Source organism: Antechinus flavipes, chromosome 2 (genome assembly GCF_016432865.1).
Source record: "Antechinus flavipes isolate AdamAnt ecotype Samford, QLD, Australia chromosome 2, AdamAnt_v2, whole genome shotgun sequence".
NCBI classification, from domain to species: Eukaryota; Metazoa; Chordata; class Mammalia; order Dasyuromorphia; family Dasyuridae; genus Antechinus; species Antechinus flavipes.
The window spans coordinates 654,616,138-654,731,833 of NC_067399.1; the positions used below are offsets into that span (position 1 = coordinate 654,616,138).

Consider the following 115,696-nt stretch of genomic DNA (forward strand, 5'->3'; position numbering starts at 1 on the left):
ATGATTTATCCAAGATCACCTAAAATGGAGCTGGAACAGAATCCTGGTCCTGAACTTTCATCACGGTTAACTGTCGTTCATCATCGTCCAGAACTTAGAGGCACAGAATACAGAACTAGAGGGAACCTTAGAATATAGAATATGACAGCTGGAGGGAACCTTAGAACATAGAATGTCAGAGCTAGAGAACACCTTAGACATAGAATGACAAAACTAGATGGAACATAGACATAGGACATAGAATGTTATAGTTAGAGGGAACCTTAGAACATTGAATGTCAGAACATGGAATGTTCCCTAAGAAATCTTAGAATATACATAGAATGTCAGAGCTAGGGAGAACCTTAGGACATAGTATGTTAGAACTAGAAAAAGCCTTAAATATATGTAGACTGTCAGAGCTAAAGGGAACCTTAGAATATAGAATGTCAAGTTTGGAGAATATTTTAGAATATAAGATGTCAGAGATAGAAAGAACTCTAGAACACAGAATGTCAGATCTAAAGAGAATCTTAGAACATTGAATGTCAGAGCTGGAGGATACTTTAGAACATACATAGAATGTTTAGAGCTGAATGGAACCTTAGAACGCAAAATATTTGAGCTAGAAGGAACCTTAGAATGTCAAGTCTGGAGAATATTTTAGAATATAAGATGTCAAAGTTAGAAAGAACCTTAGAATCTAGAATATCAGAGCTGGAGGAAACCTTAGAACATAGGATGTCTGTACTAGAAGGAATTGCTATATAAATATCTAAATAAATATCAGAGCTAGAAGGTCAGAACTGGAAAGAGCCTTTGCATACAGAATGTTATATATTGCTAGAGTGAACCTTAGAACATAGACTATTACAGCTTAGAATATAAAGCTTATATTATTAGAATTATATTAGAATATAAAGCTTAGAATATTTATAATGTCAGAGCTGGAGGGAACCCTTAGACATAAATTTCAATGCTAGGATGGGCCCTAGAATATGGAATACAGAATGCTAAAGCTGAAATAGAGAAAATTAATGCCTACCGGGAGCCTAAAGACCCTGAAAGAACACAGAATATTAGTAAAGAGAAAAAGAACCTTGGAGATGATCTGGCTTCTGTGGATCGACTTCCAGGAGCTTGCATGTATTGGAAACGTAGTTTGATAACTGTTGCTCGATTCAATTGACTTCCCTTGTGGTCTCAAGTGTTTTAAGTTTATTTAAAATGCATTTATTTAAAAATGTGATTCTGAAAAGGGTCCATCAGCTTCAGCAGGCGGCCAGAGGGGTCCAGGACACACAAGAGACAGTCAGTCACAGGTCCCTGGTCTGATCCAATCTCTTCATTGTTGTTCGTTCTTTGTTGTTGCTGTTGAACAAGCATTTCTCTCCCTTCCCCATCCCAAAAAGAAAAGAAAAAAGAGACCATAGAGCCAAGCAATGAAATCCCCACATTTTCCGTGTCCAGACATGCACGCCTCCCGCATCTTGAATCCATCGCGTCTCTCTCATCAGGTGGGGAGATGCTCCATCGCCGATCTGCTGAGAGGGTGCCAGGCCCTTCCTTTTATAGCCAAGGAAGCAGAAGCAGCCAAGTGAAGTGCCTGCCCACGGCAGCTAGCGAGAAGTGGGGCCGACGGTTAACCAGGCCCCTGATTGAAAATCCATGTTCTTTCCACTCTAAAGCACGCGCCTCTAACCCCCAATAGGAAGGGTGGTGAAAAACACCTTTCCAGATTGTTCAGAGGTCCCAGTCTTTCCCTAAGTGCCCTCCAAGTTCTCCGCACTGACTTTCATGGAACCTCTCCTCCCCTGCCAGGGGGCCGGGGGTAAAGGCAGGGATGGTCCGGGATGGGTCCTCCCGGACCCCCAGACCCCCAGCCCATTTCCAGAGAGCTCATCAAAGGCCAGACCCTCCCGCAGGGCCCAGAGGAAATTGTGGGAGGCTAGTCTTTAATTATACCCACTCTCCCTGCAGGCCAATCCTGTCTCCCTATTGTGCAAAAGACACACACACACATACACATACACACACACACACACACACACACACACACACACACACATACACACACACACACACACACCACACACACACACACACACACCACACACACACACACACACACCACACACACACACATACACACACACACACACACACACACACACACACGCTCAGCCAGTCCCAGGAGAACAGTGGGGGCCAGAACCTCCTGCTGGTGGGAGGAGGAGAGATCCAAGATGGGACCAACAGGGCTGGGCTGAGGGAGCTGGAGATTTTTTGGTTTGGTTTAATCATTTCTGTCATAGCTCATTCCAAGTTTTCTTGGCAGAGACACTTTGCCATTTCTTTCTCCAGCTCATTTTACAGTCGAGGAAACTGAGGCAAATATAGTTAAAGGGTTTATGTGACTTGACCAGGGGCACCCAGCTAGTAAATATTTATGGCCAAATTTGAACTCAGGTCTTCCTGACTCCGGGTCCAGCGCCATATAGCTGCTCCAGCACATAAAATAGACTTTCAACATAGAGAGTGTATAACAATGGAAAAAACGCCAGATTTGGAGTAAGAGGGTTTGGGTTCAAATCTTAGCCTTGCTGCCTGTTAGCTGTGTGACATCGCATAAGTCTTTCTAGTCTTAATTTCCTTATCTGTAAAATTAGGACATTGGAGAGGGTGCTAACAACCTGCGAGGCTTCTTGGGATACCAACAGCCTGTGAGGTTTCTTGGGGAGCTAATAGCTTATGAGACTTCTTGGAGCACCGATAACCCAGGAGGCTGCTCGAGGCAGCAACAGCCCGGGAGGTTCTTGGGGAGCTAATGGTTTGAGAGGCTTTTGGGGTGCCCACAGCCCGTGAGGTTTCTTGGGGCACTTATAGTTTGCAAGGCCTCTTGGGGCACTGATAGCCTGGGAGGGAGCTTGGGGAGCCAACAGCCCGGAAGGTTCTTGGGGAGCTAATGGTTTGAGAAGCTTCTTGGGGCACTGATAGCTTGCAAGGCCTCTTGGGACCCTGATAGCCCTGGAGGGAGTTTGGAGCACCTGCAGCCCACCAGTTTTCTTCCTCTGGATCTATGAGCACAGGACCGGGCTGACTCCCTTTGAGGCGCCCCGGCTTCCCCACTCCTTCTGCCTTCCTCCTCCCCAAACCGTCCCTGAGATGATGGGGATCGGGGCAGGGCCACCCATTCGCTCTCTGCCCAGAAAGCTGCCAGCCTCACCGGAGAAAGCTCAGCCAGGTCAGGCCGGGCTCAGGCGCACCGGGGACAGCAAAGAAGGGAGCCAAGAATCAGGAAACAAGGAGCTGGCCGGGGGACAGCCCCAGCGCCTCGGCCCAGTGAGGACGCCAAGCCTTCCCTGCCCCTCCCGGCCCAGCGCTCTGCCTGGGGCTCTGGGGGCTTTGTCCTCTCCAAGGCCCCGTGCGGGGAGGGCAGGGCCAGACCCCGGGCCCGGATCCCGGATCTGGAGCTTTGTCTTGGCACAGGGGAGGCCCGGGAGCCCAGGTCAGGGGGAGGCCCCTGAGCAGGGAGTAGGTGGGTCAGCAGCTGTTCGGGGATTCTGGGCCATCCTCCCCGCTCCTGGGCCACATGCAGCTTTCCACATCTGGCCGCTTGATTCCACCAGGGACTCGGCCAAACAAGCGAGCTAGACCAGCCTCCTCCTGATGCCTTTTCCAGGTCTCCCCAGGTCCCCGGGTCCCCAGGACCATGCAGGGCTCTAAATAATCCCTCACCCGGATTTTGCAAAGTGCTTCCCTCAAACCACCCTGTGAGTCTAACAACTGTGAGCAGGACAACTTTTGGAAAGGAGTTGGGGGGGAAGGGGGAAGAACTAAGTCATTTCACTGGTGTGATGCCTTTGGAAGGAGAAAGCCTCCTCTGCCAACACAGACTGGCATCTGCTCCTCAATTTACAACCTCTTCCCTCCCTGTCTGAGCGCTGAGAAGTTAGGTGATTTGCTTGTTTGTTCCATCAATTAGTGTCAGAGGCAGGACTTGAATCCAGCTCCTCCCAGCTCCTTTTCCACCACACCCAGCTGCCTCTCAAATCTAGCATGGTTAGCTGTAATTGACCTTCAGGTCACACAGGTAGAAATCACAGCACAGAATTTGAACCCAGGGCTCATGACTGCCAATCCATCAGCGGTTCCCCCTTTTGTTGTACCCCCAGTGGCTTACAAAATACGCTGCATACAGAAAGTGTCTAAGCAATGCATCTTAGATTGGAGATATTAGGATACAGTAGAAAAAGAGGGAAAGGATAGCTCTGGAGCCAGATGATCCTAATCTTACAGTAATACTTACACCAATACGAGCTTTGGCTCTGCTTAAGTTTTCCTTGTATATCGGGATAATGGTATTATTGCAATCCCTCCCGAACAGGAAACAGCTGCCAAATATAGAGAAGTTACTTAGAAAACCCTAAGGCACTAGCACACCAGCAGGTGGCTAATAAAGGGTCGTTCAATGATTATGGAAATATAAAGCTTTTTTTTTATTATTATACCATAACAAACGATTGCTTTTCACCTTTCCCTTCCACATGGTTGGGGGCAGGGTGCTCAGAGAAGGGGGAAGAGGTGACCCCGTGATCGGGAAAATCTACATAAAATTTTTCAACCCTCCTTTCATACCAGAGAAGAAATCGTGTACATTTATGATGTTCGAAGATAAAAATATGTTGATATTATATAATATTATATATATATGAGTTTCTAAATGTTTTCTATGCCATCTGTGAGCTTCAAGGGTCAAGAAGCTTCTGCAAAATTGCCCCAAAATTCACATTTAATTTCTTATTAATTTCCAGATTGGGAAAGTCAAGATGTGTGAGGGATAACTGTATTGTCTTCCCGTTAGAATATAAGCTCTTTGAGGGCAGGCCCTGTCTCTCTTGATTGGTAAAGAAATATAGATTACATCTCCTTCAATGCATAAAGCTTAGAGAATGGCTGGGGGAGGGGGAGCAATTTGGTTGAGTGACTTGCCCAGGGTCACACAACCAGGTTCCCCCCAAGCCAACAATAAAGCCGAGGTGCTGGGGCTCCTCCCACCCCCACACAACCAGCTCACTCACAATTAGGAAGGGAACAAAAGGAGGAAGATGGTAAAAAAGAAACTGAAGGAGGATGTTTAACTGAGAGGAGGACGTGGCAAAATGAAACTGAATGGGTCAAGCCAAGAGATAATCTTCTCTGCTGACTCACAGGAAACTCGTGTTTCTTGTGGGTTTGGGGGTGTGCCTTAAAAGAGACGGGGCTGAATGCAAAGGCAGAAAACTCCAGCCTTTAAGAGTTTCAACAAAGTTTCCCCTGTTGCCTCATGGCCCTTCTTTCTCATCAGGGGCTCCCCCGTTTGGTTTGGGGCGGCCTTCCCTCCTCAGGCTGGGGGAGCACGAAGAACCAGCTAAAGAGAGAACTTTTAGATTAGCTGAGGTCCATCCCCCAGTGAGAACGCAGAACGTCAGATCTGGGAGAGATCTTAAAACCTAGAACCTAGGAGAACCTCCAAGAAAAAACATCAGATCTGGAGAGATCTTAACACGTAGGACCCATGAGGAGCCTTTGGAAAAACAAGCCCACCGATGCTCATGATGGAATTGATCCAGCCAATCTGAGAAGCAGTTTGGAAGCAGCCCCAAAAATCTCTGACTCAATAATACCAATGCTAGACCTATATCCCAAAGGGATCAAAAGGAGAATAAAATGACTGCTAACTAGCGGCTCTTCTTATAATAGGAAAAAACGTGGAAACTAAGATGGTGCCCATCGATTGGGGAAGCACTAAGCAAGTTATGGAATATGAGTGTTGTGCCGTAAGAACTGACAAAATGCCCCATTTCAGAGAAAACTAGGGAGCTCTCTGTGAACAGAGACAGGACAACAATTGATACAATATGTATCTAGGATATACCACAACATGTTTAACATATATAGGACTGCTTGCCATCTAGGGGAGGGGGTGGAGGGAGAGAGGGGAAAAATCGGAACAGAAGCGAGTGCAAGGGATAATGTTGTAAAAAAATTACCCTGGCATGGATTCTGTCAATACAAAGTTATTATTAAATTAAAAAAAGAATCAAAAAAATTGATGCAATATTATAAAGGAAAAAAACCCTTTAGAACTCTGGTCAGTCCCATGACAGACCATGCTTCCAAAGGACCAGAGATATGAGTGCATAAAAAGCAGAATGAGAAATCGATTTGGGGGATGTGATCGATGAGGGAGTTTGCTTCCCTTAAGCAGGATTATTGGTTAGAATTCTTTTTTTTTTTTTAATTCAGTGAAGAGTCGGGGGGAAGGGAGAAAATAGCTGATTTTAATTTTTTAAAGCATCCAGTTGAAAATTTTAATTAACAAAACAATAGAGCTGGTGTTAGAACATAAAACATAAGATAATGCGACAGCCTTAAGAACATGGATTAGAAGATTTTGGAACTGGGAGGAAGCAGAACATAGGACTGAGAATGCCAGCCCAACCCCTTTAGTTATATAAAATGGAGGCAGTCGAAAGAGGTTCTAGCCCCAAAAGTTATTGCAGCCCAATGGGGGATGGAGATGAATTGTAATCATCGGAGCCAGTTATCCGAGGAGGGCGGAATTCCCAAATACTAGGGAAGAGGAAGAGGAAGTACACAGGATTATGGGTTTGATTGCATCCCTCAAACCAAATCAAACCGTTTCATTGATGGTAATTATGCATGCGCTGTCTTCCTTTTGCTCACCTACCATCCTTTCTCACCATCACATATTTGCTCCACCTGGAACACCTTCCATCTCCAGATCATCATCCATGATCCAGATGAGATCATCTAGTTGATATTCTAACAATCGGCTTATAGGGATGAGCCTAGCGATTGTAGATTGTAGAGATGATCAAGTCCTCAGCTCCCTTTTATGTAGAAGAAAGGAAATAATGTACCCAAAGTCATGGGGATAGTCAATGGCAAAGTCATAATTAGAATCCAGGTCTTCTGCCTCCAAATCTAATGGTTTTTTCCATTTACACTACAATGTGCTGCCTTCTTCAGGGCTAAGCTAAGGATGTCTTCTCAGGTATTCCTGCCACAAGCACCTCTCTTTCTCATGTGATCTCATAGCACTTAGCAGTCCTCCAATTTGCTCTAAAGAAATGAATTCTTAAGGGGAAGCCCTGAAGTCAGGAGGACCTGAGTTCAAATCTGGTCTCAGACACTTAACATGTCTTGGCTATGTGGCCCTGGGCAAATCACTTAGTCCCAATTGCTTCAGAAAAAAAAGAAAAAGAAAAGAAATGAATTCTTTTGTGCCTGCCCTGGTGCTGGGTTCTGACTCTCATTCACCTTTATGCTGGAATTATGTTTCTGTCAAGTCTTCCTCATGGTCCAGTATACAGTGATGCTTAATAATTACTTAGAAGGTCCTACATCTAAATGGCACAGTGGTTGGAGCTCTGGGCCTGGAGTCAGGAGAACCTCATTTCAAACCCAACCTCAGATACTAGCCGTGTGACCCTGGGCAAGTCACTTCACCTTGTCTGCCTCAGTTTCCTCATCTGTAAAATGAGCTGGAGAAGGAAATGGCCGACCACTCCAGTCTTTTTGCCAAAAAAACAACAAATGGGATCACAAGTGTTGGGCTGAACAAGAGCCAGTAAAGGTGCCCCTTACCACTGGCCGGGAATATGGCATTTATTGGAACCTGCTTGGTTCCGGACTTCAGCAAGAAATAAAAGAAGAAAGGTCTTGCAGTTGAATTCTAAGCCTTCAGTCCCCTTCATCTGTCAAAGGACCAGTGATGAACGTGGGGAGCTCCCAGTTCTAAACCCTAGGACCTTCTGAGGAAGATTGGGAAGGAAAGGGAAGAGCCCAGGGAAAGAAAGTCCCAGGGAGCATTTCTGCAGTGACCGGCGGCCACCGAGAGGTCAGGGGGCTTGCCCGGATGGCCCAGGGCCGCCAGCTGTGCTAGAAGCGGGCCTGAGCACGCTGACTCACCCGTTCCTGAGCAAATGAAAAGCAGAGCGGCTGGGGAGGGCGTGTGGCGAGGTCCAAGCGCCCCGGCAGCGGGGCAGCCGCCTTTGGAAAAAGCTGGGCTCTCCTCTACAGGTGAAGGTCTGGGGGGGAGGAAAGTGGTTCCAAGCACAGCAGATGCCGGTTTCCTTGGAAAAAAGAAGGCAGGTCACCAAACCCTCCGCCTGCAGCCAGGGGCGGAAAAGTACACCAGCTGTTTGGCAAGTGGCAAGTGACTGAATCACTCACATGTTGCTCCTGCGCTCAGAACACTCCGCTTGGTTCAGAGAATTGCTGGACTCAGACAGAATGATGTCAGAGGCCATCGGGCCGGGCTGCGGGAATCCCTGGTGCGAGGGAACCCAGAGGCGTCCAGGACCCCAGAGGCGACCGGCCCCCCGGTCACTGCCTAAAGATCCTGCTCAGTGGCCGCCTCCCGGGGGATGTTCTATTGGGAGACTCCCCTACATCAGGCCGAATCTGCCTCCATCTTTGTCCTCTGGGGACCAGAACCACAAAGCTAGGATGACCCGTAGGACCCCCCCGAGGCCCCATCCTACCCCACTTTTCCTTCTCGCCCAGTTCTTGGCCTGAGCCTCCACCGCACCCTGGTTGCCCTTCTCCAGACTCTCCCCATTCCGGCCATCCTCCAGGTAATAACTGGACGCTTTGGTCCAGACAGAGCAAACAGCAAGGCTCTCACCTCCCCCTGGGCCGTGTCTCGGGAGCTCTCTGAGCTAGACCCTTCAATCCCATCCCTCCCTGCTTCCACCAAGTGGTCCCTCAGCCTCTCAGGGAGAGACCCCCCTGCCTCCCGAAGCAGTCTCTTCCTCTTAGAAACAACTGGAGAGCTGAAGAAATGTCTCCCCACGTCAAGCCTCAGTTTACCCCTTTCGCTAATTGGAGCCAAACAAAACGAGCTCCATTTTTCTTCTCCATGACTTCCTTCAGAAACTTGAAGACCATCATCTAAACAAAGCATCATGAAATGCTACACTTGTTACTGGGAAGGCTGATCCTCATTTGACAGCCAAGGAAACCGAGGCCCACTGGACGCCACATCGGCAGCAAGCATCAGAGGCAGCTTGGAACCAGGTCCCCTAATCCCACCGTCCTTCCCTTTTAGCACCTTTAACTGACCCTCCTCCCCCACTCACCCTGCTGCTTGCCCCTTCTCTGGATGGGCCCAGGTTGGAGATGTCCTTCATAAAAAGGGGCCCCAAAATGGTTGGGACCCCGGCGTGTAGCCTGAGAAGGACAAGGGAACGTTGACGCCCCGGCGGGGGATGGTGACAGGCCCCTCTCCCAAGACTATCCACACCAGGGTCAGTCACCCCACGTGGTCAGCTCCCCCCGGGACATCTTCTCTGAGTCTAAATCCCCTCTTCTGTAGGGAAGAAAAAAGATACGGGGACAATGCTCGGCCACGGAGTTAGGAAAAACTGAGTCCAGATCCTGTCTATACTTGGGTAATTTTGTGATCCTGAGCAAGTCACTTAATTAACCACTTATGTCCCTGGACAACTCCAAGATTATGCATTCTCACCAATTCAGAAGGAGTTTTCTTCTAATATAGTAAATCCCTGTAGATGTAACCCCCGGAAACAAAAGCTCTTGGACCGATCCTCAGTCATTTGTAAGAATGGAAAGACACCGAGAATAAAAGTTTGAGACGCACCGTTCTAAACAAATGATTGCGTCGGTGTGGAGTCTGGTGTCCTATTGGGAATCCTTCATACGGATGAAATCCCAGATCTTGCTTTAAAATTCGAGGGTTAAGTTGCCGTTTTGTCCCCCCAACACCGCAGAACAGCCGCTCCCTCGCGAAATTTGCATTTGTTTTTATATTTTTAACTCTAGACAGGGTGGCCACGTTGTCCTGCCAGACTGTAACTTTTGTCTAGTTCAGCATATAGTAGGGGCTTAATAGATGCTTGCCGGTGGGCTGGTTGACTCCATAACTCCAGAACTGGTGGCTTCCTGGGCCATTCCTCCCCCCATTGTTATCCCGGCCCTTCCACACCCTTGTAAGATGTTTCCTGAGCCACTTGGGTTCAAATAATCCCTCCAGAGCCCCCTCAGATAACAGGCTGGGCTTGCAGGTCGCATCGGCCTGGATCACTTTGATCCCCCGTAAAAGGGAAGGATGACAGGACTTAATTCAAAGTCTGGGAAGGGGCAGACGTGGCCGGTTGGGTCGGGGGCAGCAGAGGCCTTTGTTGGGGTCCGGAATGGGGGACAACCATTTCCTCCAATGCAGCATTTATTTAGCACCTACTACATGCCAGACATAGTACTAAACACTTTACAAATATTATTATCTTATTTGACCCTCACAGCCACCCTGGCAGGTCGAATTTTGCAACTGAGGAAACTGAGGCAATTAGAGTGACTTGGCCAGGGTCACACAGAGGGCTAAGTGTCTGAGGCCAGTTTTGAATCAGATCTTCCTGACTCTAGGCCCAACATTTTGTCCACTGCATTCTCCCTTGAGTGGTTTACCATTTCTTCCTCTGGCCCATTTAACAGATGAGGAAATTGAGGCAAAGGGGGTTAAATGATTTGCTTAGGGTCACATAGCTAACAAATGTCTGAGCCTGGATTTGGACTCAGGACTTCCTGACTCTAGACCTAGTACTCTAACCACTGAGCAACCCAGATGCCCTCCATTGTGTGATATATTTGTGCATGTATATGTCTGATCATGGGAGAAAGAGGATGGAAGTTGGATTTAATAACCAGAGGGAACTCAGAGGATGAAAACTTCCTTCACCAATAAAGATCAATAACTGGCCTTTAATTTAAGAGTTTCTGAGCAGTTTGAAGATAACTGTCCTGGCCCAGGATCACACACCTTTGTGAATCGGGGCTGGATTTGAACTCTGGCCTTCCTGGTGTAAGGCCGGTCCTCATAGAAAGAAATGGGCCCACCGGCTCTCAGTCCTGTCGTCTCCCTCCCTCCCTCGCTTCGGAGGGGGAACCACTTTTGGGGCTACATGTGGTCCAGCCCACAAGTCAACCTCGGATCTCTTCTCAGGTTCTGAGGAAGAAGCATTTAGGGCCAGGCCTGGGACAATGACGGCTCATTCGGTCATCTTCAGAAAGACCAGGGTGAGAGTTCCTGGCTGTGTGTGATGTCTCTGAGACTCAGTTTCCTTAGCTGTAAAATGGGGATACTGGCGAAGGCTGGAGAAACAAGCTGCTTATACCAGCCCTGTGTTCCAAGGGGTTCCAGCCTCCTCCTCCCCCGCACTCTGGCATTCTAAGCCATATTATCCGGCTTTTAAGGTAGGGTTTACTTAGGCTCTCATCTCCTCGCGTGGACCTTTTACTCTGTAGGTGCTAAATAAATGCGCGCTGGACTGAAAACCGAGACTCTGCGTTTGACCCATTTTCAGCTTTCTGCCACTCGGCCCATGGTCGGACGCGTACTTGGTTTGCAAGCCCAGAATGTTTACACTCCACGGGCCCGGCCCTGCTGGGAGCTGAATTGCCGCTGACGGATGAAAGCTGCCCTCCCGAGGGCCGAGGCTCTGGCGCCTGCCCTCCCGTGGGCCCCTGGGATCTGAGCCCACCCTTTGGTGCTGGAGCCCGCGCCTGGAGAGGGACGAAGTGGCTGCAGACAGCGTGGAGCTGGGGGGGTTGGGGGGAAGCCCACCCCTCCCACTTCAAGAAGCATTTCCTCACGCCAAGCGGCCGCTCTCAACCAGGGGGCGTTGGAGCCTTTAGTTTTACAAGTTACCGAAGACCCCAAAGAGCGTCAGTGGATGTGGGTCCCCTCCATTGATATTTGTTCTGTTAGAAATGAAAGCACCTTAATATCACTCCGAAGACGATCTTGACCCCTAGAACCCCGTGAAAGAGTCCCAGCCCCAGCCTCAGGTCCCCCCTTTTAGAATCCCCGGCCTAAACTTAGCAAGAGGAAGTTTGGGATCCAACCCCACCTGACTCTAAGTGTGCACCACAGCCCTAGGCAAGTCCCTTCATTTTGTCCGTTTTCCTCATGGCAAACCCAGGATAACGGTCCCCAGCTCCCCGAGGGGACCGAGATGCTGCTGCCTCCCGGTAAATCCTTCAGGAATATGGAAGATGGAACAACAGCTGTTATTATTGCCGTCCCCCAGGAGAAAAGCAGGATTTCCTCTTGTCCAAGTTCTTACTTAGAGCCGGTCCTAGAATGGGATCTCCAGGAAGCCCCCGCCCCCTGCCCCCAAGGGCCTGCGTGAAACTCACGCCACCAATGGGGCTCCCCACCCCGGTCTGGGGCCTTCCTCTCCTACAAGCCAACACTCGGAGCCTTTATTAACCTGGAGTAAATGGGTCTATTCATGCAGTGATGGAGTGGCCAAAGAAGGGAGAGGAAAAGAGAGGGAGGGGAAAAGGGGGGGAGGTCTCTGGCTTTTCGTCCTGGGAGGGTCCCCACAAGTCAGACGGGGTCCAACCTTTTCTTTACAGCTGAGAAGGGGTGAGAGTCAGCGAGGGCTCTGGGACAGGCCGAGCCTCAGATGGGAGTCCGAGGAGAAAGGACTAGGAGGAACAATTGGGGGGATGGACCCGGGGGCAACGAGGAGGCTCATGGATGTGGAGGACAACAAAGGGGAGACTGGTGAGGGGAGGAGGAAGAGTGTGCAGTAAGAAGGGGAGCACAGGGAAGGGCAAAGCTCGACACTGAACTTCCCGGGGAGCATCAGAATGGGTCAATGCGACAGCAGACAGAAGGACGGAGGCCTGAGCAGGCTAAACGGAGAGAAAGGAGGCTTCCAGTAGGAGCACAGCCCTAGAATTAGGAGCTGATTTTACTGACGGGGAGGGGATCTCTCCAAGATCACAAGGTCCTCTGGTTGCAGACACCTGGACGGGTTCCATATTCAAAAGTGCAGCTCAGAAGTCCAAACCTAAACCCAAGTGAACAAATCTGCCCGTGACGGGGCACGTATTGTTTTGTAGATGGGGAAACCGAGGCAACGGGTGAAGTGGGTGCTCCCGCACAGCTGCTGAGCCGGGTCGGCCGAGAGAAGCCCTGATCTCTGACCCTTCGTTCAAACTTTGTCTCAACAGATAAAAAGACAATGAAGAGCTGCTCCTTAGATCCTTGTTAGACCAGGTCCTAGCAGATAATTAATTCCCTATGCCCTCCCTGGCAATATTCCCCAAAGGCACATCCGTTTCTTTGTGCCACTTGGGGGGCAGCCCCCCTCCAGATGGTGGTTGCCTCATTGGTCTCCAACTCCTCCTTCCCAGCCTCCTCCGGAGGAAGCCCCTTCCTCAGCCCCCGGGACTGCTTCTTCTCCCCCACGCTGACCTTCCAGGCCTGGCTCACCCATCTCCTCCAGGCTGTCGGTCCCTCTTCTGAGCCCCTGCCCCCTCTCTCAGCCCATCAGCTGCCACTGTGCCCACGGGGCACCCGGCCAAGAGGCGGGCAGCCCTTGCCACCTGCGTGAGTCCTCCCCACCACCGGGCGCAGCTTTGGGGCACAGAAGCTCCGGGGAACCAGCGGTCTCACACCTCAGCACCCACAGGAGGCTGGGCCTGCCTGCCCGGGGCGGGACTCCAAGGCTCAAAGGCTCTGGGCCAGCCCGCCAGTTCCGGCGGTCACGTCAGGGTCTGATCCTCAAACACTGCACAAAGCTCACGCTTCCCTCTGAGCCCCCTCCCGCTTATTACAGATTGTGCTGCTATAATTGTGTGCTGTCTCCCCCCACTAAACTGTAAGCTGTTGGGGGCCCATCTGTATCCCCCGGGGTTAGCCCGGGGCCTGGCACATTTCTGGTTCGCCTGGTTCTGAGCCCTCTCCACTAGGCTGCCCCTTTTCAATGGGAGATACAATCTGCTATAGCTCACAGGTACCCAGCACTTTAAAGTCTGTGCAGTAGACAGTATTTCACATGAATCTTTGTGAACAAAGCTTTAAATGCGTAAAATAAAATATAATTCCCAAACGATTTCTGAATAAAACGGCTCCTGGACTGCAGGTTAAACCTTGCTGCCCCTACAAGAGTATTGCTCTCCCCATCCCATCCAGGGACCTCCTTCTCTGGCAGCTGCATTTGGGGCATTTCCTCCTCCTTCTCCGGGTTTTTGGAGGTGTTTCCTGGCATCTGGGCCCAGTATCCTAGATCAGAGGGGTAAGTCAGAGGTTCTGAGTTCATATCCTGCCTACTATGTGTGTGACCACTTCTCTGGGACTCAGTTTCCTCATCTGTAAAATGGACCGGTGGACTAGAGGCCCTGGCTGCGTGACTCCCGCACGGCCCACAGCCCTGCACATCTGCACACAGTAGGTCTGCGCAGTGTTTGCAGCCCCGAGTCCAGCGAAGGCTGGGGGGGAGGGGGGAAAGAGAGGGAAAGGGGGAGAAGCCTTCCCGGAGCACTGCACGTGGGAGCGGGGAGGGCCAGCGAACATCAAAGGCCGGGGACTAGCCACACCCCGGAGCCGGAGCCGGAGCTGGAGCCCGTCCGCGGGGTCCTCCTCTAGCGGCCGCTGACAGACAGACGGCCTGCCGCGGGGCGGGGGCAGCAGGGAGAGCTCCGCCGAGGCCCCGCCCCCTCCCCGCCGGCGCACCGCGCGAGCCGCCGCACAGGCGCCCAGCCAGCCGCACGCCTTCCTTTACAATGCGGTTTATTGTGTGGAGAAAGGTCCCTCTCAAAGCTCCCTTTATAAGTAAGGCAGGTTCCCCAGCCCATCCCCCACCCGGCTCTCGGGGAAAGGAGAAGCCTTTTCCTTCAGGCCGCGGCCCGGCCCCTTCCTTCTCCCGGCAAAAGGGGGAGGAGCCACCAGCAGGGGGAGGCGTCCCGGGAGGCCGACGGCGCAGTGGGCGGGACGCTCTGCTCCTCCTCCTACAGGAAGTCCCCCAGGAAGGGCCCGGGGCTGAGGGTCCGCTCCTGCCATCGGTAGCGCAGCCTGGACAGGGATCTGTCTTCGATGGCCTCGAACTCCGTGAAGCCCAAGTGGTTGAGGATCTCGTAGACTCCGGCCTTGGCGGCCACCTGGGAAGAAAGGAGAGGGACCGGGAAGAAGATGGGGGGAGGGGAGGAATGAGGAGGGGGGGAGTCGGGGCCCGCGCTCGCACGGCCTTTCTCCTCCCACACCGTCTGTCTCCCTCCCGTCCTCGCCCACCCCCCCTTCCCAGTCGGTTCATCCTGCAATGGACAGATGGCTCAGGGCGAACAGGAAGGAGGCAGGAAGAAGGGGCCAACGGCAGAACTGGACAGGCCGAAACCCGGAGGGGGGGGGGGAGAGATAAAGGGGGTCTGCAGCCTAGACCCCATCCACCGGCATCTCCATCCGAAGGGGCAATATCTGTAAAGCACTTAGCCCGGTGCCGGCATGCAGTAAGTGGCTAATAAATGCTCCTCCCTTCCCTTCTTTTGCAGTCATAGAATTCTAGACAGAAAGGACGGGAGACCACACATGGCTGAGGAGTCAGTTGCACTTATCAAATTCCCTTTCTCCACCTGGAGAAACCGAGGCACAGGCCTAGGGGAGCCTCCCAGGAATGGCATCTCGGTCCCCTGGAAAATGTAATGGGGGCAAGGAGAAAGCAGGGGAGACTGGACCCTGGGCTCCAGCCCAGGCCCCAGAGGAAGGTCCATCTGAAGCTGGCCTTCCCGTGGAGGAAAGGGCCTCTAGAAGCACAAAGATTCGGGTTCAAGTTCTGGCTCCACCATTTCTGTGCTGATGATGCTGTGGCCGGGACAGGGGAAGCGTTTGGGCTGGAGGGCCCTGGAGCAGAACCAGGGCCGTCCACTGCCATCCCATTTCCACTACAGGATAGAAACATGGCGGCCACTTCTATACACTACAGAGCGCTTTCCCCACAGCAGCTCTGGGGAGGGGACACTAAAAGCCCCTCGTTTTACGGACAGGAGGTTTAGGACGGGGACAGAGCAGCAGAGGCGGTGGGCGAGTCCGCGGCAACACCGCCAGCCAGAGCTGCACGTCCTCGGCCACACACCCCGGCGCTGGGCTGTTCTTCGAAAAAGTCTCCTAGACGCCTTTTGTTTACAAGGTTGATAAAGATGGTTTTATAAGGTCTATATGGACCTTATTCATCTAAACACCCTTTTACAAGAGAGACAGAAACAGAGACGGAGAGAAAGAGAGAAGACAGAAACAGACAGAGATGAAATAAGACAGACACAGAGACAGAGACAGAAACAGAGAGAGAGAGACAGACAGTGACTCTGGATATTCCCCCTTATGGAGCATTTCCTTTCCGACAAGAGGAAAAACACTGGATCGGGCAATGTACGCACCGCTCCTCATCCACAGGCCTCCACCTTGCCAATTATACCATTCAGTAATTAGCCCACACTCTCTGACTCAGTTTCCTCTCTTCCAACATGCAGATTCTATCTCCTCCCTAGTCTAGTTTCCGGGGGAATCTTGAGGAACAGGACTTTAGGAAATAGATCATCCGCAGAAGTAAGCTGAGCACTGAATGGTGCATTTTGGACTCACCCAAAGAATTATTATTTGCGATGTACTTAGACGGAAGTTATGGCTAATAATAATAAAGCCGGCTTTTATACTGTTTGTTTTGTGAACATGCTCTCACTTGATCCTCACAAGAGCCCCAGGAGGCGGGAGCTGCTGTTATCTCCACTTCAGACAGGTTAAGTGAGGGAGGGGCTCAGGTCACACAGGTGGCGAGTCTCCGGCTGCATTTGAACTCGGCTCTTCCCGAGCCCAGCAGCAGAGTTCTGCGCTGCGGCGCCACCTGGCCGTCCTGAGGTGACACAGTGTCCCGAAAGACCCAGGGATTTAGTGCCGTCTCGCTGCCGTGGATCAGTTTTCTCCTCTAGGAAACAGCTGTTCTGGGCGAGGACCCCTGACAGCCTGGCAAGTGGCGGGCTCCTCCTCAGACGCTACACAATCTCCAGGGGAGCCAGTTCTAGTCATTGTTCTGATATTATCAGAAGCCTTTGTCTTCCAGGTTGGAACCCCAGTTGGGGTCTCTAAGGTCCCTCCCCCCCCCAAACCCCCGATTCCATGTGTTTTAAGCCCCACCCCTGCCCTTCCTCCATCCTCCCCCCTTCCTCTTCCTCTGCTCTCCCCTCCTTCCCCAGCCCACCCAAAGGCCCGATGCCCCTTCAGAACTCCAGAAGGGGAGAGCTCGGATCCCTCCTCCTGCCCCGAGGGCTCTGCCAGCCCCTGCGGGCCCTCCTGTCCCTGGCGGGGTCGGCCCGGCCGCCCTGTTGGCTTTGGCGCTGCCCCCAGCTCACAATGTGGCCTTGTGTGACTGACCGGGGTGTCCTCCAGCCCAGGCCCCTTCTCCCCCTACCCCAGATGAGGAGGGAGGCTGGAAGGAAGCGGAAGCCAATCCAGCCCCTCCCACACACAGGCCCCTCTTAAGCCAGGGACCGAGAACAGAGGGGGTTTCACTGTAACCCAGCCCAGAGCCACCTCCCCTTGGGCCTCCTGGGAAGTCGCACTCCAGGGACTGCTGCTGGCACACTCCATCCCAACCCCCTCCTGACCGTCTTCCTCCTTTCTAGGGAAAGGATGGGAGCAAACTGAATGAAAAGGGGGGAGGAGGGAGGAAAGGGGCTTCCCTTCTGCCATGCCTGTGAGACCACGGATCCCCTTTCTTTTATTAGAGATCTAGGGGATGGAAGGAAAGGGCCAGGCCTCCCATGAGACAAGGTCCAAGGGGGCCCAGGGCAAAAGTCTCCCTGTGCTCCAGGGAGGGCTTGGAGGTCAGAGCGTGTTTCGGGGGTCGTGGGTCTCGTCTACGTTTTGCTGGGTTTGGAGGTGGAAGCACTGAGGGCTAGCCGGTCCAACAGCACTGATGAAGCACCTATTGTGTGCAAGGCACTGTTCCAGAAGATGGAGCCCCAAAGCCAACCCATTCTCCAGGAGGGAGATGCCGCCCGGGCGGAAAAGGAATCAAGGCGTCCCAGAAGTCTCCGGCCACTGGGAACTCCTTGTGCCCAACGACATAGGCCGCTGGCCAGACTCTGGGGCTTCTCACGCCAGGCAGTCCGAGGAGGGACAGCGCGCCGGAGCTGGGGCCCAGGGAGGCCTCCCAGGGGAGTCACAGCGCATGGGGGCCGAGTCCCAAAGGTGACGAAGAGTGAGCAGGGAGTGCGTTTGAAGGAGGGGGCCCAGCGACGGTCAATCTCACTGCCTGAGCAACACAGCAAGCGACTTCCGCTGTGACCCAGCTTTCTAAGAGGTGATCTCTTAGCGACGCCCCCTTCTCTGCACTCACAGCCCACCCCTAACTCTGGCCCAGACACCGCTGGGCCTTGCAATGGGATTCAGACCCATCAGCCTAATTATCCCAAGTGCCAGGAATCATTCCCCTCAGCTTCCAAAGAGACCTTCCTAAATCCCTATCTGACCACGGCTCCTCCCCACTCACTCAATTGCTATGGCTCCCTAGTACTTCAGGATCATGCTGGCATCACCTCCCCAGCTCTCCAGTCCACCCTCGCTACTTTTCTGAGCAGAGTCACTTTCTATGGGGGCCTTCTCTGGGCATCGGGCCCCTCCGAATGTCAGCCCCTGGGGCAGGGATCCTCTCTGGGGGTTTGCCTTTCTCTGTCCCCCTGGCACACAGAAGCCCTGGTAACTGCTTGCTCACTACCTGATGGAGGTCCAGTTCTAAATGCCAGGCTCCTCCCTGGGGCTCGTGCAGCTCTCTCTGCACACAGTAGGCACTTCACAAATGGTGGCTGGCCCCTGAACTACCATACTCTGCCTTCAAACTGGCCCTGGGACCTTCCTTCAGCACGGAGGGCACTTGTAGCCAACGGCTGTGAGCCCGGGGCCGCCACGATCAGGGTGGCTGCCCTCCGCGTGGTCCCGATTCATCCCTTCCTGGGCCTCCGACCGGCCCCGTTGTCCGCTCACGCCTCCCGGACTGGAGAGCCTCTGCTCGTTCCCACTTAGTGACACCATCTTTCCCTCTCGTCCCGAGGTCCTCCCCTTCCTGGGCCAAAGCTCATTCCGGCTCTGGGCCGTGAACCAAAACTGGCAGGGTCAGGGGTGAGCTGGGAAACGGGGGGAGGGATGACCGACCTTCCTGCAGATGGGGTAATTAGCAGAGGGCCGGCCTGGGGGAAGCCGACATTATAGGCTTCTCGGGTCATTCCAGGAGGCAAAGGCCCCGGGGACCTCCCTCCTACCCACAACGTGGCTATTTCCACAGCGGCTGTGGCTCGGAATAGGCGGAAGGAAACCCACGGTCCGGAACCTGTCTCCCCATCTAATTTAAAGTCAGGGCCTTGCCCTGGAGAAGAATCCAGTCCCACTATGCTCTGGGACTCATTTACAGTCCCTTCAGGGCCAAATTAGGTTCCACTGGTTCTGAAAACCCAAATGTAGAAGGGAAAGTGCACACAGAGGCAGGAGGGCCGGGTTAAAATCCCAGCTCCGAGATGCTCTAGCAGTGTGACCCTGGGCTTGTCCTGTATTTCCCTTAGCCTCAGTTTCCTCATCTGTAAATGGGAGCAGGGTACAAACCAGAAGACCCCTCCAGGGACTGGCCCCCATTTCCATATCAGGCCCTCTGTTGAGAGTTTCTGGCTGTCTCTGGGCCCAGAGACCACCCTGTAGACACCACACTGGCCTGAGGAAATCCACTGTGGCAACACAGCAGCCCAAGGGCCCCCAGAAATCCAAGGACCCTGAGCAGGGGAGAGAAGGTCCTCCTGGCTCAACTCCATAAAACCCCATCAGGGGAAGGACCCGAGATTTGCCAGGTACCGCACTCGGCTCTGGAGTCAGACGGCAAGGAGTCAGGCTGGAGTGTGGCTGATCAAAGAGGGCAGAGAGCAATAGTGGGGAGGGGGCTGCGCAAGGGGAGAGAGCAAGGCAAGCAGGAGGGGAGGGATCGGACAGAACCCAGACACCGCCACCCAAAGGAGACTCAGGGTGGGCACCCGGAGACTTTCTCCATTGGGAGCCAGAAGCAGAGCCGGAAGAACCCTGGCCTTGGGAGACTGAAGCTGGGAGTCGTGAGACCCGAGTTCGAATCCCTGCTCCGAGCTTTCCTACACAGCTCTGACACATCCGAGCCTGGGCAACTAAGACCATTTTCTTCATCTGTAAAATGGGACCACAATGCCTTTATGCCCACCTCCCAAGGCCGCTATGAACAAAGTACTGAAGTATTCCAAGTGGCATTGTGGGTAGCGCGGTGAACTAGGGAACCAAGGAGCCCCACGTGTGGCTCCTGTCTCCAGACATTTACTGGCCTGGACAAATCACCTCTCTGTGCCTTGGTTTCCTCTCATAAAATGGGAAGAATAAAAGCACCTCAGTTCCAGGGGCCTTATGAGGAATAAATGTGATAACAGACTAGGTAAATGGGGTGCAAAGTTCCCCTCTGATCTTCCAGGTTGACAGTAACTTTCCCCCTCTACCTTTATATAGCATTTAGTTTTGCATATATCAGTGCACTGATTATGAAATATTATGTTTCAGAGCTATCTGTATTGATAGCCTATTCCCTCTTCTAGATTATAAGCACTATGAAGTCAGGGGGCCTTCGAGTTCAAACCTGGCCTCAGACATTTCCTAGCTGGGTGAAGTCACTTAACCCTGCCTGCCTCAGTTTCCTCATCTGTAAAATGAGCCAGAGAAGGGGATGGCCAATCACTGTAGGAGCTTTGTCAAGAAAACCCCCAAAAGGAGTCATGAGAAGTCAGACAGGAATGAAATGGCAGAACAACAAACCTTCAAGTGCTCTGTCTCTGTGTGTTTCTCTCTGTCTGTGTGTGTGTGTGTGTGTGTGTGTGATTACACACACACACATATATGTTCACACACACATATATATCTCATATATGTATATGTTGGGTCTCGTTATTCCATATCCAAGGGGGCAATGCAGAATTCATGCCCTTCAGTAACAAGGGGAAAGGGGGTCCTTGCCCCAGCGGAGCGGGGTTCCGAGGCGGGCGGTCACTCACCTCCAGCATCCAGACGCTAAAGGGCCGCTGCCAGGAACCCGGCTTCTCCAGGTGAAGGTAGGCGTTGAAAAGGATCAGGAAGATGTAGCGCTCCAGGTACTGCAGGCTTCTGAGGTACAGAGTCCGCGCCTCCTGCTCTTCCTTGGCCGTTTTTCCCTGGAGGAAGGAAAGGAGAAGTTCTGGAGTGAGATTGAGGGGGCCATGCAGGTGGACGTGGCCCACTGGGCCCCTTTCGTGCCCTCATATCCGCCTCCGGCTCCCGAAGGGCCGAGCAGGCAGCCTGGAAGGCCAGAAAGACTCGGAGTTACTAATTTTGGGGAGTCCCAGCCCAGGGAAATGAGCACTGGATTTGGAGCAAGAAGGAGATTCGGATCCCAGCTGCCTCCGAAATCAGCCTGGTGGCGTAGAGAGCTGGACTCCCGAGTCAGAGAAGCCCTGGGCTGAAGTCCCCGATTTTCCCGTTTCCTCACCCACAAAATGAAGGTATTCTTGTACAACTACTTCACGAGGCTGTTAGTTGTGAGCATGCTCACAGCAAACAGAAACCAAAATGAGCACAGCGGAGAGCCAGAAAGACCTGGGTTTACAGACCCGGGTTTACAATGCCGGCTGTGGGACCCTCAGCGAGCCACTTAACTCTCCAGCCCCCCTTTTTCCTATCATCAGCTGTAACGAGAGCCCTCGATGGGCGCTCCGTCTGTCAGTCAAATCAGAAGTCTGGTCCCCTTCCTAAAACAAGCGGGCCACTCAACAAACTACTAATACTCCATCAGGAAGGGGAAAATCCTGCCAGGGAATGGGTAAAACAGACACTTTCCTCCAGCCCATCCCTGTGCCCTCTGGCGACCCCCAGCCCTGCAGGGCCGCACCTGGGCAACCGCCTCAGGACAGCATTTGTGCCCTATGCCAAGTTACCATCTGAGTGGCAGCTGACGGTTGCTCCCTAAGAGTGACCTCTGGGCAGGCCGTCCCATCCGGGGCGCAAGGGGAAGCACCTCCTTCATCTCTCCACCCCAAGACCGCAAGAGGCGGTCCTTCAGGACCGAGGGGCCTTGGCTCCGGCTCCCAGGCCCCAGGGTCCACCAGGAAAGCAGCAGGCTGGCGCGGTTCTGCACAGCGGGAGGGTGGGCCCCCTGCAACAGCTGGACTACAGCTGGAGGCCTTTATCAGCCAGCCCGGGCCCAGGACATCTGAGCACATTCTGTTCTCCCACGGGGCTTCTGTCGGATTTCTGGGTCGTCACACCCACCCTGTCCCTCCTCCTTCCTACCCACAGAGACAGGACGCCGGGGCTGGAAAGGACCGTCGACATTCTGGACCAACCCTGACATCGCACGGGAAAAGGAACCGAGGCCTTAGTTCCAGGACAGACAGCTGGGTCACTTCCCAGGGTCCATGAGGGCTGCCCCAGCACATGCACCAGGGATTAAGCAATCCTTCTTCCTCTCTCTGCAAGCGAGATAGACCAGCCCCGGCCCGGGAGCCAACGGGAGAAGGGAGGGCCGGGCTCGGGCCCCGAACAGAGACCATCTGGGAGAGGGCGGGACCTCCCGGCCCAGAGGGGTCGGGGACAAGGACAGAAAAGCCTCGCTTTGCTTGGATTCCCCGAACTTTCATACAGCCTTAAGTCAATACAAAGTGACTGAAACACCAACAGAGCTGGGGAGGGAAGGGGAAGCATGTTGGCAAAACCCGACTCTCCCCTTCCCCCCCACCCCAGTTAGTCCTTCCTTCCCAGGGACCCTGAAGCTCAAAGTTGTGCCGCTCCAGGCCTCTGTCCTTTGCATTCCTCCCAAATCTGCTCCCAGGACCTTCTCGTGGGACAGCCCAGAATTCCGGACCCTCAGGTCTGGGAGGGATATTTAGGATCATCCACTTAACAAGATGACATTCACATAGAGGGGAAGGGAGTCCAAGAAGGGATCGATTCCCATTCTAGCCAGCAACAAGCAGTTATTTAGCACCTATTTTGTGCTGTTTGTCCTCGTGGCTCGGAGAGGTGACCCCATGACATGCATTGGGGGGAGGCAGGGAGGGCTGGGCAAGGTCACCGGCCTCGCTTTTCCCTGCAGAGCCTGTGGGGAGCAGCAACACAGACCAGGAAGGCTGCAGGCGGTGCTGGGGGCAATGGGAGACCCGGGACTTTTTAACCTGAAGTCTTCAGCAGGCCTCAGTGGGGCGGGCAACACCCACTCAGAGACAAAGGTAGAATTAGGCCGGGCCCTCCAGAAGCCTCCATTCCACCCGGGAAGGCCGCCTGCATTCACTTTCCTGCCGCTCTCCCAGGACCGAGTCAGCCTTTCTGCCTCCTTCCAGGAGGTCCTCAGGGAAGACCGGATCCTCTCAGAATTTCACTGAGCCCATGGTCTGGGCCGCCTTCCTCCACAAGCATAATTATTAGGAACTTGTTTTCCCCTCGAGCAGACCCCAATCTCCGGGACCTGGGACGTAGTTGTGGAGGTGACCGGCCCAGTTGCCTATGGCAGGACAGGGCAGACAGGAGGCTCAAGCCCAGACCCGTCACTCCGCAACACCAGCGTCAGGAGTTCAAATCTCAGCTTGGACAGTTAGGACCCGAGGAACCTTGGACCAGCCTTGGAACCCCAGGCCTTAACGTCAGGTCTAGAGGGCCTCAAATCCACACCTCCCCTCTGAAAGCTCCTGGGCTCGGGGGTCTCCTCCCTGCCGAACGTAGCCAAGCACGCCCACCCAGCCCCCACGCCAGCCTCTGGATGGCCCTGCCCCCCACGCCTCATCCCTCTGACCCGGGGAGCAGGATAAAGGCCCAGCCAACATCTGGACGCTGCGGCCCGACCGGCAAGGCTGCAATTCACTTCTAAATTCAGGGTATGGTTTAAAAGCGGACGATTCCATTTTTATCTCTCTTTTTTTTTTAGCTCTGCTGGGACAGTTCGACACACACATCCTCTTGCTGGAGGTAAGAGACAATGACCTTTTCTTCCTAAAGGGGGTCTCAGGCTTTTTAAACTTTGTCCGGGCCGGCAATTTCCAGGACAAGACCAGACCAACTGCAGATAAAAATACCCCAGCCGGCTGTGCTGCCTTGGCTGGCGGTCACTCCGTAACTGAGGCTGCTTCAGGCTAACGTTTAGGACTTTAGGGATCCTTGGGTCCGACCCTGGCACTTTGCAGCAGGGAACGGAAGCCCATAATGGTTGAGGAACTTGGGGGAGTCACACAGTGAAAGGCAGAAGCAAGCCGGGACTAAGGCTGTCAGCCTGGGACAGGGTCAGGGGCCGACTGGGCAAAACCCATCCAAAGACCCCCATGTTTGTGCTATTTAATCTCAGGGGTCATCCTCTCCTGGATACCGTTTCCCAGGGTTTGCGAACAGCAGTCAGAAGTCAGCTCGAACCCGAAAATCCCACCCCAGACTCACAAGAATGTCTGAGGGAACAGACCGATCACTCTAGAACCCTCTCTCCAAGAGAGCAAAACGGTGGTGCTGGTCCCAACTACCACTTCCTCCCCACTCTGCCCTCTGACTCCCTTAGAGAGGGAGGAGTAAGGGGGAAGAGGCTAGAGATGTCCCACTTAGTGCTACAGGTAATGATAATAATATTTATCTATCACCTTAAGGTTTGCAAAGCACTTTATAAACATCCCCTCAGTTTATCCTAACAACCCTAAGGGGCAGATGCTGTTATTATCCCCATTTAACAGATGAGACAAACAGAGGTAAGGCTCAGCTGAGATTCCCTTTGGTGCCTCCTGAGGACACAGAGGGGAACTCAGTCACGGTACCAAATGAGCCCAGATTCAGTTCTGGACCGGTCTCGGAGGCCCGTCCCGTTCATTTTAGAGATGCAGCAACGGTAGCCCGGGAAGGTCTAAATAAGCTGTCCCAAGTCACAGGCCAGTAATACCTGAGGCAGCATTTGAACCCAACACCCTATTTGACACACAAGAACCAGCCTCTCTCATTTGGCTCGGAATAAGGGCTGGTCCCATCCACAGCCCAGCCCAGCTTAGTGCAGCTCCCAAGAACCAGCCAGGAAGTCACAGATTTTCTTGGCCAAACCATTTATAAAGACCATCCATTAAAGTAATCTGTCCACCTCACAGGGCTGCTGACCCAAGAAGAAGGAAGCAATGACCTCTGGAGCACAGCTGTAAGGGATCCCATGAGTCCTTGGTGAGCTGACCTGTGACCCCTGAGGTTGGCAAAATAATCCAGCGACAAGCACTTATTGAGCACTTCCTGTATGCCGGTAGCTGTTTGAGAGCTACCCATACACATCCGCGCTGCTCAGCGGGCCATTCCCTGGCCTCCTGAAGTTTATATTCCTACTAAATCACAACAGCTGACACTTCCACGTGAGCCTTTCAGGTCTTTGCTTTACAGCCATTCTCCCATTTAACCCCCACCCTCCTTGTGGGGCAGGTGTTTTGATTTAACCCCATCTTAGAGACAAGGCCCTAAAGGGCCTCCCAGAGCACGACCAGAGAAGCAGCTCGCTCAGGATCACGTCAAAGGCAGGACTCGAACCCCTCTCTTTTTAGCTTAGACACAAGTCTCTGTTCACTAAGTCCCGCCACCTCTGGATATATGCAAAGGGCTTTGCAAACATCATTATCCACAACAGTAACTTTGGCCGGGACGCCGCAGATGACCCGTGCAGAGATATCCCGTCCCCTCAGGGGCAGGGTCCATCGAATGCAGCAGCAGCTGCAGCCAGTCCAAAAGGAGCAGCGTCAGTTTGGATTTCATGCTTGGCCAAGGGCAGATGAGGGATGATGTCATAGCTGGACAAGACAGAAAGGCCTGATCAGAAGCCGTCGTAGACCACAATCTGTCAGTGCATTCTGGGACATGGGCAGGAGAGAGCAGGTTTAACTCACAGAATAATCCTCGTGCTGAAGGGAAGGCAGGACACCGAGAGGGGGGTTGGTGACCTGTGACCCTAGGCAAATGACTTGACCCTGCTTGCCTCAGTTTCCGTATCTGTAAAATGAGCTGGAGAACCGCTCCAGTGTCTTTGCCAAGAAAACCCCCAATGGGGTCACAAAGAGTCAGACACGATTGGAAAAGTGACTAAATAACAAAATAGTGGAAAGAAGTGTAATGTAAAATCAAAAAAACCTGGTTTCAACTCAAAGCCTTCTTCTACTCCCTTCAAGGACCTAATTAATGGTCCTTGAGCTCTGTTTTGTCTCCATTAGAAACAGTCATCTGTCCATTTTTTAAAGTTTTTCCAACAAAAAAGTATAGCTTTACTAAACTCCTTAGTAATAAAATTTCTTTAAATTTTATTTACTTTTTAAGCCTTAAGTATGCACATAATCATCATAAAAATATTCCTCTGAGGGGAAACATTTTGTTTTGTTCTTAACTCTTGGTACCATCATAAGTAAATGTTTTCACAATGACTTCAAACTCCTTTTCAGTTCTCACAGTCATTATGGCTTTTCTAAATCTAACTTATGGTCCCATCCCATTCAGAGGGCTGCCATGATCTGTCTCTAAAAAGACAGGCAATTGGAGACATCTGCCCCTCCCTTCCCCCCATGAGTGCTCATCCCTAGGATGTTCCATGAGGGGAATAACATCACCCATCTTTAAAGCTCTGTTAGTCCCAGATCCAAAGATAACACGGAATCCTGGGTAAGTCACTGCACCTGTTTGCCTCAGTTTCCTCACCTGTAATTCTCATTTTTAGTCATCAGTAAAATTCTGACTACATCCCTGGCTGACTATACATACAGATTTCCATTATCCTAAGTTGGGGTAGCTAGGTGGAGCCATAGTGCACAGAGCTCCAGGCCTGGAATCCCCTTCCTGATTCAAAATGGGTCTCAGCCACTTACTAACAGTATGACCCTGAGCAAGACCCTAAGTGACTCCTCGAATTTCAGATCCTGGTACTTTTATACAGTCTATGCTGCTGGCCTGCCCAGCGATACACAGTTGGTGTCTGGGGTGGAAACACCAGATTTTCCTGATCGCCAAGTTCAGCCCCCAGTAGGAATACCCATTCATCACAGAGATCATTTCCAGTTTTTTAATGACTTCTAGAATATGTCACCTCCCTGGTATGGGTGCTCCCTCCCCTACTGCAGATCTCAATCCCTCTCTGCCTTAATTGATGGCCTCTGAAAGGAATTAGTCTCTCCCTCCCCCCGTTTACTCCATGACGGCTGGTGCTCTGGAGATGAACCTCTTCAAACTCACTAGGAGTCCTCAGAATGACAGAGCCCAGTGCTGACCCTCTCCTCAAAACCCGGAAGACTCTGCCACAGCTTCCAAGGACTTGGAAAACCCCCATGAAGGGAATTCAGAAGAAGGTGTCAGTGCCTCTGAAGCCTCGTTAGCTGTATTTTTAAAAATTGTTTTCCCAATAAAAGGCTGCAGCAAAATATATTCTGCTTCAGTTGAAGTAAAAAAATAAAAGCAGGTGTGATAATCCTGATCAAGCAAAAGTAAAAACAGATCTAATTAAAAGAGATAATGGCGTAATATCAATACTAAACAGATATGTACAGCATCCAAATTCTCAGAGAAATGAATTGCAAGAAGAAAAAGAGCAAAACTATATTCTATCCAAACAAAATAAATCTAAGCACAAAATAAACAAGAAAGGGGGTAAAGAAGTGAATAGAATATTAGAAAATTGAGTATTAAAGACTTTTGGAGAAAATTGAAAGAAGATAGAAAGGAATATACCTTTTTCTCAGTGACGCATGGCACCTACACAAAAATTGACCGTGTATTAGAGCACAATTGTTTTCCCAAGAAAATAAAACAAGACCTAGAAGTGGGATCATCTGAATTTCATTCACTCGTTCGTTGCCTAGATTTATGATTTCCTTTGCATGGAGAACTCCTTGTTTGGAACCCTCCCTTGATGTGGGTTATAATTTATAGTCTCAAAAGTGACTTGCTCGGAGTCTTATAGTTAATATGTGTTAAGAGGCAGGATTTCAGTGTAAACCCTTCTTACTCCAAAGCTGACCCTCCATCCGCCTAGCCTAAGGAGAGTGCTGGATTTGGAGCTAATAAAACCTGAGTTCAAATCCTGCCTCAGACACTTATTAGTTGGGACACCCTGTGCAAGTCAATCAACCTAGATTCCTTATCTGTAAAATGGGGCCAATATCCCCTCCCTGGACTGTTACAAGGTTAAAATAAGGGAAGATTAAAGCACTACGGAAATGCTAACTATCAGTATTATTTTTGTTGTTATTGTTATCAACATGCTTTCAAGCCTTGGCCTTTCATTTTATTTTTAATGTCCTTTCACTGAGTTGCTATGGGAAAATCTAGTCTTCGGATATTGTCCCATATGTTCTGGTGAGACTCGTCAGGCACTCCTGTCCCATAGCTGTGAGCTCGAGGGATTCACTGGTTGTGGGAGGGAGAGCACTGCCAGTGAGAGAAACCGAATAAGCAAATTCATGGAGTAGAAGTACATAAACCCTTTTTTGTACTATGGACCTCTTTGGCAATCTGGTGAAATCTACTGATCTCTTCTCAAACATTTTGTTGCTTCAGTCCTATCTGATGCTTTGTGATCCCATTTGGGGCTTTCCTGGCAAAACACTGGCGTGGTTTGTCATTTTCTTCTCCAGCTCATTTTACAGATGAGGAAATTGAGGCAAACAGGGTTAAGTGACTTGCCCAAGATCACATAGCTAGTAAGTGTTTGAACTCAGATCTTTCTGACTCCAGACCCAATGTTCTATCCACTGCACCACCTTATTGTGCTATATAAATGTCACTATCATTAACATTATTAAAATCACTCAATCCTTGTGTGATCTTGGGCAAGTGACTTCCTTTTTCTTAGCTGGTTTCCTTCTCTGTAAAATGGGATTGGATTAAATCAGGATTTTTTCCTCTTTTTATATCAAGGACCCTTAGGGCAATCTGATAAAGTATATGAACCTCTAGAATACAATTTTAACTGCGTAAGACAAAATATATATCATTACAAAGGAAATCGATTCTCTTAGAATATAAAAAAAAAAAAAATAAATCAAATTTACAGATTCCAGGTTAGGAACTCCCAGACTGTTGTCTTACAATCGCCTGTCTGCCCTGAATCGTCCCTGAGCCTCGCCAAGAGCAGCAAGAACTTTTTCTCCTGCCTAACTGAATTACGCAGTGTGACAGCTCCAGAAATTAGCCAGCCCCAGCCCCTCTCCCCTGCATGAAGCATCATTTCCTGAAGAATTCCAGAGCTTCTTTCCTGATTTATGGTAGAGGAGAGACCTCCAGAAAGCCCGGCACTTTCTTACAAACAGCCTCGGAATATTCTTGACGCTGCAGGGAGGAAAAACGCTGAATCCCGGGGAGTGTTTTTCCCTAATTGCTTATTATTAAAACATGATCTGATTGCCAATTGTGGAGAGGGGCCAAGCCCGGTGTGGAAGAGGGGAAGAGGCTGCTGGGGAGAAGGGGAAGCTGGGGAAGCAGCCCAGGAGAGAATGTTGTTATCCTTACCCACACCTGCCAAGAAATTAACAAGTCCCGGTACGTTTCGAAATCCAAGACTCATGGAAGCCTGGAAGGACTTTCAGACAAGCGGAATGTGCAGCTCGGCTCAGGACATTCCTGGCAAAAGCGCGGATGATGGGAGCTGCAGGGGAAGGTGTCTACAGATCCCAGACCGAGGCGGCCGCCACGGCCGGACGGCCTCTCCCTTCCCCAGCCCTCTCCCAGGGGTCCTGGGAGCTGCAGCCAGCGGCCCGGTGCCGACTGTCCGGGGGAATGGCCACACCGGCCCCGCTGACACATCACGATCCCCCCAAAAAGAACAGTGAATCGGAATGATGATACTGGGTCCCACTTGGATTGCGCCTTTAAGTTTGCATCTGTCTCCATTAACAGCCTTGCTCATGAACCACGCTCCACACACACAATCACCTTATATCTACTTTGTGTGTGTGTGTATGTATGTATCTATGTCTTGTGTTTTGTAAATATATTTGTATATACACACCATCACCTTGTGATGGTTTGTGTGTGTGTGTGTGTATCTTTTTGGTGTGTATAAACACACACACACACAAATCACCTTGTATCCATTTTGTATACATACACAATAACTTTGTATTTATTTTGTGTGTATATATGTGTGTGTGCGCGCACCTGTATGTATGTGTGTGTGTGCACACCATACTGTATTTATTTTTTGTGTGTATAAACACACACATACAAATCACCTTGTATCCATTTTGTATACATACACAATAACTTTATAGCTATTTTGGATATATACACACACACAAAATCATTTGTTGTTTTATATGTGTGTATATATACACATACATACACATTTTTTGTGTATAAACACACAATCACCTTGTATCCATTTTGTGTACATACACAATTACTTTGTATCTATTTTGGATATACATACATACCACCTTGTATTTATTTTTTGTGTATAAATACACACAAATCACCTTGTATTCAATTTGCACATGTACACAATAACTTTGTATCTGTTTTGGATATATATATACACATCAAAAATCACCTATTGTTTTATGTGTATCCATACACATATTCACATCACTTCATATTTATTTTTTGTGTATGTATATATACAAATCACCTTGTATCTATTTTCTATGTATATACATAGTATCTATATGTTTCTATCTTGTATTTGTGTTTTGTGTGTATGTGTATATACTTTGTTATGTTTTGTGTGTGTGTATACATACACACATGCACAACATCTCATATTTATTTTTTGTGTATATATACACACATACAATCACCTTGGATCTATTTTCTGTGTAAGTATACATAGTATCTATATATGTCTCTGTCTTGTATTTGTGTTTTGTGTGTATGTGTATATACTTTGTTATGTTTTGTGTGTGTGTATACATACACACATGTACAACACCTCATATTTATTTTTTGTGTATATATACACACATACAAATCACCTTGGATCTATTTTCTGTGTAAGTATACATAGTATCTTTATATGTTTCTGTCTTGTTTGTGTTTGGTGTGTATATGTATATACTTTGTTATGTTTTGTGTGTGTATGTATCTGTACATGCCACACAATCACCTCGAATTTATTGTTCTGTGTGTATAAACATACACAAATCACCTTGTATCCATTTTGTGTATTACACAACCACTTTGTATCTATTTTACATATACATATACACAAACATAAAATCATGTTGTATCTATTTTGTGTCTGTGTGTATACATACACACACATACACACTCCAGCTCCTCAAAGATAGGACTATATGACTTTTGGCACATAGTAGGCACTTAATGAATACACGCATGCTGACTAACTGATATAAAGATGGACATGAACAGGCTGTCGTTTCAGATAGAATGGGATCTCCCTAAGGGCAGGAATTGTTTCATATCCCGGGCCTGGAACACTGTAGACATAAAAATGCTTATGAAGGTCGGCTTCAGTCAGTAACCAACAAGCATTTATTGAGCACCTTCTCTATGTCAGGTGCTATACTAAGTGTTAAGGATTCAAAGAAAAGCAAAATATGATCACACTCTAATGGGGAAAAGAGACAAGAACGCCATGTCAGGGAGCAGAAATAATAATTATCTCCTTTTTTCAGAGGAGGGTGAAACAAGCAGGGTCACCCGACTGGTAGATGTCAGAGCTGGGTCACAAAGGAAGCCTCCCAACCCCAAGGATACCCGTAATGATGGCTGGGAGAGGAATAGGGAATGACCTGCGATTTCTTTGTCCCAGGGTACACGCAGATGAAAAGCCGCCCTCGGTGCACCCAGACCGCCCCCTCCTCTGCACCACTGGGGTTTGGGATGTTGCCTAGAGCAGTGAGAAGGAAGTCTTTTGCTCAGGTCACACACCCAGGATGGAGGCAGCTGGGTGACGCAGCAGATAGAGAGCCGGCCTTGAAGTTGGGAACATCTGACTTCTAATCCAGCCTTAGATGTCGACTAGCTTTGTGTTCTTTCACAAGGCAACAGCTTCCGCTTACCTCAGTTTACTCTAATGTAAAATGAGCGCAAGAAAGAATCTCCCTCTCAGGATCGTGGGGAGACCAAATGAGAGCGCCTCTGTAAAGCTCTTGGCCGAGTGCCTGACACACAGTAAACGCTGTTATTATGCACTAAAGCAGACTTGGACCGTCTTTATCCTCAACTGCCCTCATCGATCACAACCGTAACCCAAAGCCCTCCCCGTTCCTACAGAGTACGAAAGGATATTACGTCCATGAAGAAAAAAATCTACAGCCCAGGCGTTGTTTTCCCCATTACACAGATGAGGAAGCTGAGGCTCCGGGATCCTCCTGGAGTCCTCGGCAAAGTGTTACAGTGGGAAGCGGAGCCAAGGCGGCCGCTGATCCTCAGCTAGACTCCCCTGCCTCTGGCTCCAGCATTCTTTCCACTGTGCAGAGCGGGTCAGAGCTGTCTGGTTTGCGTAGCCCAAAAAGCGGTCATGGCAGGGTGAGGGCTTAAGTAAGCATCCAGACGCAGCAGGCGAGGAAGCATGCCGAGGCCCCGGGGAGTCAATTAGGGAACAGAATGGGGGAGAAAGAAGGCTGAGCCATTCCTGACCCCCTCCCACATTTGGAATCACCTGAGATTAACATGAAATTAGACTCAAGAGCCATCACAAAGCCCCTGCTGGGGGGTCGCCACAGTGTTACAAGACAGACAGACCGAGAGCAGCCATGAGCCGAGGTCCCCCCGCCACACATGGGAAATTCACAATCCCCCTCTCCCCGCATCAACTGGCAAACTTGTCCCAGAAGCCCCCCCCCCCGATCAGCTGGCAAGTGTCAGCTGAGAGGGGAGAGGAGAAAAGGGATGCGAACTTGGGTTCAAGAGACACTGAACAGGTCTGGGGGCATGGGCAAATAGGGAGAAGCCATGAAGTCTGCCTTCAAGGCCCATGTGAGCTCTCTCCCGGCTCTGCTAATTAAGGATTATGACCTGGTAAACTCTGATCTTCTAAAACCCCAAACTCAAATCCACACTCGCTTCCAGTTGCACTTTCAATTCCACACCCAGGGATTTCACAATTGACAAAGAGCTGAAAGGGCCTTCTAGACCTCAGTCTCCTTATCTATAAAATGAAGGGGTTGGATTAGTGGGCTCAACGAACCCTCTTAGTGAGTTCTAGATCCCTGGGAATGAAATACAGAGAATGTCAGAGTTGAGAGAACCTAAAATCTGTGTAAGAGATTTTGTAACGTAAGAGATAAAAGCACTGTAGAAAGCTGAACTGAGGATGTCCCCTGCTGGAGGGGTTCTTGGAACATTAAGCATAAAATTCAGACTTGGAAAGGACCTCAAGATCTAGAACCTAGAATGTGTGAAGCTAAAGGGACCTTGGAACACAGAATTCCAAAACTGGAAGAGACCTTAGAATCCAGAACCTGAAAATGTTGAGACTATGAGGGACCTTGGAACATGGAACACAAAATTTCAAAACTGGAAGGGACCTTAGAACCCAGACCATCAGAACTAGAAGGGATCTTGGAACATACAGCACAGAATTTCAGAACTAAGAAAGGACCTCTGAATCTAGAACTTAGAATATAAAAACTAAAAGGGACCTTGGAATATGGAACATAGAATTTCTGAACTTGAAGGGACCTTATAACTTAGAATGCCACAACTAGAAGGGATCTTGGAACATGGAATTTCAGAATTGGAAGGGATCTTGGAACACAGAACATAGAATTTTAAAACTGGAAGAGATCTTTGAACCCAGAATTTAGAATGCCAGAACTAGAAGGGATCTTGGAACACAGAATTTCAAAACTTGAAGGGACCTTAGAATCCAGAATGTCAGAACTAGTCAGGACCTTAAGACATGGAACATAGAATCTCAGACCTGGAAGGGACCAGACAAGCAACTTAGGAACACACTGGGAGTAAGACCCTCTTACCCCACCACGGCTCAACTATCCCTCGCCAAGTAATATTTTTAAGGACGTATCTCAAGCACAAGTTTTCATTGACTTGCAGAGTGACTTGACATGGAACGAGTTCTCCTTTCTTTGAAGGGTCTGGATCCACGAGGGAGGCTGAGGCTCTGAGTCCCAAGCACAGAGGCCTCCGCAGCTCTCCAGCCTCCACCCAAGGCCATCCCTCCCTTTGGTGTGCCCCGCCAAGGACCCTCTGGGCACAGACGCCGGGGAGACCAAATTGCACGGTGGCTTTGTCAAGCAGATAATAACACCCCAGCGCCCGGGTCACGGCTGCCCAGGGCACCTCCTCCAGAGCTCTAAATGGATTTAACCACAGGGCCCAAGGGCAAGGATAACCGGGGCTCTGCTTTCCGGGGCCCTGCCCACGTTTCCCGCACAGACCCTCCAGTCTGACGCCCAAAGTGGCTGCAGCCCAGCCTCAGAATCCCAGAGGCGGTCAGAGCTGGGGGAGAGCTTGGGGAGCCTGCGAGACCTTCGACAGAGGAGGAAGCAAGTTCGGAGAACTCAGAGTGTCAGAGAGAGCTCCCGTTCTAACACCAAGCCCCAGACTGGGCCCCGTGGGCTCTCTACCATCCATGGGGGCCCAGATTTAGAAGCCGGAGGGCCCACAGAAGACATCGTCTAATCCTCTCCTGAGACGCAGAAGTAAATGGCTTGCCCAAGACCTGAACACAGGGCCTCGGACTCTGGGCCTGGCCCTATCCCACACCGTCCTCGCTTACGGCCGCTCTGTGACCCAGGGAGTTGGGCTTGGGAGTCGGAAAGCGCCAAATTCAAATTTCGCCTCACGCACTTACCAACAATTACTAACATTTCCGAAGCCCCCTCAGCTTTGCCATGGACTGTCTATGTTGTCTCAGGAGAGCCTAACAACCCTGGGGGCGGCGAAGGGGGAAGGGCTTGCCAGCCATCTGGTAGCCAAACCCTCAGTTACGTGTTGTCTTCCCCGGTGAAAACGTAAGCTCCCTAAAAGCAGGAACCACGGCTCCCTTTTCTGTGTGCATGCAGAGTTCTGGACATTAGCTATTCAGTAAAGTCTCCAGGGGAAGTCTTCACACGCATGGTGTAGACAGGTCCCCCCAACTCACACACTTGGCGTAGACAGGTCCCCCCAACTCACACGCTCAGGGTAGATAGCGTAGACAGGTCCCCCCAACTCACACGCTCAGGGTAGATAGCGTAGACAGGTCCCCCCAACTCACACGCTCAGGGTAGACAGGTCCCCCCAACTCACACGCTCAGGGTAGATAGCATAGACAGGTTCCCCCAACTCACACGCTCGGGGTAGACAGGTCCCCCCAACTCACACGCTCGGGGTAGACAGATCCCCCAACTCACACACTTGGCATAGACAGGTCCCCCCAACTCACAGCAATATATTTAGGCTGCCTGGGGAAAAAGCCTTTTCCTCCATCCCTGACCAACTTCCAGGGAAACCAGGATGACCACTTGTCAGCCCGTTGCCCAGAGGGATCCTGTTTATCCAGAATGGCCCTGGGAAAGTCCAGGAGGATGTAAACATGGCGCTCGTGAAGCATATAGTCTCAGAGTGAGAGGGACTCCAAGCTCTCTGGTTAGAGACAAGCTTAGTGGAGGTCGTGGCCCCCTCCATTGCTCTCCCCTTGCCCCCATTCTGAACTAGCCCTGTGATCCCGTTCAAGGTCTTTTCCCCCTGGGCCTTATTTAACTCGGATGCTGCACAAAGGCTCTCTAAGATCCCTCTGAGCTCTGGGGTTTGGGGGACCCTGAGAAACTCCGAGTCCCCCCTTCCTCCTGACCTGACCTGAACTCTGCCCCAGACTGCGCCGCCTCCCGCTGTACCCACATAAAACCCCGCTGGCCGCCGAGCCTCTCCTCTCAGAATGGTCTCTCTGTCTCTGAAGGTTTTTTAGAGACGCAGGGAACCCCAGGCCCTGCTAAAATCATTTTCTCCCCTTAAATTAAATTTTTAGTGCCCTTTTAAAACATGCTTTGTTTTTACAAGTATAATAAACTCCAGGTGCTCTGCAGTTAAAACCTACCCATGTAGACTTCCCCCGAGGCAATGGCCTTGGTCCTGGACTTGGCCAGGAGTGCGGGGCGGGGGAGACTGAGGCTCCCTCCCTGAGGAGGAGGGGCACCTCGGGGAGGGCTCAGGAAAAGCAATCAATCACCGCCCACTACGGAAAATGGCGGCCTTCCCTTCCCCACCCTGCACACGCCCGGGGGAGCCGACCCCTCCAAGGTCACTGAGCCACTTAGAGGCAGAGCTGGTGACTGCCAGCCCCAGGCTCGCTTCAGTAACAACAGCAAAAAGCAGCGTCAAAGAGCTTCGCCTCCGGGGGCAGAGGGCACGGGCTCGCAGTCTGGCTCCGCTGTTTGCCGGACACCTCACAGCACTCTCGGCCTCAGTTTCCTGGTCTGAAAAATGAGGGCATCAACCTGGCTGGTCCCTTATAGCTCCCCACTGGTGGTTCTATGGCCTAGTTACATGGACCTTTACAGTTACAAGGAGTTACCCCAGAAGGAGCCGCGGGAATACACGGGTTTTCCCCATAACACAGATGGAGACGCTGAGGCAGGAGAGGTGACGTCCCAGAGAATAAGTGGCAGATGGAGCCCTCCACGGGCCCTTTCCGCCGCCCTTCTGGGAATGCCAGGTCCCCTCACTGCACCCGGGGCTGCAGCTGAGAATGGAGGCCCCCGGGGGGCTCGGTGCCCCCCCCCCATCGCTTTCCCCTTCCCACAAGCCTAACGCCGAGGGGTAGCTCGGGAAGCCCAGGCCTGGGGCAGTTCTTGGGAGCTGGGAGGCCCTGGTGCAGGGAAGCTGGCGCGGGATCCACCCAGAAGCAGGGGCATGTGTTCTCAATTAGAGTAAGGCAGCAGAGGGGAGGGGACGAGGGGCCCAGCCGCGCAGCCTCTGGGAAGCGCCCTCCGACTCCGGCGCTTCCTCCAGCCACCGCGGCCGACGCCAAATGGCCGGCTGACCCCGGGACCCTCCTCGGGCACCCGCTCACGGGGGCAGTCGTCGCCCAGACCAGCGCTGACTCCACACGGGGGCGCCGCCGCTGCTGCTGCCCTGGGCCAGGACACCTGGGCTATATTCAGGCCAGCCCCACCCCCGCCCACTTTATGACTGAGAAAACCCAAAGAGGCTGAAGTTCATGACCTCAGTGACCGGCTGGGCTTGGATTCGAGTTTTCTGCCTCCGGGCCCAGGGCGCTAACCACTGGCCAGCTGCCCCTGAGGCTGTGACCTGTCCACACAGCTGAGAAGTACAGAGCAGGAGGCAAAGCCGGCCCTCCGGACTGTGCTTCTGTGGCTGGCCTTAGGGTGGGCTAGTGGGGAGTGGGCGTGGATCGGGCGGCTACCTGGGAGAAAGCTGGGCCAGCAGCAGGGGAGCCCGGCTCGGGGTCTGGGGGCTTCGGAGCGTGGAGGCCGTGATCCTCCAGCCGTCGCGGGGGCCTGAGCGCCTTCCCCTCCCAGGGCCAGGAGACAAAGCTCCGCCCCAGAGTTAGGAGGGGGAGGGGCTGACCTCAGCTTTATTAAAAGTCATTAAGGGCAGTGTGTGAGTGTGTGCAAGAGTGTGTGTGTAGGAAGCTGGGTGTCCCAGGCAGCAGGAGGGAACTCTGGGAAATTCCCCCCATCCCGCCCCCAGCACCCACATCTGCTCGGATCATGGCTACGCCCCCTCCCCATCCCCCAGCAGGATTCCCAGGGGACCCAGACTTGGCCCCCCCCACCCCAAGCACAATCCCGCTGCTGTAATCTCCCCCGGGGCCGGTGGTGGGAGACAGCAACCTAGAACACACCCCTTGGCAGCTGGAGCTGAGCCCCGAAATCTGACCCTCAAAGACACCAAAGGAAGGGTCAGCCTGCCCTGACTTTGCCATGTGTCCCTCCGAGGATCCCTGGGAGCCTCTACCGGCAGCCTGGGGCTGGGAAGCCCAGCGGGTAGAGTCCAGGATAGTGACCAATTATCATTTGGCTTTTAAAGCACCCGAGGGAGCCCTCTTGTGGCAAACAGATGGAAGACATGAGCAAAAGTGTCCTAGCAGGGACGCAGGGGAGGGCGTGTCGGCCAGTGCTGGGGACTCCGGGATTTCCCGGCCCCAGCTCCTTTCCCAGGAGCCTCCGCATTTCCTGCCTCTCAAAAACACCTCCCTCTGGAGGGGAGGCAGAGGGAGGGCAGAGAACCATCTACACGGGGGCAGCTGGGTGGCGCAGTGGGGAGCACCGGCCCTGGAGGCAGGAGGACCTGAGCTCAAATCCAGCCTCAGACACTTCCTGGCTGTGTGACCCTGAACCCCAACTGCCTCAGCAAAATATCATCCTCATCCTCATCATCATCCGCATCTACACAACTGTTTGAAATCCACACAATCTGAAGACGGCTTCAGTTAGTTCCAACCGTACACCGAGGAACCTCCACTACCACAGACCCAACAAGTGGTGGGCAGAAGCCCCCCGCCCCTGGAGGAGCCCCTCAGACGGCCTTCGCTGGGACCTCCTCCCCCAAATCCAAACAAGATTAGCCCCTTTGCAAACTCCACTGTCTCCTCCCAGCCCGGCCCTCTGAGGCCGCACCAAACCAGGGCCCCTCTGCAGTGTGCCCCCCAGCTCCCTCGGTCCCTCCGCTCCTTCTCGAGCCGTGCCCCCGGCCTCCAGCTGCTTCCCAAGGAGGGCAGAACGCTGCAGGCCCCTCGCCTCCCTGCGCGCCCCCCCACCCGGGGTACAGCCCAGCACGACCGCGGCCCCTTGGAACTCAGAACTCCAGTCTCTAGCCAAGCCCCCGCCATCTTGCTCTTCTGCAGTTGGTTTTTTGGACCCGAACAGAGACAGATCCGTATCTGGCGCAGATGAGCCCAGCCCCAGGGAACTTCATCCTACTCTATTTGGCCAAGGCTCTTGCCCAGAAAGAGTCCGCAGGCTGCTGGTCCTTCCTCCAGGATCCCAAGAACAATCCCCGGCTACCTCGGGCCCAGCTGCTGATCTGAGAGTCTGGGCCCAGGCTGAGCTCGCCCCGGGTCACCGAGGGCTGACCCGCCCTGTGTCTTCAGCTCCTACATGCGCCGGTGCCATTCAGTGCCCGCCCGAGGGGCAGGGAGGCTCACCTGGCGGTAGGTGCAGATGATGATCTCCCTCAGGTGGTAGTGCATCGGGGTCATGGTCTCGCTGACTGTGTCCAGAGCCATGTCCACCTCCTTCTTTATCCGGTGCCCATCTGGCAGCAGCTGGACCACCTTCATCACTACCTGCATCAGAGAGGAGGGCAGAGGAGGTGACCCAGAAGTCCCTGGTGGGCCGCCCCCTCCTCCGGGAGGGGCGCCCCTGGCGGCTGCAAGGGTGGAAGGGGCTGTCGGTCACCACGACAGCTCACAAGGCTACTGCCCTTGGGAAGTCTACTTTACGTGACCTCACGTGAGGCTCCAGCGGCAATCTGGGGCCGCCCAGTGCGGTCAAGGAGCCTGAGCTTTCTGAGAAGGCATGTCCCGGCTGCATGACCCTGGCCAAGTCACCGAGCCTGCCTGCCTCAGTTTCTCTCATCTGTACAATGAGCTGCAGAAGGAAATGGCGAATCACTTCAGTGTCTGCCCCAAAGAGGGTCACTGTGATATCTCCACAACAACAATCTTTGTGGAAAGAATTATCTGTGAAGCAGTGAACAATCATACCATCATTGTGTCCATTTAACAGATAAGAAAACTGCTTCCGAGAAGGTGCATTACCTGCCCAGGGGATAGATACAGTAAGAATCAGAGGCAGGACTGGAAGCCAGACTTGACCCAAAGTCTGGGTCTCTATTCCATAATCCTTGGCCTCTCTCAGTTTATTTCTTATTTCTCTGCTAATGATACACAAAGACGCTGATCTGGTTTCTCTCACGATCTCTTGCTTAATCCACTGGATTACCTGGAACATTTCACACTGAATGCCCCCCACAAGCATCCAAGAAGCATCGTTCCCTTTGACCCTGTCCTACCCTCCAGCCTCGTTCCCCGGATTCCCTTTAGCTCGCACCAGGGCAGCCAAACCGCACCTCTTAATGCTTCTTATCCACAATATCCCGGCTCCCGTCGCCAGCTTCTGCCTCGGCAGCTTCCCAGAATCCCGTCCGGGGCCATCCCCTAGGGAGGCCTTTATGTCCTCAACGATGAGCGCCTCCTCCCTAAAGCCCCTCGGACTTACGTCTTATGAAGACGTGCAAATGTGTGTACAGAAACGTGCACAGTCTGCTTTTATAGAAACACACATGGGTGGGTACGTTTCCTTTATCCAGACGCACATTCCTGCATTTAAACCTTTTATTCATATGCAGGCATTCTGCATAGAAAATGGTCTGGAATTATACTCGTTTGTTTCTATGTTATATGCAGATATAAAACATATATGTACTATATAGACTTCTATAAATACATAAAATGTGCATTTTGTTTCTATATGTATACAGATGTCTGTATACTGATATGTTTATAATTATGTATATATGTACGTACATACGTGTGTGTACATATTGATTCACATATACGGGTACTTATGCGTGTACACTGATATATTGTACATACACACATGTGTATGCATGTGTGCACAGGTATACCTGTGTGTAAGAACACATTTATATATCCATCCATTCATATTTATACACATAAATACACATATATACCCATACACACACATATACATACACTCACAATCACACTCAATCTCACACACTCACAATCACACTCACACTCTCACAATCACACTCAGTCTCACAATCACACTCAGTCTCACAATCACACTCAATCTCACAATCACACTCATCTCACAATCACTCACAATCACACTCACAATCTCACAATCACATTCACAGTCTCACAATCACACTCACAATCTCACAATCACATTCACAGTCTCACAATCACACTCACAATCTCACAATCACATTCACAGTCTCACAATCACATTCAGTCTCACAATCACACTCAATCTCACAATCACACTCACAATCTCACAATCACACTCACAATCTCACAATCACATTCACAGTCTCACAATCACTCACAATCACATTCACAGTCTCACAATCACACTCAATCTCACAATCACACTCACACTCTCACAATCACACTCAGTCTCACAATCACACTCAATCTCACAATCACACTCACAATCTCACAATCACACTCACAATCACACTCAATCTCACAATCACATTCACAGTCTCACAATCACACTCAATCTCACAATCACTCACAATCACACACACACACACTCTCTCTCTCTCTCTCTCTCTCACTCTCTCTCTCTCTCTCTCTCTCTCTCTCCCTCCCTCCCCCGTTTCCTCCCTGTTAGACTATAAGCTTCTCGCGGGCAGGGGCTGCTCTCTCCCAGCTCTCTGCACCAGAGGCCGCTGGGTTCCTAAAGGTCTCTCGGAAGGTCCGTGACGGGGACGACCCTCCAGCTCAGCTCTTGTGACTCCGAACACTAAGGGAGGCATTGGGGGGGTGGGAAGCCCGCAGGCTTGGAGCCACGAAAACTAGGGTTCAAATGCTGACAAGGAGTGAATGAAAAAGCGTTTATGAAGCACCTCATTGAGTTTGTCAGCTGTGTCCGACTCCCAGTAACCCCCTTTGGGGTTTTCTTGGCAAAGATCCTTTTTCCAGCTCATTTTACAGATAGGGAAACTGAGGCAAATAGAATCAAACATGTGTCTGGGGTCTGACTTGAGCTCAGGAGCACAACCCTCCCCAGCCCCAGGCCCAGACTCCAGCCACTGGGCCACCCAGCTGCCCTCTTAGGCCCCCGGTTCCGTGCCCCTGGGCAGCCCGCTGGGCTCTCTGCACTCTGGGAAGCAGCCTCCGGGAGGAAGGAGGCGACCATGGCACCATCCTCTGCCCTGGCCCCTCCCCCGGCTGTGTCCCTGAGGGGTTTGGCCAGGAGCAGGCTGGGGGGGCAGGACCGAGGGGGATCACTTTGGCCCGGAGGTTCTTAAGGAAAAGTCCCCCTAACAATGTGTCCTCCCCAGCTGCTGCCCCAAGGAGCCTCGGCCGCACGTGGCACTTCAGCCATTTACCCAGAATTCTCTTCCCACTCCGAAGCCCCAGCACTCTGGGACCCCGGGGACTCTCTCCCACCTCTCCCGTCTCTGCTTCGCCCTCCCCTTCAAACGGAGGAGTCTTGAGGGGCTGCACTTTCTGCCTGTGATGCACCCCCGCCTCAGCCCAGTGGGGGCACATGGGAGGGGCCGGACCCCTGGGGGGCTCAGGGCAGGGATGGGGGGCCCTCACCTCAAACTCTCCCTTGGTGTACTTGGCGTCCGGCACACTCACAATCTCCTCCTCGCCCATCTCGGGGAAGGCCTGTGGGGGCAGAGCAGAGGGCGGGGGCTGGGGCCGGCTCTCCCCGTCAGGAGGACCCCCACTCTCAGTCCAAGGCCACACCCCCGGAAGTGTCGCAAGCAGCCCTTGAACGGGACACTCACTGCCTCTCCCGCAGGGGGCTTTATCTCATCAGTGCTGAGTGACACTGGGGGTCACTGATCCTCCCTGGCGGTCTTCCCAATGCTCTCCTCCCACCCCATTCTGCTGACACACAACACCCTGGCGGTCCTCCCACTCCTTAGTGGTCTTCCCACTTCCTAGTGATCTACCCTGCCCCCCAGTAGTCCTCCCCATTCCTGGGCAGTCCTCCCTGCCCCCACCTCCCCCCATGCCCGCGCCTGCCCCCAGTGCCCCCCACGAGCGGTACCCACGGTAATGTGCCACAGGGCGAGGACGGCCACCACCATGGCCGTCGTGGTCCGGCCCTGGCCGCTCAGGCAGCTGAACACGAAGCCGGTGCTGGGCTCCTTGGCCAGAGCCTCCCTCACCACCTGCAGGAGGCGCTCAAAGTCCTGGGGAGCAGATGGACACCAGAGGCTGGGGGAGGGGCGGGGCCCTGAGCACGCAGGCCCCGCCTCCTCCCACAATCCCTCCCACTAGAGGGCAGCAAACGCTGGGCCCGCACCCGGCGGCCCAGCCCCCCCCCAGGCCTGCACCGGGACCAGCCTGGGCCCAGGGTCCCTGCCCCCCACAGACTGGCGCCCCCTCTGCCCCTTCCCGGCTCCTTGTTGCCGCACCCGGGGTTTCCCCGGCAGAGCCCGGTTCGCCGTTTACTTCTCCGGTTCATTTTAGGAAAACTGAGGAAACTGAGGCTAAAAAGTCTCGGAATGAAGAGACTCGGCGCAGTCCCTCGGCCGCTGGGCTCTGAGGCTGGATCTGAGCTCCGTCCCCGCTGCCCCAGAAGCCCCCGTAAATCGGGGCGACTTATCTTTCCCACCGACATTCGCCCTGGGTGCGCATCGTTAGAAAATTCCCCAAACAGGGAGCCCTGTGGTGTGGGAGGAGGAGGGAGCCCCTCACGTGCCCCACACAAGGTGTCACAGCCCCCCCACTCCCTCCCCAGGGAGCTGGGGGGGAGGGGCCCGGGAGCTGGGGGGGAGGGGCCCGGGAACACCCCTCCCCCGGGAGCTGGGGGGGAGGGGCCTGGGAACACTCCTCCCCCGGGAGCTGGGGGGGAGGGGCCAGGGAGCTGGGGGGGAGGGGCCTGGGAACACCCCTCCCCCGGGAGCTGGGGGGGAGGAGCCTGGGAACACTCCTCCCCCGGGAGCTGGGGGGGAGGAGCCGGGAACACCCCTCCCCCGGGAGCTGGGGGGGAGGAGCCCGGGAACACCCCTCCCCCTGGAACCAGGGGGAGCTCAGCCAGGCGGTGGCACGGCAGGCCCCGCCCCCTCCCAGGCCACGGCCCGGCCTCAGGCTCAGACCCCAGACTGTTAGGACGCCGGGTGTCCAGGAGGTGGCAGCACACACCCAGCAAAGAGCCAGCCCCGTCCCACGCGGCCCTAGGGCCGGAGCTCCGATTTACCAGGAGAGGGGAGTCCCTGGGCCAAAGCAGGCGGGCTCCTTCCTGCACCTGGTATTTCTGGGGGGCGTCCCGGGCTCCTGGAGAAAGGAGCTCCCCGCTGCAGGTGCCCGCGTGTCAGCGGCGGGGAGTCCGTGTCCCCTGCGCCCAGCCCGGAGGGGGCGGGGCAGCTGCCGGCCGCGCTGGGGGGGAGGGGCACTGGAGAATCAGCCGTGGCTCCCAGAGTGGGTTTGGGCCGGCTCCAGCACGTTCCCGGCTCTGTGACTTACCCAACACAGGGGACAGGACAGACCGGGACTTCCACGCAGGCCCCTGACCCTGCAGCCACCTCCCGCCCCCCTCCCCGGAGGCCCCAGCGGACAGAAGGCCGGACTTAAGCCCCATCTTTCTGAGTCTGAATCTAGCCTCAGACTGCCTGCCTCAGTTTCCTCATCTGTAAGACGAGCTGCAGAGGGAGATGGCGAGCCGGCCCAGTATCCGAGCTGAGAAAACCCCAAAGGGCCCCGAGCTTGGGACGGGCGGAACGCGGGAAGTAGCCGAGCCCAGACTGCCGCCCCAGGCCGTATCCCTGCCCATCCCCCAGCCCGCTCACCCGCTCCCTCGGGGCGCAGAAGTCCGGGATGGGGAGCCGCTGATAGGAGAGGTCCCGGCTCTGGCCGGCGACGTCCTGCATGGTCAGGCACTTCTGGATCGGCTTGGGCCGGTCCTGGTCCGGGTGCACCTCGATCCGCTTGGGGGACGCCAGCACGCGGGCCTTCAGCTGGGACTCCAGTTTCTGGGGGAGAGGAGGGGCGCTCAGGGGGCCGCCGGGCACCCCAAGCAACACGGCCCCCAGGGGATTCGATCCCCCATTTACAGATGGGGACACAGAGGCAGCCGAGGCTCGGGGTCACTTGTAAGACGGGGGTCCAGAAGCCTCTTGCTGTGCTAGGCCCCGACCCAGGACCGGGCCATCCATCTTGGGGCGGTGAGGGACCCGGCTGAGCCTGCGGCGCTCACCTCCAGCTGCTCGGGGGGCAGCGCGGCGGGGCCGGGCACGGGCTCCATCAGGTCGCCCCGCTCCCGCAGGGTGTAAGTCTGCCCGTCGCACTCCAAGACCGCCTCCTCCCGAAGGTTGATCCAGCTCACTCGCCGGTGCTTCCTCTTGGGGTCCGTCAGATAAGCCAGGACGCTCCCCACGGCCTGGGGAGGGGGAGAGAGCGGTGGGCAGGGTCCCTCGGCGGCCCCCCAGCCCCCCACAGGGAGCCCCCTCCCGGGCTGGGCCGGTCACCTTGGTGCTAGGCTGGGCCATGCCGTAGACGGGCATCTTGGCCACCCTGCGGAAGTTGGCCACGTCCATCTCGCGGGCAGTGCTGAGCACGTCGGGGGAGAAGGGCTCGTCCGCCACCTGAAAGGATGCACGTCGGGGGGGTCTGTGCCCGTTTCCCAGATAACGAGTGGCAGGGCCCAGAGGTGGCCCAAAGGGGCCATGGGCAGCTCCAGAACCCCCCGCTGGGTCCGAGGCGTCCCCCGGGCTCCCGCCGCCATCGGCAACAAGGAACAGGGCAGCGTCTCCTCTGGGAGGAGACTGGGTGCAGAGCTAAAGGGGCCATTAGCCCAGCCTGGTCAAGCTGCAGGGGGCCGACAAAGTCAAGTCCGGGTCACAGGTGCTCAGGCAGTAAGCAGGAAATGGGGCAGGAGGAGCTTCCGAGGGGGGAGGAGCAGGAAACTCTAAGGGAGGACCGGGGACGAGGGCAGAGAAGGCGTCTCACCAGCACCCACGCTTCCTTGGCGGCCGGCTCCCAGAGGACTGCGGGCTCCTTCACGCTCAGCCGGTACAGCTCCGGGTGCCCACACATCCAGCGGCTGAAACTGAGGGCAAAAGCCAGGGGGTACTGGCGGCCGAGACAGAGACACCGCGTCAGGGCTGAGTCGCGGGCACTCGGCCCGGCCGGACCCACGCCACCCGGGACCCCTCGGGACCTACGGCACAGTCGGGGCAGGAGGCGGCCTCCTGGTCCCACCCTCTCGGGGTAGGAAACAGGCCTGGAGCAGGAGAGCCAGGAGCCCGCCTTGGAGCCACATGGTGCCCCCTGCCCCCCCCCAGGACCAGGGCTCCATTCCCACCCTCGCGGCAAGCTGCTAATAGGCTCCCCAGCTTCCGGCCCCAGCAAGGCGCCCCACGCCGCAGAGGGGCCGCAGGGAGGCTGTGGCAAATAAAGAAGGCGTGGGGGCGAATCTCGGGCCTGCCCTTGGCCAAGGCACGCTATCTCGGGGCACAGAGAAGGGGACGCGGGGAGGGGGCCGGCACGCTGCAGCTAGAGCCTCTTCCCAAGTCACCCACACTGTGGCCCAGGGGGGTGGACGCCTTGGTCTCCCTGTCCGGCCAGCAGTCACCCGCTCTCTGCCCCTGTCCCTGACCCTCCCGGAGCTGAGACAAAGCACGCGGGGACCCTAAAACAGGTCTGCAAAGAGCGGGCTCCTCCTCTCGTCCAGGATCATCAGCTGCCCCCCAAAGAGCATCTCACACCTGGGCAACAGCCCACCCTGCCTAGCCCTAGTCCTAATTCTGCCCTATCTCCACCCACGCAAATACAGAGGCCCAGACCAATCCTGAAAGGTTACGCGGAGGTCACCCAGCCGCCCGAAGGAGGCCTTTCCTGGGAGCCCCCACAGAAGCACCCTCCCTTCCAAGGCTACCGGGATAAGTTCCGGGCGTCTGCCCTGTACATCCACATCGGCTCCTCCTTTAGAACGTAAGCTCCCTTGGAGACCGAATGTAAATCGACACACATGCTTTTCTTTATTCTTTGGTTTTTTTTCTCCGGGTTTTTCCTTTTTGTTCTGATTTTTCCCTCCCGACATGATTCATAGAGAAACGAGTATTTTAAAAATTAATGTCCATGTGTATGCAGAAAAAAGAAAACAATAAAAATGGGGGAGAATCTAAACTCCCCGGCAACAAGGAACGTTTCTGCTTTCTCCTGCTCACACGTAGCTGAGTACTTACAAGATGCTTTGGATTGTTGGATTTGGCCAAACTGGCTCATTTTGCAGATGAGGAAAACTGAGGCTCACTCCCACTTTCTCCTCAAGTCCTGCCACAGTCACCGAGCCTAGCAGGAGCAGAGCTGGGCCCCCACGAGCACACTCTCTCACCTCCACTTCCCCGCTGTTCTCCCTCAGGTCCCGCCACAGGCTCCAAGCAGGATTTTCCCCCAAGGGGAAGCAGGAAGCACTCCAAAGGCTGACTCACCTGCTCGTGCAGGTAGTAGTTGAAGGCAATCAGGTAGAAGTAGCGTTCCAAGCTCTGCAGAGTCTTCTGCTGTCGGGGTTCTGGGCCACCATTTCCCTGGAGGGGAGGAGAACTAAAGGGAATTAAGTGGCAGTCACGGGATGCCTGAATATCAGCCCTGAAGGAGCTCTTAGAACAAAGAACATCAGGGCTGGGAAGAATCTTAGAACACAGAACACAAAGCTGGAAGGGAATTTAAAACATAGAACATTAAAAGTGAGAGGTACCTTGGAGCAGAGAGCTGGAAGAGAATGTACAAGATAAAAAGGGAGAGGTACCTCAGAACACAGAACACAGAGCTAGAAGGGAACTTAGAATATAGAATATCAGAGGTGAGAAGTACCTTAGAACACAGAGCTAAAAGGAATTTAGAATATAGAACATCAAAGGTAAGAGGTACCTTAGAACACAGAGCACAAAGCTGGAAGGGAACTTAGAATATAGAATATCAGAGGTAAGGATACCTTAGAACACAGAACACAGAGCTGGAAGGGAACTTAGAATATAGAATATCAGAGGTAAGGATACCTTAGAACACAGAACACAGAGCTGGAAGGGAACTTAGAATATAGTGAGCGATACCTTAGAACACAGAGCACAGAGCTAGAAGGGAACTTAGAATACAGAACATCAAAGGTGAAAAGTACCTTAGGACACAGAGCTAGAAGGAACTTAGAATATAGAACATCAAAGGTAAGAGGTACCTTAGAACACAGAGCTGGAAGGGAGTTTCAAAGATGAAAGGGACTTTAGAATACAGATTATCAGACTGGGAGAAAGCTTAGAACACAGAGCATCAGTGTTTGAAGACAGAGTAAGTGAGATTTCTTTAAATCTACTTTGTAGATGTACTTTTAGATCTACTCCAATCCCTTCCCAGTGATCCTCCCTCCAGCTACAAGTGCAGTCCACTCACCCTCCCTACATCTGCTCCCAACTCTTTCTCTGAAAACAAAGTGGAGAGATGGGAAAGAAGGGTGGAAAACAGAGGATTTAATATTGGAAGCCTGAATTCAAATCTCTGCTCTGCAACTGACAGCCTGTCTGATGGACAGAACGTTCCCTAAGGGACCCTCCAACGATCAGAAATGAAAAATAAGAGAAATCTGGAGAAACAAAGGCAGAAAACAGGACCAAGCTAGTGACAGACATGCTAATGTCAAGGCTCTCAGTGGAGCCCAGGGCAAACCAAAGCCCCGTTATCCAGAAAGGACCGGGAAAACAGCTCCGTTCCCTCTTCTCCTCCACAGCCTCTCCACCTGACCCCGGATGGGCCACTTTGGTGGCGCCATTTTTCCTTGTTCTTCCTGGCCAGGGGATGGGGACGGGAGGAGGCAAGATCACAGAAACGCTTCCCAATGTTCCTCCACCTCTTCCTTACAACAACAAAAGCCCCAAAGATACTTTGAAGAAGTGAAGGGCACAGTGACAGCAGAAGGAGCCCCACTCAGCCCTTCGCTCCTTTGCACGGGCTCGAGACTGAGCAAGGATCAGCACACGATGTCAGACTCTGTCAATCCCCTGATTAGTCTGGCTCAGCTAATACTGAGGAGGAAAGATTCCCTGGGAGGGACCAGACTCGGGGTAAAAACTGGAAGGCGTCCGTGACAATTATCTTTTTAAAAGGGATAAGGCAGAACCTGTGGTTTTATTAGTATGGGGAACTCCCAGGTGAGGAAGTTACCTCCACCAGGACTGGCTGGCCCCGATTCTACAACTTACTTAAGAGTTCTCAGGAGCAACGGGGTCCACAGCAGGTCCCAACCTAACTTAGAGTCCAACACATGAACAGTAGGCTTTTACGGCCTTTTTGGTTTTTGGTTAATGTTTCCCAGTGACACTTTAATCTGGTTTGGGCCACAGCGAGAGCCTGACACCCACAAGCCACGTGTTCGAAACCTGTGCTCAGGAGACCGACACACGTAGGATCACACAGCCTGAATGTGTCTGAGTAAGATTTGAATTCGGATCTTCCAAGCTTCAAGAATGACTCAATACACTAATCCCATCACTGCTCCTCTTGCTTTTAAAATACGTCAGAACAAATGCTCTGGTGTCTACTTGGGCCGCCCGTCCAAGTTCTGACTTCTCCCCAGAAAGGAGACCCCGGGGGTCTTTCTGGCCCAAGAGCCCCCGCTGGGAAGCACTGTGGCTTAGCATAAACACAGGCCGGTGCGAGGGCCGGAACGGGCGGCTGGGCCGAGCGGCAGGACAGGGGCCTGGGATCCCTCCAGGAAGGGCCTGGACTTTAACACAGAGCAGCAGAGCCGGCCCCCCGGCTGCAGAGACACCTTCTTCTATCCTGTTTATGTCAGGAGGCCAGAAGACCCAATCGGGAAAAATAAACTTCCCTCTCCCCCTTTCCTGTCCCATCCTGTCCTTCCTCCGGGACTGCGAGCCTTCACACTGTCGGAAGAGCGAGGGCGGGGGACGGAGCGGCTGGGATGACCAGGCCCGCTCCCCCCAGGCCGCTCCCCCCAGGCCGCTCTCCCCAGGCCGCTCCCCCCAGGCCGCTCCCCCCAGGCCTGCTCCCCCCAGACCCGCTTCCCCCAGGCCGCTCCCCCCAGGCCGCTCCCCCCAGGCCGCTCCCCCCAGGCCGCTCCCCCCAGGCCGCTCCCCCCAGGCCGCTCCCCGGCCTCTTCCAGGCAGAAGCCTCGGCCCAGGGAGACCCAGGGAACTTTCTTCCAGCCTCTGAGCTGCTGATGGAGGGCCCAACTTCAGGCCCTGCCAGGCCCCCCAGCCTTTGAGGAGAAAGCTGCCCTCACCTGCGGCTGCTCCCCGCCGGGCCCTTCCGGCTTTTCTGAGACGGCCTCCTTCAGGTCATGCAGCTCGGAGCAGGCCGCTAAGCTGTGGTCCACCTGGAGAGGGAGGGGAGGGGAGGGGGGCATTGGGGCAGAGAGACAGAGGGCGTGAGGGGGAGGGAAGGGAAGGGAAGGGGAGGGGGGAAACCAGCCCCAGCGAGAGAGCGGGAAGGCCTTGCCCACCCCCCCCGCCCTCCGTCCCCCAGGACTCCCTCACCTCCTCCACAATCTGCCTCCCCTTGGGGACCATGCGGATGAAGCTCTGCACCACCTCCGAGTGCTCCGGGGGCCCGGCGTCAGGGGGGGAGGGGGCTGCCCTGCGGGGGAGGGGAAGAGAAAAGGAGACAGATACAGCTCCCACCGGGCCCTGCCCAAGCCTCCCTCCCAAGGAAGAGCCGAGTCATGAAGTCTGAGGCCTCCTTCCGCCCCACGGCGACCCCGTCTCAGACAATACCAGGGCAAGGTGCTCCCGGCCCCAGAGTCCTCGCGCCGCTTTAGGCCGTCACCGCAGAGGAAACCTTGGACACTGGGGCCCGAGCCCCACCAAGGTCCGGGCCTGAGAGGCATTAGGGGTCCCCTCGCCAGCTCCTCTCTCCCCAGGCCCCGGGAGCCCAGCCCGCCCCCTCCCCTCCCCCAGTTCCTCTGCGACTTGCCCACGTACTCTGGCCTCCTGGCCGGCCTCCTGCAGTGAGAGAGCACCAGAGTGCCCAGGACCATGCCCAGGTTGGTCCTCCCGATGCCCGTCTGGCAGCTGAAGACCAGGGCGGGGGGCGCCCCCGAGGGGTCCCGGAGCGGCAGCAGGCTGGGGTGCTCCTGGAGGCAAGGGACTGTCAGTCACGGGCCATCACGGTCTGAGCGGCCCAGGGACGCAGGACCCGCCCGGGGCACGACGACCGAGCTCTCGCCCGCCGCCTTCCGAGCCTGGGCCGGCGCACGGGGAAGCTCTGCCCGCCGTCCTCTCCCTCTCAGCGGCCAGAGTCAGGGGGCGGAGCCTGCAGGAGGGGCTGTGGGGCTCGGCCCCCCTCCCCCGTCCCCTGCTTACCCGGAGGAACCCGATGAAGGCATCAAACTGGGCTTCCAGGGGCGCCCCGGCCTCTGGCAGAGGCAGTCGGTGGTACCTGGCGAGTCAATAACGGCTCGTCACTGGGAGACCCCGAGGGGGAGGAGAGGGGCCGAGAGACCCCCGGTGAGGAGAGGGGCCGAGAGACCCCCGGGTGAGGAGAGGGGCCGAGAGACCCCCGGGTGAGGAGAGGGGCCGAGAGACCCCCGGGTGAGGAGAGAAGGCCGAGAGACCCCCGGGTGAGGAGAGGGGCTGAGAGACCCCCGGGTGAGGAGAGAGGGCCGAGAGACCCCCGGGTGAGGAGAGAAGGCCGAGAGACCCCCGGGTGAGGAGAGGAAGCTGAGAGACCCCCGAGTGAGGAGAGGGGCCGAGAGACCCCCGGGTGAGGAGAGAGGGCCGAGAGACCCCCGGGTGAGGAGAGAAGGCCGAGAGACCCCCGGGTGAGGAGAGAAGGCCGAGAGACCCCCGGGTGAGGGGAGAGGGCCGAGAGACCCCTGAGTGAGGAGAGGGGCCGAGAGACCCCTGAGTGAGGAGAGGGGCCGAGAGACCCCCGGGTGAGGAGAGGAAGCTGAGAGACTTCTTGGGTGAGAAGAGGACGCTGAGACCATGTGGAACTGGAGCCCTCCACTTCTCCCCTTCAGGACTCAACTGGGCAGAGGAATTAAGGGGAAAGGGGACCTTACAAATGGCCCCGTGAGCCCTCCCGTTGTCCGGAGGAGACTGAAACCCCGAGAAAGGAAGTAACGTGTCCACGGCCACATGGCAAAGGCCCCGAGCCCAAACCTCGGGCCCCCACGCCCCGGCCGGGGGGACAGAGACCCCACCACCGATGGACCGGCTGCCTTCGCTGCCCTAATTTTCCTTCTCTGCAGGAGCAGCCCCAGTTCTGGGAAACAGATACAGTTAGATCGGAGATTCCCCAGTGCCCTGAAGCCGGCAAGTGCTTCCCGGAGGCTCCTTAACAGAAAAGCCACAGGAGCCACAAGAATAAAACCCTCCTGAGGGACACTTTGTTGTTTTCTCCCTCATTTGTTTCCCGGGTCTGATTCTCCGCGGGCAGCGGGAACTGGGGACCTGCCCGGGTTTCACATGCATCGGGTCCCTGGCTCTAGGGGAGCAGGGAGGGGGGGAAACTGGGAATCAGGGTTTTGCCCAGGTGAATGTCGAAAACTATCCATGTGCATGTTTTGAAAATAAAAAGCTTTAAAAACTAGTGAGATGAAGGGAGAAGGGGAGACGTGAACATCCCCCATGGGCCCGGGCTTTGTTCCAAAGGTCTGACCCCACGTACATCTGCCAAGTGTAGTAAAGGAGAGGATGGAAATAAACCAGCCCGTTGCACAGGCAGGAAAACCGAGGCGCGGAAACCCTGCCCCAGGGGCTTTCTCAGCGCAGGGGACTCGGGGGCGCCTCCATGGCCTGCGCTACCTGTAGGACGGCAGCAGGAAGAGGGGGCGCTTGTAGACCTCCTCCGTCACGTGGATGTCGTCCTCGCCCTGGATGCGCACGGAGCGCGGCTCGTCCCGGAAGCGCTCGACGTCGTGGTACACGTGGTACGTGCCCTCGCCCAGCCGGGCAAAGTCGTGGATCTGCAGCGGAAAGGCCAGAGCTCGGGGCCTCGGAGACGGGCAGGGCTCTCGGCCGAGCCAGGAAGAGCCGAGGTCAAATCTGGCCCCGTTTGCCCCGTCACACACCCGCCTCTGAGGGGCCTCCGAGGGGCGAGTGAGACGAGGCTTGCCAAAAGCCCCTAGCCCGTGCCTGGCACACAGCGGTGCCTAATAAGCGCTTACTCCCCAAGAAGTCCAGCCCCCTCTGGCGTCACAGCCCACGAGCCTCGGAGGCAAGTTTCGCACCCGGGCCTTCTTGTCTCAGAGGCCCTTGGAATGATAAGGAGCCAAAAGAGCTGGATTCAAACCCAGCCTTGCACATTTCCTAGCTGGGTGATGTGGGGCAAGTAGCCCTGACAGGTCCCTTTCCTTGGCTGTAAAACGGGGGCGAGGTCCCTTGCAGCCCGAGCTGTGGCCCCACGGCCGCCCCCCGGATCCCCTCCCCCGCCGTCACCTCCTTCCGGATGGCCAGCTCCAAGGTCTCCGGCTGCGCGCCCGGGCTCAGGGCCCGCAGGTTCTCGCGCAGGCTCTGCTTGTCCCGGGGCGTGTAGGACACGAAGTCATCGTCCAGGCGCAAGAACAAGACGGGCTCCTCCCGAACGCAGAAGAAGATGCACTCCTGCCCGAGTCCGAGGGGAAGGGGCTGTTACAGCCACCGCCCCCAACGCGACAGGACGGGCCCCCCCGCCATCACTGCCCAACAACCCCCATCATCACCCCTGCTACCGCCTCTACCATCACCTCTGCTATCCCCCCATCCCCCCATCCCCCCCATCCCCCCATCCCCCCACCATCCCCCCATCCCCCCATCCCCCCACCATCACCCCCGCCATCCCCCCATCCCCCTGCCATCACCCCCATCCCCCCATCCCCCCACCATCACCCCCATCCCCCCACCATCACCCCCCACCCCATCACAATGGCCGCCGCCCCTGCCGTTGCCCCCATCCCAAGGACTAAGCCTCCCCCGCACCAGCTCCCCACCTTCCCCTGTGCACCCCCCGTCTCTGCTCCCAGACCCTTCCCATCCTTCCCCCTTTGCCCCCCCAGCTTCCTGCAGGGAGTAGGGGAGTCCCCCACCCACCTTGTGGCCGTCGCCCTGGAGTTTCTGCAGGAGCCTCCGGAAGCCCGCCAGGCTGGGCTGCCCCATGCCGAACACGGCGTGCCCGCCCCGCGCCTGGCGGAAGTTGGGGGCCCCGCAGCCGCCCGTGGTGTTCAGGATGTCCATGTTCCCCGAGACGTCCCGGACCAGGAAGTAGCGCCCCTGGAGCAAGGGGAGGGAAGGGGCAGAGCCTGGGGGGCGGCCCGGCAGGGCGCCGGCTCCCTCTGAGTCACCCCAGGCGCCCCGACTGCCCCCCCCCTGGGGGCCGGCCCTGAGGGTCTGAGAGACCAGGCGGCCCAACCTGCGGGTCCAGAGGAGCCGAGGCCCGGCCGGCGCCCACTCTGTGCCTCGGGAGCTGAGGCCTTTCTGGGCCAGGGCACAGCTCTCTCCCCACAGGCCGGGCTCCTGAGCCACGTCCCCCCGGGGCAGCCCCCGGGACAGGGCGAAGAGACCCCGGCCCCAGGGCTCAGAGACGGCCAATGTGGGCGAACTCCTGCTAAAGCAGCGCCCGGGGGGCAGAGGGAGAAACCCCACCGCGAGCCTGCCCTCAGAGCTTCCACGCCAATGGAGGGAGTGGGGCGAGGGGGAGGAGGGGAGCCAGACAGAGCCCTGGGGGAGCCCCCGCAGCTGGGGGGGGGCCAGGGGACAGGAGGGCCAGGAGACAGGAGGGCAGCAATTCCCATTAGGAGGAAGCTTTTCAAAGAAAAGAAAGAGGGCGAAAGGGCAAAAAGGGAGGACAAGAAATAGGGAAGCAACAAGAGGAGGAAAAGAAGGGAGAGGAAAAGAGGGATGCAAAGAAAGAGGAGGGGGGGGGGGGGCTGGGGAAGGCCGGGGCCTCACCTGGACCAGGTAGTGCTCCTGTGTGGACTCCGAGATCCGGCCCACTGTGTAATGGGCCTTGAGCACCTCATCGTGGATCTGGAACTCCTCTCTGCAGTTGTACCTGTCCCGGGGAGCAGAGACGAGGTCTCCCGCTGGCCCCGAGCTGCCTCGAGCACTCCCAGGAGCCCCTGGGACTCCCCCTCCACCCCGTTGGCTCCCTAAGCAGAGTGGGGACCCCGCCTCCCAATCTGTACAATAGGAGAGGCCTGCGCTGTCCCTGCCCCGGGACCCGTCGGGGATGGACGGCAGAAGGCTCAGCTCGAAAAGCCCCATCCAAATGAAGGCCGACGCTGTACACGGCAACAACGAGACCAGCCCATGATCGATGTGAGCAGAGAGAGTCGCTCCTGTGGCCACAGGCCCGATGCCCAACTCAGAGCCGGGCGCACAGTAGGTGCTTAGTAAACCCCAGAGGGTTTGGTCTGCCCGACAATCAGACAAAGGCCGTTCGAACTCTCCCCCTGCAGATGAGGAGGCCGACAAGCCTGGTGTCCTTCGAGGGTCTTCCTCCGCCTGCGGCTCTGACCCCATGCACTGAGCTCCAGGCCTTCTGCCCTCCCAGAAATGCCCCCCCACAGGGGCCCACGGCGTCCAGGCCGGGCGGGAGGGGTCTGGGAGCTGGAGGCTTCTCCATCCCTCCTCCCCCTTCCCATCCAGGGCATCCACAGCCTCTCCCCCTCGCCTAGATGTGGTCCCTCGGCCCGGCTCAACGGCACAATCCCGTGAGCACAAGGGCCCTGCCTCTTCCTGAGTCCCAGGATCCCGGGATTTACAGCCGAAAGGGCCCCCGGAGAGGGTCTAGTTTTGCAACTTGAGAAAGTCTGCCCACAATCATGTTTACAGTGTTTTAATTTTTGCAAGGTGGCAACTGGGTGGCTCAGTGATAGAGCAGCTGGTCTCTAATCAGGAAGCTCTGAATACAAATCCAAGCTTAGAGTCACTGGGATGTAAGCCATGTAACAGCTGGCTGCCTCAGTTTCCCCCTCTGTAAACTAAAGGCAATTACAGTACCTCCCTCACAGGGTGGCTGTGAGCATCAAGTGAAAATACTCAGAAAGCACTCAGCACAGCGCCTAGCATACAGTGGGCACTTAATAAATGCTTGCTCCCTCCCCCCCACACAGGCCATCATTTCATTTGATCCTTATAATAACCCCGTGAGGGAGGTACAATTATTATCTCTGTTTTATAAATGAAGAAACTGAATTTCAGAAAGCTTAAAGGCCTCGCCCAAGGTCTCACGGCTAATGAGTGTCTGAAACAGGATTCGAACTCGGGTCGTCATAAATTCAAGTTTTGCGCTCTATCCACCGGGGACGCCAGCCCTTCCGCAAACACAGATGCCTCCCCCAGGCCCAGGGAGCCAGAACTTTAATTTCCCCTCGGAGGTTGGCTAACTCCCGTCCCGTGGGAGAGCCCCGGGGGGGCCGTGGAGATCTCGCCCTGGGAGACGACCTGGGGGGTCCCAGCGGAGCTCGGAGATCCAGAGGAGGGAGTGGCCTCCGAGGGACGGCCCGGCCCTTCCATCCCAGCCCCCCGGCCCGTCTGCTCAGTCACTCACGTGATCACGACGGGGGCCACTTTGTTGGTGATGATGGACTTGGCCCGGCTGTTGTGGGGGCCAGCGGCCTGGAAGGAGTGGATGCTGAGGGAGTGGCGGTCCTCCATGCCGCCCTGGAGGCCCTCGAACGGGGGGCCCGACACCGCTGTCTGCTGGGCGGTGCTGGCCGTGGTACCCATGCTCCGGGGACGGCCGCCTCAGGACGCGATCTGCGGGGGGAAGGCAGGGCAGGTGAAGCCCGAGAACAGAGCCTTCCCAAGCGCCCGAGGAGGTCGGGGAGAGCCCGACCCACGCGCGTCGGAAGCAGGATCGGAACTCGAGCCCGGCTCGTGGGATCGCGGGATCAGGGTCAGGAGGGAGCCTCCAACAGCGATGGCGCGCTTGCCAAAGCTCGAGGTGCCCGGGGTCACCCAGCGGGGCGTGTCGCAGCCCCCCTCTCCCGGCCCTGGGGCCGCACAGGAACCAACCCTGAGGGCCCAGCCCCTCTCCGGAGCACGGGACCCCCCGCTCCTGGCTCCGGGTTCCGGTCCTGCCAGAGTCCCCCAACGGCAGCCGGGGTGACTGACCAGGCTCTGGGGCAGCCTCCCTCGCGGCACCCCCCGAGCCTCAGCCCACCCTTTCTGGTCCGGAAACTGCTTCCTCCTCTCTTCCCCGGCCGTCAAAGCTGATGAGTCCCAGCAGCCTCCCTAGGACAGCTTCATCAACACACACACCTGGTGTTTACAGGGGCCCCTCTGCAAAGGCTCCGAACGCCAGCCCAGCTCTCTCTGTTTGGTCAAAGGAAGGGCTGAGGCTCCAGGAGGCCCACGGGAGCGGGGGGGCAGCCATGCTCAGTGGGAAAGGAGAAGGCCAGAGGACTTGGGTTTGCTCCTACAACAGCCACCTGTGAGGGCCATCCCAGCCAGCCACTTCTCCCCCCTGGGCCTCAGTTTCCCCATCTGTAACCTAGGGGGAGGGGACATCAGATGGTTCCAACACTGAACGGAATGAGCCTGAAATGTCATCACAGAATCACCAAATGTCAGAGGCCACAAGAGCCCCCCCGGCTCTGCGTGAAGCCCTCCAGAGGGGCTGCAGGACACTCGTTCCCCCGGGATTGCCCCAGCCGCTTGTGAGGAGTCCGGCCCTGACTTTGCAGCCCCGCTCCCCGGCCCAAGGCTGTGCCCTCCAGGGCCAGGCGGGGCGAGGATCACGGGGTCCAAGCCCACACTGGCCCCTCTCCCCATGACAAGGCCTAGGATGCCTCCAAGACGGCCGGCCCGGCTCCCCCTTCCTAGCCCCTCCTGCAGACTAAGCATCCCGGGCCCTGCAACAACCCCGTGGGACCCTGGAGGCCGATCCTCTCGGCTTTATCCCTGTGACAGCCAGGGCAACTACCGGCCTCCGCTTCCCAGGCCGGGACTCGAGCAACGTCCAGAGCACCAAGCATCGGCCTCCTCGGGCCTCCCGGCCTCCCGACAGCTGGCCTGGGCCGAGGGAAGCGAGAGAGGAAGGCCAGAGGAGGGACAGAGAGGGGAGGAGAGGGGTGAAGGGAGGGCAGAGAGGAATGAGAAAAAAAGGGGGGAGGGAGGAGGGGAGGAAGGGAGGGGGAGAGCAGAGGGAGGGTCAGGGAAGGGGGGGGAGCCAGCATCCTGGGGAACAGCTGGCCACAGCTGCTCCCGGGCAGGCTCAGACATCCCCCAAGTAGGAGAGAAGGAGCCGCTGCCTCTCCCACAACCTGCCTGCTCTCCGGGCCCTGACTGTCCCCGCCAGCTGGCAGCCAGCCACGCTGAGGGGGGACCCAGATGTTTGCAGCTGCAGAGCCAAGGCCTGCTTGGGGAAATCGGGCCGTTCCAAAGCCAGGGCCTCCATCAAGTGGCTCTGCATGCCTGGGGCCTGACCCCAAGATCCCGGTGCCCTCGGTCTGAAAGGAAACCAAATTCCCTTCCTGAAATCTCCCCGCAGCTCCTCCTCCTCCTCCTCCTCTCTGCAGGGGAGGCCCGTTCTCATGGTCTCCAGGGCCCCCATCAATGGCTTCATCCTCTTCCGGACCCCACAGAACAATGCTGCTGACAACTCCCATTTCTTCGGTGCTTTATGGCCTGGAAAGCCGGCCCCGCACCAGCCCCAGGCAGCAAACGGGGGATTGTCGCCCAGAAGCCCAGCTCTGAGAGGCTGGAAAGGCTCCAGCGGCCGCCTCACCTACCCCACGTGGCCGCGGGAAATCCCCCCGTGAGATCAGGCCCTAACTTTACATGGGCACACATCTCTACCCAGTTGTTGCTCTGTCACGGCTGACCCTTGGCAAGCCCATCTGGGATTTTCCCAAAGGACCCAAGATGGGAGGCCGGGCGGCCTCAACGGCCCAGCCTACCTTGGGGTGGATGGCACGGGAGATTTCCCTTAAGGAGGATCCAGTGCAGGGATCAAGGACTCGAGGGCTGAGGTGAAGAGAAGGGCTCAGGCCAGCTCCACTGGGCCCCTGGGGTCAGAACCGGAGCCCGGGCAGAACCGGAGCCCGGGCAGAACCAGAGCCCAGGCAGAACCGGAGCCTGGGCAGAACCGGAGCCTGGGCAGAACCGGAGCCTGGGCAGAACCGGAGCCCCAGAGAGAACCGGAGCCCCAGAGACAGCAGATTCATGTTCAGCAGAAGGGAAATATCCCATACCATCCACCCCAAGGTAGGCTGGGCCGTTGAGGCCGCCGGGCCTCCCATCTTGGTTCCCTCAGGAATCGATATGAGAGAAGATGCACCGTGGAACGGGAACAGCCTTGCCTTTTCAGTCATCGAGGCAGATTTACAGCCCATCTCTACTTTGTACCTGGATGGCCCTACCCAGGACTCTCATCCTCTCTGGGCCTCAGTCTGCCCATCTGTAAGACAGAACGGGCAAGATGGACAAGAGACGATCTGGGAGAGGTCCGAATCCGAGCCGATTGTCGGGGCTCTGATGGACAGACTCAATGACCTAGGACAAGCTGAGCTTGCCAACTACAGACCCTCCCACCTCAGCAGGGGCTAATGGGGAGGAGCATCAAGGGGAATGGGCGTGGGGGTCGGGTCTGGCCTGTGGGATCATGGGCAAGACTGCTCTCTGAGCCTCAACTTTTTCATCTGCAAAATGGAAACAATAATACTTGTCTAACTCAGGATACTGTTGCTATTGAAACTACAAACCAAGATACATGGAGACGAGGTAGGAAAGTGAGAGAGTGGGAGAGAGGGGAAGACGGGCTGTGGAGGAAAGGCTGCAGGGCCAGCCTCCAAAGCCGGGCTCAAGGGCTGCCCCAGCACAGTCTGTGACACCGTGGGCAGCACAACGGCCTGGCACCTTAGGCCAGTCTCTAAAGCCATGAATGCCCATCAGAAGTCAATAGATGCCCATAGATCTGAGCAGTCCTCCACGTGCCGCACACACACCCACCGCACGCAGCCACAGACACGCCGGAAAGGGACGAAATACGAGTTACCAATAGACAAAACCCCCGATGATAATACAATAATGTAGAAAAGCAACCAACTCGATTTTCTGCCCTCCTTCCTTGTCTAATTAACTGTGCAGAAGTGGCCAAATCCAAGCAGCTGAAGGCACTGGAGTAAGAAAACAACGGAAAGAAATCTGGATTTGGAGTTGACGACCCAATTCTGTCTCTTCTGAATGACCTGAGCCAAGTCGGTCAGAGTCACGGGTCCTCGGCCTCCTCCTCTGTTAAACCAGGGGCTGGAAGACGTGGCAGACCGCCCAAGGGTCCCTAAGAGTGCTAAGTCCAACCTCCACACTATGGTCTGAATAAGGAGTCCTGGGCAAGGGGATGATCTGACAGGAGGCTCCCACTTTCCGGATGACGTCTGGTTCTGATTATCTTGGGGAGAACAATAGGGCCACTTGCTGGGTCACACCATCCCCAGAGCACGGTCCCCCCAAGACTGGTCTAATCCCAGAATGTTTTTTCATAGTCGGGTCCAGAATTCAAGGGAATCCCCTTGACTGCAGCCTAGGCCAGACCGAGCTCCTTGCTCAGACTCTGGGCTCCAGATCCCACTAATTCTGGGATCTTGGAGGTCAAATACAGGAGAGAGTGTCCCACTCAGGTCAGAAAACCTGGGATCACAGACACTTCTGGCCTCTGGGAAATAAAGGGCTTGATTCAATGTTCTCTAGGGTTCCTTCTCCTTAGGAACTCCCGGGTGAGCATATTCAGGGCTTGGGACCCCAGGGCCCTGTGAGCGCCCAGGTTCAACACCCAAATGGCCCAATTTGCTCAGCTCTGTCTGACCCCTGACCTCTAATACCAATCCCACAGACTGGATAATCAGCATTTACGCAGAGCCTTAAGGGTTAGGAATTTTAATCTCATTTGATCCTCACAGCCTGGGAGAGAGGTGTTATTATTATCCTTTTACAGATGAGGAAACTGAGGCAAACAGAGTTAAGGGTCACCTAACTGATACAAGATTGGAACCCCCTTTTAACTCTTAAGATCAGCATTGCCTCAGCTGCCTCAGCAAGGGAGGCAGAGAAGGAAGGTCAGGGACTGAGTCTGCTGTCATTGATAGTTCCCAGAACCTAGCGGGGAGGGCAGTCTATGGACCTACTCTGAAAACTGGCGAGGTGGGGGCGGGGGGGGGCAGAACGTCCTAGACAACATTCTCAGATCCAGAAAGATTTGTAGACTCCCAGAAGGTTAGGAGGGGGGGAGGGCAGAGAAGGGAAAGATGGGTAAGGGACAAGAGAGGATGAATGAGGGGAAGGGGAAGGGAAGCGAGGAAAGGAGAGAGAAAAGCAAGAGAAAGGAACTACAGAAGAAAGACTGGGGAGGAAGGAGAAAGAAAAAGGAGCAGGAAAGGAGATGAAAGAGACAGAGAGAAGGACAGAGAGAAAGAAAGGAGAGATAGAGACAGAGACAGAGACAGAAAAGACAGAAAGAGAAACAGAGGCGGGGGAGGTGGGGAGAGAGAGAGAGAGAGAGAAACAGAGGGAGAGAGAGAGAGAGAGAGAGAGAGAGAGAAACAGAGGGAGAGAGAGAGAGAGAGAGAGAGAGAGACAGAAAAGACAGAAGAGAAACAGGGGGGGGGAGGAGGAGAGAGAGAGAGGGAGAGAAACAGAAGGAGAGAAACGGGAGAGACAGAGAGAGAGAAAGAGAAGCAAAGGGAGAGGGGGAAGGGAAGATGACATCTGCATGAGAAAAAGGGCAGGGAGAAAGACTCTAGAATGGGGCAGGGGAGGGAGGAGGCCCAGGCTTCGGGGGCAAACAGGAGGGGCGCCTCCTCCCCCTCCTGCAGGCCCGGGGAAGCTGGGGGAGGGGGAGGCCTGGAGAGAATGGCTCGGCTGTCCCGCTGCTGCCGGGGACCCCTCCCCCATGGGATTCCGCAGCATAAAGGGCCCCAGGGAGGGAGAGCCCCCGGCCCCGCCAACCTGTCATCCCTTCTCCGGGGCACAAAGGAGGCCGATGTGCCAGGCCTGCAGATGAGGGGGCGGGGCTGGCAGGGAGCCCGAGGGTGGCCGGCACCTGTCAGCCCCAGAGCTCCCTGGCAGTGTGGGAACCGAGGGCCCGAGGCAGGGCGGAGGAGCTGAGGGGGCGCTTTCCCGGGGGCTCGCCGCCAGCCGGGCCCTGGGCGCCCCTCTCACCCCCACTGTGCAGATGGGCAAACCGAGGCTGAGAGGCGGGGGCTTCCCCACGTCGGAGGCAGTGAGGGAGGCTCCGCCCCAGCTTCCATCTGGAAGGGGACCCTGGCCCCGCCCCCCCAGCCCCACCATGCCTGAGGTCACACAACAGATCTCCCGAGGGGTCAGGGGTCACACGGCCCCAGTGCATGCTGGTCACCTCCAAGCCCCCAGAGATGAGGCCCTGAGGGGGCTGAGGAAGGGGGAGGGGGAGGGAAGGTCCCTCCCCAAGGCCTCGAAGAAAAGGCCCGAGGCGGTTACAGGGGCAGAGACACAAGGTCAGGGAAGGCCCCGCCCCGTGGGGGTGAGGGATGGAGCATCCCAGCGGGGACAAAGCACCAGGCACACAGTAGGCGCATGGCGCTTGCTGCGGGGCCCGGCACACAGTAGGTGCACACAGTAGGCGCGTGGTGCTTATTGAATACGATGATTGGGAAATCAGGTGAAGATGTGGTGGAAGACCCTGGGCTGTAATTTCTCCTTTGGGGGGGAGGGGACACATATGACATAAACCCATCCCAGAATAATCCACAGCACTCACATGACCCTCTAAAATCTCAAGTTTGATTATCTTGTCTCATTTGATTCTCACGATGACCCTGGGGGGAGACGCTACAATTCTCTTTTTACAGATAAGGAAACTGAGGCTGGGAGAGAGTGGATCCGTGGAACTGGGACTTGCTGGTTCCAAGACTGGCGCCCCTGGTGTCCCTGGTCTTTAGGACTTAAAAGGGCTCTTCCTCGCCATGGGCCTGGGTCTGGGAGTGGGGGGAACAAGCCTTACCACCCCCTCTTTTACAAAGGAAACCGAGGGTTGGCAGAGCACCAGCCCAAGCACAGGTGGGCCCGGACTCCCTTCTCCCAATGCCACGTTCTCTGCCACCCCCTGCTGCCAGCTCTCCCTCCTCCCCACCAGGCCAGGACCAGCTCTCCCTCCTCCCCGCCAGGCCCGGACCAGCGCTCCCTCCTCCCCACCAGGCCAGGACCAGCGCTCCCTCCTCCCCACCAGGCCAGGACCAGCGCTCAGTCCTCCTGCTCCCGGGCCCATGTTCGTTCCACGACTCTTTCCTCGGCCTCCCACTTGACTCCAAGCCCTGGGAGAAACTCTCCCCGAGTGCGGCCCCAGGCGGCCGGGGCCCTCTCCCAGCCCTCATTTGCAGCCTCGAAGGTGCCGGGGCCCCTTCACAATAGGGCTAAATATAGGGCCGGTGTCAGCTGGGGGAGAGGAAGCGCCTCCAGCTGCAGGATGCATCTGCCTGGCGCAGCCCGAGGAGGAAGCGGCGGCCGCTGCTCCTATTGTGCTGCTGGGAGAACCGCAAACCTTCCCGGCCCGCCCGCCTCGGAGGTGAGACCAGGCCCGAACCGCTCTGAGGCTCCCAAAGCTCCACTCACGTCTATGCTCGAAACGACCCTGCCTCAGTGCGTGGCTCTGCCCATTTTACAGAGGGAGAAGCGGAGGCCCTCGGTCACTCCGCGAAGGCCCCTCCCTTCCCCGCCCCACGTCCCTGGAAGCCCTCTCGGAGCCCCCTTCGGGGACAGCCGCTGCGGGCGGGCCTAGTGGTGTCTCACTGGCCGCTTAGCGAGGCCGACGACTCAGAGCCGAGGAGCGGCCGCCAAGGGCCCTGGGGCTGAACGGGGAAGGATTCCCGCCTTCCTCCTTGCTGCTGGGGAGCCCAGAGAGGGCAAGCCCGGCGGCCCAGCAGCGCACAGCCCAAAGCCCGGGCTCCTGCCAGCCGTCGTCAGCCCTGACCGTACCCGCGGGCCCAGGCCCGGGAGCCCGCCGCGGCAGGGGAGCTTCGTGCCCTTCCCCCGGCCCTGGGCCCCACCGGGGCCAGAGAACCGGCCGCTCTCCGCGGCCCGGACCCGGGGGTTCTCTGCGTAGGTGAGAGACTGACCATGCGCCCAAATGCACCCAGGGAGCGGCTGTCCGAGGCCGTACTGGCCTGGCTCCGGGCCAGCGCTCCGTCCTCCCGCCAGGCGGTCACTGCTCCCCGCGCACAGTGGGCACTTCAGAGGACCGATCCGAGGGCCTCAGGTTACAGACGAGGAAACCAGGGCTCAGAAGCTGCAGCCTTTTCAGGGTCCCACAGGGTGTCTGAGTGGAAGGAGCCCAGGTCCTCAAGGTCCCAAGCCTTGCATCCTATCCATTAGCCCAGCCCAACCCCTGTGGCTTCTTCCCTGATCTGCCTAGAGGTGGGGGCCGGGCCAGATGACCTTCAACCTCCAGGACGCCTAGAAGGAGCGCCTGCTCGGTCCCTCGGCCGCACCACAGCATGGGGCAGCCGGGTGGGCAAGAGCAGAGGGGCCTCCTCCCCATCACCTCCTCTGGGGGTCCCGAACCTCTGCTGAAGGGCTGGGAGGGGTCACCGAAGCGGGCCTGGATCCACGCCCCCCGCAGGGCCACGGACCCAAGTCCCTCCGGCTCCTCCCTCACCCCAAAGGAAGCTCTTGCTCCAGTTAAGGGATGTGAGCAAGACCACCGGCCCCTGAGGCAGACTGAACTTCCCAAGCTCTGCTTCTTCCCTTTTTGTGTCCTGACTCCTCTTCCCAGAATCCCGCTTTTAAATGCCCACGGCAAAATACACAGGATTACAAGGGAATATTTAAATATTAAATAATATTAAAATTAAATGATTAATTAATTTGTTTGATTATTATTAAATATTAAATTTAAAATGTTAAATAATGTTAAATATTAAAATACAATACAAATATATAAACAAAATGTAAATACAATCATTAAAACGGTTTTTAAAACTTTCAAGAACTCGAGGTTAAGAAGTCCTGGACCAGCCCACACACTAAAAAGTCCACATCCTCCCATCCTTCCCCCTTTACCCACACAAAAGGCCTCACAGTGCTCAGGAGCACAAAAACCTCCAGAGTGTCAAAGCTAGAAGAGCCTAAAAGCCTGATGATCGGAGCTGGGCGGATACTTAGAACACAGGACATCAGAGCTGGGAGAGACCTTACCACGCAAAATGGCCAAGTGCAAAAAGACCTTAAACACAAAATATGGGGCAGCTGGGTGGCGCGGGGGCTAGAGCCCCAGCCCTGGAGTCGGGAGGACCTGAGTTCAAATCTGGCCTTGGACACAACATTTCCTGGCGGTGTGACCCTGGGCAAGTCACTTAACCCCAACTGCCTCAGCAAAAAAAAAAAGAAGAAGAAAGGAAAAGGAAAAAAAAAGAAAATATCACTGCTAGAAGGGACGTTAGAACAAGAAATGCAGCCAACAAAAAGAATCCCCGTTCCAACACAACTGAGGGCGCTAGTAAATTTTGAACAACCAGCTTTCTAAGTTGACTCTGCATCATGACTGTTTTTCCATCACCTTCTCAAATCCAGACAATCCACAAAACCATGAGCCACGTCCGCTCTGTGAGGGTTTTAAGGTTTTCGGGGTAAATTCGGCGATCGCTGAGCTGGTGATGACCCGGACGGACGGTCCTGGACCTGAGGAGAGGGTCTCCAGACCACGGCAGGCCTGCGCCCTCCCTGGCAGCGGCGGGCGTCTGCGAGCCCGGGGGAGAAGCGCTGCTCCGGACACGGCGACGCGGAGCTGTCCAGGAGGCATCCGGCCAGAGGGGTCTGGTGCCCAAGATGGACATGCTTTTAACCGCCCGGCGTCTAGAGATCGGATAAACAATAATGGGACCTACGGGAGTTAACGAGACGCACAAGGAGGGGACGGTGGAGGGAAGGACAGAGTCGGGGGGACCCCCTCGATTCGGAGGCAGAAGGGAGCTCCTAGCTCGAACCCAGAGAGAGTCAAGGAGAAGATGCCGCAGAAACCCGAGGGGAAAGAGCGTCCGGGCAGATGCAGGCGCCCAGTGGGCTGGAAGCTGCTCGAGGAAAATGAAGACAAGAAAAGGCCATTGGACTAAGCAATTAGAGAGCCCTCCCTGACAGCCATCAGTAGGGTGGTGGGGAGGCAGAAGGCACAGGACCTTTCCAAGCATTCTAGCCTGACTAATGGGAGGACAGGTGTGGGAAGACAGCTTGAGGGGAAGATTTTTTTTTTGTTTTTGCTGAGGCAACTGGGGTTAAGTGACTTGCCCAGGGTCACACAGCCAGGAAGGGTTAAGTGTCTGAGGCCAGATTTGAACTCGGGTCCTCCTGACTCCAGGGCTGGGGCTCTACCCACTGCGCCATCTAGCTACCCGGGAAGATTTTTTTTTTAAGGCATCTTAGTAGCTAGTCAGGAAACAGCCAGGAGCTAGGGAAGCAGCGAGGAAGTCTGGAGAAGGAGACAAAGAACAGCTGCGGCAGTAAGCTCGCCGTCGTAGCTGAAGGGGCCTGAGAACATTAAACACACACGGACAGACAGGGCCTGAGAGTCAAAGGCCAAGAATCTCAGTTGACAGAAAACGGGCTCGGGGAGACGAAGCCATTTATCTCCCGTGGGGAGCCACAATCACACACCCCAGCTGTTTCCCCATGTCAGCGCCCATTTTGCCCCTGAAGGACACCGAGTCAATAACCGCCTTCGTACTCGTGACCTCATCTGATTTTTCAAGGTAGGAGGTAGAATGTTCTTGTGCTCGTTGCACAAATGGGGAAACTGAGACCCCGAAAGCAGGTCCACTGACTCCCTTAGGACAGGGCCAGGACTCTTTCTTTTAATTCTTTAGCATCACACACTGTTCTTTCCACAACTACAACATTTTTAATATTTATGTTGACATATGTGAATGTCAAGAGGAAACAACTGAGCACTTGTTTTATGCTCTTTGTTTATTGAAAATTTATATGTTTATAATTCACTTTTTGGTTTTTACATCACATTTCCACCCCATCAGCCCCATCACTCCTCCCAGAAAACATCTCCTTACGACAGAAAAGCAAAACACCAAGTACGAGAGCCGCCGAGTACGAGCGGGCCCACGGGGTCCGCAAACACCAAGTACGAGAGCCGCCGAGTACGAGCGGGCCCACGGGGTCCGCAAACACCAAGTACGAGAGCCGCCGAGTACGAGCGGGCCCACGGGGTCCGCCCCGTCGCTGCCCAGAGGAAGATGCCGTGTCCCAGCATCGGCCGTCTGGACCCAACACCCATCGCCGCCTCCACTCTCATCGTTAGCACTGACTCACTGAGCCGATTTCTCCACCGTGCTTCAGGTCACTAGACAATTGGGGGGGCAGTGGATAAAGCCAAGGGATTAAAGTCAGGAAAATCTGAGTCTGGACCCTGCCTCCTACCCCTACTAACCGTGGGACACTAGGCAAGTCACTGAGCCCCTGCCTCAGTGTCCCCATCTGTAAAATGGGGCTACCTCCAGGGCCACTGCAGGAACCAAAGGTGCCGTATGAATCCTGGCTATGATTACTTCCATTTGTCCATATCGTGTGCCTTCCTGAGTTTTCCATATTTGTTAACATCAATCCCCACTACAAGTGGGTCGTGAGAAAGACATTTGATAGACCTTAAAAGACCCTAACAACAGGAGCTATTGTGACTCAGGACAGCTGCCGCTGCGCGGTGAATATGGCCTGATTCTCAGCCGCTGGGCCAGGGACGCTGCCTTTGGATCGGTGGTCGCCGGCCACCAACGCCCAGCGCCCATCCCGTCCCGAGCTTCCCGCTTCAGCCAGAGGGCCAAAGCCGGCGGGCCCCAGCTCGGTATGGAGGCAGAAACAATCCGAGGGCAGCAGCTGGGAGGACAGGTCACGCGGTCCGTCACGTTCCCTTGCGTCGGGGAGACTTAGCCCACGACCGATCCGGGGTGTGCAATCAGACCTCGGGAAGAAGGCCGGCCTGAGGAGAAAGCAGAGGAGGGGGCTGCCGGCCCCACAGGATTTTAGCCACCCCGCCCCTCTCTCTACCTTCCCAAGAACAACGGCACAACGGCAAGTATCCCTGGGAGGGGCAACTCACTGACATAGTCACCCACGTCCTGTGGCCTTTTGGTCCCCTGCTCTCCTGAAAGCCAGGGCCCACAGGCCATTCCTCCCCAGGGTTGTCTCCAAGACAATCCTCTCACCCCGGGCCCAGCTGGGCCGAAAAAAGAAGCGTCTCGGTCTGGGAATCCCGAGATCGGAATCCGTATACTGACAACACTGGCTCTCCATTTTCTGCTCTCAATGGAACACATTGGACTACGTGACCTCCAGGGTCCCTGCCAGCTCTGCCCCGGTCATCCAGGTGGCTCAATGGGTAGAGCCCTGAGCCTAGCATCAGAAAGACTGACTTTCAGACGCTTACTAGCTACGTGATCCTGGACAAATCACTTCATCGCACTCTGCTGCCTCGATTTCCTCATCTGTGAAATGGGATAATAACAGCGCCTCCTTCCCAGGATTGTTGTTAGGATCAAATGAGATCATATCTGTAAAATATTCTGCAAACCTAAAAGCCTAGATATCCTACAATCCTCCCGGGTCTCTCACAAACTGCACCACGCCACAGGAGAGAACAAGGCCCAGAGAGGCCGACAGCTTCTTCAGTGTCACATGGCATACTAGGGTCCCAGGCTTCCCAGTTCCAGCTTGGTTTCTTTGTATTCCCTCATAGTTTCTGCAGGTCACGGCACCTGGATCCCACCTACACCCAATCTCCTTCCCTCCCCCCTCCCAACACTCCCAAAGAAGGAACTGGGCAGGAAGGGCAGGAGGGGATGGGGAAAGCTTTCCCAGCAGGAAGTGAGCTCAAGGGGCAGACAAAGCAACATTCCATCAGGAGCCACCCATCTGCTGATGACCCTGAGGGTCATGGGAGACTAGCGAGGGCAGGGGCAGGGGGACGACCTCTTGGCTAGGCGGAAGCCGGATTTATTGTGGAAACTGAGGAGCGGCCGGCAGACCTGGGAGGGAAGTGACTTCACCTCACATTCTGTCCTGGGCCGTTTCCTCCCTAGCTTCCTACGCAGGGAGAGAAGGCCAGAATGAACAATTAACCCTCTGGAGGCTGCTTCTCAGCACAGCCACAGGCCTAAGCAGGAGGTAGAGAGAGGGGCAGTCCAGGGCCCGGAGGAAGCAGTTCTCCTGATTTAGGGCTAATGCCCTATCCTCTGCACCATATGGACTCTCTAAAGATAATCTAGATGAGGACCCGATAATAAAACCTGAACCTCTTGCTCACAAACAAACTGAGAGATCCCCAGGGACAGAAAGAACCCAGAATCCCTTGTTCTGAGGACCCATTAAGGCCCTTCCCAAGCCCCGGTATCGGTTTAAACAGCTACTAGCTTGGTGGTGCAAGCACTGGGCTTGGAGATAGAAGACCTAAGTTAGAATCCAGCCTCACTGTGGGACTCTGAGCAAGTCACTTAATCTGTGCCAGCCTCAGTTTCTTCTCCTGTGAAATAGGAATAATAATAGCACCTAATTTCCAGGATTTTTGTGAGGATCAAATTGTACCTATATGTACGTTTATATATACACATATATGTATATGACATAAGCTTTATAGCATTATAGATACTAGCTATTATATTATTATTACTTTAGACCTTATGTAAAGGAACAATTATTCTTACGAACAGAAGACAAGACAAAAGCCATTAATCCATTGGTCAAAGACTTTAAAGAACACCGGTATTTGGAGCCAGAAAGCAGCTTTGGGTTTCATCTAGTCTCCTTCTCTTTACAAATAAGAACTCCAAGCTTCCTGGAGGATGAGAGACAGAAAAAGGAAAAGGAAGGCGTGACCTTGAGCTGCAAGGGGCCCAAATAAGTTGTCAACACCCTCAGGATCAATTCAGGAGGACTCACAGCTTTCAAAGATGTTGGAGGCTCTTCCTCATCAGTAAGAACAGATGTGGTATCAAAGTAGCCCCCCCCCACCACCCCACCCAGTCATTGCAAACCAAATTCACTTTTCCCATTTAGAGAAAAAACACGGCCAATAAAGACTTGGCAGTGAGCAGATTGAAGGCCCTTCCTGGCAAAGGGGGAGGGGGGACATTTTCCAGCATCCCCAACCTCAAAGGGAAGAAAAGAGTCTCAGGAACAGGAAAATAAAATGTTTCTCCCTCTTCCTGTTTATCTCTCAAGTTAATCCAGAAACTCCTGGTAGCTGTTTGCTAAGGGGACAAGCCAGGCCAAGGGAGACGAGCTCCGCTCCGGCAAGCGCCACATAGAGCCCATCCCCAAGTCCTGTGCCTCGTCAGCACAACTCCTGTCCCAGGGGGGCATCTGCCACAGAAAGAGAGCTATTCATCAGAGCCCTGGGAGCAGCAGGAGAGCTGGGCGGTCTCTTCAAACACACTGGCTGACTCAAATTCCTAATCGGGAGGCTGAGCCGACTGGGCACTCCGGGGTCGTGGTGGCGCTGCCCACTCCAGCTCTGAGCCCTCCACTAGTATATACGAGTGTCCTCATCCCAACTGGGGGGACCCAAATCCCACCCCTCTCTCGCCCATTCACCATTAAGACATGGAGGGATTTTTAACACTTTCTATAGAGGAATCAAGGGTTCCCACAGAGCCACCCCCATACAGAGAGGAGATCCCCCACGGCCCACACCGGGCCATCGGTCACATGCGACAACGGTGGAAAGCAGAACAGGATGGGGGTTCGAGTCCGGGAGAGTCTCGGCTTCCCCAACTTTTAAATCACTGCTTGGTGGGGAGGCCCAAAGCAATTCAACTCAGTGTTAATCTGGTGCTCACTCTGTGAGGCCCTGGGGAGCACAAAGACAAAAAGTGAACCGTCCCCGCCCTCATCCTTGCCCTCACATGGCTTACAGACTCCTGGAGGGCACACCCAGAAAAGATTGTACAAAAATATCTACCAAATGAAGACAAAATCATTTTAGTACAAACCACGGGGGGCCAAAAGAATCATCCTTTTGGGAGTACCAAGGCCTGAGCTGAGCCCAGGAAGGAATGAGGAGTTCCCAGAGGCAGAGGTGAGGAAGGAGAGCATTCTAGACATGGCCACTCTCAATGGGCAAATAGCACTTACCCTCTCCAGCCTCAGTTTCCCCATCTGTAAAACAAAGCTCAGACTATATGATCTCGGAGCTCCCTTCCAGTCATAAATCTATAATCCATCTGTGCCAGGTAAACCTCAGAGTGTTATCCAAAAGCAAACACCTATTAGCATACAGGGTGTCCCAAAGGTCTCCGCAAAGTGTTAAGCTTTAATGGGCTTTAATAAGCTGGATGTCACACAATCCAGGCAATAAAGTAATTTTGGTTTTTAGTTGTGGGACCAGATCTTTAGTTACCTTGGCAACCCATCTCTTAGATCAAAACTTCTTAAACTGTGGGTAACGACTTCATATGGGGCCACGTAACTGAATGCGGAGGTCGCAGAATATCTGGCGCCCGTAAAACGTATCCAATATTTCATTCTTTATGTAAAAATAAACAAGTTCTCCATCCCACTAACGTGCAAATTTGTTTTCGACTTCAATAAATGGTCAAATTATAGATGCACCAGAGAATTGTTTGAAGATAAAGTTCTTTATGATTTACTATCAATAAATGTTTGTATACCTATTTTAAATACCCATCTACCTTACGCCAGGCTGCGTAAAAATTTCAAGCGAAAAGGAGGTCGTGAGTGGAAAAAGTTTAAGAAGCCCCGTCTTAGAGACTCAGCAGAGCCATGGATGGGTTAAGTGACTCAGGCAGGATCACATACCCAGAATTCCTAGCGAGTCCTCCATCCATGTACTTCCTCACTCTACCTCTCAAAGAACAATGCACATGATGAACAGTTACTAACAATGTATTATACATATTATAATATATATTAAAATTTATATAAATCAAAAGTTATTATAAAAACAGTAAATATTATTATAACAGTTATTATATGTACAGCAAACTGATAGAAAGCTAGCTGGGGGCCAGGAAGACCTGACTTTGAATGCTTTCTCTGACTCAAGCCGGCTGTGGGAGCCCAAAAAACCCCTCAACTTTTCAGTGCCCTCGCCAAGCACCGTCTTGGCACCATAAACAACATTAAAACGTAACTGGGTATCAAACTGTGCATCCCCTTTGATCCAGCAGTGTTTCTACTGGGCTCATACCCCAAAGAGATACTAAAGAAGGGAAAGGGACCTGTATGTGCCAAAATGTTTGTGGCAGCCCTGTTTGTAGTGGCTAGAAACTGGAAAATGAATGGATGCCCATCAATTGGAGAATGGTTGAGTAAATTGTGGTATATGAACGTTATGGAATATTATTGCTCTGTAAGGAATGACCAGCAGGATGAATACAGAGAGGACTGGCGAGACTTACATGAACTGATGCTGAGTGAAATGAGCAGAACCAGGAGATCGTTATATATCTCAACAACGATACTGTTTGAGGATGTATTCTGATGGAAGTGGATTTCTTCCACAAAGAGACCTAACTCAGTTTCAATTGATCAAGGATGGACAGAAGCAGCTACACCCAAAGAAAGAACACTGGGAAATGAATGTAAACTGCTTGCATTTTTGTTTTTCTTCCCGGGTTATTTCTACCTTCTGAATTCAATTCTCCCTGTGCAACAAGAGAACTGTTTGGTTCTGCACACGTATATTGTATCTAGGATATACTGCAACCCATTCAACATGTAAAGGACTCTTGCCATCTGGGGGAGGGGGTGGAGGGAGGGAGGGGAAAAATCGGAACAGAAATGAATGCAAGGGATAATGCTGTAAAAAACTACCCTGGCACGCATTCTATCAATAAAAAGTTATTTACAAAAAAAAAAAGTAACTGGGCAACAATTAACAAAATAAAAATATGATAAAACCTAGATAATGTCAGTTTGTGGTTTTCTAAGCCAAAACAGAGCAGCAGAGCTTCTACTGTTGGCTTCTAGTGGAATTGCTCTAAGCAACTCTCCTAAAAAGGGGATTCTTAACCTGGACCTAACAGGAAGTCTGTGAACGTGGGAAAAAATTCTCTATTTTCACTCAGCGGTTTTCTTTGTGATCCTTTTTAGCTTATGATATGCATGTAAATGTATTCTTTGAGTAAGGGGTCTGTAGCCAGGACATCATAACAAAGACTATGACTGAGAGAAAAGGTGCCCACCTGCACCAGGAGAGGATGTTTCCTCACCTGGAAGCTCCCTATACTAATGACTCACAGGTCCAATCTTTCTCCCCATCTCAATAGGCCGTACCACGGGAAGAACACGTGTTAAATAAGACCTTATATTGACAGAGCTACTTAAAAAGCACTTTCTATCTATTATCTCATTAAATTCTCACAAGCAACCTGGGAGGTGGACATAATAATAATAATAACCTAAAGGTAATTACAACTGTCTCGCTATTTGTCTTAATCTGGGGTAAGCCACAATCTTCAATAAAGTTCAGTTTATCCATCTGTAAAATGGGCATGATAATAGATGTGGTCAAAAATACCAGGATGATTGTTTTTGAGCCTTAGAGCAGAGCTGGGGAATTTTTTTCCTGCCGAGGGCCATTTGAATATTTTGAACATAATTCACGGATCAAACAAAATTATCAACTTATAGAACTCGAGCAGTAGGAGTTGTTGTATCTTGCTCTCAGCTCATCATCGCCTCAAGTTGCCTTGGCAGGGACGGACAAAATGATTTCCAGGCCCATCCTGCCTTAAAATATCATCGAAACAGACTCCGCCTTTGAGAGCCCTGGTTTTAGAAGAATTCCTAATTAGACAAGAGACAGGGGCCATATTTGAAGATAAAAAGAACGCATAAATCTGACCGTAATTGTGTGTGTGTGAGTGTGTAGGAAATTATACCCAGAGATAAAATTGAAAAGTACAAACAAAATCATATCAGAAACTGATGAGAAACAATTAATGGGGTAAATAAAACCTTTGCAGCAAAATTCTCTGATCAAAGTCTCATATCTGGGATACACAGGAAATCGGACACAAATATGCAAGAACAAGAGCCATTCCCCAACAGATAAATGATCAGAGGAAATGAATAAGCAGTAATCAAATGAAATATGAAATCCTTCCGGCATATGGGAAAAAGCTCCCAGCACTTAAAAATAATCGATTGATAGAATTTATTAAAGGAAGGTAGGAAGGGAGGGAGGGAGGGAAGAAGGAGGGAGAGAGGGAGGAAAAAAGGAAAGAAAGGAGGGAGGGAGGGAGGGAAGGAGAGAGGGAGGGAAGGAAGAAAGGAAGGAAGGAAGGAAGAAAGGAGGGAGGGAGAGAGAGGAGGGAAGGAAGAAAGGAAGGAAGGGAGGGAGGAAGGAAGGAAGGAAAAAAGGGAGGGAAGGAAGAAGGGAAGAAGGAAGAAAGGAGGGAGAGAGGGAGGGAGGGAGGGAAGGAAGAAAGGAAGGAAGGAAGGAAGAAAGAAAGAAAGGAAGGGAGGAAGGAAGGAAAGGAGGGAGCATTTTTAAAAACGCACAAAGAGCAGAAGGGAGTGTGGAAGGGACAGACACAAATGGCAACTGTGCTCCTAGCTTGGGAAACTCAACATAGACCTAACAAGCACAAATAACAGCTCTGAAGCTTCACACACAGATTTTGGTTCTTCCTTTAGAACCTCACTGCGGTTTGTTGATGACTAAACGTACAAAAACATTTTAATAAATCATTTTAAAGGAGCCTCGGGTGCTGGGTGCCCTTCGCCTTTCCTGACCCCGCAGGCGGCCCCCCTCCGTTTTGCGCGCCCTGTAGTCTCCCCGACAGAAAGAGAGGGGCCGAGGGCAGGATGGGTCTTTCTATTCCCGGGCCCAGCACACGGCCATGACAGATATATTAAATAATCAGGACAGATCAATCACATTATTTTTTTTATAAGGTTAAAAAGCAAGACAGAATGATAGTGAGCGGGAAGGTGGGGGGAGAGGTTCTCCTCCCTCCCCGCCCCTTCCTTTCCCAGGCTGCTAGGGCTGAGACGTTGCTCCAACACGGTCCCACGATGCCACAGGGGAAAACAGGAACAAGAGCACCCAGTGCCTGTCTCACAGTCACGGGGGCAAACTATGTCCTGGGCCCAGATTCCAACGTCTCCCCAGGACCTCCGAGCGGAGCGAAGGCTCAGGCCTTACCCGCACTAGAAGAGGAGCATGAGGTCCAAGATGCCCCCAGCATCTGACCACGCGTCAGAATCTGGGGCTGAAAGGGACCTTGGAAGTTGCCCACAGACCCCAGTTCCCTCCCCTAGAGATCAGAAAACTGAGAACCGGCAGGAAAGTGACTTATGTTTGGTCACAGCCAGAAATCAAAAGAACCATAATCTGAAGCCCGATCCTGGGACACCAAATCCAGGGCTCTCTCCCTTCATTTACATTTTGTAATCCTTATTCACAGAAGGACGGATCTCGAGCTAGAAGGGCCTTCAGAGCCGCTCCCCTCCAACCCCCTTCATTTCAGATAAGGGAAAGAGATGACATGATTGCACAGGTCCCCTGCTACCGTCTGAAGCCGTATCTGAACTCGGCTCTTCTGGACGCCCCCCTCTCCGCTCTGCGCCCGGCCGGCCTTTTCGTTCAAGCCGCTGCTCCTCCACGGGTTCACACAGGTCGTGCCGTGTTTCTCTGCCCTATCTCCTCGTACCCACGGGCACCCCCAAAACCCAGGCCCCCAAAGCAGCGCCTCGAGCCTGTCAATTCCAAGGGACGCCCCCTCATCCACACAGGGGCAGGGTGGGAAAGGGGATGACCGTGAGTAGCCCCTTCTAAGCCATTCTGTGGCAGCCAGGTGGCCCAGCGGGCAGCACACTGGCCTAGAGTCAGTGCTTCGGCCACGTACCAGGCGTGTGACCCCGGACCCTCGTGTCTGCCCGTCTGTACGATGGGCGCTGTACCCCAGTTTGGGGCGAGGATCAATGAGATAATCATTGTAAAGCACTCGGTCTAGTGCCCGGCACATCACAGGAGCTACAGAAAAGTTAGTCCCCCTTGCCTCCACTGACAAATGAGGGGATGAGACCGAGAAGCTTCCACGTCTACGATATGCTACAAATGCTCCTCTCACAATCAGCCTGCTGAGAAGGCTGTGAAAATACCCATAGGATGGATGGGGAAACTGAGGCCTAGAGCAGGAAGGTGACTGGCCCAGCGGCTGCAGGACGGCCGGTCTGGTTATTCCATATTAACGACGTCACAGCCTCTGTGGGTCTCCAAGTTCCTCAGGGACGGGAGGGGACCAGAATCCCTGCCTCTGGTCACCTGGAACAGGTGAGAGGCACCTGGCTCGCCATTGACCTTGGGCCATGAGATCTTAGCCAAGTCACCTTCTCTCTGAACCTCTATTTCCTCATCAGCAAAACGGTAACTTCAAAAGTCCCTTAATCTCTGATTTGAGAGAACATTTATTAAGCACTTACTGCATACCAAGTACCGGGCTAGGGACTGGGGATACAAATGCAAGCAAGGCAATCCCCAAACTCACGTCGAAGGATGAGAGACTACAGGACGAGGTGGGGCTTGCAGACATGGGGAGGAGGTCAGCCCACACTCTCCTTGGGAAAGCCTCGAGGCTGCACACATGCTCACAGAATTCTAGCCAGAACCACCTGGAAGTCTCCCCAGAACTTCAGTCCTCATCCTAAAAACACATCCACGGGGCCGCTCTGGAAAAGAGCTGGCACTCCCCCCAGCATCGCTAATCAGTCTCTGCACCCTTTGGCCATTCCTGTCCCCAAACAGATCAAAGACGGTGGGAAATAGCCCCCACAGGGTGTGCCCAAAGTCACTAAAACAGAACCTAACACGGCCTGAGGATCTGGGGACGTCCCTTACAGAACAACACTTATAGCAGCTCTGTGGGCGGTTGTAAAGAAATCAAAGGGCTGCCCATCAACTGAGGAATCACTGAGCAAACGATGGCAAATGGGCAGCCTGGGCTATAGAAAATGATGGGAAACTGGGGAAGCTTTAGATGAACCGAGGCCGGGGCATGGGCAGAACCACTTATACGGCAACTACGCTCAAGGCTAATTATGAAAGGCTCAGGACACAGACTGAGGCAATGACTGACATCCAGGACCCTGGAGAACCAAGGATGCTTCCAGCATCCCGCTTTTCATCCTGTTCGGGCCAAGAATCATGGGAGCTTATCTTTAGGGACATTCGACAAATACTCAGAGACCTCAGGGACCCAGTTCTCCACCGGGCACCCTGGGGGGACACATGCTCAGGAAGAGAGCCCTGAATCCTTGGGGTGAGGACCTGGGTTCAGGCTGGCACTATCTGGTCACGCTCTCTGGCCTCAGTTTCCCCAATATGTAAAATACAGAATTGAAGAAGATGGTCCAAGGTCCCTCCTGAAACCCCCAGGCCCGAGGGCAGCCCCCGCCTCAGTCTCACTGAATATTAACCCCAATCCGGCGGCTCCTCACACCCGGGGGCCGGGGCTTGGCCCTGGCTCTGCCTCTGCAGAAAGAAAGGGCCTTGTGGTCCCTTCCAGCTCCTATGACTCAGGAAGGGGGGATGGGGGCTTGCTGGCTCAACCAAAAAGAAAGCCTTTTCCCCTCAACTCCCCCCTTTCACTTCAAAGACTTCAAAGCTTCTCCCCGGCGGGAGCCCGGGGCCGGGGCCGGAGCCAACGTTTGTGGCCCGGGATCAGGAATCCGGCTCGTCGCTCTCCATGCGGGCATTTCCCCGTTGGGTCTGGGAAGAGGGAGGGAGGGATCAAGGCCCCCTCCCCAAAGGGGCCGTCTCCAGGTCACTCGAGGTGACGGAAAAGGAAAGAGTCCGCTTTGGAGGACGAGACCCGGATTTTTGGCGAGGTCCAGCTGCAGGCCAGGAATCCTGCCAGCCCCTGATTCTTTGATCTGGAATTGCCCAAAAATCCCAAGGAACCGGAAGATAACAGAATGTGGGCCCAGGCTCTCTCTGATTATTATTATTATTACAGTTGTTAATAAATAATAATCCACCAAGTTCTTTTCGGTGGCTCCCGCAGGTGCCAGAGGAATTTTCCCACAGCCCAGCTCCGAGCGTGTCACTTCCCAGAACAACAAATTCCAGCGGCTCCTGTGACTTACACGACTGAACACAAATATGTCTGTCGGGCACTTAGGGCCTTTCACACCCTGACCCAACTGCACCTTTCCAGCCCGGCGTCGTTCACTTGTGCCCGTTTTTTTTTTTCTTTCTTTCTTTCTTTCTTTCTTTCTTTCTTTCTTTCTTTCTTTCTTTCTCTTTCTTTCTTTCTTTCTTTCTTTCTTTCTTTCTTTCTTTTTCTTTCTTTCTTTCTTTCTTTCTTTCTTTCTTTCTTTTCTTTTCTTTTCTTTTCTTTTTTTTTTTTCGGCTAAGGCAACTGGAGTTAAGTGACTTACCCAGGGTCACACAGCTAGGAAGAATTAAGTGTCTGAGAGCAGATTTGAACTCAGGTCCTCCTGACCTCAGGGCTGGTACTGTACCCACTGCCCTACCTAGCTGCCCACAATTTTGGCCCTTTCTTGGCAAAGATATTAGAATGGTTTGATATTTCTTTCTCCATTTTACAGATAAGCAAACTGAGGCAACTAGGACACGGGACTTGCCCAGGCTCACCCAGCTAGTGAGTGTCTGAGGCTGAATTTGAACTCGGTTCTCTCAGAGCCTGGCACTCCATCCGCGGCACCATCTTGCTGCCCTGTTTCAGGCACGCTGCTGATTACTTCCCGTTCTTCCTGACTGTTCCTTCCGTCTTCCTCTCTCTGCATCGACCCCAGACCCTCCGTGGGGACGTCCTTCCCTAAGCTCACCTCCATAGGAAGTCTCTTCCGATCCCTCTGCCTGCTGTCCTTCCCCACCCAAGCAGAACTCGCCTGTATTTACCCCGTACACACGCTACCTCTATTTTCCCGAGCACATAGATCAGATACCGAGAGCATGGAGCAGACCCTAGAAGGGAAGCCTGTCGAGGGGAGGGGCTGTGTCTGTCTCTCTTTCTTCCTTTTTTAAATCTTTATGTGCTTAGAGCTTAGCACAGGACCTGACACACAGTCGGTGCTTAATAAATGCTCATCAACTCGACTGTCCAGGCACTGAGCTGGATGTCAGAGATATAAAAACACAAGCCAACTGACTGTGGCAGTCCCTGCCAGAGGAGACAACATCAACCCCTATTCAAGGGAAACAAAAGGCACCAGCATCTGAGAAAGATCTGGGGGGTTCAGTGAGCTCCAAGCTCGGTGGGTCAACAGGATGAAACAGTAACAAAACAACAACAACAAACACTCATCGGACGGTGGGCTGTGTCAAGAAAGAGCCAGGAGAGCCCTCTGTCCTCACCGGGAGCAGCGTGGCCAATTCTGGGCACAGCACGGGTAAGCCAAAGGAGAATGACGGGGGAACGGGGGATGGGAGGAGGGCCGGGTCATTCTGGGCTGCTGGGATTGCCCCCAGAACCCCCTCCTGGAACCTCTCCCGGAACCTCCCTCACGGAACCTCTCCCAGAACCCCCCTCCCGGAACCCCTCCCCCCAGAACTCCCCTCCCGGAACCTCTCCCAGAACCTCCCTCCCAGAACCTCTCCCAGAACCTCCCTCCAGGAACCTCTCCCAGAACCCCCTCCTGGAACCTCTCCCGGAACCTCACTCCCGGAACCTCCCTCCCAGAACCTCTCCCAGAACCCCACTCCCGGACCCTCCCCTGGAACTTCCCTCCTGGAACCCCCCTCCCAGATCCCCCCACATTCCCAACTGTCCCAGAGATACTAATCTTGTGACTTCTGACCCAGCCTGCGGTTCCTTCTCCTGCACGGGAAGGCTGGTCCCGGCCAACTTGGATGCCCAGTCATTTCCTCTACTGAGCCACCGGACGGCCTCAAAGTTCTCATTGCAGTCAGGATTTGGGGTAACATTAGTCTGGTGAATCCCATGAGCCGAGTAAGAGGGAGCCGGCCTGGGGAAAGGAGAGAGGTAAGGGCTGGATGGAGGGTTCGGGAGGGGGGAGATGGAAGGCCCAAGGAAGTCAGGAGCCAAATCTGGGCTCTGCCCTGCCTGGGCTGTGTGACTCTGGCAAAGTGTCTTACCCTCTCAGAGCCCATCTGTAAAATGGGCACAGTAATCCCCGGGCTCCTCACCTGGCACCACCCAGCACACAAAGCAGCTTATAAACCCTGCAGGTGGTCTCCCCGGGGGTCCCCGCTCCTCCAGGACTCCCCCCTCGGGACAAGTACAGCCTTCGCTCTCAGCCTCGGGGCCTGGCCAAAATGCTGCCCAGCGGGGCAGTCTGGTCTGAGGGGTTTGGAGTGTGGGGACCCGAGTCCAGACCGAGCTTTGCTCTTGATTGCCTGTGAGACGGGGCCCCGGTTCCCTCCTCTGACAGGGAGGGAGTGATCAGGGGGTCCCCGAGTTCCCTTCGTGCCGCGAGCCTCAGGCTCGCACGGGGCAGCGTCACGGGGGGTCACAGGGGCTTCCGCGTCTGGCCTTTGCCGGTGGGAAAGGCCAAGGTCAGCCCAGGCCGGCCCCTCCTCGGCAGCCCGGAGCACCCCACTTCCCCGGCCAGAGGGGGACGCTCCCGGACACAGACTGAGTGGTGGCCGGCCCTGAGCCGGGCGATGGTCACGCGAACCAGGGAAGGCGGCGGGGAGAGCGGCGCGGGGCGGGCCTTCGGAAGCCCAGAGCTGTGATTTGGGGTCTATTCTTAGTAAGCCTCCGGCTCCCACCCGAGGGCCCCGCCCGGGGCAGCCCGGCGTCCCCACCCTCCTCACCCGAGTCCCTGCCAAGGGAGCGGCGCCGTAACCCGGGCGACGGCCACAGCCGGGCGCCCGAGAAGGGGGAGAAAGCCGGCTGCTTCACGGGCCCCGGGCTCACAGCGACCCTCCGGCTTTGCTGCCGGCTCCCTGGGGCCTCGGGTTTCCCCCGGGCCTCAACCTCCCATCTGTAAAACGAGACAACTCCTGCGTCACTGCTCCCTCTCCCTCCTCGGTCCTCCCCAAAACCACGCCGTCTTTCGACAGGCCCTCGAGGCCCAGGAGAACGCCTGGGAGAGGCCCCCGGCCCCCAGTGCCCCCGGCCCCGGCCCCTGTGTCAGCCTCCCCGCCCGGCCGGACCGCAGGAGTCGGGGGCTCTGCCACAGAGGGAGGCTCCTCGGCATCCGCCCGGGGACGGAGCCCAGGGAGAACGCGGGACAGGAAGCGGCTCTGGGGTCGTCCCCCGTCTTAAAGGAGCGTGCTTTTGCAATCACTGGGGACTCGAAGCCACCAGCTCCTGCACGTGAGCCGAGGGGGCCAGGGCCACAAGGAGGAGAGATCTGAACCCAGGTCCTCGCACTTGGAACGGAGCACACTCTTCCCACACCACGTTGGCTCTCAGAGCTCCTCGGGCCCAACCCTCTCCTTTACTTCGGGTCAAACTGAGGCAGAGAGAGAGGTCCGGAATAAGGAGCCCCCCAGAACCCCTCGGAGTCCCAAGCCAGCTCTTCCTGGAGCAGCAGCAGCCCCCCGGGCCCCACCGGACCCCAGGACAAAGCCCGGGCCAAGAGGCATAAGGATATGGGCAAAGATCCTGCACCGAGACGCGCGAGGGAGGGGGCAGAAGGGGCTCTGGGGGGAGGAGGGCCAGGGGCCCAGAAGAGCTCAGGGAGAGACTCTGAGGAAAGGGGCCCACAAGGTCTCCGGACACACGCGCACACACATGCTCACACACACACACACACACACACTCACACATGCACACACACACTCACTCACACATGCACACACACTCACACGCACACACACTCACACACACTCACACACACACACTCACACACGCACACACTCACACACACTCACACACACAAACACTCACACACACGCACACACACACGCACACACACACGCATACGCACACACTCACTCACACACACTTGCACACACGCACACACTCACTTGCACACACGCACACACTCACACACACATGCACACACACTCACACACACATGCACACACACTCGCACACATACACACACTCGCACACACACTCACACATACACACACTCGCACACACTCACACACTCACTCACACACACACTCACACATGCACACACTCACTCACACACTCACACATGCACACACACTCACTCACACTCACACACACTCGCACACTCGCTCACTCACACACTCACACACACACTCGCACACTCACACACACACTCACACATGCACACACACTCACTCACACACACAGTCACACACACACATGCACACTCACACATACACACACGCACACACACACACACTCGCACACTCACACACACACTCACACATGCACACACACTCACTCACGCACACACACACTCACACATGCTCACACACTCACACACACACACATTTGCACACTCGCATACACACACACTCACACACACACTCGCACACACACACTCACACATGCACACACACTCACACACACATTTGCACACTCGCATACACACACACTCACACACACACTCGCACACACACACTCACTCACACACTCACACACACATACACACACACTCACACATGCACACACACTCACACACGCACACACACTCACTCACACACTCACACACACACTCACTCACACACACACACACTCACACACACACATGCACACACACACACACACTCACACACACACACACCCTCTGCCCTCCTCCCGAGCCGCTCAGGGATCCCCGTTACCCACCTGGCAGGGATTCCTGGAATCCCTCTCCCCTTTGGGAAGTCAGAGCCCTTCTGGGGGTGGCTTTTCCCGGAACCTCTGTCTGGGGCCTGGACAAAGGAGGCCCCGGCCTGACGGCCTGAGAGAAGGACCGTTTGGGGAGCAGACAGGAGGCCGGCTGTGGTGTCTGGAGCCTGTCCCTGACCAGAGGGCTGCCCTCCCGGGGCCGTCTCTGGAGGAAGCTGCCCTAGACCAGAAGCTCTCGGCCTTTTCCTCACCACGACCCCTCGGGCAGTTTGTGAAGTCTGAGGAGCCCTTCTCACATACTTAATTACTTAAAATAAAATGCGCGGGATTACAGAGCCCCGAGTCCTGCTGAAAGGCAGTTATCCAAGCAGGTATTTCTGGGCCGAGCCCGCGGGCCCTGCATGACCGAGCCCGCCTGGCGGGTCAGCACATCGAAGGCCCTGAGCCCGGCTCTGGGGGGACAGAGCCTGGGGGTGCCTCGGGCCCCAGAAGGTCCCACCTTTGCCGAGACTCTCAGGACCCAGGAGGGTCACCCACGGAGCGGTGACATCACGGCCCGGAGGGCAAGTTTGCGGGGACGGCTCCGGACTGAGGAGCTTGGTCATCGGTGCCGGCCAAGAACCAGCTCAGGGTCTCCCTGGGTCCGCCCAGGGCCGGGTCAGAGACGGGAAGGAAGAGCGCGGGGGACACATTTCTGAAAAGCAGGAGGAGGGGGGCAGCCCTGACCCGGCCGGGCCCGGCCCTCACTGCGAGACCAGGTCGGCCCCTCGCTCCCAGGAGCACAGACTCAGACAGGCGGCCTGTGCGCACCGGAAACTGCCTCGCGAATGTTTCCCAGCCTCCCCCACCCGCGGCAGCCGGCTCCTCAGAAAGGAAGCGAGGGCTTCCTCACCACCTGCCCCAGGACCTCTCCTGGATGCCGGGACCCAGGGGAGACGCGGGAAGGCTCGCAACAGCTGAGCCCTCGGCCGGAAAAAATCAAAGGGCCCTCACAGAACGGGCTGCCTTCCTCCGTCGGCCACTCGCCGCTCCCCGACACCGGCTGGGGAAGCTAGGAAGGAAATGCTCCTAGAGCCGGTCTGGAGCCGGGCGGCCTTGTGGGCTGGCGGGCTCTCTCTGCAAGGCCATGGTAAAAAAAGCCTGAACTCTCAGTCCGCTCACGTCCGTCTCTCTCGTCCCCCAGCACTGCGGCCTTCTCCCCTCATCTCAGGCTGGGGTCTCACCTACAGGAAAAGAACCTCGGCGTTTAATCAGAGCCGAGCAGCGCGCCCTCCGTCTCCTCGTCCGTGAAATAAAAGGGTCTGGTTCTGGGCTGAACAAGCCTAGCACATACAACAGCACCAGGAACGCCACAGGTGCTAAATAAATGCTTGCTGGCTGTTTGCCGCTAAACAGTTTACAGGACAGCATCACCGCCTAATTGGTGACGACTGATGGCTCCGAAATTCAACCAAGTAAAACGTTTCGCCCGCTCTGAGTGTGCAGCAATACAGACCATCCTGATTTCGGAAGTGGTCCCTGCTCCTCCCCAGGGACAACTCTTTGGGAAAGGAGTGAAAGGATGATGATCACAGCCAATAATTTATCAAAGCACCTACTATGTGCCAGGCCTTGTGTGAAGTGCTGGGGTTACAAAGAAAGGAACGAAAGGATTATGACCATAAATCATAGAATGTTAGTCTGCAGATAATTTGTCAAAGCACCTACTATGTGCCAGGCCTTGTGTGAAATGCTGGGGTTACAAAGAAAGGAAGGAAAGGATTATGACCATAAATCATAGAATGTTAGTCTGCAGATAATTTATCAAAGCACCTACTATATGCCAGGCCTTGTGTGAAGTGCTGGGGTTACAAAGAAAGGAACGAAAGGATTATGACCATAAATTATAGAATGTTAGTCTGCCGATAATTTGTCAAAGCACCTACTACGTGCCAGGCCTTGTGTGAAGTGCTGGGGTTACAAAGAAAGGAACGAAAGGATTATGACCATAAATCATAGAATGTTAGTCTGCAGATAATTTGTCAAAGCACCTACTATGTGCCAGGCACCGTGTGAATTGGGGTAACAAAGAAGAGCAAAGGACAGTCCTGCCTTCATCAAGCTCCCATGGAGCTAATGTTGAAGCTGGAAGGCTCCTCTTAACCTTTTTTAAACTTGAAACTTAAACAGGGCTTCTTAAACTTTTTTCACTCACAACCCCTTTATGCTCAAGAAATTTTTACTTGATCCCGGGCACACAGGCGAATAAAATAGGTGTCCAAGGCAAACATTTCCCGATGAGAAGTCATCGTTTCACAACCTCTATGCTCATTTACAAGACCCCATTTGGGGTTGGGAACTAGTTTGAGAAGCCGGGGTCCAATTCCATCATTTTCCTGATGGGAAAAAGGCAGCCCCACAGAAGGGGCAGCTAGCTAGGAAGTGGCAAAGCAAAAAACCATGGGCTCTTGCCCAACATCCCACAATCCCCAGCTAGAGGATTAAGAAAATGAAGATACAGTTGCTAGGTTGAAAGAGAATTCCAAGGTCAAAAGTCACAGAGTAAATGTCAGCATCTGGGCCCCCAGGGACCAAGGAAGGAAGGAAGGAGCCACTCGCTTCCCAGAGGGGTCCAACTGAGAGCAAAGTCCGTAAGAATTTAGGATTTCCTTCCGAGCCCCTCCCCCCGACAGAATGCAAACTCCTTGGGCTCTTTGACTCTTATCTTGGCATTCCCAGGGCCTGGTACAAGGTAGGTGCCTAATAAATGACCCAGGAGAGCGGCGGGGAGCCTTGAGTATCAGAGAATCGTTCAGACTTTGGAGCTTAGGGAGAAGATAGATTTTCCCGAGGGAGAAAGCAAGAGCCTGAATTCTGGACTTGCTCAAACATCCAGTCACCTATGATTAGGGTTTGACAGCAGGAAAACGCCATAAAAGAAATCCAATCGGTCCCTCTTCTTTTAAAGAAGGGGAAATTGAGGCATTTGATAGGGCTTGACGAAGATATTAAGCCCACCAGTGACTGCCAGCCCCCCGTAAGCTGGGGGCTGAGCTGAGGAAAGGCAGCTCACTAGAGCGGTCCACACCCGGTGGTCTGGCCATGTCGTAGCTCTCAGGTTGCTGCCCCCGGCAGGCCCCCAAATCCCAGAGCCTGGGCTTCCCGAAGGGCAAAGTCAGCTTCAAGTCTGGCCGGAGGGAACCCCCAGAACAGGAAGGCAACCCCGACGGATTGTGACCCAGGCAAGTGAGCAAAGTCTGCTGGAGAAAACTTCTAAGCACCTAATGAAACAGCTCCCACTGCTACTGGGCTCCCAACCCGCCGCTGACAACATAAGGCTAGGAACGCTTCCAAGTGTACAGGTTTAAAAACTACAACAACAGAGTGAGGAAGGTCTGAGTTCAAATCCAGCCAAAGACACTGACTCGCTGAGGGACTAACCTCACTTTGTTGGAGTCTCCATATCTGCAAAATGGGAGTGATGATAGCAAACTACTGTGTCGGGTGCAAATCTTAAAGCGATAAACAAATGTCAGCTATTACTATTCTTATAAAAGAGAAACTGAGACTCAGGGACGGGAAATAGCTTTCCCAAAAGGGAAGAGAGAGCCAAAAGTCCAAGTCTTCTGACCCCACTGCCTTCTGCCTTCTACCCCATCGGTACCACAGGAGAGCCAGAGCAGAGAGGATGCTCAGCAACTGGACAAGGACTGGCCTCCTCCTCCTCTTCCTCTTCCTCCTCCTCCTCCTCCTCTTCCCCCTCCTCCTTTTCCTCCTCCTCATTCCTGGTCTGGATTCTTCCCTCTGGATCTCAGGCCACAATCCTTCTTTCCAGGTCCTCCACCATTCCCCTTTGGCAGGGAGTACCACAAGCCATCTTAGAATGGTGGAGTTGGGAGAGAAGAGACAGGAAAAGGTGCTGAAAAGAATAAGTAGGGGCTGAAATCTGGGCGTGGCTCCTTAGTACCTGATCCCCCATTTCTCCATCTCAGCTCCCCAAGCATAAAATGCAGGGGTGTGTGTGTGACAAAGCGATTCCATGAAAGCTCCCCCACCCCGGGCAGCTAGGGGGCAACAAGGGGAGAAAGCTCAGGGCTCGGAGTCGAGAAGAGACCAAATCCGGCCCCTTATAGTTATTAGTGGCTGGGTTTCTTGCCTCATCTGTAAAATGAGCGACCTCCAAGGCCTAAATCTCGGATCCTCTCATCCCCGAGCCCGGACAAGCCGGGCGTCGGAGGGAATAGCAAATGCCCTGGTCTCCGTGACGTCTTTTGGAGTCCCTTGTGGCGGGGAGGACGAAGTCTTAGCTTCCAGAGGAAAGCACTCCAACTTCTTCCATCTCACTGTGGGAAGGGAACAAACTGGAAAGACAGAGCGCCTGCCATCATGGAAAAGAGATGCAGGCTGGGACAAACAGGACTGAGACCAGGTTAACTTTAATATGTATCCAAAGGGAGAAGCCCTATGGAGCAGTCAAGCTTTGTCTGGCCCTTTTATATGGAAATGTTCCTGTTGATGATTTTCTAGTTCCTAAAAGCTTTTTTTTCTTCTTAAAGGAAGAAGATCTAGGCTTGGAGCCAGAATCCTGGTGCTACAACTAGTGGCAAATAACTTTTCTGGCCTTTTCTGGCCTCAGTTTCCTCCCCTGTAAAAGGGAAGATTTGAACTAGAGGCTTCCAGAGGTCATTCCAGCACGGTAGCCTGTGATTTCTCTCCCTTGGTCCTAGGAGGATTTCTAGTTCATCCAAAGTCAGTCTGTGCTGTTCCTGGCCCAGAAGAAGAGCTGAACGGATTTCCTGGGTCACCTAGTCTGAGCTCTGGCTCCACAGGAACCCCATTTTACAATATCCTGATCAACTGGCCTCTTCAGGAAACCCAACAAGAATGGGGAAACTACTGCCTGGCAGGAGGGTTACTTGGGGCTAGCTCTTCAACTCCCCAAATCCTGATCTCAAAACAAAATCTGCCTCTTGTATTTCCTCTACCCACAGCCCACTCCCACACCCCAGTGCTCCCAGGTCTTCCTTCCAGAGCCAAGTGGGACAAGACCAATCTCTCCAGCCCCCCGCCCCCCAAGTCTGCTGTAAGCCGAATCCCCTACTTTCCTTCCATGGATCATCACACTGCAAAAGAAAAAGCAGGGAGAGTGCAGAAATAATGGGAGCACGGAATTTAGAGCTGGAAGAGACCCCAGGGCGCAACTCAAAGTCACACAGAGGGCCAAGTTTTAGAGTAGAAGCCGAGCCCCTCCCCCTTCCCAGTCCACATTGGGGGAGGCGTTCTGCTGCAATAAAATGGGGAAATTGAGGCTGGGGGGAAATAGGAACTGGCTAGTGCAGAGGCGTTCCCCTACAGTAAAATGGGGAAACTGAGGTTGGAGGGGAAGGAGCTGGCTAGTGCAGAGGCGTTCTACTACAGTAAAATGGGGAAACTGAGGTTGGAGGGGAACAGGCGCCGCCGAGCAGGGAACGCACTCTCTTCACTCTTCTTCACTCGAGGCACCTGGGACGCCCCCGCCGGGGAGGAGTTGGGGGAGGGGCGCAGAGAGATCCGAGCTAGGCTTCCTACCTGCCTCTCGGCGACCCCAGGGCACATGGGCTCCGCTCCGGGCGGCACGCAGCTCCTCCTGGACAGACGGCTGGAAGGTCGGACGGCGGGACGCACGGCCGGGCGCAATCTCGCCCCCTCGGGCCTCCCCCGCTCGGAGTTAGCAGCGGCCGCTCGGCCCGGGTGGCCCCCTCACGCTGCCGGCCCTTGCCCACTTTCCGGGGCCCTCCATGAGGCGGCGGCTGGCGGGCCGGGGCCCGGAGCGGGGCGCGGGGGCTCGGAGCGGGCGCAGGGCTCGGAGCGGGGCTCGGAGCGGAGCTCGGAGCGGGACTCGGAGCGGAGCGGGGCGCACGCCGCTTCGGGAGCTGCTCCCCGGCTGCGGGCGCCGCGGCTGCCTCTAGGCTCGGCCGGAGCAGGCAGGGGACGATCGGCGGCGGCGGCGGCTCCTCCGGAGCGCGGGCTGCGCGCAGCAGAGACAGGCGGGCAGAGCTCGGGCAGGCAGGAGGGCAGACGGGCGGACGGGCGGGGATGTGGGGGGCGGGCGGACTCTCGCTGCAGCCGCCGGCCTCTCCTGCCAATCACACCCTCCTGCCCGCCCGGGGACTCCGAGAGCGGAGGGAGGGGTCAGTCCTCGGGCACCTCCAGTGCGCTCGGAGGGGAGACGGAGAGGAGGAGCCAAGGCGGGTCCGGGGAGGCCGGCCGTGCCGGGGCAGGGGGAGGGGGCAGGCCGAGGAGGGGGCGTCTCCAGCCGCTCTCCGCCCCCTGGACTGATCGGCCGCCCCACCTCTCCTGGGCCGGGAGGGGGGCTGGCTCGGGGTGGGGAAGTGCCCTCCCGGTACCCCTCCGCGTTCGGCTCTTCTCCCGGACCAGCTGCGCTTCTCCCTCTGCCCCCATCGCTCCCGGAGAGGAGAGAAGGAAAAAGATGGGGGGAAGGAAGGGAGGAGAGGAGCCGGGGGGAGGGGGGAAGATGCGCTGGTACGTGGTAGGGGGAAGAGGAGGAGGAAGTTGAAGGCGGCCAAGGCGAGGGGGGGAGGAAGAGGAGGAGGAAAAGTTCTATGGTGAGGCTTGTTGCTTCGTGCTGAGTTTGGGTTTTTTTTGTTTTTTAAAGATCGCTCAGGGAAAAGTCTGTTTATTCCCTCCCCCCCCCCCCAACTCTGCTAGCTCTGGATTCAGCCCAAGTCCCCAGACACTGAATCCATCCGCCCTCGGGAGGCTTGCCGGCAGAAGAAAGTTCTTTCAACACCGGGAGGGTCCGCTTCCCCCCTCCCCGCCATCATCCCATGCAGAAACTTCTTCGGCCAGAACGGGCTCCAGGGAGAAGGCCGGCCTCAGATCGGCCCAGCTCCCTTGCCCAATTTTTTTTCTGGAAAGCCAGTTCAAATCCCCACAAGTTGGACTCCGAAACTCCGGCCCCTGTCCCACGGCCTCTTCCCACACAAGCCACCGGCCTCCATCCATCATCTCCGCAGCTGAGCAAAAGAACAGTGCATGTGGGGGGTCCTGATTTTAAGAACTAAAGACTTAAGGGGGAGAAAGGGGGGTTAAGTGTTGCTTTGTGAGGGGAGAGAGGCGTTTTGGGGCTCATTCTCCTTATCCATAAAATGGGAAGCAAGGGATCAAGCATTTATTAAACACCTTAAGCTAGTGAATTACAACTTATCACATTTGATTGAAATGGGGGAAATAACATTTACAGTAGCGGAAAAGGCCAGTGAATGTGGACCTAGAAGAGGGGGGGGTGGATACAAATCCCAGTCTCCCACTGGGAGAGGCAGGCAGACAGATGGCCATTCCATGGCCCTGAACATGGGACATCCCTCCCCAGGGTGGTTCCTCTGTAGGAACTAGGCAATCTTGAAAGAACCCCACAGCTCTCAACCTACGACCTTTCCCCTCCTCAGTGTTGATGGGAAAAGTCCTGGAAAAACGCAACTTTTACCTCTGGAAATTACTTTGTATGTTTTTTTAAATACTTTGTAATTATTTATCTGTCTGTTATTCACCTCAGAATATAAGCTCCCAGAGAATAAGCTTTTTTTTTTTTTTTTTTTTTTTTTGCATCTTTGGCAGCACCCAAGCTGGGACATAGAATACTTTGTAAAAGTTCATTGGATAGAAAAGGGAACAACTCAGTTTTTGGAGGCAAAGAACAGGCAACAAAGCAGATGTCCCCGACTGGGGGGTGGCTCGAGAAATTGTGCTCCGTGAATGGGATGGATTCCTGTGCTGCAGGAGCGGGAAGAATACAGAGAAATATAGGAAGTCATATGCGAGCTGATAAGATCCAAGTAAATACAGCAGAAAACTGATGTACTGCAACCCGGAGAAGGAAAAAGCAGAAACCCAAATGCTGTGTGTTCCTAATGTTCACGCTTGTCCGAAAGGAAGCGGTAGAAGAGACATACACAGACACGCACACAAACACACACATACACACACGCACACAATACACACACATACACACACTCACACATACACACACTCACACATACACACATTCACACACACACTCACACACATACTCATACACACTCTCACACATACACTTTGAAGAGGCGAGAGGATGTGAGAGTGGAGTGCAGCACATAGTGACAGATGGGATGGATGCCGTGATTTGTTTTGCTGAACTTTTCTTCTTTTTTATACTTTGTCATCAAGGCTGGCTCACAGGAAGGAAAGGTACAAAGCAGGGGATGGGGATATAGCTGAAAATAAAAGATAATTTTTTCATCTCAAAGGAAAAAATAGGAGCTCTTCTTTCACTGATTTCACTGGACAAGCAGGAAATCCCTCAGTCCCAGAGGAAGAAGAGGGAGAATGACAAAGAGAAGCCATTCCTTCCATTCCGGAGACGGGGAGGGGGCAGCAGCCAAGGGCTCCCAGTGGGCCACGGAGACCTCCCTGGAGGAGAGGACCGCACTCAGGGCCATCTGTCTGCCTGCCCCAAACCAAGGAGGGTCAGCGGCAACAATGGGCCTGATTCATCATCCCGTCTGCCATCCTTTTCCCCTTAGCACACACTGGACACATCAGAACCCTGGATTAGGGGAGAGCGGGCCTATATTCTAACCAAAAGCTCAGCCCTTTCCCTTTCTAGCCCTCAGAGAGATGTCAGAGATGGGCCAGATCATCCAAAAGGCCCTTTAGTTTTCAATCAGTACATATGTATTAAGCACCTACTATGTGCCATGCTAAACCTTGGGGAAACAGGAAAAAATGCAGAATCATCTCCACATCATACATCCCACCCTCTACCTTCAGGAACGTGTGTGCACACTAGGCACCCAGATGTGTGTATGTGTGTGCACATGAGGCACATTTGCATGTCTCCCATGTGTGCATCCCATAACCTATAACGTGCATACATTAGGCACCCTGTGTGCACGTATACATTTGTGCACGTGTTTACAGAGATGTGTGTACAGATCATGTGTGTACACATTCCAGGCCATGTACGCACACACCCCAATTCAGTTTTTTTGCAGGTCTCCTTTTCCTGCTGTTTGATCTACCATAGAGATAGTTTGGTTTTCTATAATTGAGTCACTTCCTGTGCGCATGCGGCCCTTGGAGGGAAATGGCCTCTCCCCTCGACTTACTCCTAGCTTTGCTGTCCCTCCCCCTCCCTCTCCCAGGGTGGGCTTTGGGGGAGGCACATCGTGCCCCATTCTGATGTAGAGTCCTTCAGGAAGGACGTGTCCACAGGAGGAGAATCAGGGCAGGAAGACACTGTAACTCTTCTAGTTCAAATCTTTGAGGAGACACAGGACGCCAAAGAAGGGAGCTTATGAGTGATTAACAGCCGTCATTCATTCATGCATTCACTAAACATTTATTAAGTGCCTCTTTCCTATGTGTCGGACACTGGGCTAAGAGCTGGGGATACAAAAAGAGATTAAAAAAAAATCTAGTCCCTTCCCTCAAAGAATTTACAGCCTAATCATGAACATAATGACCTCAGCTGTCTACTCTGTCCAAGACCAACCCTGAAATATCCAAGTCACCCACTCATTATTTTAAAACAGCTCCCTCACTTCACCTTCAAGCTTTGAGATCTTTCTGGAGTCCTGGGATATTTGGGAGACTGGTTCCTCTCTGAGCACCTGTAGGCAGAGCCTTAAGACAGATGTCTTTTTTAAAAAGCTTTTCAAAAATAAATTAAAAAAAACTTTTCAATTTGTGTTTGTTTGCTGAGACAATTTGGGGTTAAGTGACTTGCCCGGGGTCACACAGCTAGAAAGTGTTAAGTGTCTAAGATCAGATTTAAACTCAGGTCCTCCTGACTTCAGGGCTGGGGCTCTATTTACTGTTCCATCTAGCTGCCCTGTTCAATTTATTTTTAACAAGTACAAAATAAAGGGGAAAAATCACCATGTACACAGCAGAACACAAGACTCAATATAAAGCGATAAATTTCCATTTCAAGAAAAGCTACATAATAACTACTATACATTGTTTTCAAAGCTGTCCAGTTTTTCTTTGCTTCCTTTTAGGTTTTTTTCTGCTCCCTGCTGTTCACTTTTTATTCTTTGTTTTTTCCCTCCCTCCAAGAAGACTGCAATTGAGAGCAGATATATATAATATGTGTTTTGTATGTGTATGTATATAGACATATCTGTAAACATATACATATATACACATATCTATGTGTGTAAGATAGTACCATGCTTATTTCCATTTGCACCTATTTCTCTGGAGGTCAATAGCATCTAGTCCAAGTCTTTCCATATTTTTCTAAATCAACCAGATCATCCTTTTCTATAGCAATATTCCAGCCCAGTCATGACCTGAGAGATTATGTATAAAAGAATTTTTCCCCAAATTTCTGCTCTCTTTCTATTTTGAGCTGCATAGCTTTTATGTATAAAAGAAATTTTAATTTAAAATGATCAAAATTGTCCATTTTAACAATGTTCTCACCATATAATATGATTTAATGCCTAATACTACTAAATCTGTTTCCTTTATATCTTTTTTCCCCTGGTTTCTTTGACGTTCCTGATCTTTTGTTCCTCTAAAGGAACTTTGTTATTGTTGTTTTCTAAGTAAGATAATTTTTTAGAAATGTAATTGGGATGGCGTTACATGAATGGATCAGCTAGATAAAACTGTCTTTTTTTATTATATTGGCTTTACCTACTCATGAACAATAAATATCACTTCAACTTTATGTGTGTAAAATCTAACTTTATGTGTATAAAAATGTTGTATGTTTATTTATATTTGTATAGTTTCTGTGTCTTGTTTTGGCAGGTATACTCACAAATGTTTTTATACAATCTAGTAATTTTAAATAATTTAAAATAATATTGAATAATATGGCACACAGTCTAGTTTCCCTATTTCTCTTTTGATTAAATCTATTTTGCTTTCATTTTGTCTGAAATCCTGATTACTACCCCTGCCTTTTTATATAACAAATTCCACTCCTGACCTTTATTTCACTCATTTTTTAAAGCATTTTCTGAAAAGAATATATCATTGAATTCAAATTTTTAATCTGCTGTCAGTTTCCAGGAAGATACATCTTACTTAACCCCACAGATATTTGCCCAGTGCCTGCTCTGTGCAAGAGCTTGTCTTAAAAGAAGGATAGAGGTCATTCAATTCAGGATATGGCCAACAGAATAAAATACTCAAGGAGAAGAGCAACATGATGGCAGTCCAGAGAAGGGAGAGCTCATGGTCGGGAATAAAGGGCTGGCATCGAAGAAGGGACCCCTGAAATGGGAGCATTTGAAGCGGCGAGTCCTTCAGAAAGGGGAAGGATAGTTTTGTGGTGGCGAGGAACTGGACACTGAGTGGAGGCCCATCAGCTGGGGAATGGCCAGATAAGTTATGGTCTATGAATGTTCTATTATTATTCTATAAGAAAAGACTAGTAGGATAATTTTAGAGAGGCCTGGAGAGATTTACAGGAACTGATGCTGAGGGAAATGAGCAGAACCAAGAGAACATTGTGCAAAGTAACAAGATTGTATGATGATCAACTGGGCCAGTTCTGACAGACATGTGATGGAGAGAGCCCTCTGCCTCCAGAGAGAGGCTGGGGGGACTGAGTGGAGATTAAAGGAGAGGAGAGCAAATTTACTGTTTGTTTGTTGTGCTTTGTTTGCCTGGATTTTTTCTTTCCTGTGTGTTTTCCCTCTTTAATATGATTTTCTTGCACCCCATGGCAAATAAGGAAATATGTTTAAAAGGCCGGCTCACCGTTAACCTGTATCAGGTTGCTTGCTGTCTTGGGGAGGGAGTGGCAACAGAGGAAGGGAGAAAAATCTGGAACTCAAACTTTTACAAAAATGAATGTTGAAAACTATCTGTACGTGTATTTGGAAAAAGAAAATAGTAGCAAAATATTTTTTAAAGAGGTGGGAGGAAAGGATATAGCTACAGGACCGAGGAGCAGCAAGTAGCTGAAGAGGAGTTTGGGGATCAGAAGAACTGAGTTCAAGTCCAAGCTCCGGGGCAAATTATTGTCCCTTGCTGAGCCTCAGTTTTCCTCCCCATAAAATGGATTAGATCGAGAGTTCTCAATTTGAGACCCTGAAACTTTTTTTTAAGCAGTTTGGTAACTATGTCTCTCTCTGATTTGCTTCCTTTGTAAAATGTTTAAAAACAGCCTTTGCTTTCCCTGATTTCTCAAGGGGTCCAGGGCACCAGAAACTTTGAGGGGGCCTGGACCACATGGTCTCTATTCTCATAGGCCAAAGGCCCTGGAGGTCTCCTCAGCAAGAAGGACAAAAGCAGGTCTTGGAATGGAAGACGGGAGCTGGTGATGGGGGTATGTGAGTGTGAATAAGTGTGTGTGTGTGTGTGTGTGTGTGTGTGTGTGTAAGTATGTATGTGTGTCTGTGTGTCTGTCTGTCTGTGTGTGTGAGTGTTTGCCCCCGGGGACGACAACCTCAAGGGAGGCCCCACATAGTGACCCCTTGAGAAATGTTGGTTGGTTGATTAATGGATATATTTGGGGAAGTCTGGGGATAATCAGAATGAGCACAGCCAGGACTCCAGGGTCCACCTCCCACCTCCACCCCCCGGGGTCCAGCTCTGATTCCCCTAGAGGACGGTTCCTGGGGAGGAAACCTGGAGCAGGACAACATCCACTGTCCCACCCCATTCCCCACAGGTCCTCTATAAGCCCTTCTCAGGGCCAGACCCCAAGTGTCTAGGCAGAGTGCCTGGGTCACAGGGAGACCCCAGGAAAAGAGGAAACGGCGTGTCAGGGGACCTACCCAGGGGGCTGAGGGGATGGGTTTCCTGCAGGAAAATCGGGTTTTCCAGAAGCCCAACCTGGAAAGCAGGAGGCCTGTGGCCCCAGAGATACAGTTCCAGCTCCAACATTCGCTGCTCCAGAGAGCCCCAGGCTCTGTCACACCTCGCTGGAAGCAGATGAAGCTCTCCATTCAGAAGCCACAGTGGGGGCTTTTTAAAAGTCTAGGAGGAGTGAAAAATCTTCCACCTCCTTGCCATCAAATGCTAGAATCTCAAAGCTGGAAAGGGCCTGGGAGGCTCCCCCGCCCCCATCGCAGAAATCCCCTTTACAGGATAGCTTGAAAGAAATGGGCTCAATGGTCTGGAGCTAGGAAGACTGGAGTTCTTATTAGCGGTGACTTAATTCTGCTTGCCTCAGTTTCCCCATCTGTAAGATGAGCTGAGAAGGAGACAGCAAACCACTTTGCCAAGAAAACTCCCGATGGGGTCACGAGGAGCCAGACGAGCCATACTATGTGCTCCCATCACAGAATCATGGCCTTAGAGCTGGAAAAGCCTTACAGCCCCCTCCTCATTTTATAGGCGAGTAACCTGAGGCTGGGGTTGAGTGAATTGCCCAGGAGTCAGCTGGAGGAGTTACCCGGAGGGTAAAAGGCAAAATTCTCCCTCAGCTCTTGCAGACTTCACACCCAGATGGTCATCCGCAGTGCCCCCTGGTGGTCTCTTCTGGAGGCTTCTCAGGAGAGATTTTCCCCTGTGGGGAATGGGGCCGCCTTTCTCATAGGGAATCCACCCTTTACTTACCCCCTTTCTGTGCACCTGGGCTCGGCCCTGGGGACATGGAACCAACAATGAAAGTTCTTCTTTTCCAACTGTTACATTCTGCAGGAAGAGGCGACGGGTACATAGAGAAGCATAAATAAAAATAACTCCGAATAAAAGAATTAAAAGAAATAAGAACGATGCCTTTTGCTATAGGGAATCCGGTTCTGTGCAGTGCCCGCCGAAACAACGCTTCCGAATCTGGAAGGCAAAGGTCCTGAATGTCCCTGGGCCTTGGCTCCGAGCAGAGTGGGATGTTGGTTCTCCCCCCCCCCCCGAGGTCCGGCCCTCCCCAGGAAAGAAGTCAGGCAGGGCCGGGCTGCAGGAGGAGGGTCTGGTGGTCCGAATGTCCGAGAGGCTTGGGCAGCTCGGCCTGAGGGGAGCCGGAAGCAGTGGGCCTCAGTTCTGGGAAGGCAGATCACCAGAGAGCCTCAGGCACCACGGGGCACAGCCACGGGCATCATGGGGCACGGCCTCGAGCACTACAGGGACACGGCCTCGGGCACCACAGGGCATGACCCCAGGCACCACAGGGCACGGCCTCGGGCACCACAGGACACAGCCTCGCATACCACAGGAACGGCCATAGGCACCACAGGGCATGGCCTCAGGCACCACAGGGACACGGCCTCAAGCACCACAGGACACGGCCTCAGGCACCACAGGGTATGGCCTCGGGCACCATGGGGCACGGCCTCAGGCACCACAGGGCACAACCTCGGGCACCACGGGGCACGGCCTCGGGCACCACGGGACACGGCCTTAGGCACCACGGGGCACGGCCTCGGGCACCACAGGGCATGGCCTCGGGCATTACATCACAGGGCATGGGTCGTCCAGACGTTGGGACGAGGATTCTGGACCATTAGGAAGCGAGCGGGCAGTCCTGCAGGCCCTGTCACCTCTGGGATTGGGGGTGCCGGGAAGGATCAGAAAGCGTCCCTTCTCTCTCCCCACCCCACCCGTCTCAGTAAGCCTTTCCCCCTCCCTTCTCATCCAGCGGCTGTTTCCCACACTAGAACCCTGGGAAGAGCGCCTCCCGCTGCTGCCTTGGCAGGTAGAGCAGCCAGCCCCGGGCCCCAGCTCCATTCCCACAGAATTCCCAGGGGCCGGAGACGGGCAGCCGGAGACCTGGCTGGGGGCCGGGGGCGGGGGTGGAGGGGGATTGGCCGGACAGAGGGGGGGAGACTGCGCGGTGTTGGGCCTGGGAACGCCGGGACTCACAAAGGTCCCCCTCGTGGGCGACCTCCCGGAGACGGTGTCATGAAAAGCCTCTGCAGCCTCCCGTTCATGGCTCTGTCTGGTACAAAGCGCTTTTCTCGGGGCTCCCTGAGAGGGGAGGCGCGTGTCTGTCCTAACTAGTCTCTTCTTCTAACAGAGGAAAGGCTGCGTCCCAGAGGTTGGAGGCCGAGCTCAGGTCCCCGGGCGAGGAGCACAGGCCGGGAGCCCTTCTGGGCCTTAGACTCGGGAAAGAAAGGGCGGGCCGGAGAACAAGGGAGCTGCACCCGCCAAAAGGAAGCCCCCTCCCCGCCCAGACTCTCTCAGGGGCTCCATCCGGCCTTCTTGGCCGATTGTTTCTCCTCTCCATCATATAGAGGGATCATTCTGCCAGGAGAAATGGAGAGGGAGGGGATGGAAGGGCTAGGAATGACGACGATGTGAAAGCAATGGATGCTCAAACTTGGGTCTGGCTAGAGGACTTCCGGATTGTCCTTTGGGAAGCTGGGGGTGCTCCCCTCCTCCTCCTCTCCAAAGATCAACAGATAAAGTTCTAACATGGAGAAGATGCCAGCGGGGAAATGCCCCCTGTGCAGCTCCCTTGTTCTCCCGTTCTCCGGCCAGGCCCTGCATCAGTCCCCAGCTGTGTCAGTCCCTCCTGGCACCCCCACCCACCGCCCAGGAACATTGCGCGATGCCCCGATCGGTCTCTCACCCGTTGCTGAGCGATGGGCACCAGCCTTGTTCTTTCCCGAGTCTAACGCCCAGAAGGGCTCCCAGATGGTGCTCCTCGCCCAGGGACCTCTCCCACAGGAGAGTCCTGGGAGCCCAGCCCTCTCCCCCTCCTTCCTCCCCACCTTCTTGTTTTTCAGACCAAACTATTGCTGTGTCCCCCAAGATCCCACCCACCTGGGGCTGAGACAGAGGAGGAGATTGCTCAGTGTTCAGAGTCGGAAGCCCGGGTAGCCTATAGCTCAGTTGGGAGAGACCCTCAGAACCCTTTTACAGATAAGGAAGCTATCGCCAAGGTAAAGTAAGTGACTGCCCGAGATCCCAGCCCTGGAGGGGGAATTTGAACCCAGGCCTTCTGAAGAGTGAGCAGATTCTCTTTCTACTTTGAGGCAGCCAGCGGACACAGCTCCAGGGCCGGAATCGGGAAGCCCGGAGTTCAAATCCAGCCTGGGACACTTACCAGCTGTGGGACACTGCAGAAGCCGCTTGACCCCCATCTGCCTGGAAAATAGAGGTCATAACAGCCCTCCCCTCCCAGGCTTGTGAAGAACAAGTGAAATATGCTTAAAAGGACTTAGCCCAGTGCCAGAAACACAGCAGGAGCTATAGAAACGCTTATTCCCTGCCTCCTCCCTACATTCTCAGGAGCCTTTCAGCCCCGGGCCTCTGTAACCTAGCCTCATTTTCTCTGCAAACCATTGCCATGAACCAAGCATTGCCATGAAGGGAATTATGGATCCTTGCAAAGGATAACAACCCATTCCCAATTTTACAGCATTTTGTGGCGTGTTAGCAGGAGTTTCCATTCTTCACAACCACTTTGTGTGGCAAGGAGCACAAGTATTATAATCTCTCCTTTCCAGAGGGGGAACGGAGACCCTGCGACTGTCCCGTCCGTACAAATTCATGCTTTGGTCCCTGAGATTTGGGGGCCAGGAGCTCGTCACTCTGCCCGGCACCAAACCCCTGCTCAGTTCAAACCTCTGGACTTGAGCCCCTGGGAACACAAAGAGCCTCCGTGGGGGAGGCCGGAGCTGGTCCCAGGGAAGGTTTTTGCACTGACGCCCCGGGCTGTGCTATAACTGCCTGAGACCCAAGAGCACCCAGGGCCTCCCAGCCCATGAGCCTCTGGCTCAGGATCTAGCACAAAACCTGCGTCCTTCTCCTCTGGCTGAGAGACCACGGCTCCAGCAGCCCCTGCTGCGGGACCCCAAGGTGGGCGCCATCCTTCAGTGGGGGTCACCCTGGGGAAACCCTGGAGTCTCAGCCGAGGGCGCCACAGCCCCCAAGTGCTTCCACGGCAACGTGTTCCGGGGGTTTGAATGAAGCGGGCTTTTCCTAGCATAGTGTCTGTGGGCTTGCCAGATTCCCCCAATTTACACCATGTGCCACAAAACCAGAACCAGAACCCCCTGTGTGGGCTCGATGCTTGATGGAGGGGCAGGGAAACATGAAGGGACCTTAGAGACGGGCCGTCTAGTTCAACCTTCCCATTTTACAGATCTGGAAACTGAGGCACAGAGAAATGACTAGCCCCATGTCACACAGGGGGTCCTGCCTCTGATACTATGGGTGTGACCTTGAAGTCCTTCCCTCTGCCTCAGTTTCCCCCTATGGATTTCTAGGTGGGAAAGGCCCTCTTCGGCTCTGGCTTTCGGTGCTCTGGCTGCCCTCCCAGCTCATCCAGCCCCAGCTTCTCCTACGGTCCCTTCTGTTGTTTCCAGCTTGGGGAAGGTTCCAGGCCCCTGCCTCTGGGGGCTGTCTTTCCCTCTGTGAGGTGGGGGTCTGCTGTCCTGCACTGCCACCTGCTGGTCACCCCTCAAGAAGCTGCATTTCTTGTCATTTTGAGCTTCCTCTTTAGGTCTTTCTCTTGAGGAGAGGATTACCAGCCCCATCGGGTAGTTGGGAGAAACTGAGGCTCAGCCAGTGACTATTATCGGGGAACAAAGCCCAGCCCCTGCCCTCAAGGGGCGACATTGCAGGGGGGGCGGGACACATAAGGAACCGGCCCATCCACGGCAATCAGAATGAATGGAAGGTAATCACAAGAGGGAAGAGCCCGGTCACCAACGGGACCAGAAGGGAGGGGTGAAAGACTGCACGATGACTGACTGGGACGGCCGTGGCTCTCCTCAGCAGGGAGGTGACCCGGGCCAGCTCCAAGGGTCTTGGGAGGGAGAGAGCCCCCGCCCAGAGAGACTGCATGGGCACAGGACTTCCCCCTTTCTGTTGCTGTTCACTTGTTTTTTCTCATTTTCCCCCTTTTGAGCTGCTCTTTCTTGTGTAGCGGGATAAATGTAAAAATATGTACGGAAGAATCCTACATCTTTAACCTATATTGTATTACTTGCCATCTAGGGGAAAGGGAGGGAGAAAAGCTTGGACCGCAAGGTTTTGCGAGGGTGAATGTTGAAAGCTATCTTTGGGGGCAGCTGGATAGAGCACCAGCCTGAAGTCAGGGGGGCCTGGGTTCAAATCTGGCCTCAGACACTTAATATTTTCTGGCTGTGTGACCCTGGGCAAGTCACCTAACCCCAATTGCTTCAGGGAGAATAAAACTATCTTTGCATGTATTTTGAAAATAAAAAGGCTATTTTTTTTTAAAGGAGTCAGTATATCCTTGTCTTGACAAGTTCTAGCCCATGGGATTCAGTCTATCTGGAAATCCTACTCATCCTTCTAGGCCCAAACCAAAGCCCACCTCCTCCTTCAGTGATGGCCCGCCTTGTCCAGCCAGTAAGAAACGGATCTCCAAGGGCCCTGAAGGCCTCTGGGAGTCGGTCTTTGGCAGTTTCCCCATGTGGCTTAGTCGCCATGATTCTCAGACATATCGTGCCCCTGATCTCTCAGCTATCTCATGTGCAATGCCTCCTCCTACAGGAAGCCTACCCTGATCCCAGCAAGGTCCCTGCCCCTGCCTCGGTCTCCCCAGTCTGCAGTCCGGCTCCCAGACTGCCTCTGTGACCCTCACAATGGGGAGGAAGCTTAGAGACCACCTAGTCCCACCCCCCACTTTGGGCCAGGGGAGGCCCAAAGGGACTTGACAGGCCGAGGTTACATAGGCGAGCAATGTCCGAGGCGCAGTTTGAAGGCAGGTCCTCGGAGCCCAGAATTCTCCTGTTCTGCTCTGCTCCCCCAACTCCTATTTATTTATTAAGCTCCTACTATGTGCAAGGCCCTGAATGACGAAGGAAAACAGCGTCCACCTTTCAGGGAGCTCCCACTCTGCCAGGCGACAAAACACATACAGGTACATGCAGGAGGTTCAGTAGACCTGGGATGGAAAGTGCTGTCGTCCTTTGGAGAAAGGGCTGTGAGGTGCAGGCCGCCTTTCCGCCTCCACTTGTTGGTTTGCTTTTTCTTTCTTGTGGGTTCCCCTTCTGGTCTGATTTTTCTGGTCCAGTATGACAAACAGAGAAATGCATTTAAAAGGACTGGACATGTTCAGATTGTTGGCCATCTTGGGGAGGGAGGGAGAAAAAATGGAACCCAAAGTCTTACAAAAATGAATGTTGGAAACTCTCTTTATATGTATTTGGACAAATAAAGTACTATTGAGGAAAAAAAATAAATCTAAAAAAAAAAAAAAAAACCAAGTATAAAAAGGATAAATTCCCCCAAAATGCACTGTGCCTGGGGGAGGGGAAGGAGTAGGGAGGACAGAAGGCCCCAGGTGTTGTAGGGAGATTCAGGCAAAGCCACTTAGCTCAGGAGCTGAGCCGTAGAGCAAACAAGAGTCCCAGAGGCCAAAGAAAGAAGGATGGGGGCTCCTAGCGGGGGAGAGGGGCTGAGCCTGGGCAGACTCTGGAGCGAGATTTAGGGAAATAATACAAGGCAAAAGGCCTTGGGGTAGGGTCAATGGACAGGGTGCAGAAGTCAGGAAAACCTGAGTCAAATCCAGCCGCAGACATGCATTAGCTGGGTGACCCTTGACACAGCCTCTCTTTGCCTTAATCCACCGGCGGGGGAAATGGCAAAGTGCGGGGGTGTCTGCCAAGAAAAGTCCTTATGGAGACAAAGATCAGACTGGACCCGACACTGAACACAAATTGGGATTCTGGGTCCTGGAGCTGGGTTCAAGTCTCCCTTCTGCTCTTCACAACCTATGGCCTCGTGGGCATTTCAAACTTTCCTCCCGGGACCTCAGTTTCCTTTCCATGAAATAAGGAGGTCGGAGGTGCCAGGGATTGGCGTCGACAGGAGGAAACATTCCCGACTCCCTCCAAAATCTTGTATCCTGGCGCAGGAGACACGGAGCCACAAATACCCGCGGGCAAGCGATGACTGATGCACCGCCCCGCTCCCGCCCCTCTTTAGGGGAGCCTTAGCTTCTTCTTGCGTAAGACTAACTCTTCCGCCCCCAACATCTGGGACCATCAGGAGGAGAGAAGGGGCTTTGTGAAGCCTCCAGAGCATGGAATGCGAAGTGGAAACAGCAGGAGGGAAATGCTGCTCCCCCAGCCCCCTATTCACGCCCCCCTCCCGCCAGGAACAGTGGGGCTGGATGCCGTTCCTTCCAGGGAGCCATTGAAAAGCCATGATGGCTCATGCATTGGTACTTATTCACTTCCACCCAGAATGCTAAGCACGCTCAATATTCAGGAATGATCCTTTGAAAAATTCGTCCTAAGCAGCTTTTCTCTTCCCATCGCCTTCATTCCCCATTCCCCATTTCCTTCCCCATGGCCACATGGCCTTTTCTGTTTGCCCGTTTTGCTCTTTCCATTTAAAATGTTAATTTCTCCATAAAATATTTTTAAAGCATAATTGAATTATGAGGAATTATTAGGATATGCCTTGATCATAGTTAAATGCAATATAATATGTATTATTATAATATGCCCTAATATGATAGACTACTGGATATTAACATTAAATATGAGGGTGTATAATTATAAATTATAATAGATAGAGTGCTAGCCTGGGCAAAGTGGGTTGAAAGCTTAGTTCCAATTCATTCTTACACTATGTATTATTATAATATACCCTAACAAGATATACTATTTAATATTAACATATTCTATATTAGAATACTACAGTTCTATAATTACAATAGATAGACTGCTAGCCTGGGCAAGGTAGGTAGAAATTTTAGCTCCAATTCATTCTTACACTATGTATTATTATAATATATCCTAACATGATATACTATAGAATATGTTAACATATTCTGTACTAGGTTGTATAATTACGGTATATAATTATTATAGAGTGCTAGCCTGGACAAGGGGGTAGAAATTTTAGCTCCAATATGCATAATATATATGCATAATAATATGCATTATTATAATATCCCCTAACATAATGATATACTCTTTAATGTATATAATTATGCCAGAGTGCTAGCCTGGACAAGGGGGGTAGAAATTTTAGCCCCAATCATTCGTGCAATAGGTATTACACCCTAGCATAGTGATGTACCATTGAATATTAACACGTTCTGTATTGGGTTGCCTAATTACGTATATCATTATGACAGAGGGCCAGCCCGGACAAGGGGGGGAAAGCTCAGCTCCAGCTCGCTCCCAGCTGTGTCTGTGTCTCCATCTCAAAGCCTCCAGCGGAGATGAGAAGTTCCGAGAGCTGTCCAGAGCTGGCCCCCTGGAGAAAGCGCTTTGTTACAGGGGCTCCGAAGGCCCCTCTGCTCACACACGGGAAATAGACACGCTCAGGGACCCCCGGCTCTCTTAAAGATTCTGACCAAACCGCTGAGCCTCGGAGAGCCAATGAAACATTCATGGGAAATTCTCCCAAGCGCGCGCAGCTCCTCCACCATCAGCCGAAACTTCCCGCCCGCCCGGGCCGCCGCGTAATCATGTTAGTCCCGGGGAAGCCCGAAGACTGTGCTCCGTGCCGGGCACCTTTGAAGTGGCGCCTTTGATGTGATGGGGCGCGGGATGCGGGAGATCCTTGCCCCTCATGCTGCTCAGAGCGCTCAGCGAAAGCAGCGCGGGCGCCGTCAGGGAGGGGCCCAAGCTGAAAGGGGGCCAGCGCTCAGAGCCAAGGGCCTGGGCCGGGAGGCGAAGGGCTCGGGTGAAAATCTTGACTAATAGTGGCCAGAAACTGGAAGCTGAGGGGATGCCATCAGTGGGGGAATGGCTGGGTAAATTGTGGTATATGGATGTTATGGAATATTAGTGTTCTGTAAGAAAGGACCAGCAGGAGGATTTCAGAAAGGCTTGGGGAGACTGACAGGAACTGATGCTAAGTGAAATGAGCAGAACCAGGAGATCATTATATACCTCAACAACGATACTGTATGAGGATGTCTTCTGATGGACGTGGCTCTCTTCAACAATGAGATGAACCAAATCAGTTCCAATGGAGCAGGAATGAACTAAACCGGCTACACCCAGGAAAGAACTCTGGGAGATGACTATGAACCACTGCATAGAATTCCCAATCTCTCTATTTTTGTCCGCCTGCATTTTGGTTTCCTTCACAGGCTAATTATACACTATTTCAAAGTCCGATTCTTTTTGTGCAGCAAAATAACTGTTTGGACATGTATACTTATATTGTATTTAACTTATACTTCAACATATTTAACATGTATTGGTCAACCTGCCATCTGGGGGAGGGAGTGGGGGGAAGGAGGGGAAAAGTTGGAACAAAAGGATTTGCAACTGTCAATGCCAAAAAATTACCTATGTATATATCTTATAAATAAAAAGCTACAATAAAAAAGAAGAAGAAGAAAAGAGAAAGAAAAAGTTGGAATAAAAACTGGAAGTTGAATCTTGAAAATAAAAACTTGACTAATAAACACTATGGTCTGGAGAAATCACTTTTTTCCCTTTATAAGAACTAGATGGTTTTCTATAGTCAAAAATGGATACCTGAGGACCTGGAGGAAGGGCGATATTTCAAGGAACTCACCAAGCCCAGAATTGTGTCAAAGGTTTGGGGATGGGAGGTAGGAAGCGCTTAATAGTTATGTGATCTGAGCATCTACCAAATGGGGGAGGGGGCCACAAGACTAAGAATCCCAATACACATGATCAAGAGGGGCTAACCAAGGAGGGCTCCCGAGCTGGTGAAAACGTGACTAAGGGGGGACGGGTCCCTGCCATCCAGAAGAAATAACCAGCAGCGTCCCCTTCTGGTTGCACGGGATAATAATATTTAAAATCGAAAGAGCACATTGAGTCCAAGGAGTCTTCATTTGTAATCTGCTATCTACTAACTGGATGGCCTTCGGCAAGTGCCGTGACCCTTCCGTTTCTTCCTCTGCTTAAGGAAAAAGTTGGATGGCCTCAGTGGATGGAGCGCTGGACCTGGTCAGGAGCACCCGAGTTCAAATCTCCTAGAGAAGGAAATGGAAAAGCACTCTGCTATCAACTCCTCGGGCAGTACTGCTGGGGGTGAGGGGAGGGGGAAGAGGGGGGCGAGGGTCCGAGACTGAGACCTGAGCCACAACTGTGGTGCTATTTAAAGCCATTCAGGGCTTGCTGGAAGAGAATGAGTTTCCTCTCACCAGAGGTCTCCAAACCCAGAATAAGAGGAAGCTGGAAGAGAAGGAAAGTTTTATGGCTATTATTCAACTAAATAATAATAATAATAGTGAGAGTAATGATGGCTGTCTCTTATAGGGTGCGTTCTGGGAATATCCCAGAAGCACTCGGTCTTTGGCCAACAGCCGCCTCTGATAACAAATGCCTGGCTCCTCGAGCTCGGGGGCAGCTCAGCCAGAGGATGACCTCAGGTCCCAGTGGAGCCGAACCCAAGCTGGGTGGAGCAGAGAAGCAGGGACAGAGCCCTGAGAGTCTGAGGCAGCGCCTCCTGGTTGTTCTAATTTGTACCTCTCTGATCTCTGGAGATTGAGGTTAAGTGGGATCTGTCCAGGGGAGGGTGGAAGCACGTGGGACTTTGGGGAAGAGTTGTTGCCCAGGGAAGATGTCCAGGGGATAAAGATCTCAGCCCAGGAACATCTTTCTCTGTCTGCCTCTCCCTCCCTCTCATCCTCTCTTCCTCTCTTTGTCTCCTCTCTCTCTCTCTCTCTCTCTCTCCTCTCTCTCTCTCTCTCTCTCTCTCTCTCTCTTCTCTCTCTCTCTCTCTCTCCCTCCCTCTCTCCTTCTTTCTGTCTGTCTCTCTGTCTCTGTCTGTCTCTCCCCCCCATCCCTCCCTCTCTCCTTCTTTCTGTCTGTCTCTCTGTTATCCTCTTTTTCTTTCTCTGTCATTCTCTCTCTCTCTATCACTCTCTCTCTCTCTCTCTCTCTCTCTCTCTTCTCTCTCTCTCTTCTCTCTCTCTCTCTCTCCCTCCCTCTCTCCTTCTTTCTGTCTCTCTTCTCTCTGTCTGTCTCTCCCCCCCATCCCTCCCTCTCTCCTTCTTTCTGTCTGTCTCTCTGTTATCCTCTTTTTCTTTCTCTGTCATTCTCTCTCTCTCTATCACTCTCTCTCTCTCTCTGTTGTTCTTTCTCTCCTTTTCTGTCTCTATCTGTCTCTCAGTTTCTGTTTCTCTCTCTCCCTTGTCTGTCTGTCTGTCTGTCTCTTTCTCATTTTCTCTGTGTCTCTCTCTCTCTCTCCCTCCCTCTCTCCTTTTTTCTTTCTGTCTCTCTTTGTTTCGGTCTCTCTCTCCCTCTTTGTCTGTCTCTCTGTCATTCTCTTGTTCTTTCTCTGTCATTCTCTCTCTCTGTTGTTCTTTCTCTCCTTTTCTGTCTCTGTCTCTCTGTCTCTCTTCTCTCTCTCCTTTGTCTGTCTGTCTCTGTCTCTGTCTCTCTCTGTCTCTCTGTCTCTCTCTCTTCTCTCTCTCTCTCTCTCTCTCTCTCTCTCTCTCTCTCTCTCTCACTTTCTCTGTGTGTCTCTCCCTCCCTCTCTCCTTTTTTCTTTCTGTCTCGGTCTCTCTCTCCCTCTTTGTCTCTCTGTCATTCTCTTTTTCTTTCTCTGTCATTCTCTCTCTCTGTCACTCTCTCTCTGTTGTTCTTTCTCTTCTTTTCTGTCTCTATCTGTCTCTCTGTTTCTGTTTCTCTCTCTCCCTTGTGTGTCTGTCTGCCTCTTTCTCTCTCTCTCCCTCTGCTACTCTATCCTTCAGGTCCCTCTGGGAAACTAAACAGGGAAAGTGGTTTGGAATGGACAAGGAGAAACTAATCTTGTTTCTTCGCATTTCAATAAGTACTTAAGCCCCGACTGTGCCAGGAATTTCAGGATTTCATTCCCAAGCCCCGGGGCCTTTTCTTCTTGAGTTTAAAATCTCACAGGAAGGAAAATATTCATGTATCCACTGCTTAAGGAATTTTTTCCATCATTTGGAATTTCCTGCCACAATGTGTATCAAAACTCATCCTTCCCCTCCCAACCTTTGCCACTTGCCTTTCCACAAGTGGAGGGTCCATTCGCTGAGCTGAAAGGTTCCTGGACTGGAATACTCTCTGGTCTTTGTGACTGCAGCTCTAAGGTTTTTTATCTGTCACATCATCTGGCCTCCTCCAAATGACTTCCCCAGAGTAAGCAGATAACAAATGTTTGAGGCCGGATCTAAGTGAGGTTCTCCAAACTCAAGTCAATTCCGTGGAGCAGATTTCCTGCTTCTTGCTTCTGAACTTGACACCTCCAAAGCTTTTCAATATGCTGGGGGTGTTCTTTAAAAAAAAAAAAAAATCTACCTACTGGAATCCTACGGAGAGCTACAGAGCCTGGGTGAGGGGAGGCCATTGTAAGCAGGAAACGCCTTCCCCCTCAGGCTCTCCCCAAAACTCTTTCTCCTCTGGAGACCCATCTGGGATGAGAAAGAGAGAGAAGATTCTTTTCCTAATCCTACTCAACTCTAAGGAAATGGTTCTGGCACCGTCAGCCTCCCACGTTAGTTTGGGTTTTCTTCCACTAAAAGACAATTCAGAACAGCTTTGTGAGAGTTGATTGTTAAATTCTCAAAGTGAACATTTACACCATGAAAACCAGCAAAAATCATGGCTTGATCTCTTTTATTGATTTGTCCAGACTTAAGAAAATGATAGAGAAAATGTTAATAATGAAAATTAAGCTCAGACGTGTGTCGAATAGATACTTATTTTGTATTTAACTTATACTTTAACATATTTAACATGTATTGGGCAACCTGCCATCTCGGGGAGGGGATGGGGGGAAGAAGGGGAAAAATTGGAACAAAAGGTTTGGCACTTGTCAATGCTGTAAAATTACCTATGTATATAACTTGTAAATAAAAAGATATTAAAAAAAAAAAAAAGAAGTGTGTCGAGCATAATTACGTTTTGTTCTGTTTTTCCTCTCAGAGAGGCAATAGCTAAATATTTACCAGCACACCGTTGACTATATTCTTCTTGGGGGGTTGGAGGGGGAGAAAGAGGGAAGGAATTCAGTTAATCCACAAAAGAGGCTTTTATGAAGGGGCTTCTGTGCGTGGGGCACCAGGTGGTGGGGATGGGGGGAAGGGGTGAAAGTGTTAACAGCTTTAAAATAAATTTTCAATAACCCTTTTCAGAATGCAGGATCAGACAGGACACTTATCGTTCAGGTCCTCCCAGTCCTGCCATGCTGTGTTCAAAGGTCCCCTGAACTTCTGATCTTCTATGTAAATGCCTCCAACCTTCTCTGTGTCATTGACCTCCTGGCAATCCGGGGAAGCCAGGGACCCCTCCTCAATCACGTGTTTGAAATACACAGAACACAAGGATTCCACGTGGAATCGGTTACACTGGAATAGGAAGTATTAAAAACAAAATTTTAAAGCAAAAACACGTTCCTGGGCCCCAAGTGAAGAGCCCCGGCATAAACTGGCATCTGTTCCCTTAAGGGCACCTTCGAGCAGGGGCCATTCTGGGTCAGTGTACTTTGCCACCCTCTGCCCTGACATCCCATTTCTAAAGGTTCCCCTCAATCTCAATATTCTATATCCCGCTCCCTTTCGGCTGATGTTCTGTGCTCTCCGAGCTAAGGGTCTTCCAGCTCTTATTAACCTTCTGTGACTTCTAACACAGGTGATATCATTGTTTGACTCCAAAAAACTGCACATCTCTGTAGCTCTCAAAGTACCCCACACAGCGCCAGGGCCTGCTGACCAAAGTCAATATTTGTCCAGTGAATGAATAAAGGACAACTGGAAACAACAGTTGGCTTCATCAAACATCCCCCTCCCCAGAGCAGGTGACCCCCCATACTCTAGGGGTGGCCCCTTGGGAACCACCTCATTCCCATTTCCCCATCCCAAGGGAAAAAGAAAGCACAGTGAGTATGAGAAGCCCTGCTCCCGTCAAGGCAGGAGGCAACAAAACCGATGGAGGGAAGCTCTTTGTGCCTTTGGCCAAGTGCCCTGAGTGATTTCATGCTGTTGAGTGAACTGGGCTAAAGGGGGAGGTCAGACAGGCAGACCGACAGATACAGTCAGTCGAAAAGACGGTAAGATAGATAGACAGAAAGACACAGACAAAAAAAATAGATAGAAAGATATAGTCAGACAGAAAAAGACAGAAAGATACAGAGCAAAAAAGAGACAGAAAGACACAGAAAAAAATAGATAGAAAGACACAGTCAGAAAAAATAGAAAGATAGTCAGACAGAAAAACAGACAGATATAGTCAGACAAAAAATACACAGAAAGATACAGACAAAAATAGACAGATAGAAAGATAGTCAGACAGAAAAATAGACAGACAGATGGAAAGATACCTAGTCAGACAGAAAGATGATAAGATAGACAGACAGAAAGATGCAGTCAGACGGAAAAATAGACAGACAGATAGAAAGATACAAACAGAAAAAGACAGAAAGATAGACAGAAAGATATAGCCAGACAGATAGAAAGATATACAATCAAATAGAAAGATGGTAAGATAGACAGGCAGAAAGATATAGTTAGACAGAAAAATAGAAAGATACCGTTAAACAGAAAAATACACAGAAAGCTATACAATCAGACAGAAAGATGGTAAGATAGACAGAAAGACACAGTCAGATGGAAAAACAGACAGACAGAAATATATATAGTCAGACAGAAAGACACAGTCAGACAGAAAAATAGACAGAAAGATAGAAAGATGGTAACATAGACAGAAAGATACAGACATAAAAATACACAAACAGATAGAAAGATATACAGTCAGACAAAAAGAAAGACAGAAAGACATGGCCAGACGGAAAAATAAACAGACAGACAGGAAGACAGAAACATAGACAGAAAGACAAACAAATAGGAAATACAGACAGATAACTAATCAGCTTATTAGTTGATTGGACATTTGTCAGTTATTAGTAACATGGTTAATTGGCCAATCAAGGGGCCAGTCACCCATTTGGTTGGTCAGTCGGTCAGTCAGTCTATCAGCTAATGTTAGTCAATTGTACGATTGGTCAATGACACCATCCAGTCACTTTGTTAGCTGACCAGTTTCCCATCTGGAGGGTCAAGTGGTCATTTGCTCCTTTAGCAGGCAGCCAGTTTGGCAGGTGGCTGACTAGTTGATTGGTGGTCAATCAGTGGGTCAATCTATCAATCATCCTGTCAGTCGGTGAGCCCATCAGTTGGCTAGTTAACCTGTTAATCTGTTCTGTTCATTAGTCAGTGAGACAAAAGTGACTGCGTGTCCACTGGACGTGGAGAGGGTGCAGCCAGAGAGAATCCGGACAAGGAACTGATAGTGGGTGAACCTCCATCCACTAAGATATTTTCTCAACTGATTAAAAACAATTCTCATTCTCTGGAAATGGAGCTGAAATCTGTCTGAGGCCTTGACCTCGAATGCGGGGCTCAGGACAAGGTCTCAGGGGAAAAAGGGGTGAATGTTTCTTACAAAGGAGGCCAGCAAAAGGCAGTTTCTGGAGAGCAGTGCTCCCCAGCTCTCCTCTCGGACCCCATTGAGAGCGGGGTGTTCCATCTGAGCAAGGGCAGCGACAAGCTGGGATTAGCCCCAAATGTATGGGGTGCGGGGAATGGCCTCAAGGCCCCGTAGTCTCAATGCTTCCTTTACAAAGGAGGAAACTGAGTCCCCAGAGAGCAGAAACCAAGGCGACCGAGACAGTGGACAACCTTGGGATGGTGCCATACAAGGACTCATTGAAGAAAATGAGATGTTTACCCTAAAGAAGTCAGTCAGAAGTCAACAAAGAGCTTATTAAGCACCTACTATGTACTCGGACGGGATGGCACTAAGTGGGGGGGGGGGTACAATGAAAACTAAAAACAGTCTCTATCTTCCCAGAGCTCACTCCAGGGAGATGGCAAACATCTGGTCCCATACATATGATATACATAAAAGTATAAGGGAAAGACAATCTCAGAGGGAAGGCAGGACCAGTGAGAGAGACGAGGGAAGCCTCCGGGTACAGGGGAGGAGAAAATCCATCCCAGGCATGGGCGGGTTGGGGCAAAAAAGGGGATTAACTTGGGCCATGTTCACCACCTTTCCCAGAAAGAAGGTTAACCCTCTCTGCTTGGTCTCAGCGGATAGAACGAGGAAAATGTGCACAAAGTAAGAGAAATTCTAACAATCAGAGCCACCACAAAGTGGGGCCCCTCCCAGGAGTCCACGCTGGCTGTAGAGTCAGCTCTACTTTGTACGAGATGAGCTCCCAGTGCTGGGGGATTCCCTGCCAAACAGCACTAACCCACTTCCCCAATTCCCCCCCCCCTCTGAGTATAAGTCCATGGGGTCTCCCCACGACTCCCAGGGCTAAGCGGCATTGAGCCAGGGAAGCCGGGAGGACTCCCCCAAATGTCCAAGTCCTCTATGGCTCACAGGCCTCAGGGCCGTCATCCCCCTTCCAACAGGCCACAAGGCCACAAAAGGCGGAACATCCGCGTTCCCGTTACCGCCTGAGCCCCCAACGTGGAATCCGTCTTCCTCAGCTCCACTCGCCTTCTCCCATCCATGGCCGGTCAGTGAACTCACCATTTATGTAGCTCCTGCTGTATCCAGGGACGGGGAGGAGGGAGTCACCCAAACAACTCCGGGGCCGGATTCTGCATGACCTCGTTCCCCGCTCTCTGCTTGTCTGCCCTGTATGAGGCGGCTCTCCGTCTCACGCCCTGTGCCCGTGTGAGCCACGTGCTCCCTACAGCACCTTCTGGAGACCTCGGCGCCCAAACCTCCGCGGTCCTGCGCTCCCAAGCTGGAAGGAGGACCTCCCACGTCCAGCCCGCTCGCTCTGCAGAGAAGAAACGTGCGGCCCAGAGAGATTAAGGGGCCTTCCCGAGCCATGTGGCGGGATTTTAACCTCTGCTGCCTCCCAGGACCCCACACCAGTGGGACGGAGGAGGGAGTTTCAAGCTCTCCTCTAGGAGCCCTCTAGTACTCGGAACTTTAGACAAGAAATGGGAAGGGATTATGGGATGTGACCCGGGAGCCCCAGAGAGCACTGAGAGCCGTTGAGCCAAAGACACCCCTTAGATCCTTCAGAATTGAAGACTAAGGCTGGCTCCCCACTTTTATGGCATGGGGGATCTCCTGAGCGCAGTGAATGGGGCCTTCCCCGTGGACCGGAGTGCTTCATTTATTTTGAGGACTCATAATTTGGAGCTGGAGTGGACTTGGAAGGAGGTGGAGTGGAGGCCATTCCTTTCACAGGGGAGGGAATGGAGCTCCAGAGCAGTAAAAGAGACTTGCCCGACATCAGGCCCTAGGGGGGTCTTGCTGACTGAGCCCTCTGTCCACTAGGCGAGGTGGCTAAGGAGGCAGGAGGGGAAAGCCGGGCCTGGGGCTTGCCCAGGACAAATGCCCTGACCCCGAGTGTTCTTCCCTCCTTCTCGGAGACCAGGGACGTCATGAGGGCGATGGCCCACTTGTGTGTGAACTGGATTTCATCAAGGCAGAGCTGGGCAAGGTCACCAGCCTCCCTTTCTCCTCCAGTGTCTGAGGTCCAATGGCAAGACATGGGTCAAGTTGACAGTCAATGACCCACCCTGACTTGAGAGGAATAATCAAACCCCATTCTATGGAGGAATAGCTGAGGCGGGAGAAGGATGTGTCCTGCCTGAGGTGGTGAGATTTGAAGCCAAAATCTCTGACTATGGAGTTTCCCCTGTACCACAGTGTCTTCCTCTGATCCTCACAATAAACCTATTTTACAGATGAGCAAACTGAGACCCAGAAAAGTTAAGCCACTCACCCTCTGGATCATGACTGAGTCAGCCTAGAATTATTGATTTCAAAATAGTCAGAGACCTCAAGAGTCAGGGAGTCCAGTCTTTAGAGGAGGAAAAATCCTCTCTAATATCTTCGACAAGGGATAATGCAGTGGATAGGATGGGAAGGCAAGACAATGGAAGGGAAGCCAAGAGAAAGGAAGGAATCAATGAAATATTTAAAAACCTATTCACAGATGAGAACAAAAGAAAACAGGCAAGCTTGAAAATCACATGTCCAATTTGTTCTGATTGAAAGGAAAAATAAGCTATTATGTAATGGAAATTCAGGGGGGTTTTTTCCTAATTTTTTTCGGTTTCTCTTTTGTATCCTACTTTCTCTATAAAAATACTCACTTTTCATGTTTAAATTCAGAATAAACAATTTTATATAAAAAGCCAAGTAGCCTTCCAGTTTCTGTTGCAGGTCTTCCAGTTGAAAGGGTCCTTAAAGCTCAAATCCCACTTTCTACTTTGAATCCTGGAGGTAAGAGAAAGCCTTCCTAAAGTTAAGGTTAAACATCCTCCCCACCATTCAAACCCATTCTCTCCTAAGGCTGATTATTTCACATTGAAATAGCTCTGCTCCTTCCAGTGTAAGTTTCTTGTTATAGGCAGCCTCAATTTGACAGGACCTTCCATAATGCATGCTGCTGCCATCACACACACACACACACACCGCATCCTTGGGGAAATGAATCCAGGACATCATCAGTAGAGCTGCCAAGCTAGGGTCCCCCTCATTAATTAGTGGGTGTGGTCAAATAGCTTACAGTGTCTACTGATTGACCCTAGATATGAACAGTTTCACATTCCAACCAGTCACCCAGCTGGCCCATCTCACCATCTGCCTGTCAAGGGATATAGCACTAGCTCTGCCCTTTCCCATTTCCAGGAAAAAAAAAAGGGTTCCCTTTTCTGGTCATGATTCCCCTATAAATTATGTTTTCCAATTAGAAAGTAAGTTTCATGAGCTATTCCTTTTTTGTTTGTTTTTTCTTCTCAATAGTATTTTCTTTTTCTTTCTTTTTTTTTTTTTTAATTATAGCTCTTTATTTACAAGTTCTATGCATGGGTAATTTTTCAGCATTGACAATCGCCAAACCTTTTGTTCCAGTTTTCCCCCTCCTTCCCCTCACATCTTCCCCCAGACGGCAGGTTGACCAATATATGTCAAATATGTTAAGTATAAGTTAAATACAATATAAGCATACATGTCCTAACAGTTATTGTGCTGTACAAAAAGAATCGGACTTTGAAATAGTGTAGCATTAGCCTGGGAAGGAAATTAAAAATGCAGGTGGACAAAAATAGAGGGATTGGGAATTCTGTGTAGTGCTTTATATTCATGAGCTGTTCCTTTAAGAAATAAAGGACTGTGCCTTTAAAAATAAATAAATAAATTCAAATTCTTGCATTCCCAGTGTTTAGCACAATGCCTGGAATATAGTTGGTGCTTAATAAATGTTTTTTTTTTTTTCCCCATTCATTCGCTGTTCAGTCTGCTACTTCTGTTATTGCTATTGAGTGATTTTTCAGTCATTTCAGACCATTCATGCCCCGTTTGGAGTTTTCTTGGCAGAGACACTAGAGAGGTTTGTCATTTCTTTCTCCAGCTCATTTTACAGATGAGGAAACTGAGGCAACAGGAGGAAGTTATTTGCCCAGGGTCATGGCTCATAAGCGTCTGCGGTGGGATTTAACTCAGAAAGAGCATATCCATCCCCTAGCTTGTCCCCACTACTCTCATCTCAAGCCAAAAGAATAAAAAGCAATCGTCAGGCTAATTTGTTCAGAGTTTAGCGGGTCAGGCACTGTGCTAAGTACTCCTGGCTGGGTCAACGGAGTGGGGCAAGAGCTTTAAAAGCCAACGAGCTAGGACAGGAACCGTCTCTTCCTTTATGGCCAAGCCTCCCTGGGAGCCCCCGATCGTCCATAAGACAGGACCCTTTACACCTAACAGCTAGATTCCTTTCTTACCTTCTTTCTTTTCACTCCGCTCACCTCTGGCCGCCCCACCCCCACCCCACCTCCAGGACACTCCGGCCAAAAGTTAACAGGGACATCTGGAAAGTGTCCGAGGTGGCAGAATCCCCCCCCCCCCAACCTTGTCTTGACTCGATGTCTTGACTCGATGCTTGTTCACGGGCTGGATGTTCAGGGGCTGGGAAATTACCCTGAAACCAACTGGTTTGGAACCGGACTCTCCGTAATAAGAAATCAAGGAGGAGAGATGGGAGGTTCAGAGGTTAGAAGATGGAGGGGAGAACTGCAAAGAAAGGGTTGGGTATGAAAGTTCACCGACTGAGGGGAGTGCAAAGAGCTTGCATTTGCGGATCTAGACTGGGAAATGGGAACCTAAGGGTCGGATTTAAAGACCCCCGTCCCCATGCGGCCACGAACTCCGGCTCGTGGGGGAGCCGCTCTGGGGGCACAAAATCATCTCTGTGAGGAGAGAACACCTGGGTTCTCTCTGAGATTCTCCCGCGCCCCTCCCCAAGCTTGCCTCCTTCCCTATGGTTTCCCATGTCCAAGAAACCGCCCCATTTGTGTCCGAGATGGCAGCCCTCCTACTTCGTTCCAGCTCTCGTCTGTAAATGGGACAATGCTTGGCTCCCACAGCTGTTTGAAGCAAATCTTGGGAAAGGTGCTAGAGCAATCCAAAGCTTTCTAGGCGCCTCGGAGCTGAATCGGGAGGGGGATCTTACCCCGGTGTCGTCAGACCTCCAACGAGCCCGTGGGGAGAGTTCAAGGGGTGCCGGGACCTTGGCTGGGGGAAATAAAGACATCCTTATTTTCCGTCACTTTTCATTGAAATGGGGCATTTCCTTCGATTATGAGTGTAGGCCATAAAGCATTGTAGAATTAGCCTTCCCCAGACTGCCGAAGGGGTCCATGACAAAAGAGAGGGTATTTAGAGCCCCTGATTTAGGGATCTAACGTCCAGGGAAGCCACTGTCAGCCTTAGTTTTGTCATCTGCAAAACGGAGTAATAACATGCTTCCC

At 53.2% G+C, this 115,696-nt stretch overlaps 1 protein-coding gene across 2 annotated transcripts; it reads right to left on the reverse strand.

The window, feature by feature from the left end:
- Positions 1-14,573: 14,573 nt before the first annotated feature.
- PALD1 (phosphatase domain containing paladin 1) lies at positions 14,574-87,776 on the reverse strand. 2 transcript variants are annotated; one of them, XM_051982528.1, is made up of 20 exons: positions 87,655-87,776; positions 55,977-56,185; positions 54,374-54,476; positions 53,516-53,695; positions 52,886-53,050; positions 52,253-52,413; positions 50,807-50,882; positions 50,426-50,577; positions 49,982-50,081; positions 49,729-49,821; positions 46,925-47,020; positions 45,441-45,563; positions 44,960-45,076; positions 44,689-44,871; positions 44,282-44,464; positions 42,542-42,682; positions 42,078-42,149; positions 38,922-39,062; positions 20,893-21,048; positions 14,574-14,958 (listed from the first exon to the last, which is right to left on the reverse strand). In XM_051982528.1, the coding sequence occupies exons 2-20, from the start codon at positions 56,153-56,155 to the stop codon at positions 14,809-14,811; spliced, it is 2,571 nt and encodes an 856-aa protein (XP_051838488.1). In that variant the 5' UTR covers positions 56,156-56,185; positions 87,655-87,776; the 3' UTR covers positions 14,574-14,808. The 2 variants fall into 2 exon arrangements, with proteins under 2 accessions (XP_051838488.1, XP_051838489.1); XM_051982529.1 differs by lacking the exon at positions 87,655-87,776 and adding an exon at positions 56,690-57,042.
- Between the last annotated feature and the right edge of the window lie 27,920 nt (positions 87,777-115,696).

Excerpts from the sequence above, each read along its gene's own strand:
- PALD1 (XM_051982528.1), bottom strand. The coding sequence starts at position 56,155 with ATGGGTACCACGGCCAGCACCGCCCAGCAGACAGCGGTGTCGGGCCCC. Across the intron at positions 44,872-44,959 it reads TGGCCCAGCCTAGCACCAAG|GCCGTGGGGAGCGTCCTGGC; the intron begins GTGACCGGCCCA and ends CCCCCTCCCCAG. Across the intron at positions 42,683-44,281 it reads TCTGCGCCCCGAGGGAGCGG|GACTTTGAGCGCCTCCTGCA; the intron begins GTGAGCGGGCTG and ends TCTGCTCCCCAG.